This window comes from Thunnus thynnus, chromosome 5 (genome assembly GCF_963924715.1).
Source record: "Thunnus thynnus chromosome 5, fThuThy2.1, whole genome shotgun sequence".
Classification (NCBI taxonomy): domain Eukaryota; kingdom Metazoa; phylum Chordata; class Actinopteri; order Scombriformes; family Scombridae; genus Thunnus; species Thunnus thynnus.
The window spans coordinates 19789461-19933639 of record NC_089521.1 but is presented as its reverse complement, the minus strand read 5'-3'; the positions used below and the strand labels follow the sequence as shown (position 1 = coordinate 19933639).

The 144179-nt window shown below is 39.8% G+C and overlaps 7 protein-coding genes, 1 long non-coding RNA gene and 7 other non-coding genes across 15 annotated transcripts in view; 12 read left to right on the top strand and 3 right to left on the bottom strand.

Moving 5' to 3' along the window:
• The window catches only part of LOC137183103 (uncharacterized), a 26161-nt gene extending 8574 nt beyond the window's left edge, over positions 1-17587 (bottom strand). Inside the window, exons 1-2 of the long non-coding RNA XR_010928412.1 lie at positions 17574-17587; positions 16013-16126 (exon numbers count right to left, since the gene is read on the bottom strand). This is a non-coding gene — a long non-coding RNA (uncharacterized lncRNA). The remainder of the gene's footprint in view (positions 1-16012; positions 16127-17573) is intronic.
• A 479-nt stretch (positions 17588-18066) lies between these two features.
• snapc5 (small nuclear RNA activating complex, polypeptide 5) lies at positions 18067-20926 on the top strand. The gene is made up of 4 exons (XM_067589879.1): positions 18067-18225; positions 18792-18919; positions 19021-19101; positions 20252-20926. The coding sequence occupies exons 2-4, from the start codon at positions 18830-18832 to the stop codon at positions 20438-20440; spliced, it is 360 nt and encodes a 119-aa protein (XP_067445980.1). The 5' UTR covers positions 18067-18225; positions 18792-18829; the 3' UTR covers positions 20441-20926.
• A 1340-nt stretch (positions 20927-22266) lies between these two features.
• lctlb (lactase-like b) lies at positions 22267-26431 on the top strand. Its single transcript, XM_067589881.1, has 14 exons — positions 22267-22416; positions 22533-22693; positions 22789-22876; positions 22972-23081; positions 23184-23312; positions 23442-23537; positions 23629-23683; positions 23786-23951; positions 24041-24317; positions 24465-24591; positions 24712-24911; positions 25115-25178; positions 26086-26130; positions 26314-26431. Exons 1-14 carry the CDS (start codon positions 22290-22292, stop codon positions 26427-26429), a joined length of 1761 nt encoding a protein of 586 aa, XP_067445982.1. The 5' UTR covers positions 22267-22289; the 3' UTR covers positions 26430-26431.
• A 60-nt stretch (positions 26432-26491) lies between these two features.
• Positions 26492-32007, bottom strand: zwilch (zwilch kinetochore protein). Its single transcript, XM_067589875.1, has 18 exons — positions 31724-32007; positions 31474-31516; positions 31301-31393; positions 30933-31075; positions 30639-30829; positions 30440-30519; positions 30213-30368; positions 30042-30113; positions 29861-29954; positions 29723-29775; positions 29527-29629; positions 29349-29428; positions 29083-29239; positions 28904-28932; positions 28686-28822; positions 28493-28588; positions 27254-27369; positions 26492-27137 (listed from the first exon to the last, which is right to left on the bottom strand). Exons 1-18 carry the CDS (start codon positions 31771-31773, stop codon positions 27049-27051), a joined length of 1782 nt encoding a protein of 593 aa, XP_067445976.1. The 5' UTR covers positions 31774-32007; the 3' UTR covers positions 26492-27048.
• Positions 32008-32303: 296 nt separating this feature from the next.
• Positions 32304-36848, top strand: LOC137183099 (large ribosomal subunit protein uL4B). The gene is made up of 10 exons (XM_067589878.1): positions 32304-32434; positions 33415-33586; positions 34039-34145; positions 34393-34531; positions 34840-34964; positions 35388-35517; positions 35884-36040; positions 36237-36320; positions 36511-36631; positions 36724-36848. The coding sequence occupies exons 1-10, from the start codon at positions 32432-32434 to the stop codon at positions 36793-36795; spliced, it is 1110 nt and encodes a 369-aa protein (XP_067445979.1). The 5' UTR covers positions 32304-32431; the 3' UTR covers positions 36796-36848.
• Positions 34236-34334, top strand: LOC137183870 (small nucleolar RNA SNORD16). Its single transcript, XR_010928567.1, has one exon. It is a non-coding gene; the product is annotated as a small nucleolar RNA SNORD16 (small nucleolar RNA).
• On the top strand, positions 34660-34759 carry LOC137183869 (small nucleolar RNA SNORD16). The gene has a single exon (XR_010928566.1). It is a non-coding gene; the product is annotated as a small nucleolar RNA SNORD16 (small nucleolar RNA).
• LOC137183865 (small nucleolar RNA SNORD18) lies at positions 36094-36164 on the top strand. Its single transcript, XR_010928562.1, has one exon. It is a non-coding gene; the product is annotated as a small nucleolar RNA SNORD18 (small nucleolar RNA).
• Positions 36367-36433, top strand: LOC137183868 (small nucleolar RNA SNORD18). Its single transcript, XR_010928565.1, has one exon. It is a non-coding gene; the product is annotated as a small nucleolar RNA SNORD18 (small nucleolar RNA).
• Positions 36849-37335: 487 nt separating the features above from the next.
• On the top strand, positions 37336-38313 carry LOC137183101 (large ribosomal subunit protein uL4-like). The gene is made up of 4 exons (XM_067589880.1): positions 37336-37524; positions 37719-37802; positions 37994-38070; positions 38193-38313. The coding sequence occupies exons 2-4, from the start codon at positions 37726-37728 to the stop codon at positions 38270-38272; spliced, it is 234 nt and encodes a 77-aa protein (XP_067445981.1). The 5' UTR covers positions 37336-37524; positions 37719-37725; the 3' UTR covers positions 38273-38313.
• LOC137183866 (small nucleolar RNA SNORD18) lies at positions 37578-37646 on the top strand. The gene has a single exon (XR_010928563.1). It is a non-coding gene; the product is annotated as a small nucleolar RNA SNORD18 (small nucleolar RNA).
• LOC137183867 (small nucleolar RNA SNORD18) lies at positions 37849-37915 on the top strand. The gene has a single exon (XR_010928564.1). It is a non-coding gene; the product is annotated as a small nucleolar RNA SNORD18 (small nucleolar RNA).
• A 15-nt stretch (positions 38314-38328) lies between the features above and the next one.
• map2k1 (mitogen-activated protein kinase kinase 1) lies at positions 38329-50178 on the bottom strand. Its single transcript, XM_067589877.1, has 11 exons — positions 49881-50178; positions 42399-42609; positions 41813-41959; positions 41591-41668; positions 40755-40806; positions 40284-40408; positions 39831-40038; positions 39582-39646; positions 39365-39423; positions 39171-39216; positions 38329-39083 (listed from the first exon to the last, which is right to left on the bottom strand). The coding sequence occupies exons 1-11, from the start codon at positions 49961-49963 to the stop codon at positions 38970-38972; spliced, it is 1188 nt and encodes a 395-aa protein (XP_067445978.1). The 5' UTR covers positions 49964-50178; the 3' UTR covers positions 38329-38969.
• Positions 50179-58102: 7924 nt separating this feature from the next.
• megf11 (multiple EGF-like-domains 11) lies at positions 58103-139237 on the top strand. The gene is made up of 26 exons (XM_067589873.1): positions 58103-58378; positions 71610-71749; positions 75106-75220; positions 75983-76084; positions 76511-76611; positions 80977-81069; positions 104175-104421; positions 104573-104693; positions 105991-106127; positions 108483-108695; positions 109183-109357; positions 120759-120879; positions 121833-121996; positions 122136-122238; positions 125056-125202; positions 126551-126685; positions 132100-132228; positions 132843-132971; positions 133597-133725; positions 133877-134005; positions 134109-134345; positions 134866-135035; positions 135124-135187; positions 136162-136206; positions 136914-137120; positions 137371-139237. Exons 3-26 carry the CDS (start codon positions 75114-75116, stop codon positions 137544-137546), a joined length of 3381 nt encoding a protein of 1126 aa, XP_067445974.1. The 5' UTR covers positions 58103-58378; positions 71610-71749; positions 75106-75113; the 3' UTR covers positions 137547-139237.
• Positions 139238-143498: 4261 nt separating this feature from the next.
• Positions 143499-143570, top strand: trnaq-cug (transfer RNA glutamine (anticodon CUG)). Its single transcript has one exon. It is a non-coding gene; the product is annotated as a tRNA-Gln (tRNA).
• Positions 143571-144179: the final 609 nt, after the last annotated feature.

The window sequence follows — 144179 nt, the reverse complement described above, 5'->3', positions numbered from 1 at the left end:
TGTTCTAAACACATAGAAACACACACATAGACATAAGCATATACACACACACAGCACTGGGACAATGATGGATGTGAAGAAATTACAGGCCAAGGGCATTGAGTCTCCTTCTAGTCATTTAAATACACAAAGTACATAAACATAGGAAGACTATACCAAAATCATATTCCATTTATACTGAAACAAACTATTAGTGAAATCATAATGTTCACAACATGGGCAGCCAATTGTTGGCAGAGATGATCCTCAGTTTGACTCACTCAAAGTCAACCAGACGCCAAGGCTAAAGAGGAACAACACATTGATTTTATCCTTATTAGTGCTGGATATTACTTAGGTTATGCTTTCCTACAAGTCATCAAATGACTCTATGCAAGCGTTTAGTATTCTTCGTAATGAGAAACACCCGTGTGTTATACGGTCCAGGGACGCAAATACATTTGAGTCAGTGGCAATGTATTCCTGAGCGATTTTGTTGAGAGACATTAAAAGCTTGAATAAAAATAAGTTTAAATATCAAAGGCTTTGGTTAAAAAACAACATCTACCCGGAGGGGAAAATTGTGCAATTACCTACAATGTGCCAGGCTGCTTGCCAGTTGAAAACCAGGTCATGGAAAATGTACACATCCAGCACAGAGAAGAGGCAAAACCACAGTTACATAAGTATTCTAATAGCATTGTCATTCTTCATTTAAAAAAAAAAAATCTTTCACTTGTTTACAATAACAAGAAATTCTGCAGGCAGTCAGTGTGTGTGTATGTGTGTGTGTATGTGTGTTGCATTTGTGTGTGCAGGCACATAAAAGTGAGCTTCAATTCATACACGGTCATTTCCTCTCTTTTGAGTAAAGTGAGTCAGAATAAATTACAGTAAAACAAACACATACACTAAATCAAATCCTGGTGTACGCATCACCCCCGTCACCTCTGGCTTGTACACCACATTAACAGTCAAACATATGCCAAGGCATTACTATACCAGCAGTCAAAACTATGCCTATTACATGATTTTCTAATTAGAGAGCATCCTGTCACGACACTGAGTGAGTGCGAGTGAGAAAAGAGGGACTTGGTTTCCTAAATGCTCCTAAGAGCGAATTAGCATTAGCCTTGTCACAAGGTCAGGGTTCACATCAGGGGTATGGTGGCAGGAGACAAGTCACATGACCACCTCACTGATGTTTAAGGTTATTGGCTGCCAAGCCCAGCAGGTGAACAAACACTCGACTCTACGCTCTAAGCAACATGCAGCAGCTTCTGGGGAGTTGATTCTGTCATCACCTGGCACAGAGCTGGAGGTAATGCTGCTCTCAGAATAGTGTTTTCTCTCACATCCAAACCTGTCTTAATGGGTCTGTGTCTAATTTAGATTTCTATCCCTAAGCCTGACAGCATCCTGAAAAGAAAAATCTAGAAAACTATGTATGTATGTTAGCAAGAGCACATTAAATTGCTATTCTATTATTAGCTCATGTTTGTGCATCCCAACTATTTACATTACATCTGAGTTACAGAGCTCAGCATCCTTTTTTCCGAAAAACAAATAAGAGTTGATCTTTGCAAAACCCAGAAACAAACGCAAACAAATTCACAGCTGCATGACTTCAATGCCCTGCTGATGCTATTTTCATTGCAGCATAACATGAACACAATCTCTGCCTGTAGGTTGAGTAAGAACACATATGTATGATTAAAAATGACTTGCGACATGTGTTTGCCTAGACCAGCGTGGCATTTCCTCTGAATGCAGCAGACAAAAGCCAACACAAGAAACATATGATTCAGAACAAAAAATAAATCATAAGCGAGGGCGTATATAGGTTAAAGTAAGTGTCTGTCATCCAGGCTCTTATTTGTTTGTACTCATTCCCAGGCTGTCTGGTTTCATTAACACTTAGCCCTTGGCAGCACTCACTTTGGCACAGCATTGAGCTGGAGGATGACCACTGCCATGCAGTCTCTGCAAACCAGGAGATGAGGACATGTCTTCTCCACCCATTCATACTCAACCTTACCCCACCCTGCACAGCACCCTCCTCTGGCACATATCAGTTCCCTCCACCCTTGCTCCTGTGTCCTCGGGCCCAGTCCTGAGGTTAGATGCATTTGATATTTTTATGCTTTGGTTCAATAAATGCAATTAAGATGGAGTAAATCTTGAAAAAAGTCAGCCGATTTTAGATCATAGGCACAATGGGCATGGTGGATGCTGGGTGGAGTGAATGGTGGGAGTAGACAGCCACTCAGAGACCAAGGAGGCAGTCCTAGGATGTTGTGTTTCCAGTCATTATTGCCTTGCTTTGTCTAAACCCCCCTCTGGCCAGGTACTCCCCCTCCACTCCTCCTAACCCTCACTCTCACCCACAATGCACCTGGAGCAAGGCCAGGGCTGCTGTTAATTTGGCCTCATTATTAAGTTAAATGCAGCGCGGGCGGCAGTGCTAGAGCTAATGAGCAGTGCAAAGCTGGCTGTGCTGCTCCCAGCCTCCTGTCCCAGCCATTAGAAAAATTAGAGAGTGGAAAATGAGTCAAGGGTTGTGCAGGCCTTAATTGAAGTCTTGAATGAAACTGTCTCTGATATGAGTAAACCCTGCTCTGACTAGGAAGGTCTCAACCTTCACTAAGAGATAGAATAGCTGTTGCGGGCAGAATGTGCATTTGTGTCAATGATACCAACATGGTGTAGGACGAGGTGTTTTAGGCAAGAACCAATCCATGGTAAACAAAATAATTAAGCCACCTTAACAGTATCTTCCAGCTATTGTATGGACATGTGTTTGTATGTATATGTGTAAGAGAGAGACTTCTTTTGGTCCATGTATGCATGAGATAGTATCTGGGCTGTGTGGGTGGCAGGGTTTCTGCTCAGGGGGAGCAGTGGCCGGGAAGGAGGAGCTCAGAGCAGGGGCACTACAAAAATACACATATGAGAGACAAACAGGGCACTCAGCTTATCAAAAGACAAAGTTACACTTAAAGCTTTCAAAGAGCGGAAAAGATACTGATTTGTACGGCGTAAACTGCTCAAAGCTGTCCACTACTCTGGAATAGTATACCTCTTAAGTCATCTCAGAGACTGTCTATCATCTAGCCACTCAGTCAAGACCGTGAGAGACTGGGAGGTTTAGGAGTCCCTATGTTTAGATGACTTTGAGGGTTTTTCCTCTGCAGCCTTGCTAAATTGTCCAAACACGACCACACTGGCATTCATTTGCACTTCATCCCTACACAGCTTATCCTGACCACACAGTGACAATGTTTTTCTGGGAGATACTGGGGAGATAGCTGGCCAAATCTTTGAAACCAAATCAGCAGCTTACAGAGATCAGCAAGAGGCTCCATTTCGATATTAAAAGAGAGAGAAAGATCAGCTCACTGTTTAGGTTTGGCTGAACCCGTGTAGGAGGGGAGAATGGCCTGAGGTTGGAAGACCATGGGCAGCAGATGACGACGACGATGGTGTGTGTGCGAATGTGTGTTTTGTGGCTTTCTTATAATCAAACAGATATATCTTTGCTTAGATTTTGTCTCACGGGTCAGAGGTTGTAGTAAGTGAGCTGTATTCAAGTGCCTCATTGAGGCTCTCATCTCCCTCTACCTTTTGCTGCATAGTTTTAGCCAAGTGTCTGGCTGGGGACAGTGTACAGCAAATTCATGTCACAGTATTGTCCTCCTGCAAGCCTGCTTCTGATGTAGAGCACTTAGCCATGTTTATAGCCTTACAGGTTCAAAGAGAGGCCAGCAGCACAATGGAGCAGGGCAAGTTGGCTGCAGCACCACTGTGTGGAAAACACCATCACGCACCAAGGAATCAAAACAAAGACAGAAGGGAAAAAACTCTGCAAGGATTAAGGAAATTACCGTTTTTCCCCATTCTATTTTGCCACGTTTAATTCTGCAAAAAAACATTTCCTCAACACAACAGCGGTATTAGCCAAAAATCCTGTCGCACAATAACGGACAACAGACATAAAGTTCATTGCTGCATCAGTCGAAAACATTCTGTATTCAGTCAAAATATTTTCCAGCCTGTGAAATGCTTTACTTTTACAAAGGTAGCCTCTGATTGGAGAATATGCTTTTCTCTGTAAGTCATTGGCCAGGTGAATGGGTGGGGCCATAAGGCCATCTACAGGGCAGTGTTGTCAAAATGATTACATCAATATACATGACACTGCTGACTGGTTGTAACAGCTCTTACTTCATGTTGACTTCCCGTCACAAGAACAGAAATCTATGCATACTTGGCGTCAGTGTAGGTGAAGGGCAGACACGAAGGCCACATTAAAGGGATAAAACTGGAGTTTGGGTTTTGAGTAAATGTTTGGCTAACTCAGCTTCATCACATGTCCGGCATTTAACTAAATAGTGTGCTGACATTGACCATCACATACAATAAAGGCAGCCAGTCTTCTCGTGGTGGCCTTCTCACCCCAACCAGCCCCTGTGACCTGTCCTTCAGCCCCCCCTCCAATGCTTTAATCCAGCTAACCTTGTCAAAACCACCAGACCTCATTCAGAACAAGCAGATGACTCTCTGCACGCCAGTGGCCTCTATAAATAGAAATTTCATTGAGGAGCAGCAGGCTGAATGGGAGGTATTGTAAACAGCAGGCCAGCCTAAAGCCTTACACAGGGCTAACCTGGGAAAGTGATGGAAAGTGACATGCTGCAGCCATGAGGCATGCAGTACAATAACAAACTGACACCACTGTACCACTGTCCACTGTCCTTCACTTTACATGTAAAGGTTTTACCTCACATTGTTAATGGCCCAAAACCTACTTGCAAACAGCACACTAAGAACATTCTTTGGGTTCAGCAACAAAACAATGTGGTTCATGTTTATTCTCAAAGTAAGAACACTGTTTCTGACAGATTTCAACTTTCAAAACTTTCATGTGACCACCTTTAACAATACAAAAAATAAGAGGTTTGTGGGAAGACAAGCTGCTGCTCACTCTGCATTTTATGTATTAACAGTTGCAACATGCCATCCTTAACTGACCGTGAAGCAGATAACTTCCCTTATAGTTGTACAGTACATACAGTATGTCCAGTTCTTCTCCACAGATAATAAGTAAACAGTTGTTTTTAGCCACATCTCTTCATCAGCCTGTGTTGGGCACAGACCCAGTCTGTCTGTGAGCTGCCTGATTCACTGATCATTAATTCAGTTTACTTACCCCGATTTATACACAAGGCAGTGTAACAAGCCCATTCTGGCACGGGTTAAAAGGTTTGGCATGGGAATTATGTCTTCCTCTGGAGGGAAAAAACATGTTGGACAAATCAAAGGATTATTTTGTGAACGAAACTGTGCCATTCAGTGATCTCAAAATCTGGCTGACATCTCATTCAGTCAGTTCAGCTATTTGCAGAGTGATGGATGTTTTTGATGTAGCCTCATAGGCGAGACAATTTGATCAGTGAGACTAAACACACACACATCTAGTCTGTCGGTATGGGCCTTGCTGTTGGTGCAGCAGAACAGCAGGGGTCTGACTCTGTCGTTGACTCTTGTCTGGGGAAAGAACAGAGTTTCAAAAAACTGAGGAGGCACTTTTGTAGATTATATGTGCTTCTATTCACCCCTGATACTTTTGGTTCTCAAAATCTTTAACACATGGTGACAGGCTACAAAGAAACTCCAGCCTAGACAGGCACCTACCAAACCACACAAAGAGAGAGAGGAAGAGTGAGTGAGGGTGAGAGCGAGAGAGAGGCTAAACCATGTTTAAGCCACTCATTTGATTCACAATTCACACGCAGATCCCAGCCAGGGGGCAGGGATTTTGAGGAGGAGAGATCAGTAGCCAGGCTTAACTTAAAATGTCAAATGCTTTACTTTGACTTCATGGAAAAAAGACAGTTCAGAGGACCCGACAGACCACATGCTACCAAGCATTTTTCCCCCTTTCTTGAAAAAACGTTTAGACACAGACTGGCTCTTTCACTGAGTTGTAGCAAAACAACGAGGTGCTTCAGCCCTGAAGGCCAGTGATACCTGATCATCAAACTGCCACCAATTAGAGCATTAGGAGAAGTCATTTATTTTGCCTATGTTAAAGAAGGTGCTAAACTCCATGAATCATTCCCTCATACCCCTGCTGAAATTTCATCCAGAGCAGCCGTGGCCCCACAGAGAGAAAGAGGGATATTGAGGGGCTAAGTGAGACAAGGGCCCTGGAGACCATGCTCACCAGAGTAGACCCTGCCAGGGGCAGCCTGAGAAACGACAGTCCCCCTATCATTCCTCCTCTCTCTCCCTTCCTTTCCTCATAGCCCGATTGGAGAATGTGGTACTACAAATTTATTGTTCGCGACAGAAAAAATCTGCACGTGCAGAACGATCAGTCATAGAGCGCAGAGGGTTGGAGGTGGTGACTGACACCCTCCCCTTTTTCAGCCTATGACCTCATGCAGGTAAAGAGTGAGGCTTGGTGCTAGACTGCGCCCCTCTCTTCAGCCCCACACCCAAATCTCCCCATTTAGGTATTTGTTGAACCTCCTGCATTGAAACCACTGCCTGTACAGGAACAGATTGGGTGTTGGGCAGCACACAAGTTTCCATGCCTGGTAGGCAATGAAAGAAGAGCTAAATAAGCCAAGTCAGCCTATCCAAATCCACAACTATTATTGGAATCAGAAACACTAATCAGCCATTCAGATGATCTTATTCACTAGATTCAAGTCACATCTGTCAAAAACAGACCAACATCACAGCTGAAACAAATGTAAGAAATTAACATAACACAGAAATGAACATTTAGTTGCCCTCAGCAACAGAAAAAGAAAAACGACAAACACTGAAGTGCGCACAGGCTGCCTGGTTGTGTGCTCCAGTGGAACAGGAAATTGTATGTTTGCATTGTGTCTCATCTGAGTGGTGTTTCCAGGTACCGCTCAAGTGGCTTCCTCTGATTTCGCCCCCTGAAGCTTGCCTGCTGACACCTAAGCTGTCATGGCTGTACACAGCTCTCAACACCCATCACAGTGGACACCTTAAATCAAATGTGTGACACTCCATGATGATGACAAATGTATCCTGATTGCTGAATTACATACAGTATGTATTGAACAGCAATAAAAGCACAGGTTGTGCTAGTTGTAAAATACGGTACCATACAAAAGTACCCATAATTTATTTTGGAGGTGAAAAATTCTTGGAGGGGGTGAAATCTTATCCACAGAAAACATCAAGACATGCTCGCTATTTGTATATACTGCAGTTATCCTTTACAAACATGCTGCAAGGGATTCACCCCATTTGATAAACAGCACCCTCTGCTGCTTTGCCTCTGAACCATCCATCCATTTCCTACATAGCTTCAACTGTTCAGGATCAGGGAGCTGAAGCCTATCCCAGCATGCATTGGGCGAGACAAGTCACTAGTCAATCACAGGTAAACACATCTCGACAGAAAAACAAATTCATACTCACATTTACATCCACAGAAACTAGTTTTGGAGTAAGTCAACACATGAGAAAGAGAAAAAAACATGCTTTTTAAACTGTGTGAAAATATATTTCAGCAAACCAATAAAATAAGCCTATCATATCATAAAATAATTATTGAGAAGGTTCCCTATAAGCTCTAACTAAATGAACACATACAGTGTTTATAAGTTGGTCATCACAAACCAAACAAACAAACAAAACAATGTTCATTTTAGCCACATCTGTTCATCAGATCATCCTCCATAGTGGACACAATCAATCATGTGGAAACAGAAAAACACTAAGAAAGTAAAATGTGAAATGTTGCTTACAACATTCTTATAAATACCCCCCAGGAGTGATATAGAGTGCACTACTCTATCATTATGAACAAATCTCATGAATTGCAACATAGGTTCAAGAGCATGGAAAAATGGAAACACTTATAACAGCCAACTTTTCTCTTTCGGTAAACCCGACCAGACACTTAACAGACATCATATGATGTTTGGATGAAAAATAAAGACAATGACACATATGTTCAGTAATAATTCAGATACCTCTTCACTTACATTTGTCATTTCAATTTAAATCTGTCGGTATCATTTTTGCCTGAAATGCTCAAGACAGATGATTAGGCATAATTCCCTACAATCAAATGTGGCTGTCCTGTATCAGGAGTCAAACCAAATCTGGGGAAGAGGATATTTCATCTTGCGGCTCTACACAGGGCTCCAACAATAACACCACCCCACTGAAAGGAAATTCCTCCGCCTTCTCTGCTCTCGGCTGAAACACACAGCTCTCTTAATCCTGCTCTGGTAATGAGGTCATTTCACAATGTAATTTTCTCCCTTCTTTTTTTCATATCAACAAATTAAAATCTGGTGTTACAGAAACACAACTTTATGATTGATCTCTATTTTTAATAAGACACTTTGTTTACAAAACTACAAATGATTAAATCCTTTCAAATGAATACTGTATGTTCATATGAGAATCTTTGATTCTTTAGATATTCAGTTTCTCTTATACATTACATATTTCTGCTGCTAAGATCAGAGGCCTTCAGTGAGGTGGGAGTGGAAGGAGAGGAGGTGGTAAGGCAGTAATGGAACAGACAGAGATGTTGTTGAGAGCTATGCCCTGCCAAAACCAACTCTGATCATTGCTCTGAAACCATCTGATTGCAGGATCAGCCAGTCTGGCCGTAAGTGGAGGTGACAGTGTGTCTGCGAGACACGTTACAAGTCAGAGGAAATTGGAGATAAACAGATAAAAGAATGCAATCTCTGCTGGAAGTAGCAAGGCACAGGGGGCAGGAAATAAACCTGTATTTAAGCTGATTACCCGAGCAGAGTCCCAGCCCCTTTCAGCAGCTCTGTACAACCCAGCCTCACCACTACCAACGCTGTTAATTAGAGATTTGCTAAGGGGAAAAAAGGCAGCCTTGTCAGACTTGCAGGAGTGTTAGTGATGGCTGGCTGGAGGGGGACATGCAGAGCTCTTAATTGGGTCTGTATGCTGTATCGGTGGCTGGCTGCAGCGCTGGTGATGATTGCTGTGAGCAGGTGGCCGTGGTGGCAGCTCCATGCAGGCCGTCCCAGGCCAGCCTGTCTGTTCTTGTCAGGACCTGGAACACTGAGCAGACAGCTCCTGAGCCCCGCGCTCATTACGCCAAGTTGCCCACCCTGTTGCCTAGCAACGCCCCCACAGCCCCTCCACAACACTTCCTCCCTGGTCCCACAATGTAACCCACAGTCGTGGAAGACCACTTCACACAGTCCAGCTATGGGAAAAAAGGTGAATACACCGCTTCCTCTCACTGTCCTCTTTAAATACAACATGAAATACATTAAACCAACCATAATGCATCATCTTTTATTTGTGTAATCAACAATGTGCATCAAATAGTATTGTGTCAGTGCCAGACTGAAAGCTGTGTTTTATAGAGCTGAAACAATTAGTCAATTTAATGATTAGTTGATGAACAGAAGAATAATGAGCGACTTGATATTCAATTTATCTTCAAGTAATTTTTAAGCAAAAATGCCAAAATGTCACTAGCTTCTCAAATTTAAATAACTGCTGTTTTATTTTTCTATTCTTTTACGATAAATCTTTTGTCAGACAAAAGAAGGCATTTGAAAATGTCACTTTGGGTTCTGGGAAACTGTGATGGACATTGTTTTTGCTCTTTTCTGAAATGACACTAGACAAATTAACAGAGCAACATTTCAGTGTAACAGAGATCTTCCTCATGCATTGTCAAGTAAACACCACAAAGAAGAACAAACAATATATGCAGACACAAACACATTTATCACTTATGCCTTCTGTTTGTTTTTTGAACCAGCTTTGGATGTACATGCTGTCTATTTTCTTGGTTTTATATGAAACCATCATTACTTTCATTACAGTGGTTACTCCAACTGAAAAATGACATTGATGTCTTAATCAGAGATCAGCTGAATCAGAATCCAATTTTCGCCTCCAAAGGGGTGTGTGATGTTTTTTTAATCAGGAAGTGTCTCAGACATGCTACAGCTGGTCATACATGACATTTGCGATTACAATCTGTCTACTAACAGCACTTCAAACAGGTGGACATGTGCAAGTTTCCACACATACAAGCAGAGGAGTAGTTAAGATCTTGTAAGCATTCTTGTTAAATCTGCTGCCGTCTTTTTCTGTCAGTAATCTTCATTTGCATCAGAGTGTATCAAAAGTAGACGCAGGGAGGGGGCAACTTCATGCAAACACTGACTTCAACTTCAATCCAGCAATCTAATCCAAAACTGTGGAGAGACAAATGCACCAGCTTCCTGGCACAAGTGTTCCCAGGCCTATATTCTTCTTCCAAACAGTCCTGGTGCCAATGTGAGTCCCATTGGCACAAGAAGAATCTTATAAAATTTATGAGTGATACAACTGCCTGAGGCAAGTTTTACAAGAAAAACTCTGAATTTGGGATTGCAAGGGGGCAGTACATTTTCAATGCAGCATTTTTTTTCTCTCTTGTATTGCCAAATGTCATCAGTTCATTGGGGAAATCTAAGTCCCAGGAGGACCTAGCATTTCTTTTGCTGCGGTTAGATTACTTTGGACAGTAGTCAGCCAAAGTTTCATGATTCAATGGAATTTTGACGAATGCTACAAATGAAGTGTAAAAGAATCAATCATGTCAGGGTTTGACTGGAAGGACTTTGGAGAAGGGCATGCGGAACAGTGCCTGAGCTGGAAAATGACAGGAAACAGTAGAATGACATCAGTTGTGGCACAGTGCGAGACCTGTTTAATGAAATGGAGAAATCAATGGGCTTCTATAATGCCTTTTAAAATATGGAGCACACCTCAAGACTCCAGTTGTGAATTTAAAAAGACACACATAAGAAATTGGAGCAGAGTTGGAAACCAATCAAAACCAACATCACCCACTAATATGCAGTGACTAATCTGGCAGTAATACATGTTATTTTCACTTTTCGCTTCTCAAAGGGTTATGGCTTGAAACTAAAAGGAAAACCATCTTTGTTTTGCGCTGTGCCTTGAATCTGCATTATTCAAGTTGATTTAATCTAGTCAACAGTCCACTAAATGACACAGAGGCCCCACAGGCCTGTCAGTGTTCTGAGTGCAGGCTGTCCGGTCTTGAAAAAGGTCAATATGAAATCATAGCCCCACCCTGTAGGCTTTCTCTAACACCAGGACTTGTCCACATTCTGTGGTGCCGCTCTAGTTACTGAAGCTGGAGAGAGGGAAAAACTCTCGGCCCTAGACCCACCTCATCGTGCCAAGAAGCCCACGGCATTTGAAAGTTGAAAACCCAAAGGGTAATCATTTGTCACGGGCAGTTCGCACGTCTGGAATGTCTCAGTTTGTGCACTCAGAATATCAGACAAGATGGGTGGTGCTCCTGGAGATCAGGGCTGCTCTCATGTCGGACGATCAAAGTGAGCGGGGCAGGCACTACAACGTTCACACGCAGCTGTGTCTTCCCTGGGGTTGCACTTGGGCTGCGGGTGCTAGACCTCACTGTGGAAGTGCCTGTAAATAAATGGTTTTGTCACTGTGTTCACACATTCCTCCAACCAATGGGACTGCTCAGCCTTGTACTTCCATTAGCATAGGTTGCCATCCTCACAGCTGACTGCTGACATCACCTCATTACATACACACGGACTTCACAGAGGAAACATAAGACCATCATTTGGGTGAAATGGCTATATGGCCCACGATTAACTCTATTTAAGTAAAGGTTTTGCAAACTTTTAAACAATTTCTAAAGGAATAGTTTGGGAGTTGGCTTTCTTGCCAAGAGTTAGATTGAAATGAAAATCAACACCTCTCACGTGTCCTTTAAAAATTAAGCAACAGCTAGGAAGTCATTGAGCCCAGTCAAGAAATAGTCCTGCACATATCCCTTGTGAAATTTAAAGTTTTTTCCTTTGTTTTTTGTACAAATTAAACAAACAAGATATAATATGGTAATTAGTGAGATTTAGAGGTGCTGGTAGGCAAGAGAGACAGGCTAGCTGTTTGCCCTCATTTCCGGTCTTTATGCTAAGCTAAACTAACTGTCTCCTGACTGTAGTTTTTTATTTAACAGAGACACAAGAGTGGTATTGATCTTCTCATCTAATTCTCTTAAAGAAAGCAAGTGTATTTCCCAAAATATTGAACTATGCCTTGAAACATCACAATAGCCATAGGCACTGTGATAAGCCACTGTATGTCTTTGGTTGAGGTGGTAGAAACAGGAGCAGGGGGTTTGATTAGAGTGAGATAATCAGGAGGAAATGCACTAGTGCAGTACCTGTCCTATATGGTTTTTCCAAGAGGAATGTGAGGAATGCCCAAACCACAGTAGCCAATATTTGCTTTAGATGAAATGATAACAGCCCCTCAGTCCCTCACCAACTATGACCGGGATGCCAGCCAGAAACTTAAGCCCAAAGGAACACATTCTAACCAGCCAAACATTTGACTTGCATTGTGTTTACAATATGAAGTATAGTCCCACACAAACAAATACTGCTTACACCGTGTTACTTTGCCAGTGCTATGTCATGATCACACAGTCAGTCTTATGGGTGTAATCTGACCTTGTGTTGTCATTTAACCTTTGTCCTTGGCATCAGTGCCTCACACTTCCCTTTGCCCAGTGATGAAGTGAGCATTATTTTACAACCCTGTCATTTTTCACTCTTTTAGGTAGTGATGAATTGGGTCAAAAGGATTTGTTTATTTTTACCGTAGTCCAAAAAATCTTTCATCACATTTTGCAGCCAGGCAATTGGATATTTGAGATTTTAAAGGCTCACAAAAAGAGAAAAATGAGCCTGCAGACTTACTAATAATGAATCATTATGTAAAGACAACATCAGAAAAGGAAAACACAGTGGATTTCCTTCGGGCTGGTGTGACATTACAAGGATGTTTAACTTAGGGTACCAAGGGAGGTGAACTACACAGACCAAAACACCATGCACAGGAGAGCAAGAGAGTGAGCAAGAAAGAAAGAGAGAGAGGAAAAGGGAAAGTGTAATTAATCACTCTACAGTCAGTGGGGCCTGGTCTGCTGGAGGTGTTCTTGAGTTCTGGGTCTGTTTGTTGCGCTCAAGAGAAAGGCCAGTCGAACAGGAATGCTGTGTATGGGTGGTCAATTAGTTTACAAATTTCAGCTGTGACAGAGGAATTCATCTCAGCCCTGGCCCCAAACTCCCTCCCGCCATCCCTGACCAAACCACATCATATTAGGGCCCAAACCTCATGCCGTGATCTGAGGCATTCCCCGGGCTGCAACATAAAGAAGCTCACTCCATTTAGCCCAACCTAAATCAACAGCCTTTTACTGTGGTTACATTGGATTGCCTTATATCCAGGATCAGCCAGCGCTTTTCGCCCCTTTTCAGTTTTCCAGGCGTCCGTCGTATTTCTAAAAAACAGACCTCCACCAATTTTGTCACTCTGCTTTTTCATTTCCATGGGATCACAACATTCTGCACATCCTTTCCAATTTGACTAAACACACTTATACCTCTGGACGGATCAGTTCTACTAGGAAAGCCAAACAAAAGCCACATAAGCAGACTGAAATCAAATTTGAATGTGGGATAAATATGTTTTCCTGAGCTTGTCATGAATAGTGCACTGAACCAAGAGTGTCTCTTGGAACATAAGTGTTTCAGATAATAAAATGTTGACGGCAACAATGATCAGGTTTTCCAGTTGGACATGCGAGTAATGCTTGGCTTGTACTACGCTCACTTGACGAATGAGGACAGCATCATAGCTGCAGTGGGCACCTAGCTATACACTTACACACACACACATCCAAGTGTTGAAAGACTAAAACCACACTCTGGATCATACCACAGTGCTGTGGTTAATCTGATGATTAATACTATTATCAATCATTCTCTCTGATCCAGTGACAGCGTGCCCACTGGGATTAAGCAGCTGACTGATTTAGTGTGAAAGGTTTCAATGTGCAGTCTCTAAAGAACTAAGGTAATGGCCATTATCCTACATCTTCACTTGCATGTTGCTGATTTCTACTCAATAGAATGATTACATAACATGAAATATTAACTCTCTTTTTTCTTCTAACACTGTATACTGCATGAAAGGGTTTGAGTGTCTATAGCCATATTTTTTTTACCACATAATGTGCATTTATAGACACATGGACCTTTATCAGCACCCTTTCACATCCACTTATTCACCGCCGAAGTATGCATCCATATCTTTCTGGCTCTGCGTACGTGCAGAAGATCTCGCTGATTACAATGACTGCACTCTAATACATTTGTCGTAGTATGTGTATGTGCCAATTTGCATGAATATGTGTGTGTGGGAGTTCAGAACAGGAAATGTAAAGGTTGAGGTAGTTCCTTGGAAACAAAGGCTCCGGCATCTCCACATGAGTCCTTTCCTTTCATAGGCGCCTGAGGCTCCTGTCCACATCACTGTAAAGCTCAAGAGGGAACATCCTGGAGCTGCCACCCCCACCTTTCCCTTCACCTTCTATAGATGGCCTGACCTATAGTACATCTCAGCCATGTAAAACAATAGTTAGAAGATGTTGAACTTTGTGAAACAAAAGCAACCTCTTACAGCAAAACTCTGTCAGACTGGTTGCCTTATTCCTGAGACTGAAATAAATGACATGCAATGCTGGCCATGATCTGGTTTTCCTCAACTTTGATTGCATGAGAACTTATGATTTCCCAGTGACTCACCAACCCCATCGACTTCACAAACCCTTAAATGCTCTCTTACAATCTTATCTCTCTAGGCCTCACCTTACAAGTTATCTTTCCCTCTTTCCCTCTCCATCTTTCATCCCTGCACTATTTCCATGCTCTTGCTCTCGTTTTTACTGCCCCGATTGAAAATTGAGTCATAACTTCCTGACGGCACTGTTCAAAGGTCACCCCCCTCCTCCCTCTCTTTGCTCCCCGCCCCCTTTCCTCCTCTCCCTTTTGGGAGGCCCCTCTTCCAACACGCCCAGCACTGCATTCCACAGACGGTGGGAGCACCTTCAAACGCTGCACAAGCATAGCAGACCGCCATTCGCAGCGGCACGCAGGGTGACTGAGCCCCGGTCTCAGCTGCCACCAGACCTCAGCTCTAGGCTCAATCCCTGCCAAGGAGAGCTTTGATTGGGAAAAAATTGCAATGTAGCAGCAACAGAGTCTGCGTGATGACAAGGAGAAAGCAACTGTGGCTCTAAAGGAGCAAAGTGATAACTGTGCAGTATTAGCAACCTCCAAGCTGCTGAGACCAGCTCCAAGTAAAACCCTCGTGCCACAGTGGGGCCTCTAATGTCTGTGCTGGGGGGCTGGCAGCTGCGATAGTGGGGCGCAGGCCTCAGAGCACCTTTTCGTCTGACCCCCAAATCCTTAAGGTCTCTACTACACTGACACACAGCTCCAGTTTCAGCCTCCCAAGGCTCACTCTGTGCTTAGCTCTCAAAACAATAATGTTCTTGTACATGGTCACATACCACAGCACAGCAAATGTACAGTGCTGTAATGAACACTCAATTAATCCATTAGTTGACCAACAAAAATGTAACAGATTCCAATCTTGACCGTTTCCCTTGCATGTTTCCCTCAGTAGCAGCGAAATAGTAAACAAAGAGAAATGAGAAACATCAATGCTTGACTTTTTTCATTGCAAAAAACATGAGCCGTTTTGGATTTTGGAAAAACCTGGTGGATAATGTGATGCAAAATATTAGCATTTATTTTAAAGCATAGAAAAATATCTTGATTTAACTCTAAATAGGTGCACAATATGTTGCTGAAAAAGGAGGGGCCCAAACGCATTTCAGCATGTTTTACAATGCTGTTTCAAAAATCTTTAAAAATACATGATTTATAATACAAATGAGTCTTGTAAGACACTGATTTACAAGATGTTTTCATTACTTTTAAAACATAATTATGCAGAGCATACTGCAATAATTTTGGCAAGAATAATTGTATAAATTATATATAGCCTAAAATGTATATTTTGGCACACGACTGGTTGCAGCATAGATCAGAAAAGCAATACAAACCTGTATCAGAGACACTGGGCACCGACTTGTCAGCTTTCATAACCTGTGCTGCTGTGTGTTATCTGGGTCTGGGATGGCAGGTCTGCGTTGCACCGGAAAGCTGCTGCATCTCACCTTAAGCACACACACAACATATGATATTTTCACAGGAGGAAATTATAAGCACAACAATCAAGATACCAGCCACAATTCACAGAAACATGAACACTGTCTAAATAATAATATGTGTGCATACACAGTAGCATGTAGATTTACAGACAGTATAGTCATTAAGGACATTCACACAAACGCCATTAGGTTAAGTGAGCTACATCCCATCCTGCTAAAATATTAAATAGCATATGAGTATACTGTGAGGCAGGTATGAACTAGCCTACATATATGCAGATTTTTAAAAACTTGCAGTTTGTAAGATAAGATGCATCATCACATTGTCAATGCTTGTGATAAGACATTATGTTTCACCACATATTAATGATCTGTGCTGTTGACATTATTGTCTAGCACAGCAATAGAAGGCATCTGTTTTATGAAATGTGAAGAACCTAGATCTTACAGCAGCAGTCCTGTTTTCATGTGTGTGAACAGAGACAGGTATGTCTCTCCTTTTGGCTGGGCTCCATTGTTAGCCTCCAGTCTTGCCTGCGTGCTGTGATTATCAATGCACACATCTGGATGGACTTAGTCAAGGAATCCTATAAAGAACCTAATGGGCTCTTCTAACATTTTTTGAAGACTGATTAAGAGCCGTTTCAGATCTTGTTCACATCAATGAGTTCCATCTGTGATTTATTTAAGTTTTCACTGAATTCTTTATCTACCTTACTTGCTCCCCTTCAGTGTAATGGGGGTTTGGGCGATTTAGGGGGGGGTGGGGGACTTATATGCTTTGTAGGTAATGTGCCAGACTGCTGAATATTGCTTACGGGGCAGGTCAGATACTTAGATAAACAAAGAGGGCTGCTCCATCACTGACTAACTGATCATGCATTGAAATCCTAGGTGTTCTGTACCCTTTTTCCACAATTAGGCTATAGCTATTTTCAAAACATATTTGCAATGCAAAACCTTGGTGTTTAAGTGTCATTCACTTTTAGTCTTTCTAATCATAAAATAAAACCACCGTTTGGAGCCACGCCAGCATGAGAGGCAAATTTACACCTTGCATATTAGCTCAGTTAAATTTATACCCAGCATATAGTCTGCTGAACTAACGTTAGCAAGCAGACCTCGTTTTTAGGGCCTATTTGGCTTCCAATAGTGTGACCCTTGTGTTTTATGAGGGAGGCTAACACCATGAACTACATTTGTTACAAATTAGGCTTCCTAGTGCCGTAAAGTTGACACCTGCCACTTCAAACCTTCCTTTGGAAACGAGAACGGGCATTGATAACCGAGTAGAAAAAAATAACTGTTTTAATACGCAACGTTTATTTTCTAACGTTAATGTCCACCCCCGCCATAGTTAGCGTTTACAATAGTTTTTTGTAACGACAAAGGACACATTTTCTTTTAGCTTTTAGACTAACTTGCATTATAACACGCTGGTGAGTTTTCTTACCGTCTGAAACTCACATTCCCTTCAAAGTTTCACCCCGAAGGGTAAATCGTCGTTAACCACAAGATGTCGCCAAATCAATGGTCGTCCACTACTAATGCTGCCTTCAGGTGCCTCTCGTAAGATTGTATTTCTGATTTTGAAGGGATCAAAATGTGAGTTGTGCTGTCTTTCAATAAAGGGAATGATTTATTAACTAACTGATCCATGTAACAAAATCGTGATAAAGGGTGAATTTATTCTGCAACCTCTAATAGCATATAGAGTTGAGACATTTTATTTCTTCTGTTTTTTCTGGCAACATGTTGTTAAGAATTTCTTCCTTTAAAAGCAGTTTACATCCATTCTCAGTTATTGGCTCTCAGTGTTGTTCCTGCACCACAGGCTTCAAGTGGATGGCTGTAGAAGGCACACATCTGCCAGTCCTGTTTCGCACGTCAATTTCTGACAATAAAAATTCCTATAGCTTTGAAGGCAGAATAAGACCGGATATGACCGCAATAACTACAGGAAGTAAACTTTAGCCGCTAGCCATGTACAACAGCTAACGTTAAGCTATCAGTAGTCAAAACAAAAGCTGTCGGACGCACGTTATCTCGTGTATCTATCACCAGTTTCGCTGTTGATATGCAACTGTAGACACAATTTTAAAGAGGTAATATTCTCAAACTCGGTTTCACCCTTGCATGTGTGTTAATAAACTGTTATTTTGGGGTAGTTTGCCGCTATTCAGCCAAACTGTTTTTCCGTAGCTGCTAGCAGTCATAACACAATGTATGCACATTATATATAATTGATACAATTTGCGCTGCTGTCAAGATTAAACGCCGACCTGTTCGTAACTACATGTGATGCATGCACTACTGTAGTGTACTACTACAATAACTGTATTGTAGCTACAGTGGCTGGGAACCTTAGCTTTAAACAGAACTGATGACTTATCATATTGTTAAATTAAGTCTAAACAAATGGATGAGCATGACATATCAGTATTTCCCCTTTCCTTATTTCATACACTTAGGACTAGCGTGTATGCAAGACCTCTCAGTGAGATTATTGACGATACTTAATGTTCAACGTAAGTTATAAGGCAGAAATATTTTGACAGGTTGAAAGCGTTGCCACCCTAGTGTCCCTTGTAATTAACATATTTTGTAAGGGAGACAGAATCTAAAAGGTCAACAACATTTCACATGGCATTGTATATTTTGTCCATTTTAGTGTTGAGGAATGGTCTGACTGCAGCGCTGCCAGTGAAGATGCACAGCCGTCTGCAGGAGTTGAAGAAGGAAGAGGAGACTCTCCTCAAAATCAAAGTCATGCTACAAGACCAGCTGAACAGGCTGAAGGTGAGTGTGAGGCTTAAGAGTATCAATGTGTTGGGGCTTATGTCAATGTTTGTGGTCCCAGTGGTTTAAACTGTATATTCTGTGTTCATTCTGTGTTTCAGTTTGAAGAAGGGGCGTTGAAATCAATTATTAATGCTCAAACAGATGAAGGAGCCTCTCAACATTCATCCCCAGAAACTGAGGTACATCAAGGCACAACCTTGTTCAGAGATCACAATGTGGCATATGAAGATATTCTCAATAATAGCTATCTCTTGTGTTTCCTGGTTAATTTTTAAATACTTAAAATTTTGAATCCCCATTTTGCCCCTCAAGAGAATTAAAATAAACATGCTGGGGATGTTAGATTTTGAAGGTTACTAAGTGTGTTTACATAGACATTTCTGTCCCAATTATGATCTGGTTTTTGGAGTATCCTGGTTATATGCTTGCTCATGTAAGCATCATATCGTGAACTCAGAAACCTGCAAGCCCTTATAAAGGTTTCGAGAAACCAGAATATAAAACCCAAGTATCAAAAACATGTATTATGGCATGTTAACAACTTATGCAGTGTTCTGATCATTGTCTGGTGGAAGGTGCTTTTTCAGCTTGCGTTTGGTTATCAGTTAATCATTTCAAAGTCTGACACGAGCAAACAATACATTTTGTCACTTCTGTCTTCCGTTACTGCAAATCATGCAGTTTATACTTCAAATGCCTCACCTTTTGCCACTAATACACTGCATAGTAGTATTTCTTGAACCCAAACTCAGACATGAGATCATGATAACTCTGAAACATGTCTGTGCCTGTTGGCTAACTTCTTTCAGATTTAAATTGCTTCTAATTCATTTTAAGGAAAAAGGTTTCACATTACATGTAATAACTTAATTTCTCTTAAGGCCTCTCTTCCCCTCATGGGTCAGAATAACACTGGAGGATTATTTGATACTTATTTTCCCCAATGGACAAATTCTAGATGTGCATAGTCAAAAGCTACAAGTACAACATAATAATAAGCATTTATTATTTTTAATAAAGACCATCAAAACAGCTTGCCTAGACTTCTACTACTGCATATACAAACAAAATCCATAATCTTAAATAACTTAAAATCATTAAAATAATTAAAATCAATCATTCAACTAGACTTTGACTTGTACACGCTGCCTTAAGCTTTGTTATGCATCTTCTTCATTGTCACAAAAATGTGCATAATGTTATTGCAAAAAGCTGCATAATATTTTATGAATTTTGTGTCTGTATTTGAAGTTCCAAGTTTCATACTTAGTTTGCACTTTTTAAGATTTGATTTTAAAAAGGTCCATATGCGTGTGTTATTTATTTCAGGTTCATATCAACCTTGATGATGAGAGCGAGATCAATCGCACCAAACTGCTACTGAATGCTGCTGTAGATTATGACATGGAGGAGGAGGAGGAAGATGATGAGGACGAAGATGAAGAGGACGAAGATGAAGAGGATGACAATGAACTCGAGTTTGTGCCTGAGGGGGATGAAGAAGAAGATGATTACTGAGATTCCTAGCTTCCTCAGTGTTGAATGGAGCTTCAATATTTGCACCATCAAAGAACAACCGTGTATAGATGGACAGCTGTTTATTTGTTCACCTGTTTTGTACTATCACTTATGAAGTTAAGACGTTTAATTTATTTGAATGGAGTGAGTAACAGTTAGTGTGATGATGTGTGGTGCTAACAGTATCCTCTCCTTTGCCTAGTTAAAGGCATGTCATCCGGATTTCAGAACATGTTAGGATTCATGTGTTGAATTTTGTGAGAAATGTCTCACTGAAGTAAGACAGTGTTATTACAGTAGGTGCTTATAGCTTACTAGACATATAATAATAATCTGAGCAGCAATTCAGTTGAGAATCAAAAATCAGATGTTGAGATGTGTCTGTTAGCATGAAAATATATGGCTGGGCCATATAAGAGGATCGTGTGTCTGCATATGTACAAAATGATTATTGTAAGCACAAAATAAAAATTTTTGCATAGGGTTCTCCTGTTTTTTTGTTGTTTTTTTTATCATTTACACCTGTTTGCAATATACATGAATTCTTGGTTACATTAATAACCAGTAGACAGATACACAGCACATGTTTTCCAGGTGTAATAAATGTTTACTTCACAGGGTATGGATGGTAAGAAGTCTTTGTTCTGTTTCTTCTCATATATTCAATCCAGGTAATACTGATGTTAAATTCATGTCCTAACCTGACCTGGGCGAATGGGTAATGCAGTGCAAACACTTTCCACCAGCAAACCATTCAGCATTTTCTAAACAGCTAAAACAATACAGTGAGCCTCACAATAAGGCCAGCTTTCACACTGACAGCAGGGACAGCTCTGGAGAAGGGTGGTGCTACAACAGGCAGCGTACAATAGAAATTGCATCAATAGAAATATACAGCTTCCTACATGGTCCAACATTCCAGGGGAGCTCCCATTTCACCCGGGTACTTGGGCTCAGCACACACCTGCTACAAATGAACTCTTAATAAAATACACAGGTAAGTGCACATCTTATGCAGAGCAATTGCTGCCGTAAATCCATTTTTATGGTGTGATCAGTAGGGATTTTGGAATAGCAATTTTTGGAGATTGCTGTTAAATAATTTCAGTGAGTTCTGATGTGAGAAACATATAAATCTGAAAAAAGAAAGGTAAATATGGCCAGGAATGTGTATTAATGTGCATCATGATTATCATGGTGCAATGTCTTATGTAGTAGGTTTATGTAGAACATCCTATGTGTCAGACCAATTGCAAGCTTTTCAGAGTATAACACTGAAATGCAATATGATGCTCCTGAACACCTGGAATTTAAACTTCACAATACAAAGTGAATTATGTTTATTTTCTGAGACTCGAAACCAGAACATTTATCTTGGCAATGCAACAAACACCACTAATTTGCTTAGATTGGTCAAATGATGAGGTTATGAAGTACTCAAATTCATATTTGGTCTAGGTGTGTGGAGCAGTTCATCCTTTGTCATGTGATTGTGCACTATAAATATATCAACCTCTCTGACATTAACTTTGCTTACAGAGGTGAAATCATAGTTTGTATGGGATCTGTCTGCCTCAGCAAGATGAGCTCACACTCTATTGAGTTTGAATAGGGGCATTTGGCTCTGCATTAGGGACGTGGGACCCCCTGTTGTCCATCACATTTGATGCTTCTAGACTGTTTGATGACAATTTTCCATAAAGATATTTATAAGCATGTTTAGATATCAAAATAGTTGCTCCAGACCAAGAGTGTGTCAGTGATCAAGTGGTGATGTTGAATGGTTCTTGTCTATGTGCAGAACTGGAGCAGAACCAGACAGTGACTGTGCTGCAGGCTCAGGAATACCATGCTGCCCCGCTGTGCATTCAGTGTGTGCCATGTGTTTATGTTGGTGCTGTGTCTGTCTGCGGCTGAGGACTTCGACTGGACAAAGAACAACCACGGCTCCTTCTATTATGGCACTTTTCCAGCTGGTATGAGTCCTATACACACAACTTGGTCTTCTCTTCAATGGGATAGATACTGTATATTAGTGAGATTATGATCTTAGGCTGGGTTGAATGGTTGTTGCCAATGTTGTATTCATTAGGATTTTCGTGGGGTGCCGGCAGTTCAGCCTATCAAACAGAAGGAGCCTGGGACAAGGATGGAAAAGGACTGAGCATCTGGGACGTTTTCAGTCACAAGAAAGGCAAAATCCAACAAAATGATACCGGGGATTCCTCCTGTGAAGGCTACTACAAAGTCAAGGTATGACGATCAGATGAGGTGTGCTTGAGATATGGAGACAACAAAGTGGGCAAAAGCAAAACTAAATGTTTTACTCCGCTGTGTGTGTGGTACAGGATGACATTTCTTTGATGAAGGAGCTGAAGCTTAACCACTACCGTTTCTCCATCTCCTGGCCTAGACTCATCCCCACTGGCATTAAGTGTGAGTAACTGATGTTAAGTCAGGCCACATACACATGATTCACTTTGTTAATTTATGGAGCTGAGGAGTTATCTCCACTTTAACACCATTTGCAGCTGATCATATAAACGAAAAAGGAATTCAGTACTATGATGAACTGATTGACCAACTGCTGGAGAACAAGATCACTCCTGTTGTCACTCTGTATCATTGGGACCTTCCGCAGGTTGGTATACAAAATATTTATAATCTTTGACTTTATCCTCAACATTTTTGCATTACAGCACTATTATTCTTTACTGAGTTGCTTAAATCTTTGCTTTTCTAGGTCTTGCAAGAGAAATACGGTGGATGGCAGAATATAAGCATGGTCAATCATTTCAATGAATATGCTAACCTGTGCTTTGAAAGATTTGGCAACCGAATAAAGTATTGGATCACCTTCAACAATCCTTGGGTACGTTCAGCATAAATGGCTTGCAGTTTTCACAAGAACATCTGTCTTGTAGTTTTTTGATCATAGAACTTGAACATGTTACTGTTACTGAAAGTACCACAATTGCACTAATACTCTACTCAACCACAGTCCGTTGCAGTTGAAGGATATGAGACAGGCGAGCATGCTCCTGGACTGAAGCTGAGAGGAACGGGAGCATATAGAGCTGCCCATCACATTATTAAGGTAAGAGAGTGTAAAAGTATCAAAAACACTTAGCAATTAATGACCACTTTGAACTGAAATGTAAATCATATCCACAACATTTTTTTCACAGGCACATGCTAAAGTTTGGCACACTTATGATACACAGTGGAGGGCAAAACAAAAAGGTAAACATGGTCATATTCTAGGAACATGTTGACTTAATTCAATACATGTCTCTCAACAGTACTGTCTGTTTGAGTGTTGAAGGCTGCTGTGCACATCTGCAGGTCTCGTTGGCATCTCTCTGTCTGGGGATTGGGGTGAGCCAGTGGATCTCACCAACCAGAAAGACATTGAAGCAGCAGAGAGATATGTTCAGTTCTACATGGGCTGGTTTGCCACACCGATCTTTCATGGAGACTACCCTCAAGTGATGAAAGACTTCATTGGCAAGTTAAACAGTTAATCTGACGATTGTGTAAATGAAAAAGCGGCTATTAACAAATGTACTAATGACTACCTGTGATCATGTGTGCAGGAAGGAAGAGCGTCCAGCAGGGCCTTGGGACGTCTCGACTGCCCACATTTTCCCCCCAAGAAAAGAGCTACATCAAGGGTACTTGTGACTTCCTTGGTATTGGCCACTTCACCACCCGCTACATCACCCAGAAGAACAACCCATTAGGTCGTAGCAGCAGCAGCAACTACTTCACTGACCGTGACCTGGCTGAACTGGTCGACCCACGGTGGCCTGACCCCGGGTCTGAGTGGCTCTACTCTGTGCCTTGGGGTTTTAGACGTCTGCTCAATTTTGTTAAGGTGACTTGAGGTGCACAGTAGTGAATGGCTTGTAATAAATCCATGCTGCAGTGATTTCATAAACCTGAAAGGATCTTAGCACATTGCAACCCTTGTTAAATTAGATAAAAACAACTTATTGTATCATATTGATTCCTTCCCATGTAGACTCAGTATGGAAACCCAATGATTTATGTGACTGAGAATGGAGTCTCTGAGAAGATGTTATGCACAGAGCTGTGTGATGACTGGAGGATACAATATTATAAAGACTACATCGATGAGATGCTAAAAGGTGAATGATCTCACACATGCACAAGCACCTGTGCATTTCTTTTGTTTGGATCACATTAGTATCAAGTCGAACCCAAGTTTTGTAGTCAGCCCACTCTCTGATCTCTGTGCTGTCACTCAGCTATCAAAGATGGAGTCAATGTGAAGGGCTACACTGCATGGTCCCTGCTGGACAAGTTTGAGTGGGATGAAGGCTACTCCGAGAGGTTTGGCTTGTATTATGTCGACTTCAGGAACAAAAACAAGCCTCGCTATCCCAAAGCTTCTGTTCAGTTCTACAAACGCATCATCAGCTCCAATGGATTTCCCAATCAGAGAGAGGTAAGAGTTAGGGTGCTCACTGTAATAAACTGCTTCTAATCCTTCTCCATCTGGAGGATTTTTAATTATAAATTTCCAGAGATGTATACAGATATTCTCACTTCTTCAGAAATCAAGACATTTTTGCATTAATTGGTTAATGCTCTACTGTGCCACACAAAAAGATCAGTGATGATATGTGCCTGCATTGTTCATCCGCACAGGTTGAAAACTGGAGGAGGAAGGCTGTTGAGAGCTGCTCTTCTAGCAACCAGCTCCTAGCTGCAGGTAAGTTCGTCTATAACGTCTCTGACATCCCTTGTTAACAGTATTAGAGATCAGAGGTGAACAACTAGCTGGGGTAAACAAATAAAGATTCTGAGCTAAATACTAAAAAATAGTTTTCAAGCAAAAATGAGATCAAAAATTATAATTTGATTTGAAAATGTGTTGCGGTTCTTTAAGTACCTCAGAAAACACATGAACAAATTATTAGTTAAATAATAATGGTGGAAATACAAGACCTGGCAGACAAAATCTGTATCTGAATATCTGAGATATCTTCTTTGTTTGCCCCTCCAGCTAGAAGAAAATCCCAGGAACATGCAGAAATGCCAAAGGTTTGGCCAGTGCATGATGAAGTTTAGAACTTGAGGGTACAATGTCTTCCATTTATGTAATGGGTTTTTTTTTTGTTGCTTTGTGATTGTGTGGTTTTAAGTCTGACTAACAAAGTTAGGCTTCTGCAGTTTAACACCGAGACATGCCTCTAAAACCAGCTTGTACTCTTTTGTATGCAGTGTGCAACTACTTATTTAATGAAAGTTTTACCAGTGTGCTTACATCTAATTTTTGGCCTTTTGATTTCACAGCAGCTTTGACAAAAACTCAATAAGCATAAAGCCTATCTGTGGACTTCTGCTCATGGGGATTTCACAAAGCAGGATAATAAATTTGACCAGATCTCATAATACCAGTGAAACTGTAAAAGAAAACTTCAACCTGAGGTTTAGGAACATGATTTACCTGTTGATGACTGCTAATAATAAAAACAGTTTCAGAAGATTGTAATTTTGCAGTTGCCTGGTTACGTTGCAAATGCTGCTTTCTGAAATATTCCCCAGTAGCTGCATGCAGTTCTCAAAGGGTTAAAGTGTTGTTAATCAACTCTGAGTAATTTCTCTTTTTTTATTAGAGGAACAGCGGAGTACTGCTGCCAATATTCTAAGACTTATACATGGTAAGGAATCACTCATGCTCACCATAAATCCGATAAACAATGATTTGATTCAAGAAAAAAAAAAAAACATATTAACCCTTTGAGTGCTGTGCTTGAGCATCGTAACTCGCTTTCTAAGCAGTGTCTAAACTACTATATAATGCTGGTGAGTTGATAATGTGTGTATGTGTGTGTGCTTTGCAGACCCTTTGACCAGCCACATGGAGATGGTAACTGAGATCGTTGTTCCCACTGTGTGCACACTCTCTATTTTACTCAGTGCCATCTTCCTCATGTTCCTGCTGCGGAGGCGGAACTAGGAAGGAGGTCTTGCAGTGTGCATGTTTACGCACATGTGCACGCACACACAAACACACTCATATTGTAAGTCATCAAATCTTTAATGAATAATGAGTGAACATAAAGACATTATTTAAACTGAGTTTCAAGAGAATTAGTGACTTCATTAATTTGATGTGCATACAGTGTTTGCTGTAAAAAAAAAATAACAACAACGGTTTAGCCAATAATCCAATAATTTAGTAGCAGACACTCCAACAGTGTGAATAGCCCTGCAACATGTTGAATTTTCTTATTAAAATATTGCTGTGAAATATTACCATTGCAAGCGGTGGTCTCTGTATTTGTGTTTTCACTTGGTTAAAACTTGTTTTTTGGCCTAATTAACCAAAATCTCTTTCAACTATTATCTTGAACAGAAAAGAAAAATCAGCATGTCATCAGAAAACCACTAAAGAGGCTCACAAACTATACAGTAAGACTGAAAATTATTAGTCCAAAACATCTGACAGAAAGACAGTATGTTAACAGAAATCCCTATAGTGGTTCCTGTAAGATTTGTGATGCTGTTTAAGTTCTTTAAGTATCAAAAATGAAAATATACATCTCATATATGGTTGAGTTGTGCTCTGTGTAAATTCACGCAAAGTTGACAAGGCTGCAGCACACCATGGTGGAGAAGAAGGCAGGATCCTCGCTGTCCCCATTCACTGTTTCATTTGGGTAATCTGAAAATTAAACAGTTAGAGAACAGTTAGAACAGTTATCTTTACTTAACTGGGGTAGTTACTATTTGCAGCTGTGTGGGATGCATACTGTATGTGATGTGATGCGTAAAGATCACCTGTTTCAAAGATGACATGATCAACCAGTGGTCTGTCACTGAGCTGTAAGGCTGTCCTGACCTCACGAGGACCATGACCACTGGACACCTCGACCCCCCACACAACCGGATGCTCTCTATAGAATACATGCACACAAACACAATGATGTATTTGATATTTGATCACAAGGGGGCAGTTAGAAAACAATGTGGAAGCAGACATGTTTCTGACCACCCTGAGCACAACAATACTCATAAACACATCTGAATACAGTTGATTCACTTCTTTTCAAACAGCTTAGGGAAGTTTTTTAAATTTCATATCAGAGACAAGGTAACACAAATGTGTATTTTTCTTTATAACAGTGGCTGTGATTTCTCAGGTAAAATCTAATTTGAGTGGGATGGTAAAATCCAACCACAAAAATAGTCCTATCATCTGTCTCACCCTTTTTTTAAAATATATTTTTATTCAAATTTTACAGTAGTTAAAGGGCATTACAAACAACAACAGCAACAATAGCCCCATCCAACCCCCTCCCACAACCTGTAACAACTGGAGAGAGAAGGATAAAAGTAATAATAACAAGAGTGAGAACAAATAAGTAAATAAAAATAAATTAATAGGTATAAAATAAAAAAACATAGAAGTCACATGTGTTAGAAACACCATTTGCTGGCAGAAGTAATGGGAAAGTGAGCCCTGAGTTTGGCCATATGCATCAAATTCCACATATTACAAATTAAAAATCGTCACTCAAACAATGGTACACCGACCCGCTAATTATGAGGATAACATAACATATAAGTAGAGAGGCAAAGACTAAATGGGATGCTGCGGGGTAAAAATGAAGTAGGAAAATAGAATAAATAGGTGAGTAAATAAATAAAATTTGCAAATTCCCTGGACTGCGTGTTGGCAGCATGGAGTCAGTGGCAGTAACATGACACAGCCGAAGGAAGCCTCTGTAAGGCACCAAAGAATGATATAAACGGTTGCCACTTTGTAACAAATTTATCATTTGAACCCCTCAAAGGGTATTTAACTGTCTCAAGCTTAAGAAAACATCACATCTTTAAGCCATGTAGAGATGGAGGGAGGCTGAGCAGACTTCCATTAAAGAAGAATTCTATGACGGGCTAACAAAGTCCTGAAAGCGACAATGTCTGCTTGTTTAGAGTTTAATGAGGACGAATCTGAGGGGACACTGAGTATGGATATAATGAAGCAGTGTGTGCTCAGACAGTTGTATTCCTTACTTCTGGTAGAAATGGCTGATCAGCGCAGGTTTGATTTGCAGTTTGAACTCGTGGTCCTCATCATATGGGTATGTTTTATAGTGCTGCAAACATGATCTTAGAGAAAGGAGAAGAGATATGAAATTGTTATCTAAAGACAAATACAATTTGCACACCCATACATCACTGGAACACACCAACTCGACTGACTTACTGTGTGAGAAGGAACAGCCGGTCGTAGGGCAAACCCAGGAATGTACTGCAGGTCACAATTATCTCCAGCAGATGGTGCAGTTTCCTGAGTCGGATTACTTGCTCCTGCAGATCAACCTCTGTGCTCAGGTAATAACACTGTGGAATGAAATACTTGCATTCAATATTTTGTGAACGGTGATTTCTAAATAGCTGACACTAAAATAGTTTTGAGCTTACCAAGTGGTTTAGAGTTGTCAGTTCTTCACCTGAGGAAAACCAATGATTGTATGAAATGCAGATAGTCCAGCTTCAAAGCAATGCTTGTGCGCAATGATTCAAGTGAGGTCAAACATTACAGTAAAACACAAACACAATCATGTGTAAATCGGGGATAAGAGCAATAATTAAGAGGTTACCAATGAGGTAGTTAATGTAATCCTTTCTCATCTTGTCCAGACCCATTTCTAGCAGCATGTGGACAGGGGTGACACCTGTGAGAGACACATGATCGATCTGCTGGTGGTAGGATTGCAGGATGAGCTTGCTGAGGGAGCTGCTGCTGTCTCTGTGAATCTGGTGGAAGTGAAACAAACAAATAAACAAGAAAAAAACACATTAAACTCAACCACCTCCAATCATTTCTCTGTTATAATCAGTTTTCAGACGCTGCACTATTCCACACCCAGGGTTTGATGTCACCGTATCTCAGAGCTTCGATGACCAACTTCAGACAGTCTCCAATGTCTTGATATGATGTCACACCTGTAATTTAAAACAAAATCAGGAAAACTATTCTTACTGCCTGGTTATAATGTTAAATCAAATTAATCCTGGTTTCCTTAATAGAGAAATCGACTCACTCTTTCTCATCCGAACCCACAGCTGCTCTATGAAATCCAAATCGCCTCGTTCCAAGAAAGAGTTGAAAATGGGAGTGTCTGTCTCAGGCTTCAGCTTTGTGGTCTTCAAGAAATGATGGAGGAGTAAGAAAGCTACAACATGTATTCTCAAATGAATGCATTTGTGAAAAGTCCCTTGTTTTTAAAAGTATTGTACCTCAGCTGTTTTTGCAGCCTGATCCTGTAGTGTCTTTGCAGTGCTCTGAAGCTCTGAAAGAAGAAAAAAAGAGGATAATCTTAACTGTTGGTTAGCATTAAATCGTAGCAAAGCTGCACTAATTAAACAAATAAATACCTTCCAGGTATGCCTTGGTCAGATTTACAGCTGATGTGCTTTCCAAAGGTTCCATCCATTCAGTCTCACCAGTTCTCACACCATCAGCAAGAGTCTAAAATAACAGCGATATGAAACATTTGGTTGTTTAGTTGTGTACTAAAACATAATTGTCAATTTCAAATAACCGTGGGACACAAACCTGAAGAAACTCCAGCTCCCTGTACATCTCAAACATCGGGCTCCTCATGTCCCCGCTGGCAACTTTGATATTCTGCATGTGCATAAAGATGAAGACTATAAAAACCATAGATACTCATTTTGTGTTTTGCTCATTTTGTATTTTGAATATTTAACATTGACTGCTGCTTACAAGTGTAGCTGTAGAGGACAGGGGTGGGGTCTCAGGGATACTCTCCACATGGCTCCACTTGAAATCCACTGTCACACTACTCTGTGACTCAATTGTGGTGTTTTCAACAATCGTGGAGCCAAATAAGTTGAACCTGGCATTGCCTTTAATCACCATCTGAAGGCATTGACAGATTATTTGAGTAAACATTCTTTCACAGTGGAAAAAGTGGGTGGACATTCACTTACCGAGGATGCGTGATGCCTTTTCTTGTGCTCTTGTTTAAGCTCGTCTAAGGTTATGAAAGATTTTTTGTCCACAGTTGAGCCTAAAAACATTTAAGTTGGAATAAAACAAATGCCAGAAACATCAAAATCACACAGACAAAAAAAAATCACACTACTGATAATGTTTCATTTAAAGAGGAATGAAGCATCTGAGCTATACCTTTGCAGGTGATGGAGTATAATTTGACACCAGTTACTTTATTGCCCACGCAGATAGTTTCAGCCCCGAACCAGGATGTTCCAGCTGGATCAGACATGTCACATCGCACCCACAGAGGGTGCAAGGCAGGGATGTTGTCCACAGCGGAAACATTAGCATTTTGAGATAATGTATACCACGACAGCAACTGCCTGTAAAATGAAAAAGAAAATACTTAATTTTAATTCTCTCTACATAATCATATTAGCACTTGCTTCATTTGGATGAAAAGTTTAACTTCCTGGCATTGGTGACCTTGCTTTCATGATTGTGAGTGGCTGTGGTGCCAATTCTGTCTGGAGTAAATCAGCATCGGCATCAACAGCATCAGTATCATCATCAGCGCAGTTTGAAGTCTCAGTCACTTGTTGATCATCAGGTTCACTTACTTTTGGAACCTTGTGAATTTAAGAAATAAAAATATGGTCAACAATGATGAGCAGTAATGAGAGAATCAATTAACAAAGTCTAATTTTATGAAGAAAAAAAGCACTGATATTAGCATCTGCATGTATATTGAGTTCTGATCTTTATTTTGATCTTTTCATTCAATAAAATCAAATATGCAACTTGCAGGCAACCTAAATATCTTCATAATAAGTCACAGAATTAGCATTACTCACATATTTTTCGCAGATGAAGACTGGCTGGTTGCCATAGTACATATTCAGCACGTCAATTCTGTCTCCATTCATCTTTAATATTTGGATATCCTCCTGAAACCCAATACATTCATATCATAACTATAGTATAAATGGGAAATGTCAAAACGTTATCGACATTTAAATGTAATTACCTCATACGTGCATGAGTCTTTGCTTTCCTCATCTTGAAGAGATCTACAAACGGCGCATCACAAACAACACAACAGAAATTATAATTACATCAGCTAGATGAGTAGTTAGTGGGGACTGAAGCAATGAGAGACTGAATCAAGCTAAAGGCTAAATAATCACATCCTTTCCTTTTAACTTTGTGGCGTTACCTTGACGTTAGCTAAAAAAAAGCTAAGTTAGTAACATTTTGCACCAAAAAAGGAAACTCACCGAAGTATATTTAAAAAATCCTTAGCGCTAGATATCAACTTTGAGCCCATCGCAAAATTATAGTAAAGGCGTCCTGTTACGGAGCAAATGGTGTGGACAAAACATTCAAAGTAAATTCACAGAGTTTAAAGTTAGCAGACTGATCGAATTTTAGGCTGCTACTATTGATGTTTTGACAGTCGCGCGCTCACTGAAGCGATGTCGTCACGAGGTCACAGGTCACCACCCTATTGTTATCGTTTACATATCAGAAAAATAATTAATGAAGTCAGAAAAGTGTATAAATAATCTCACAAATATAAATGAGAAAATCAAACTATTTTTAATAATATCATACAGAAAAAAAATGCTACTGAGAAAGTAGTTCGGTCCTTACGTTTCTCATTCGCCAACATGGAATAAAGAAATAGTCCCAGCTATTGCAACCAAACTTTGAAGCGGTTTTGTTTAGCCCGGGAAAAAAAGCAATAAAACTAGTAACTTTAATAATTTTAATAAAGTTATTGTTTTTACATTCATATAATATTAATCTTGCGTATTTCTCTACAATTAACCAACATAATTATCGAAACAAGGCTCTAAACGGAAGTAGTATGTCCTCGAGCGGATGCATAAACCGCTTGAGACAATTCACTAACTTCCTTTTTACTGTGGCCGCCATAGCGTGAGGAGCGTGGTTCCCGGCGAGCCGAAAACTAAATAACGAAAATGGTGAGAAATGTCATCAATATCGTTGTTAACATGCTATATAATGTTTAGGTTTACACCAATCGTTGTACTTGAGAAATACGGCCGTGTTTTATGCCCTGCGAAAGCCTACGTTCATATATTATAAAGCAGTGAGTTGGAAAGCTACCGGCTAGCAAAGCTAACACGAGGAGCCATTTTGGACGAGCAGCGTTAGTTCAACTCGGTTACACGTGTGATTGTCTCGTCGTTATAGCAGGAGGAAGATGTCGCGAAGTAAATTCTATTAATCTTTTCCTTCGCCGTAGATAATACTCCGGTCAATTGAGTGCATTTATGTTCTTAATGTACTTTTGCTATGAGGGGTCGAGGTAATGTGACAGATTTGTTAGCTAAGTCATGCTAGCGGAATCGAGCTTAAATAAGACCGATACCCGAAGAATAGCGATTAATTTGTTTCAATCATAGTGACTGATAAGCATTATTTCTTTGATTATGCCAACCAACGCGAGATGCAGTTAATTTGTCAAGCAGTGTAGAGTTATTTTAAGTCAGCCTGGCTTTAAAGTTAGTACAGTTTGCTATGCATGCACATGTTAGGGGGAAACTAAAAGGGCGATCTGTCTGGTTTTTTCCCCTCATCCAGATCAAAATCACTATACTTTTGACTTGTCAAATCTGGACAAGATGAACAAGACTCCCGAGACTCATTAAGACATAGATTTGTGAAACCTATATTGTATTTGTCAAAACTGAAAAAAAAAAAACTGGTATAATATGGTCTGGATGGAGAAATATTATTGAAATTGCCCTTTCTTCTGTTTTCATAAGTGAAAATGGTGGGGAAAAAAATGTCATTTGTTTCCCTTAACTTTTCCTTAAACCCAGAATTTGAAGTTAACTTCAGCGTCTTAAGGAAATACTGCATTGTATTGAGTATACATTACTGCCTCAAATCCAACATATCTGCCTAATGATTAATAATGTTCATTTTTCTTCTGCAGGCCTGTGCCCGACCCCTGATCTCGGTTTACTCCGAGAAAGGAGAATCCTCAGGCAAGAATGTTGTCATGCCTGCTGTGTTCAAGGCTCCAATTCGCCCTGATGTTGTGAATTTTGTTCACACCAACATGCGCAAGAACAGCCGCCAGCCCTATGCAGTCAGCGAACTGGCAGGTCAGTATATCAGAATCAGAACCAGGTTTATTGCTAAGTGGGTTTGCACATACAAGGAATCTGGCTTGGTGTCGTGGTGCATAATAGTCAAAAATACACACAAAATTCAGCAACTCTAAATATGAGATTTACAATTAAAATACATTGAGAGCTGCTACAGGTTTAAATTGAATGAAAAATTAAACTTGAATGTGCAGATATTTAGAGTGTAAACAGTATGCAGTGTGCTAATAATAATAAAACTCGTTGCATTAATGTAACGAGCCATGTTAGATCAAAAAAATCACAAGGTGCAAATATAGGAGATTTTACTTATAAAGTGCAATGTGTATGAAAGTCAGCAGCCGGCATGCTAAGTTTAACATAGTTTTACAGTTGCTGAGCTGGTTTAATTAATTGATTTACTAAGTTTATGTGCGTTGTGTAATTTTAATTGTCTGTTTATATTCTAGGCCACCAGACCAGTGCGGAGTCCTGGGGTACAGGAAGAGCTGTGGCCCGTATCCCTCGTGTGAGGGGTGGTGGTACTCACCGCTCTGGCCAGGGTGCTTTTGGAAATGTATCCTTTTTACCAGAATTTACACCATTACAAATTATTCTCCCCTTTTTATACACATTATATGCGAAGGCAAACTTAAATCTTCAGACTTGCTGTGATGGTGTAATTTGCGTCCGACTCTGTGTCCAGTGACAGAATGCCTGCTGTCATATGCTGGCGCAGTTGATTGACGAACATTGAGTCTGAGCAGGTAGTTTGTACTCAATATTACTTCAGTATTGGTGAAAACTCCTTGACTTTGCTCTAGATGTGTCGCGGAGGTCGTATGTTTGCCCCCACTAAGACCTGGCGCCGTTGGCACCGCAGAATCAATACAACCCAGAAGCGCTATGCCATCTGCTCTGCCCTGGCTGCCTCTGCCATTCCTGCACTTGTGATGTCCAAGGGTAAGTTCCTATAAAGAAGCATATCCATCCATGTAGGACTAAAGATATGTGGATACTTTCAAGGAATATAAAGCAATTCCAACAGTCCTGTAGTATCAACATTTTTAAGTACTGAATAACATTTGACTTGCCATGATGGTGTAATTTGCGTCTGACCCTGTGAACAGTGACAGTTGCCTGCTGTCATTAAGCTGTCATCGGGCATTGATGTGTAATAAATTCTGAGCAAGCTCCGGTAACACTTTGTAGTCTTTGACAGTCACAAGAGTTTGTGTGTGTATCTTGGTTAACATGATATTGTCTACTAGGACACCGCATTGAGGAAATCCCAGAGGTCCCACTGGTGGTTGAAGACAAAGTTGAGGGCTACAAGAAGACCAAGGAGGCAGTGCTCCTGCTGAAGAAGCTTAAAGCCTGGAATGACATCAAGAAGGTAATCTAAACTTGTAGAGTTTCAACTTCTTTGGTCTGTAGATTGGGCATTGGGATTGTGTTATATCCCTGTTGTAGGAACAGTGTAGGAATCATGGTCTACATTTTAGTCTCCTCAGGTTTAGAGGTAATCCCTCAAACAAGTTTCACTCATTTAAATAAGAGACTGAAGACTGAAAAATCCCCAAAACATAGCACAAGAGCCAAAGATTGTTGCAGTACATGTTGAGTGAAGCATGACTGAGGAAGATGCCATTGCCAAGCATCTGTTATCTGATTCATATATATGTTGTGTAGTGTGGTATTAAAACCTCAGACTCTGTTTCCCTGCCAAACACTCAACTGAGCCATATATTTAATACACTCGTAGGTTTCTTCATTCAAATACTGTACTGAACTAACATTGTAAATATTTGTTTCTCAGGTGTACTCCTCTCAGCGCATGCGTGCCGGTAAGGGTAAGATGAGGAATCGCAGACGCATTCAACGCAGAGGGCCGTGCATCATCTACAACCAAGACGCCGGTGTCACAAAAGCCTTCAGAAATATCCCAGGTTTGTTCAAAAGAAGAATTCATTACTGTTAAAAAGGATACATAACATACAGAACATTATCCAAATGAGTACTGCAGTAGATTTTACAAATTTTAATGAAGATGTGAAAAAAAGGACAAAGCAGTGACATAAGCAGTAAGACTATTATCTTTTAGGCCCCAGTCACAGCACAACTCTGTATTTATGTAGATGTTACATCTAATGTATAATGAATCCTATCTTGCTTGATGTAGTCTTCTGAATTGTGTGGCTTCATTGGTAATAAGCTAATATTTTTTTAATAAATGCAAATATTTTTATAAGAACCAATAAGGCTCTGTGTAACCCTGAGTTTTTTTTTTTTTTAAATTATTCTGTATTATGCAGGCATCACTCTGCAGAACGTGAACAAACTGAACCTCCTGAGGCTCGCCCCTGGTGGTCATGTTGGACGCTTCTGCATCTGGACCGAGAGTGCTTTCCGCAAGCTTGATGAGCTGTACGGCACCTGGCGTAAACCTGCCTCCCTGAAGGTTGGATACAAGTGAGTATTTAATGAGCATGCGCACTGTAGCGCAAATAAAAGTGATGATCAAGTGACAGTGATGAGCTTCCACTTCAGGTCCGTGTTTTTGAAATCATGTGATATTTACCGAAGTTCTGAGTTTGAGTAACGCAATACTGATCAATTTACTGTTTGCATATTACATGAACTTAAATCTTAATGCCTCCTATTTCAGCCTGCCAATGCACAAGATGACCAACACAGATCTGAGCAGGATTCTGAAGAGCGAGGAGATCCAGAAAGCACTTCGCACACCTAAGTACGTATTGCTCACATTAAGATTAATAACTTTGTTTTGACTTGTCAAACTATGATGATGTTCCACTTCAGGTCCGTGTTTCTGAATCCTGATTATATGGAAGTCCTGAGCGATGCAGGAAATTTAGTACAAAAACTGCAGTTTAGGTGAACTTCACATGAATAAGGCTGCTTTTATATTTTCATTACAGCAAGAAGATCAACCGCAGAGTCCTGAAGAAGAATCCTCTGAAGAACTTGAGGATAATGCTCAAACTCAACCCTTACGCCAAGACAGCAAGACGTCATGCCATCCTGAAGCATGATCCTGCCGTAAGAACCTTAACATCTTAAGGTCATATTTAAAGAATTGTAGAGTTAACATGTGATTTTTGAATTTGAAATCTTGTTTGGTCTCTCTATAGATCAAGGCCAAGATGCTGAAACCCAAGAAGAAGCCCGGCAAGAAGGGAGCACCTGCAAAACCCAAGGCATAAATCTATAAATAGACTGGATTTCAATAATGAATAAATCAGTGGTTTCAAATTCATGAGTCAGACCTGTCATTCAAAAATTTTAATTCACAAGACTTACTATTTCACATAAGCTAACAAAGATTTGAGTCTGGAGCTGTAAGGACAAGGGGGTAAAGAGAAATATCAGCACACAGGTTGAGCAGCATTTATCATGTAAGTAATTTGATCATTAGGAAAGATGGCTTTTCAGGCAGACCTCCAGTATAGACCAAATAATTGTTCTATACACGGTTAATTTCACTTGGCTAGTAGTTTGTACACTAAATATACAACTATTGATTGTACAACTTTTTTTAATCCAATAAATAATTAGTATAAACATACTTTTTACTCGTAATGCAAATCCAGCCATTAGAGCAGAGGTTCACGAAGTGGGGTCTGGGTCCCTTGAGGTGGTTCCAGGGGCTCCCCAGTAAAAAGGGGAATAGTTTTTCATTTTAATTCCATCCATAAGTAACATGACAATTTATGACTATTTTGGTCATGGGTTTAATGCACTTTCTGTAATAAAACATCTAAAAGAAAAAATCTTACCAGATGGGGACCCTGGGACAAAATCTTATCAAATGGGGGTCTGTGGTCTAGTTTGTCAATTGGACACTTCTGCAGCTGGACCGAGAGTGCTTTCTGCAAGCTTGATGAGCTATACAGCACCTGGCGTAAACCTGCCTCCCTGGAGACTGGATACAAGTGAGTATTTAATGAGCATGCGCACTGTAGCACAAATAAAAGTGATGATCAAGTGACAGTGATGAGCTTCCACTTCAGGTCCGTGTTTTTGAAGTCCTGATATTTACCGAAGTTCTGAGTTTGTGTAACACAATACTGATCAATTTACTGTTTGCATATTACATGAACTTAAATCTTAATGCCTCCTATTTCAGCCTGCCAATGCACAAGATGACCAACACAGATCTGAGCAGGATTCTGAAGAGCGAGGAGATCCAGAAAGCACTTCGCACACCTAAGTACGTATTGCTCACATTAAGATTAATAACTTTGTTTTGACTTGTCAAACTATGATGATGTTCCACTTCAGGTCCGTGTTTCTGAATCCTGATTATATGGAAGTCCTGAGCGATGCAGCATGTTTAGTACAGAAACTGCAGTTTAGGTGAACTTCACATGAATAAGGCTGTTTTTTATATTTTCATTACAGCAAGAAGATCAACCGCAGAGTCCTGAAGAAGAATCCTCTGAAGAACTTGAAGATAACTCAACCTATACACCAAGACAGCAAGTTTTCATGCCATCCTGAAGCATGACCCTGCCTTAAGAACCTTAACATCTTAAGGTCATATTTTAAAAAAATGTAGCATTAATTTGTGAATTTAAAATCCTGTTTGGTCTCTCTACAGATCAAGGCCAAGATGCTGAGACCCAAGAAGAAGCCCAGCAAAAAGGGAGCACCTGCAAAACCCAAGGCATAAATCTATAAATAGACTGGAGTTCAATGATGAATAAAACAGTGGTTTCAAATTCATGAGTCAGACCTGTCATTCAAAAATTTTAATTCACAAGACTTACTATTTCACATAAGCTAACAAAGATTTGAGTCTGGAGCTGTAAGGACAAGGGGGTAAAGAGAAATATCAGCACACAGGTTGAGCAGCATTTATCATGTAAGTAATTTGATCATTAGAAAAAGATGGCTTTTCAGGCAGACCTCCAGTATAGACCAAATAATTGTTCAATACATGATTAATTTCACTTGGCTTGTAGTTTGTAAACTAAATATACAACTATTGATTGCACAACCTTTTTTTTTTAATCCAATAAATACTTAGTATAAACAGATACATTTTACCCATAATGCAAATCCAGCCATTAGAGCAGAGGTTCTCAAAGTAGGGTCTGGGGTCCTTGAGGTGGTTCCAGGGGCTCCCCAGCAAAAGGGCAATAATTTATTTTCATTTTAATTCCAATCAATAAGTAAGATAATGACAATGTATGACTAATTTGGTCATGGGTTTAATACACTTTCTGTAATAAATCCTCTAAAACAAATAATCTTATCAGATGGGGATCTGTGGTCTAGTTTGTCAGTTTAGGGGTCCTTGATGTGGAGAAAGTTTGAGAACCACTGCATTAGAGGACCTTGGTGTATGTGGTTGGTGAGAGCACATAGACAGGTCTCACATTGCTGTACCATGGGTGGGTGTCACAGGCTGATTGAGTCCGATGGTGCTGCACAACCAGCCGGCAAAGTCAACCTGCTCTGCCTCAGACTGTTTAATAAAAGGGTGCACCTGAGGGGGAAATGGAGAGCAGGTTGAGCTGTCTAGTTAGAAAAAAACAACCAAGAAATGAGAATAATGTTCAATATGCACACAAACCATCAACTGTTTCAAGTCTGCTCTTTCTGCAGGATTCTTGATCAAACTGCAATGGAGACACAAAACACGTTGTTATAAATGTGCACTATTTTTTGACACCACTAGGTGGCATCAAGTCCAACGTGTTGACAAAAACAACCAACTGGTGTTTCAGAGTAGAGTGAAGACTACCTTGTGCATGTCTTTTTACATACCATTTATTCACAAAATCTTGGAAGTCGGAGCTAAATATCCCAGGCAGCTTCGGTGGAGGCTGAAAATTAAAAGGCCTGTCAGCACTGAATGGATAAATTTTAAAAATTATGGTATGACCAAACTGCATGACTGAAGGTAAATACATTAGCACAACATACAGCATTATACGGGTCTGTTCATCATATCAGGATGTGGTAATGAAGTGGGCACACTCACCTCATTGACTATGTAATCAAGTAGCTCGAATATAGCCATCGGAGGCCTGCTGTCCGGTCCGTATGCTAAGGGAATGGAAGGAAGACATCAGCCTCTTACTCCTACTCATCACTCAAGGTCACCAATAGTTTTTACTTTATGACAAAGATTTCTTTTGTTCAATTATGTCCTCAGATCTTTTGAAATCATTTAAACCAAGAATAAAGCTGCTATACAAAATCATAGGATGAACCCGTGTCATAGACTTACAGCTGCCGGGCCGCCCAGGAGGCCGTGGCTTTGGGGAGGACTCGCTGGCGGCTGCTTCCCCTTCCACTGGAAAGCCAAAAATCTGTTCCAGTTCCATAGCGTCAGGTGGTGGGATCGGGAAACGTCCAATAGCCATTTCAACCAGGGACAGACCCATACTCCAGATGTCCGACTGAACGGAGTAATGGGTGCCCTGTAAACGTTCCGGCTACACAACAAACATGCAATTTCATCCTTACTACTAAAATACAAAGTCACAGATAATGAAGCAAATGTCACAAAAACACAAGGCTAAAGGAAAGTAATAATTCGAACTTCACTGTGTACACTGACATCCAGATGCACCATGATGAATAATGCTGATGAAACATCTGTATTGAATTTGAGACTTACTGCAATTGTATGTGTAAATAAGTGCAGCGGTGGGAGAGGAGTGTGTCCATTTTAACTCACAGACATGTAGGAGCGTGTGCCCACAAAGGAGTTGGCCATGGAGTCTATGAGCTGTCCGCTCACTCCAAAGTCACACAGCTTGATCTCACCGCGGGAATTCACTAGGATATTAGAAGGCTTGACGTCTGAAAGAGCGACATGCAGTATTTAGGAGAACACAGTAGGCAAGTGTTCAACTGGGAACTAGAAGCACAGCAGAACAAAAAGGTTCAGTGCATTTTGTGCTGCTTGTCTGACTAAACCTTGCTTTACATCATTCATATGTACAACACTGACTGCAAAGATCTAGCATATGCATCTAAGACAGGGAATTAATTTAAAGCGAAGATCAATACTCTGCCTCAAGTAATTTAGAGCAAACAGTGTTAACAAGTACGGCATAGCTAAGGACACATGCATTTGTTTAAAGGTCTTTTAAAGGGTAGAATATCTTATTTTGTTTGTGACATTGTAAATGAAATAGTGACTGACCTCTGTGCATGATCTTGTGTTTCTCCCTCAGGTAGGAGAGCCCTTTAATAACCTGGAAAGATAAATACTACTTATCAGCACAGTAATGATACAGACTATTTGGAATTGCAAAATAAATAATGTACTAGTGCTTATGTTTCAGTTATAAACCCAGTTTTATATCCAAACAGGCAGTGTTTAGCAGGTAATATTTACCAGGTTTACTATCTTTGTTTAGCCTGTAAGCATGCATGCTAACATTTGCTAATTGGCACAAGTATAGCTGAGGCTAATGGGAAAGTTATTAGTTTGGACAAATTGAAATTTTGACCAGATGACGGTGCAAAGGAGCTGATGGGGCATGAATGTCTTTACCAAACTACATGGCAATCCATCCAATAGTTTTTGAGACATTCATCACTCAAAACCACAAATGTCAGCCTCATGGTGACACAACAGGAAAGGCCAGGGGATCACCAAAGTCTTTAGAATTCATTGAATGTCTGTACCAAAATTTGTGCCTATCAATACAGAAGATAAAGGATCCATAAAGAAGATAAAAGATATTTGACAGGATAAGTGAAAACCTGCTTGACCTGCTTGTAGCACCAGAGGAAAAGTCAGTAGGATTCATCCTGTCGGGACCATGACTGTCTGCACAAAATTTCATGGCAACCCATCCCGTAATTGTAGAGATATTTCAGTCTGGACCAAAGTGGTGGACCAACCGACCAACAGACAGTCCAACATTACCATCCCTAGAGCTATGCCTCTAGAATGGCTAAAAACAACACAATATAGCTGCAGAGTGATGACCGGTGTAAGAAACAGATGGGAGAGGTGTTGGAGCTACCCACAGCAATGCTGACTTTGCCAAGGATCTGCTCTGGGATCTTGCCTGCTTTCTTAAGCGACTGGTCCAGGGAGCCACCATCCTACAGCCAGCAGGGAGGAAACATATGGAGAGCATCTGCTGGAAGGACTCTTTGTAATTTTTGAAATACAATACTTTCAAACAAAATTAGTTTCTTTCAAGGCTAATGAAAACTCAGCAGCTGTAACATATTAAAGCCCTGTACCATATGCTCCATGCAGATGCTGATTTCTCCATCACTGTAGAAAGCTCCATAGAAGCCCACAATGTAGGGGGAGTTACACTCATGTAGCACCTGCAGCTCCCTAATGATCTGGTTCCTGATGGCAGGTTTGATCTCCAGGTGGATCAACTGGAACACAGGAGACATCAGGTTACGACCATTTTCATGCCACACAGAACATAAAGACTAAATGATGCAAACTCCTGTTTGGATGTGTGCTTGGCTATGCACAACATTATTTAGTATTTATGCATGTAATTATAAAATGGATGATCATATGGGAAAAATTATATTGATGTATGTTTTGGTTTATAATTGAGTGATTTCATTTCATTTATGTGTGGGTACCCAACAATGGCTCTTGGATATTTTATTTAGGCAGATTGATGTCCCAGAAACCCACATCCCATGTTCTACTCAAAATACTTGCAAGAAAAAAGAGACACATTTCCCTCAACGCTCTGAAAACAGTGATACTGACTGTCTGAAATACGTTGAGTGCAAAAAATGTTGTTTTTTTTCACAGTGTCTTTATCAGAGCTGTATCTACAAACAGCCAGCAGCTTACCTTCCTTGCCATAATCAGACCGGAGGGTCGGTGGGAGACCTTGAACACAACTCCTCCGTTGCCTGCGCCCAGCTCACAGATCTTCTCAAAGTCATCGTCCTTCAGCTCTCCCACCTTCTGCTTCTGCGTCAGAAAGGCTTCCAGGCGTTTCCGCTGCTGCTCATCCAACTCCAGCTCTTCCAGTTTCTTCTGCAGCGCCTCCAAGTTTGTTCTTTGCAAAGAGAAGGATAAACAAAGACAGAGAAAGATGAGTAATTAATGTATTCTCAATGTATTCTTCCCTAAATAAAAGCTTCTTGAGTCTATTCAGACAGAAGTTTTTGCAGATGTTCTTTCTTGGAAGTACTGGTCGTCTCCTCAGGAGACATGAGGGAATCCAGATCTACTGTATCTACAGTGTTATATCACTGAAACCTAAGAGGAAAAACAGAGTTTTGTGTGTGATTTCTACAACTGCATCTGCCCTTTGGGAACAATGGCGACCAACCAAGTAGCCAGCAGACAGCCAGTGAGGGTCACAGGTTGTCTTTCAGTTTTCCTTCCCGGATACCGATGTGAGGAAGCTCAGATCATCTGAGTGCTGACGGCTTGACGCCACTCCCCTGGCACTGCTGTTGTCATGGCGATGCATTTCCTTGAGAAGTCAATTGTGGGGGGGAACTCTGACCTCTCCTTCTCTGCACAAACTGAAACACAAAACCAGTCTATGCTTTCATCAATAACTGTTCACGCAAAGAGCAGTTATTGATCATGTCATTTCAACTGATTAGATGTTCTAATTGTTGGTCTGAGTGAACTGATCTTGAGTTATGATGTAATTTGGAACAAAGTCTTTTTAATGCAAAGCTAAAAACTGAAAATACATAAACAAAAGCATGCAAGATATGATTTAATTTGCCTGCAAGTGTACAAGCTACTGCAATGTGTTCCATCTTCAACTACTAGATAAGGATTCATTTTCTTTATTTCAAGTGCTAGTCTTCCATATTTGCATTATAATATGCTTATTTGCTAACAATAAGATAATTTTCATCAAACTCAATAATAATTGTGCTTTTTTTCCTCTTCGCGATTAATCACGACTCAGTGGAGAGCACCTAGAACAAGGCAGAACGCCGCTCTCTCCGCTGCTCCACCACACAGCAAAGAGAGGGTTAAGTGGTTTTATTTTTGACAGCAGGCCTGCATATCCATGGAGACGAGGTGCTGAGTTTGAGTTGGCTGTGGGTGGCGTGGGCGTTCTGTCGACAAGAGCTGGAGGTGGAGGAGGCTGGAGATACTGAGAAGAGGAGCAGCCTCTCCACACAATATGTGGGAGGGACTACAGCAGCTGCACACTGCAGCTCCTCTCTAGGTGCCGGAGGAAGTGAACATGACGCAGGCCTTTTGTGCTCCATCCACACAATGTCCAAGGACCTCAAGTAGTCTTGAACGCAAGAGACGCAGTATATCTGCAGTTTGCCATAAAGTGCTGGAAAGAAGATGGCATCTCTGTTATCATGAATGTGTTTGTGGTTGTGAGCCACACATGCATCAGAATAAAAAGTGCTATCAGGTTTTACCTTATTTCTTGGGTTGGAAAAGTATTTGCCTAGTTTAACTTCTAACAGTAAATCTTTAAAAAACTGAAGTATTTAGATTTTGCCCAATAATAGGATCTTATAGTGTTTTAAGTTATTAGGCCTATATTGAAATAAATTAAACAACATAAATTTTAGAGGCTGCAGTACTTGCACCTATATACTGTTTTCTTTATAAGACTTCTGCTTTTCCCTACCAAACCTATAAAGTGCATCACAGTAGACTGAGAGCTGCATGATTATTCAGTATCAGAAAACAGGAGTGTCACAGAATCTGTGTTTCACCAGGTACATATAGTACAATTTGGTGTATCACAAGGAAGTCATGAATTCACTTCCAGATTATTGTGGTTATTCACACTCCATTTTCATTTGTGAGTGTGCATCATGTGTGTCAATATGTAATAAAAGATTAGACCTTTGTTAACCAGAATAAGCCTATACAAAGGAATCAACAGCAATACTTTTCTAAACGATGAAACTCTAAATATATTAGATGGATTTAATTCCCTAATAATACAGGCAGATACTGTTAAATCTGACCGTATGTGATGGTAGGATATATTTTAAGATTTTAGCCAATTGCCTGAACAGATCTATCTAGAACAGGTTGTTTTTATTTGTTCTCAGATCTCCTCTGATAATATTACATGCTTGGCTGGCATTATGTGGGCCTCTCTGTACAGTTCTCCCATGGCTGCCAGCCATTTCACGCTGAGAAAGCATTTGGCGGGCTGGAATGGCAATTCCTTTTCACCAGAGTGGAATGGTCTGGCTTCAGTAAGAGGCTCATCGATTGGATTAAGCTCATTTACACCCAATATGCAACACCTGTGCTAGTGTGAGCATCCAATCCTTCTGCATGCGGACTAGAGCCAAATCACTAAAATAATGCGCTACACTGAAAATAGATTTGTAGATTTGTTTTGGAGCATGAGCAACCTCACTCTCTTTCTATATAACAAGTGGTGCATTTTCTTAAGTTTCTGCTATAATACTGATATAATACTGATATTATACACAGAGATCATCATTATTATTATTATTATTATTATTATTATTATTATTATTATCATTATTATTATTATTATTATTATTATTATCCTTATACAGCATAGGGTTAGGGTTAGGCTTAGGGTTAGTGACACGCCATTTTGACGTGTCACAGTAGAAAAAGCACCGGTGTATGAGAATATCAACAATGGCTGAAATCCATTTGGTTTCAGGGTCCTGGTATTGTGCATGCTGGCTCATGATCATGGCTTACTGGGACACTTGAATAGGACAGTTACTAATAACAATAACATCATTGATGAACATCATTAATGTTACTAGTAACACCTGTGCTTTTCCTACTTTGATGAGTCAAAATGTCTGCTGTGAAAAAAAGTTTCTTTGTTTGAAAGGCTGTTGGCTTTTCTGTTTCCACCCCTCAGTGGGCCAGAAACATTTACTGTTTATAAATCTCAGTGGGGAAGTAGGTAATGCTTTATTATCATCACTGAGGTGCTTTTGAGCAAAACACATAACTACCACCCTGCTCCAGTGGTGCTGCTTGACCAAAAAATCTTCCATCTTCCAGGACAAATAAAAGTGAGTTTAAGTGTCTGAGTTCAATTTTGCAAACATGCTTTTCTGGCAGAGCAGAGCAGAATCATTGTAACATAATTAAAATGAACAGTGAACCCAGAATGTACACCCACAAAAGTGTTCTCAATTACTGTGGCTGAATAGACTTCATATCGGAGTTACTGTAATTACAAGTTTCCTACTTATAAACAGTGTTCACAACAACCTCCAAGTCGTAATTACGACTGTGTTTTTCTGAAAGCTCTGATATTTCTGACTTGGCGCTTAATAATACATGGTAATTATAGGAAGTGCCTGACAAACATGGATGCCTCACGTCAGCCAAATTCAAACTAATTAAACTCAGTCATTATACAACCTTCCTGAGTTGTCGGATAATGTGAACGCTCTAAAGTCCTAAACATAGGAATTTTACCAGTCGTTCCCATCCATCTGACATAGCGTAAAATAATGATGAAGGTTTGAAGTTGTACAAGGACACTAGGTCTAGGTGCAAGGCCATTGGAAATTGATGAAAAGAGTAATGCCTGTACAAATGTATTCAAATGGACAACGTTGTCCATTTAAATAAATTTGTGGTTTGGAGTCAGTGTGTGGACGTTTCATCTAAGGTGGAAGTTGTCCAGCCTTGGCAAATACTACAGGAAAGGGGAAGTGGTCTAATTAACCAAAATAAGAAACACCTGTGGGGATGACCCTGTTCACTGTACGATCACACAGTAAACCTTCAGTGACGCTATTTGATTTTATTTTGTAACCTGACAAACTGCACAAACTACAAAGAACTGTGGACAGCTGCAGCCTTGTGCTTCTTTAATTTGTCGGTCACCATTAAAAGTACCAACTGGAACATGGCACTGGGAAAGTGCTCCCAGAAAATGATGCCCTCTGGTTTGACCTTGAAAGCACCCATACATACCCTCATCCTCTTATCTGCTACATTACATCTATGTTAGCCCCAGATATACACACCCATCCTATTATACCACCTGTGGAGCCTGATTCTTTAAATTCAATCCTCCCCTTCACTGGTCTGCAAAGACTTGGCAAAGGTCCAAGCCCCCCCAGAAACAAATCAGCCATCCACCTTTTGGTTCCTTAAGGCCTTTGCAGGAGTTAAAAAACTTGACGATACATTTGACCTGTCTGACATCGACACTGAGCTCCTTTGGAAATTGCCATACATCGGTGTACTTCTCCAAAAAACTTCCATAAGTTCAGATGCCTGTTGGTCAAATTATGGAAAGCACACATAAATGTTATTTGTTTTTTATGTGGGCTTGAAAAAGTCTAGACACTGGAGGTGCTATGGTGAAAGGGGCACTTTAGTGTGTACTGAACTGAAAAACTCAGGAATTCAAACGGACTATCAAAGCCAAATTAGTCTACAGATAAACTTTTGTTTCAAATTCTAATTCAGATAAGTTTCTCACATATTCAGTATAATCTGAGGAACCTTCAGTCCAGGTTTAATGAATTTGGCTGCAGCATTTTAAGAGTAGATTCATACTGCGATCCTGCTTGGAAAACAGAAAACTTCTTTGGTGCCCATGGCATCTGCTTTACAGCATACAAGTGTTTGTTGTATAAAGCATTTGGTATGGAGGAAGAATACTACTATAGGTGGAATAATTACCATATGTGTATGACATAAGTGTGGTGTTCAGAGCTCATAATGAAACACTAAACTCTGCCATTATTCAATTAGATTTCTCATTATTAGGCCAAATTTAACCTGTGATGCTGTAACTGTGTAAATATAATACATTTTTACCATTTCCTTCTTCATGTGGTTGTGTGGGAGTGCAGTTTCATGCAAGACAAAATGTGTGCAAAGTGTGAGGAAAAGTTGTGTGCCTGCAGTCTCGTCAACCACCATCACTGGACTGAAACAGGATTTGCTTTTCCTTTGAGTCTCAGCCAGCTGAAAGTGTGCACCCAGACAAAAGTGGCTTTTTATGGGAAAGAGGTCTGAGTAACACCAGCCTGCACAGCGTGTCAGCACGACATCAGTCTGACTGCCACAGAGCACAATACAGCTGGGCATTGGTGAGCACACACACACACACGTGCGCGCAGAGTTCTCACTGAGGTGGGACAAGAATCCCTCCACAGCAAAGACTTCCAAATCTCTGAATCAGAGTTCCTGATTGTTGTTCCATCCTGACATAATACTCCTCGGCCCGTCACAGCCTGCCCACAGCGGCAGGAATGTCATCATCAAAAACTAAGCCAAGGCACAACTCAGCTGTTCAACATTATCAGCATGTCGAGCCTCCATCATGAAAGCACAATGTGTCTGAAGATATACTGTATATGTATAGGACTAAACATACTCTTTATAATGGAAGCTCGCTCTTCAGTTCCTCCAATTTAAAATCAAATGTTAAAAAATAGTTTTATAGTTTACTGAGGTGCTTATATCTAATGTATTAGATATTTTAATTATCAAGTCATCTTCCCATCGCTTCATCTAATCGCATGTTTTGTCTGAGAAACAATCCCAAACCCAAAACATACATTTCAATATAACATAAGACAAAGAGAAGAGGTAAATCCTCACAACTCTGGAGCTGCTACCAGGTTGAAAAGTGACATAAACAATTAATCAGTTGTCAGATCTTTTTGGTATTTTTGTCTTTTCTTGTGCTATACAAATAAGGTCTTATTATTCATCATACTATTATAGTTAATTTTTAATTGTTTTCGGTCAATCACCTGATTGGTTAATTGACTATTTGTTCCACTTCTAATCCAATTCTGCTGGTATCAACTAACTACCACTGAATTTTAGCTAAAAATCTAACACAGAATTGAGTAAAAATTCGATTTTAGTCCATTTCAGTTATTCATCGCAAAAGACTGGAATGGCACGTTGCCTTCAGAGATATGATGTAATGATGAAACAATGAAATATTCCGCCTCTAGAACACATTAGAAAACCAGCCATCACGATGGATGACATGTTACGTAATCCTCATCTCGACTGATCCAGCTTGTTGCTGGAACGACTGGGATTTTCCCTGTGAACTGAGAACTAGAGCACAGTGTCACAACAATTTAATATCTCCATTACTGTGTTTACTGTGTGGTGGGAACAGGCCTACACAAAACTTCTTCAACACACAGAAATATTATTCTACACACTGCTGCTTCCCCGCAAAGGTCAGTCTCTGACTAATCAGTGTGCACACAGTGAGCCGTGAGAGTGAAGGAGCGTCCTGCTCATCCATGATGAGCTGAGGATCTGAGAGCTGCACATTAGAGACAATGAGTTTAGATCCTCTCTGCTGAGAAGCACTGTGACATATTAATGTATGAAAGTGACTTAGGAAATTAACATAAGTCAACTTTAAAACATAAAATGAAATCAGGAGGATTTTTATCACCACCAATATTTAGTGTTAGTTGATTTGATTTCTTCAACCAATAATTTGATCATCAGTTGTTGACATTCATCAAGAAAAAATGCCAAACATTTACTGGTTGTATCTTCTAAAAGAATCAGGATATGGTGATTTTTTAATTTTATGTCGTTATAAATTGAACAACTTTGGATTTTTAGCTGCTAGTTGAGGCTGAAATTAGTCAGTCGGGAGACATATAAACTGATCGCTACATATCTTGATATCTGTTTCATCTTTTGAGTAATTTATCAAACATAAATGTCAAACTTTAACTGGTTTCAGCTTCTCAAATGTTAAAATTTACTGTTTTCTCTGTTTTATATCAGTGAAAATTGAATACCTTTGTAGTTTTATTCTTACTGAATATAAAGACGTCGCCTTAGGCTCAGAGAAATTGTGACACACTATTCTTCACAATTTTCTAAAATTATAGCCTAAACTGTTCATAGTTTCATTGATAAAATAATACACAGTGATTAGTCCATAATGTAGTAATCGTCAGTTAATGTTGATCAGACAAAACAAGCAATTTGAAGATGTTTTGGTGGGCTTTGGGAACCTGAAATGAGCATTTTATAAATTATACAATTATCCAATTAATCAAAAATGAACTCATTATATTAATTGATAATGAAAATGATCATTATTTGCAACCCTAGTGTATATCTCAAACACACACACACACACACACACACACACACACACACACACACACACACACACAGTCCCATATAAGAGACAAGTTTACACATACTGTAACGGAGCTATCTATAGCTAATGATGTAGCTCTCATGTGCCTTAACATATTGAGCATGCACCTTCCATTAATGATAAATCAGAATATCGATAAACCACATTCACCAGCCCAGCCTGACCATCACTAATGGATGAACACTGTCACTCACTCTATGGCTCCGGTGCCGTTGATAGTGTTTCCATCGGGAATGGGGTTGAGTTGGATCGGCTCTGGCTTCCTTCTTTTCTGCATGTTACACACAAGAAACAAGCTGAAGCTGCAGCAGTAGTGTGGATGGAAACCCGAGGAGAAGGGGCCGAAATCACAGCAACACAGTCAGGTCAGAGAGAAACGGACAAACAGGAAACACAGCGGTGTTTGTCATGAGCTGGGTCAGATATTCTTCTTAATGGGTGGATGTGAATAATGATCCGGGAGATGAAACGTCACGAAAATATTTACATTGGTCTTCCGGACAGCATGGCTGTGCTTGGGACAGCGCCCCCTCTGCTGGTGACGGGTGGTATTACCGTCCTGGATTCAAATAACGGGTCGGTTTTATTGAGACCAGTTAGTTCAGTCAGTGAGTCCTGTATTTTTCCTGGGATTGAAGGGTTTTAGCCACCTGGATGGAGTTACATTCAACAGCCTAAAAAAGTAACAAATTATAGTTGTTTTATAGGCTGGTTTCAGCATTTTAGACTCAATATATTTAAATAAGACGACTTTTGGCCTTAAAGCTTCATAGGCTTCATTTTTGGTGTATAGTCTTACATTGGAGGGGACTTGGACTAATGACCACAGTATGACCACAGTATAATGACTGCAGCCCTGGGTGGGAGCATGTCAATGTTATTCCAAGTCATAAGAAAGTTTAAAGTCGCCCTCAAGTCAAAAATGTGTTTTTCTTCTTGTTCCTACAGTTGGATGTTTGAGCTTCACTGTACAGAATGATATACATACAGAGTTTGACACTAGAAGTCTGTTTTCAGTTTCATCTGCCGATGGAGGGAAGTTACTCTGTATTTATCAAAAATCTGACTTCAAGATGTATACCTACGAGCATGATTTGTGACATCACAACTAGTTTGGAGCCAATCGTGGTCCAGTATGTAACTTACACAAGTGTGATGTGGAAACCTGAAGCCTCCAGTACACATAGGAACTTCCTGTTTCCAGCAGTTAAACTTTTGAAATGAACAAAAATTGCATATTCATAGATTCTTAATGAGGTAATTGAACTTTTTTGGGCGGAAACCATATTAGACACAAATTATTATTAAAAGCAGAGTATTTTTATGTGTCTTAAAACATGTATGGAGGGGGTTCAAAGACTCAAATTAAGGAGTCCAGAATAAGTTATTCTTCACCAACATTATTTCTAACTGTGAACACTGACAAATATACAGTAGTTGTTGTATTACTTTCTCCTTATTCCAAAGTAATAGATAGTCTTGACAGAGTCAATCACAGTAAAACAAAAGCCATAAAAATGTATATTCAAGAAACACAAGAAATGAGATTCATGTTTTCAGAAAAAAGAGCTAGTGACTGAATATAACAATGAAAAAATAAAGTAGTATAAATTAAGCAGAAAATGATCTATTTCTAAAGCATTTTTATTCAGAATTTCTCATTCCAACATTAAATTCTTTATTGGATAGATGACAATAGACAGACAGGAAACAAGGGAAGGGAAAAGGACATGACATGCAACAAATGTCTCTGGCTGGAATCCCAAATCCAGAGTAACAATAATGGTGTACTTGGATCTTCCAATTATATTCATGCTAAATTTCAGTGACACTGTTACAGGTGAGCTGACTTGAAAAAAAACCCCAAAAAACTAACAGCAAAATTAAAAGAATGCACACAATAAAAGATTACTTTCATCTAAGTTGTGTGCTATTACATGCAAAGTGGAAAAATGCTTTTAATGCAGCAAATAATAAGCCACTTTATGTGATTGATTAAATGTAATAGAATCACATAAAATAATTCAACATCATGAATAATGATAATGCTAATTAGGATAGCGTACTTAAACAGACATCAAATGTGTCAACAAAGCAATAGAAAAAACTGAAAGCCAAATGTGAAGACTTTATTGGATAAGCCTTTAATATTTGTAGCTATTCCCAATTTTTGTCACGCTGCTGGGTTTGAGGTCTCCATTAAACTCATCCAACAGGTTTTTCCTCTCTCACTGACTGTTATGTGTCTATCAGTGCTGCCAGACTGCCCTTTGAAATTGTTTTCTCTGCCAGGTTAATAAAGGAAGGATTTTTTGATGTAGTCCAGCCTTGATTTTGGGTGCATACTGCATCACTCAGACTGTTTTGACCTCTGTGGGAAAAAAAAATAATCAGAACTACCAAAGAACAGTTTCACCTGTCAGACAGGAGCCCATCAGTCCAGTGAATGATGTGTCAGCTGTCAGCTTAACTGTACTATGTAGATTAGATATCAAGCACAACTTGAAACTGGCTGCCATTTTTACACTCTACTCTGAAGTCTCAACACATTGTCCTGACAGACACAAGGCCGCTGAGCCGTGCCCGGTTTACCAAAAAGCATCTTGCTTCTAAAATCATCTTTTTCTTCATAAACCAGGACTGACAGAGAGGAAGGATTGTCCGTGCCCTATCTCGCGCTCATGGACAAGGACCATGTGAATTCTAAGTTGCTTTTGACAAATTGGGTTGCGGGTAGCCGAGCATATCAGACCTCACTACAATACTGGTCTCCCACATGGACCATAAAACATCTATGCTCTCAAAAAGCATATTATGTTCACCAAATTGAACTTGTGAGAATGCAAGATGTCCTTTAAAACTGGTGTGAGGTGTCGCAGTAATGTAACAGATATTATTAACATAAAGGGCAATTTCACCAAAAGTATATTTATATAGATTTAGTCACCCAGGTTTTGAGATGTTGTCTCAAGATTTACCCTCCAGATGAATGAAATTTCATTTGTGGAACCCAAAATCTGTGAAAACTATATTTAAAGTCCCCCTTCAATCAGAAATGTGTTTTGCTTGTTGTTACTTCTCTCAGATGTTTGACTTTCACTGTGCATAATGATGTATATACAGAGTTTGAATCTGCTGAAGGAGGAAAGTTTCTCTGTTCGCCTTAAATTAAGATCTGTACCTGCAAACCAATTGGAAACCAATTGTGATCTAATAAAAGTTCGATGTGGAAACTTGAGGCCTCCAGTAAACATACACTGTGTTTTTCCATAGTGTCATTTTCCTATCGTGGTCTATTCTGTACACAAAACAAATACTGGATGTCCGTTGGTCATAGAGAAGGAATCCCCTCTCTTTTGCTCTTCCTGAGGTTTCTTCCATTTTTTCCATTTTTTGGGAAGGAGTTTCTCCTCATTTGAATTGAATGTCTAAGGGTAGAATATGTTGTATGTCGTACAGATTGTAGAGCTCCCTGAGGCCAATTTGTGATTTGTGTTATTGGGCTATATAAATAAAAATTGACCTGACTTGACACTGAGAATGGACTTTTCAGTGATGTAGGAGACATCTTGTGTCCAGCAGTTAAACTTTTGAAATGAAAAATATTGACATGTTGATTCTGGATTTTTTATTTAGGGAGAAGGAGTAGGTGTAATTTAAGATTTTTTTTTAAAACAAGGTAATTATACATTTTTGTGAAAAAAGCATATCGGACAAATTATTATTCAACCCAGAGGTTTTTTAGTCTTAAAACATGTCTGGAGGGGATCTTTAAAAATTCAACGTCATTGTCCTTGTTAATCTGGACGATCCACAGACCACACTGTCAACAGTTTTCATTGTAACTACTTTCTAACAAAAAAAAAGCCCTCTGTTGACAGTGAGGTCTGTGAATAATCCAAAGTAACAGGGACTCTAATTCCGGAAAGAGATATGGCTCCTGAATGTCGACACCACAAATTAAATTCCATTTACATCTGTTGTCTTGTGGTGGCAAGAGAAGACTCGGAGATCTGATCTGAGCAAATAAAATCAAAACTATCTGTAGACACTACTAGAGGTATCTGATGAAGCACAGTGTAAGCTCAATCAGTAAGACTATGTAAGACTATGTTAGACTTCAATCAGTAAGACTTATGTTTAGACTTTTCTTTCCAATCAGTGGGTGGTTACAGTTTTCTCCTCAACAAATCAGACCTCTGTGAACCAATTATCTTGTTATTGTCAACCTGTAACACAGTTGGTTTCTCTGCTGTCAGCTGGTCATTTCAGTGTCCGACTGATGCGACCTACCTCCAAGCCATTCACCTCTGATAGGGTCTGATAGCCAAAGACTCCTCATGTATCTCTTTAATTTTCCCTGTAGTGTAAATAATATCACATAAATGCGCATCTTAATGACTCAAAAGTAAGTAATTTGTGTGGACTGATCCTTTAATTTGCAGAAGAGGAAAGACAGACGAGTCAGAAATCAGTACAGAGCAAGCGCACATTGGGGATGATGGGAATTGAGAATTGCAACACAGGCCACCAACTTACAGTCAACACTATTGACTCTGCAGACATCGCTGCGCCACGAGGAGACAGCAGAGGAGACATAAAAGGAGCACACCCAGATGCAATGATCGAGGACGAGCGGCAATGCTGGGAAACCAGAATACGCTATGTCTCGTTTGATACTGTGGATTTGTTGCCTCATCCACCACTACTTTGTTTGGGGAGTTAGGGATTTGTGGTCAGGGATTACAGCAGGCCACAAAGGCGGCTTCTGAAGCAGCCGATAACAGCAGCCAGTTGCTCCGGCTGAGGAGAAACAGGCCAACAGTTGGGGTCCCAAACATGCAAATCTGTCCAATGACTAAGACAGGAATTTAACCACAGGATGGGGTGTACTCATGCACTGTTTGCAGTTCTTAAAAGAATAAATAAGCATATTCTCAGATTTGTATTCAATGGCTGAATATAATTTGGGGGTGTTTGAGATTTCCCTCTCAACACGTAGACAAACACATGGAACAACACATGGATATAATTTTTAAATGTTTTGTTTTTTTCTCTTCCAGACTTTTTAATTTGTTTTTTCTTTGCTATTTGAATCTTTAAAGTAATATGTGGTTTCTTGACTGATGACTTGCACACATGGAGAGAAATCTTTAAAAAGATAATATAATAATCATGAAATGGATCAACATGACTCAAATGAGAAATCAAGGAGGGAAATAAACAAATAACTTCACAAGAGGATTTCTCCAAAAGGGGCAAAACTTTTGTGTGCATATCCTTGAGTGTTGTAATGGATTTTCCTGTTTCATACTGAACATAATGTCCCTCAGCTAGTGGCAATGGGAAGGTGGAGCTGTGCCCTTCTGTTTGGGGAAGATAACTCAGCAGGCTAATACAGAGGCAAAGGCAACTGCGTCTTCTTTTACTTTTGGGCAGATGTAGTTCATCTGGAGCCGGGCCAAAGACGGCACACAGAGGACTGCATGCACTGAATGTGACTGCAAACACATTTCTCATAAAGTATAAAAAACAAAACTCCAAAACTCAGCTGAAGTGAGGCAGAACAAGTGCTTGTAAATGATTGAGACATGAATACACATACAAAGAGGGATGCACCGCTGGGAATAGTGCAGGTTTGATGTTGGGTGATGGTTGTTGAAAAGCACAAATTCTTGGCAAACACACGCAGACAGCATCATCCAGCTGAGAGCTACCTGTATGTAGTGGTGGAAAATAACTAAGTACATTTACTTAACCACTGTAATTAAGTAAAACATTGAGGTATTTTGACTTTACTTGAGTATTTCTGTTTACTCCACTACATTTCAGAGTGAAATATTTTACTTTTTACTCCACTACATTTCAGAGTGAAATATTTTACTTTTTACTCCACTACATTTATAATCACAGCTATAGTTATTTTTACAAATTAACTATACACACAAAACATATGAAAAGCTAATAACATTTGATACATTGTTATACTGTAAACTACCCAATAATTTGGAACATTTGAGCTGAAACAGTCTGTCAAAATCGGTTGAAAGGTTCAACAGCTCAATTAAAAATATCCACCAAGTATGATGAGTTTGACACACATGGTTAAACATTGTTATGAAACATATCTTGCCAGTTTTGTAAACACTCTCTGATTTATAGTCTGATTTGTGTCACGTCCATTTTTGTAAATTTTTTTTTGCATTTGTAGTGCCCCCTAGTGGTACATTTGAATGAAACCTTCAGTGTATGTTTCAGGTACTTTTGTGGACATATCCTGCAAGTTTTGTGATGACTGGCCCAATGGTTGTTGACTTAAGTCTATTTATGTGTTGAACCACGCCCTTTTGAAGTTAATTGGTCAATATCTTGAAAACTAAATAGCTAAGACATCAACAAGCTCTGTGCAGCTTTTATAAGTTTGGTCCAATAATGATCCCCTGAAAATTTGGTAGTAATCGGACCCTATGGTTTAGGAGGAGATGTCAAAAATGTGTTTTTCAAAAAATTCAAAATGGCCGAAAATCTATAGTTGCAAATGGGTGTGGCTTCTATGCATAAATTTGTCTGGACCCACAGAATCAAGGATGATTTAGGAATTTTGTTTGTGAGACTTACGATTCAAAAGTTATAGGCCAGAACATAAAGTTTGTTGTTATAGTGCCACCATCTGGCCAATAGGGGTCATATTTCTTGGGCAGCACTTGCACACAACTTCCGATCAGTGGGCAAAATGTCATGTCTCGCATTTACCATCTCTCAGGAATTTGTAAAACATTTCTGAACAATAATAATAATAACAACAACAACAACAACAACAACAACAACAACAACAACAACAACAATAATAATAATAATAATAAGATGTGGTGCTCTTCCTGCTCTTTCTGTTCTAATTGCAATCAAATGTAGACAGTCAGTCAAATGAGAGAAATTACTGTAAAAGCAGATATTGACACTTTCAGTGTATATTTCACATAGACTATTGTGTAAGATTTATAGTTATTATATCTGGGATTTACAGAGGGACTTTATGGATCTCTAGTAATTTGGAAACTAATAGACTGTGAAAAGTTAAAAAAAAAAAAAAAAAGTACCGTTGGATACAGTTGAGTGGCTCAGCAGTGTCAGTGGTGTTTCAATGAGGCCAATAGTAGGATCAGAGTGGTTTTGGATACATGCAGGGGTGTTGAATGGTGGTGTAGGTGACTAAAAGATCTGTTCAGTGTTGAGAGTTGAGCTCGACCGATGCTGCTCTCACATCCTGACCATTTTAAAAATCAAAACACGGACAACACATGTTTTGCTTCTCAGTTGTCTTGTTATATATTTTCTGTAACATGTCTTTACCACATACTGCTTTGACACTTAATTACAGATAAATCTGGTGTTATTCTATATTTTTCTTATTGTCAATAAATCCTGTGACTAAAACTTAAAACCAACAATGTGTTAATCTGTCTCTTGATGCTTTCTGACATCCTACCCTGTTTGTAGCACTCATCCTTAAGCCCATTCATTCCTGCTGAATGTGTCACAAATATATGTTTTTATTTAAAAAAAAAAAAAAAAGCTTAAGTGATTTTCTAAAACAGCTGGCCACTGTAGTTTTTTTTGGCAAATGTAAACAGTAGTAATTAGTTATTTTGTTGGGGACTATTTTCAGCTGTGGATTAATACACACTCGGTGCTAAAATAAAAATAAAATTCCTGGGCTCATCGTAATGAAGGAACCAGTGCAACAATGAAGCTCACTGATGTGTTATTAATACTTTTTGGCTACACAGAATATTTAAGGAATATTTACTTCATTTACCTTTAACTGTTCATAAACTCACCACCTAAGATCTCCCACCAAGAAAAACAACCTCTATGTTAAAAGTGACTGTAAGATACTCTATTCAACAAATCTATTCCAAATCTCCAAATGTGGAAAAGTGATTTTGTCAGGGTTCAAAACTAACTTTTTTGTCCACTGGCCAAATGGCTAGTGAATGTTCACATTTTACCAGCTACTCAATAGATTACCATTGGGGTTTTTTTTAGTGAGCTAGTGAGTGAAGCAAATCTACCAGCCACTTGCATATTTTATCAGCATTTGGCTGGTGCTAATTTTGTGCTCTGGATATAGTGATGCCTGAACATGCAAGATTAGAAACTTTCCTCGAATACTTTTTTTATTAACCATTTGCCAGCCTCACCTGTAGAGCATAAATCTGTCATATAGGCAGGTATGTCAGACCAATCATCAAATCATAATCCTGAAGTAAAACTTCATTCTACTTGATTTGACTTTATCTTTTTGTTCCCGGTTCAGAGGAGACCTGAAGTGTTCACCCTTGCGGAAAAACATAGGATCTAATTATAATAATTACGCTTTTCCGGGCAATTTCCGGGGTGCAGCATCAGCATCAGCGCCCATGACGTCACTGGAGTTTAAAGTGGGCCGCGCTTCAGCCAGTGGAGGAGAGGAGGGAGAAGAGGGAGGAAGCAGCGGCTGTTCCTCTCACAGCACCTGACTCCTGACCGTCGCCGTGTATGAAACATGCAGGGTTCAACTCCAGAAAGCATCAACCCACTTTGCATTTTGACTTTCACACGAATTTAAGATGGAAGACCTTGTTGCATCCTGGACCCGCTGAGATTTTGTTTCCTGAGGGGCGATAACTTTAAATCCTCAAGTCTCCCGAGGGTGAGTTTGAATGCATTTCCCTGAAAATCTAAAAAAAAAAAAGAAAAAAAAGAAGAAGAAGCAGAAGAAGAAGAAAGAAAAAAAACGGGCATGATTGAATCGGTAGAGACGCCTAATGATGCTGCAGCAGGCATCGGCAGCATCTGTGGTGATAAACAGCTTTGCAGATGTGAAAAGAGATAAATTGCTTTTTGCTATATGTTTTGTTTGTGTTGTTGAAGCGGCCCGCAGTAACTTGGGGGCTCAGTGTTTTGGAAAAGCGCCGCTGTTGGCTGGTTGATGTGACAAATTGTGCTTTCTATTTAATTAGGCTATTGGCGAGTCTATCCCGTGGAATTGTGCGTCCTGTGCCAAAGAAAAGGGCTGTATCATCCCGGAGAGTTTTATAATCTGCTGCAGCTATGTATTGTTTTTAAATGGCGCGTAGCCTGCACGTTCTGCCAGGAAAAAAACAGTTTGAAGATTTAAAAAAGCCTGTTGTCATGTTGTGAATGCTGATGATTTAGAAGTGTGTAACAGGATACATAAGCAGAAGTGCATCAGTATAAGTTTTGATGGCAATTGTTTTCCCTTTTTCTGATAAGTTTTAGACTGTAGTTCATCATCATCCCTCATTTTCTTGCTTCCTATTAAATGTTACAATTTGCATGAACATCGGTTTAACTTGCTCCTCTGCAACTCTCAATGTCACGACGTCTGTCTCAGTCTAAGATTACTTTATTGAATGAGGATTTAAGATAATGTTTTGTCCTTCAAAGTCAAGGATAAGGAGGGAATCCAGCAGCAGGGATGAACATTTTAATTCAGTCTGGAATAAAAGATCACACGCAGCATGTTATGTCATTTCTGAGCCGCTAGATGACAACAGAGTGCAAGTTAAAAGAAGCTGATTAAACTTGCATTAGTCTATTTAGTCAATGAGCAGATCTGCACCATGGTTTAATAATGAAATCATTACTGCTGTTGATTTCCTTTGTTGAAAAATAAACAGACCAAGAACCCCTCTTGTAAAATCAATGATTTTTATCAAATCACTGGCAGATACATTGGACACACACATACACACACACACATACACACACTCATTTGAAACAACTGGAGCTTTAGAGTATTGTTGTTTTGCCCTGTTGGAGCTGCATACATTGAAGCCCACGCTCGGCAAGGGTTCCCCGCATTATAGCAATTTGTCATAAAGTCATTTATCATAAATGCACATTGGCACCACAGCAGCGCAGGTTTTGTTTTGACCCCGAGACTGACGCTCTTAGTATATTGAGACATCATGTTTGGAAAAAAAAATAAGATTAGCATTTCCCTTGTTATCTGTGATTTCTTTAAATCTGTGTTTTTTTAAATTATACAATGGCTTCACATTTACACTCTTGAACCACTTGCTAATTTTAAAAACCCACATCCTATTCCCTCCAGATAAATACACAAACAGCACATCCACAGTCACAGATGAATAATTCACATCATGCAAAACTCATATTTAACTTATACTGTTTGCCTTTTTATCAAGAAGTCGGATGATCAATTACACAATCAAAACTATTTTTATCTGCTGAGGCAACAACAAAGTCAGTTGTCATTTTGATGACCCCTCAGAATAACAGAAAGTGCAAACTAATGTGTGTCATGTTACAGTTTTTTCTTAATTTATGACTTTCATGTAGCTATAATTTAGGCTATCAAACACTAATCTATTTATTTCCTTTTTTCACATTTATTATCTGGCCAATGAACTTATAGACATTTTATACAGCTGTTTTATCTACTGTGAAAAATTCTGAACAGAAATAACCCTAATATAAATTTATATATTTATGGAATGTGCATAACATTTATGTGATCAAATAGACATTGTTCATGTTGGTTCCACATTCAGTGATTTCACTCTGTCTGCACTGTAACATGTTGAGTAAACTTTAAAGCAATTTTCTCCATCACTAAAGTGGCTATACATAAAAAAAAAAATCATGATTTGTAGGTTGTTGTATACAATCTGATGGTCCTCCAGCGTCAGTGTTGTTTCAAGCTGTTATTTCATACAACTTCACCAGTGATCAGAGGTCATGCTGCTAGAAAACAAATTGATACTCAGTTCAGCTTCAGTGGCTTAAGCTCTCAGTAGAGCCAAGGACAAACATTTGCCACCAAGGCATCGTGAATTTTTGACATCATTTAATGAGAAGTGAGTGGACACATCTTTTGTCTCATTTTCTAAGCTCTTCCAAAGTGATGGATCCTTCCAAGGGCACATAAGTGCTTTGTGCTTTTGGAGTTTTTTTTTTTTTTTGTTGTGTTGCACTTTACAGTCTAGTAAACCCTTTCAACTGGAAATCCTGATGTTTGGCTCAATCAATATGTTTAATTAGTGCTGATTAATGAAAGAGTGTGGCTGTGGAAGGCTGACAGCTTTCTCACATTCCAAAGACACATCGCATTGGCAAACAGGGAGAAATGACTTTCCATGGTAGGAATTTGCAAGTTTTGATTTTACATTGTAAAAGCCATTCACAAAGGAGGTTAGAAATAATGAAAAAAAAGAGATAAGTATGTGCACACCATTTAAATTTCTGTTTGATTTGGAGGACACGGTAATTCATTCTTTAATTATTCAATAAATCCATTTAACACTTGATCAGCTGCTGGTTTGGACCCACGCAAGCTCAATAATCACTTAATCACAGGTGAATTAAAAGATTTGGAAACACTCATCAGCACATATGCTAAGAAATCATTTTCCCCACAGGCCAGATATGCTGCTGGCAGTGAGAATAGTCTCAGGCAGCGGGATATGTAGTACATACAGTGTGCTGTAGGATAACAAGTGGGCTTGGTCCAGTTCATAAGGGCAAATCATAATAGTCAGCTCAGCGTTAAGAACTTGACACTGATTTTAGAAACTACATGTGAGCTCTTCAACGTACTGTAATATTTCAGGCATAGTTTCTTCTGGACTTCTTCTGTTTTGAACACTGTTCTCTGTCATAGCTCCTCAAAAGTAACAGCTCCAATGACCTTTATTCCGCGAATTAAGCTGTTTTTGCTTCACGCTGACTGATAGATCTTATTATTTCAGCAAAAGTGCATTGAGCATTGAGCAAATACCCTGGAGCCATAGCAACTACATTAACAAAAGTTAATGAAATATATAGAAGCAGGACCTGGACTTTCCTTTATTTTTGAAAGCTGTGGCATTTACATTTTTCACATCTGTATAGAGGGAATGAAAACAGTATAACACAGCACACACCCACGTCTTATCTTTTTCTTGTCTGTGTAAACATATGTACAATGCAGCCTATATTGTATTGTTTGACTGTAAACAGCAGACACCTTTTTAGTTTGTCCTTTTTGGCGTGCATTTTCTTTTCTTGTGAGTCTCAATTGGGAAGAAAAGTCACGGCTACGCATGTTCTGCATCACAATAAAGTTAAATAAGTGCAAAGTGATGCTAAATTTTAAAGGCCACAATGATTTTGCTCCTGAAACAGCATAGCTCGCTGGCATTGAAAAATAAGAAGAAATCTGCAATTTAGATTCAGCTTCAATTCTATGTTAGCTGTCCCAAAGGTCTGACCATGTCTGCATCTGATTATGCTTGCATGCATTTAATTAATAATTCGACAATGCACGGCATTGATGTCGGTCAGCTAAGACTCTGCAGGGGAATAGATTGCCTGAGCCTGATATCCAGTCACAGGCTCTTAGCGAGGAGCAGAAACGATGAGCTCAGGCAGATTTCAGATACAGGAGCTCCAGCGTGGAGCTGTGTTAATCCCCCCTCCCTCAGGTACAGCCGCTCCTGGGGAGGAACGCCACGGACTACAGCTCCCCACCGATGCCTGGCTGCGCTCTGATTAATGCACTCATCAGTTCTTTTCTTGTTTGTTTTAATGACAACCACGTCCCTTGTGGGAATCTGGTGACTTTTTGCAAATACTGCTGATGCATCTACTTACACCTGCCACTTTTTTCCTTCCTTGTCTTGTGAAAGGACTGCTACCATAAAGCCCAAGTGTTTTGACATGACTAAGCTGTCAGTTACAGTACAGGGAACCATGCAACACATTTTCCAGCAGAGATACAGGAAAAATATGAGCAGAGGAAATGAGCAGTGATAAGATCTCAGTGTATTGGGATGTGTTGTGCTTTGTTGATAAGACTATTATTCATCATTATGCCTTAGACAGCAAAAATCCACTCTCCATCTCAGGCATATGCTTTATGTGCATGGTTAACGCACTGCTTTACATTTGCAGATGAGATACACTGGCTTTTATTACTAATTACTGTGGAGTTTAAAAATAATTTAATCACTTATTTAGACGGTAGAGAAACTTCAGATATTTAGTTAGAATATTAAATCTTGGCTGATTGTTTTTTTCTTTTGAGAACTAAGGTTGTTTCAGGAGTACAGAGAATTGAAATATAGTCCTCTCAGAAACATGCTGACATTTAATATTTAATGTTAATTTGACAGCGTCAAAAAGGTGCCAAGAGGCTGGATATAATTCATTTGATAAAAGTCCCTAGAAATCTTATTTAGAAGATTATTCATAACACTGATCACAAGAGGGGAGAGAGGCCATTTTGAAATACCTTATCTATTAAAGAGATCTTAACAATACTAACTCCTGCTAAACAGAAGTTTAACAGACCAGAATCCCACAGTGGAAATTCCTAAATTAATGGAAACGTCTTGTACTGGTTTCTTTTTATCAAACAATATTTAATCAGAAATCAGACATGCTAACTAACAAAATAGACATTTGAAAGATAAAAAAAATTTGGAAACGCCTGATAAAGTTTAAAGCTGATCTGAGAAAAACATGTAATCAACATGAAACACTAACCTGAGCATGAACCTATCAGGCCACAGGGTTGTTACATAGGCGTTTCAGTAAATATAGTGAGCACTATATGTTTCAGTAGGCTAGCTGACATAGTAATTATTATTCACATTTCACATTATACAGTAATTCTGCTACATGATCGATGATAGATGATCATCATCCTGACAAATACAGAACGGGAAGAGTCATGGTCACATTTATACGCAGCCACATTTGGCTGCATATATGTGATTGATGAATAAAGTAGCTCAACTGTCCATCAATAGTGTGATGCCTATTAGAGTGTGATACCTTCCCTCTGGCACCTATCAGAGAGACACCTCATCGTACTATTTTCAGTGTGTGTGTGTGTGTGTGTGTGTGTGTGTTTCTAAGTGTGTAAATATAATCACTGAGCAGCTGATTTCTGGGGAACTGAAATTTGATTTAGACACAGAGATGCATACACACATACGCACACACACACACACACACACACACACATATTGCTACTTTGCTACATTGCACGGATATCTGGCATATAACATATTACCGGCACATCTCAGCCACATGCTGTGCTACTCCTGTTTAATAAATGTTGCAGATGCATCTCTTCTCAACGTGTCCGATCACTTCTAGCAGGCGAACTCTGGCCCGTTTCCAATGTCTTGTGATGGATCTTTGTGCTATCAGCGAGGCTCTTTGAGCCCTATAATATAAAGCTCCTGCGCTTATTCAGCACCCGGGTACCTTGCTTGTGATCAATGGCCAGCAGTCAGGACAGTGAATGGAGCACAGATTGAACCACATCTGGGATTCGGATGCTGAATAACTGCCCACTCAACAGGGGCGACTCATGAATAACACATCAGCCGGCCCAGTGTCCCATCTCCTTTGGCCCCTCACCGGCAATGCTTTTGCACTCAGGTCTGTCCAGAGAGCAGGAGGTCAGGGCACTAACACTTGGCACCCCAAGCACTAGCATCAGGCAGCCCTGTCTGCGACAGCCAAGGGAGAGTGGAGAGAATAATGGAATAGACAGAGAAGCAAGTAAGTTTGTGAGGCTGCAGAGGAGATGGAGAAAACTTTACCACAATTATCATTTTTAGGAGGTGTTAGTATGTTTGTATTAGTATTTTTATATATAGCACAAGTGTGTATAGGTTTAGATGGCAGAGAAAACTGCAATCAAACAAGCTTATGTTATTTTTTCCACCATTTCAACCATGAACAGACATGACAGATATCATTAATTTCACACAGCTTCATGGTTCATATAACTTGATGTATATATTAATATAGTTTTCACAGTAGGCTAATAATGTTGCAAGTTTGAGTGCATTAAATTTTTATTTTGAATGTTTGACTGCATGGTGATATTTACAATATTGTGATATACGACACAATTATATGCTTGTGTTACTACAAAGAAACAGAGATGCAGGCCAAAGAAACAGAGATGCAGGCCAAGTTTTAACAATGAAAACCTCTAATGAAGAAGATGATTTATATAAAATATATTTCATAACACTGCCTGTTCAGCCCAGTTTTTAGACTGTGCATCCTTATGATTGTACAATCTTCATGATTTTCACTGGTTTTATTTTCCCACCATTTGTCTTCATTTAAGTCTGTCATGTCTTCTTTGTGTATTTATCAGGCAGGCTAAACAGAGCCATGTTCGTTCCTCTTGCTTTTTGTCCATTTTTTAAAATGCATTCAGTCTAAGTGGGCGTATTTTGCTGAAGTGGATTCAAGGACATTTAAAAGGTCATAGTGGCAAAAATTGGGCATACATGTTGAATGCAAATCCAGTTGATGTATCTCATTTTTCTAAATTGAGATCACCTGGTCCTACAGTGGCCAGGCTGTAGCGTGCTGCAGGAGCATATTTTCAGATTTAATGATCATGATGGTAAATCATTCCTCTTTCAGTCATTGACTAGTGATCCAGAAGGTTAATGTGCTGCACCAGCAGAGAGAGAAAACCATTGATCTAGAAAGGAATGTGGGAAATGTAGTCAAACATAAAGAGTTAATATTTATTCTAATTGGTTATTTTTAGAGAAGAAATTACGCTTAAATATAGACAGATTCACATGCCACAGCCTCTTTTTCTGTGAATAATGAGTGGAGTTTGGCCTGCACTTGATTGATTGTTAAAATAACAAACCTAGAGTAGATTCAGTGATCAGTATGTACTTATATGTTGACGTTTTTAGGTGTTAGACTAATGTGAAGTTCAGTACTCCCAAAAAAACCAGCCCTCCTTTGAGATCGCAGAGCACTGTCTGCACATAAAGCAAGGTGCATCCAGGCACAGTGGTTTTTCTCTTCCTTGCTCCCCCCGTCTGCTTCACACACCGCTTACCCGGCGACATTTGGGACGCGTTTCTCACTGCTTGGCTTCTCACATCTTGGACACTGACACAAAATAAATGAAGACACAAAGAAGACACAAGGTTCAGAGTTGGAAGGGTTGGTGGCTGAGGTGTGAAACTATTGGGGTGTAAAATTGCCCTGGCAGCCATGCTGTTGTTTCAGCATTTCATGGCGAGCTGCTCAGCTAGCGTCCCTACTTGCCTGTTCAATGCCTTCTTTCCTCCACCTTTTTTTTTTTCATTTGTTTTTCTTTTCACACCACACCTCTGCTGAGTGTGGCCCTAGCTCTGTAGAAGCTGTAACTTTATAAAACACAATAATAACTATCTAAGTTACTTAGTATGCATGATTGTGTGGTTATGCTTCCATGACCAGAGCTGCAGAGTAGTTCAGTTTTGTTCTCCACTGAAAATGATCCTGGTGGGAGAGAGCAGAAGGTTCAACAGGCTAATATTCACACATTAATTTGTCCTAAGATGTCCAACTGTTCTCCAGCAGCTCTCATTACTCACAATCAGTCACAGGGTAGCTAATTGTCTGTGTGGGGAAGGACAGTCTTACTGGTGTGAGGAGGAGCTTGACTGGTGCTTCTGCCTGGTGGCAGCAGGAGGCCAGAGCCAGGCTGTGGAGAGGGGACAGACATAGCGCGGCGGGCATTGCAGCACATTTGGCTGTCAGTGTGATGCCTGGCGTTTGTTATTAGAAGCATGGGGTGAAACATAGTGACTGGTCTGAGCAGCAGGCTGAGCTATGTGACATCAGGCACATTGTTATTTTGGTTCATTAAGTGGTGTTATTTCACTAATTAGTTTTCTTGCAGAAAATGTAGGCCTAAAGCTGGTAATTGGTGACATGTTTATGATGGTAGAGATTGGAGATTGTGCCTGCTATGTGAATAAGAACTCCAATTAATTACAAAAAATGTGATAATGTTTGACATTATAAAAACTATAAGAAAAATGAGGGCAACGTTGCTATATGCTCGGTTTTAAATATTTGATGATCATGTTTACTCACATTAGTTTCAGATTTTCTACTCTTTCTTTGAACCACTTCTGAACAGATGGCTCAACCGGCTCCGCTGCTCTCCTCCCTTGTGTGTCTGATTCTACATTCATAAAGCTAACGTTAGACTAGATTAGTTCCTCTGATGTCCATGAAGCAATTTCTCATTATTGCCTGTGGTTGAGAGTGGGTTGATTCCTGCCTCGGAGCGCACAGGACAATGTTTGTCTGCTCTGACAGACTGCAGAAAGTCTTTGTGCCCAGAGTAAAAGAAATAAAAGTATGAGGAGAGACTCCCTCCAATGGGCTGTGTCTGGTGTTGGCCTGCCCTGCGGTAAGGCAAGGTTATTCAGATGAAAGATGGTGTTGAGATTAGTGAGCCTTGCCCGAGTGCGTGGACGTCCAGCATGCCGCACTGCGTGATTTATGAGAGTCGTGATATCAGCGGTCGCCACATGAATAAACCATGTGGCCAGAATTAAGCTCCTGTTAAACGACGCACAGCATTTTCCCAGGTGCCTCAACCACCAAATGGAAATCACAATCATAAAAGTTGTGTTGTTGCTGTTGTGTTGCAGCCGTTTCATGAGGCTGCTTGTTGATGGCCCAGTGCAACAGTTGAATCTTCTCTCGGGGATTTCCTAATTGCTGACGATTAGAGCTGTCAACTGATGATGGATAATTATATATCAATCAATGGTTCGAAGACTGACTTGAAACACCATGAATCGAATAAACCACCAAAGAGGCAATGCAACCAAGTTTGGAGGCTTAACACAGGAAATTGTAACTCCACTAACTGATCAATTTCCATCCCATAATCAATTCAATACCAAAATAGTTTGTATTTATAAAGTGTGATCATATTTAAAACCTCCACCAGAATTAAAAACATGACCAAGTCTGACTTTGTGAGACTCATTTGAAGAATGATTGTGTGTATTTACAAAGAATCAAAGTTATAATTTGTAGTGCACACCTGCAATATTTAAAATTAAGTCTAATTCCAAACAACATTTTTCTCTTCTTTAATACAATATACCATCGTTTATAGTGAGTTGCTGCAGGGGCTGAGTGCACTGGCACTTTCTCCTGGGAAACTGACAAACTGCATACATATAAATGTTGTGCATGCTAACAATATGAATATTGCACATCTATCTTCTGTCCCTCCTGTCCATCTTCACTCTCTGCTTAGAAAATCATATGCAAAAGCCCAGAGCTAAAGCAGAATGGAATTATCTCCCTGAAAAAATCTGAACCTTGACTGTCTGTCCTCATATATGGGTTGAAGTATGAATGTCCATAACCAGAGCTCAGCAGTATTTAAGTCACAGAGTGTCCAGTCTGTGATTGAGAGATTGTGTTAATCCTTAGCTGGATCATGTCAAGCTGGCATTCCTAATCATTGAAGCGTAATAAAAAGTAAAGTACCCAGGAGTGCATTTTTACTGAGATCAGGTGTAAGACATTGCTGCCTTGGCTGCGCTTCATGCTGTCAGCATTACTGAAATATCCATAAATGCAGCAACAAACATCCTCTCAGACTTCATGACTTCATCATACTTGATGCCAATTCATGTACTTGGTCTCTTTAAAGTGATGTGTATACAGAGGAGCAAAACAAGAAGTCGGAAGAAACTAAGTAAAATCACTAACTGGATTCCTTGTTGCTATAAAGTTTAGCACATACTAATGCTTAATGGAAATTATCACCACAATAATAATGTAACATTACAAAGGTGTCACCAGCAAAATGTACTTAAATGTATCAAATATGAAAAGGAAAAGTTATGCAGAATATTCACTTCCTGAGTGTTATTATTGTATTGTGTATATTATGTTATTTGATTATTAGTATTAATGCATTGACATGTAAGCAGTATTTTAATGTTGTAGCTGGCTGAGGTGAAGCTCATTTTTAATGTATTAAATTATATTATAAATTGATCATATAATTTAATTAATTAATTAATAAAATATTAATCTGCAAAGTAACTGGTAACCATAATTGTCAGAGAAATGTAGAGTAAAAAAAGAGTAAAAAAAACCCAATACATCCCTTAAATGTAGTATAAAGATGCAGACAATAGATATATGTGGGTAAATGTATTTGATTACAGCACAGTTTAAACCAAAACCTAAAAAAATACTATCCAAAGAGCTTTTAAATATAGTTTTTGTCATTGTTAGCATGAATTCAGGATTTTGTTTTGTTGCTGCACTTGTCAAAAAGCAGTACCTCCCCTGACATGTCATTGTCCTCTCCTCTTGGCCTCGAACATATCAGACACACAGGTATGTGGCTGAAGCCAGGGGAAGCAGTGTCTATGATGCACCACACCGTGGCCTCTCTAATGAGGCCTGACTCTTAATGACACAGCCCCCAGCAGCAGACAGGGATGGCCAGCAGTGGGGCTTATCTCATTGGCACTCTGTGCTGCGTGGTTACACCTGTAACCTTTTAGATCACTCCAAATTAGGTTGCTCCGGGAATCCTTCAGTAGTGATTACAAAACAGATTGAGTGGCCGGAAGAATTCTCATAAAAATTGTATATGAGCTCTCAGTTTGAATTTAGAGGAGGGATAATAGACTGATTGTGCAAAGACATGTTGCACACAGAAGCCCACAACTGATCAGGCATTCTCTCTGCCGCCCCAGACAAGATTGCAATAGCAAGTATTGTTTCCATTGACTGGTTTCCATTACGTAGATGTAAATTAACACGAACAAGACGAAACAGCACATTTTGATAAATGAGCACATAGAGCACTGAGATGAGCCTGAATAGCAGCTGGGATCCATAGATGGGAGGTGAGCCTCTGACTAGTGCCAGTCAGTCATGCCTGCTGAGCATCATTCATGGAAGAGTGCAGGTGCTGGTCAGCCAGGGGACGGGTGGTTAATTGCATTGCACTTTAATAAGTCACACACTGAAGACACACGACTTTAATCATGCAGATGTCTCTGCTGATAGGCAGAACGAGGTGGCTCGGGCTCATCAGCATCAATGTTTCTGCGGGCAGGTGTCCGATGTTAACCGTATGCGTCTATGTCAAGATTCACCGGTGCTTATCCTCACATACACTACATCCTACAAACAGGCTCTCTATATACCCTACTTCTTGTTCTTTGCACTTGTGTCTCCATTAACAGATGTTGCTATTTCAGCAGTTTGTCAGCAGGATCAGATGCAGCAGTACGGCGAATGAGAAGGTTTCATAGTCTCAGTAATGTGTTGAGTGTTGAGGAACAAGAGAGGAATTAATTTAGGGTGAATACAGTCTGTGGAGAACATTTTTCTTGGTATAAAGTGAACATAGTCGAAGTCGAAACAGAAACCAACTGTTTTTGTGGATGTTGGCACATACAGGGAGGAGGCTACTGGAGAGCTCCAAGTGGTAAGAATCACATTGATCAGACTCATCTGTCTTATGTTCTATGTTTACGCTTGCTGTATGCAGAATCAAGAATGATACAGAAATTCACTTAGACCAAGTGTACCATTATTAAAAGTGTACTTTCTTTGTCTTTTTTTAACATTTAAATGTTAAGTCCATGCTAGAGGAAATGGCAGGGATCTGTTCAGGCTTGACAGAATATCAGGAAGTATCTTGTCCTTGACATTCAGATTTTTAAAGTCACCAAGCTGTTGTACTGAAATATGCAGTACTGAACACAAATATCTCTGTGGAGGTAGACTGTGACCAGATCTAACAGACTTAGCATTAAAACCTGGACATTCAGATCAGTATGTGCAACTGCAGTGTGTTGCACTTCTGATGACATTAGACAGTAAACAAGCGTGTTGTGCCTACATGGTGCTCGCAGATCACGGTGGATCAATAAATACATGCAGCATAGTAAAATCATTTCTGTTCATTGCAAATAGCACATCACATCATGTGGCAGCATCTCATCTTTTAACAAGTTTGCTATCCAGTACTCAGATCACAATCAGCAGAAGGCTTAAGCAAAGTGTCTTGTTGCATGCTGTAGAAAACCAGTAAAAATTTATATTTCATGATGAAAAAGTCATGTAGCTTTAAATTTATATTACTTGAATTTCACACTAACAAAAGCGCAAAAACAAACATAAACTATTTTTTTTGTTGAGTGAAAATGGGTCACAATGTATATACAAAAAGTATATTTTTACCAATCTGACAAATTTGTAATTCAAATATGAATGTTATTTATGTTATAGATTAGTGCTCATTGCCGTAAAAGTGTAGTACACACTACAGCTAGCTCTTTGATGTTGCCTTGGTTGACAGGTTCATTTAAATTCTGTTCTGATTTCCAAACAGATGTCTCTCAATGATCTTATCAGTGAGTATAATAGACATAATGAGTCCACCTACAATAATTCTTCAGTCTTCTGTCTCAATGTCCACCCAGCTGGGCCTTAGCAACACTTAATATGCAAAAGAAAAAAGCTGAATTACTTATTCCGCTAAGAACAAAAACAGCTATATTACTTTGTTAGGCTTGTGTTTACATTTTAATTCAGAATTCACAGCAAATGAAGGGCAGAAGCATCTCAAATGCACCCTCTGACCTTCTGGAGGAATCATTAAGAGCAGTGTAGTGAGAGCGATGATAAACACATTAATGTTCTGTTCACGCCTGTATTATCATTGCAATAACCCTTGTGTAGGCTTTGTTAATGAGTACAGATAACGTAATCTTGTCACATTATGGACAAGCCACTTGTAGTGTTTGAAGTGTGAACAGAGCCCCTCTTGAGTTGGATAAGTGGGTCTGTGGATACCAGGTAGGAGGGACACAAAATGGAATGAAAACTGTGTGGTCGGGTGTGGAGGCTGCACAGAGTAAATTGGCCTTTCAAGAGCAGCTTTTGTGAACTATACCCCTGTTGAGATTCTTGATCCCATAAGAAATTTATGAGTTTGTGTGCGCGCATGCGTGTGAGAGCAAGCAAGGAAGCGTGTCTTCTGTGTGTCATCATAAGCTCATTATTTTTCTTCTCTCCCACAGATCTGCGACCTGTCATCACTTCTCCCAGCAAGTGTGTGTGTGTCTGAGCACAGCGGCACTTCTGTCACTTTGTGCTTCCAGAGCCCCCTCAGCATCCACAAAAAAAAAAAACACACAGGGACCACAGGCTGTAAGATTAGGTGAGCTTAAGGCCACGTGCCTCTGGCTATTAGATCTGTCACTGTCTCTTTCTTCAAGGGCTCCGTGGCACTTACTTTGCTCGCAGCCATCACTCTAACAACTACCAACAGCCACTGATTCACTTAATTTTGCCACAAATTTTCAAGATAATCCTAATTTTATCAGCTCTCGGCCTCACACCGTAGGTTTGTGACCGAGATCTTATGAGGTTTGAGAGATATGAAATGACAAGTTATGAGGTATTGCTCTTGCCCAGAGGCATTCAGAGAAATGGCTAGGGGTGGTGGTCTAATCACAGGAGCAATAAAAGCTTTCTAGTCAATCAAGCAGAGTCCCTGTAGTATTTAACAGGATTGTTTCAAAGAAGAGCCTGAATATGAAAGCAGCTGTAGCCTGTTACATGTGTGTATATCGATTAATCATCCTGTTAAGGAAATGAACATGACTTTAACCTCTGCCTGTTCAGATGAACTGCTACTTAGAGGAAGTGGAGATCTGATTGATTTTCTTTCACATGTGAGTGAACTACATGTGGCTATCAATGCAGAAGATTAGCTGAACATGTAAATGCCTGTGTTATTGAATACAGTCACATCTCCTATAACACACCAAAGCACATACAAGGCTCATACAAACCTAATAGTCTGTTCACAGAGGATCATCACAACACACACTATCACATATGCATGACACATTGAGCCATACTTTTTTACATTTACATTTATTCCTATGTGTTTGTTGTTTATAATACAATAAAGTGTGAGTTTCCTATTCTGAAAAGTGAATGTCATGCTCACATTGCCACACAAAAGACACAGTTACATTACTTATAATGGCATTCAGGCATTAACCTACTGTATGAGATATGCTGTGTGTCAGTCATACATGTGTCATGTGCACATCCTTTGTCGTCCGTATAGATTTGGTAAGCTACGACCTGTGCGTGTGGAGAATCCATCACTGTCATGTCCCTTGATCATATGCACTCTTCCTCTGCCCATACGTCTAATGAAATAACCTGCTGGTCTAAACAAATCTGCATCTCTGTCACTGTCACAGGGAGGTTTCATCTTTGCTGCAGGTGCTTTTTGAAGGTCTTACTAAAGGAGACAACACACAGTAACAAATGTTAAACAAGGATATGTTTTTTTGATAATCCTAGCTTGAAAAATACTTAAAAGGAATAGTTTGACATCTTGGGAAATACGCTTATTCGCTTTCTTGTTGAGACTTAGAAGAGAAACTTGACATTTCTCTCATGTCTGTGTGGTAAATATGAAGATACAGCCAGCAGCCTGTTAGCTTAGCACAAAAACTGGAAACAGCTAGCTTTGCTCTGTCCAAAAGTAACAAAATCGGACTCATTGGTTTCATGAGGGGTTATGTGCTGGACTATTTCTTGGTCAGCACAGTGACTTCCTGGAGCTGGTTGCCTGGCTATCACACTGGTGATCCAAAGACTCCATGAAGTCACTGTGCCAAGAAATTGTAAAACCACAACTTGTCGTTTTTACTCTTTGGTTTTTTTATGGCTTAGATATAGTGTGCTAAATAGTGAGTTTTAGAGGTGCTAGTAGCAGGGCTGCCAAGTTTTGACTTCAGCTTGGAGTGAGATTTGTGAGATTTTGAGGGGGGGATACATAGTACTTATTTTTGTTCATTATAAAATGAGCATTATTCGTGGTCAGCTGACCCACTCAACCTCCCTCTGGCCTTATGAACCAATACCTTTTTCAGAATTTTTCTTTTTGCTAATTTGTGTTTATTGAGTAGCATTTTGATATACATCCCATATATTACACATATTTTTCTTCAAAACATAGGATAAAAAAGATCAATGTTCCTCACTACGGGCGCCTGGTTATGTTTTAAAATGGGGGAACAAACTTGGAAAGATACATAATTGGCGGGGGGTCGTTCTGGGGTCGTCCCCCAGAAAAAGAAAAAAATGTAATTTAAAACAAAATCCTGCATTTCTACACCACCTAACCTCTTGGATTAAGTCATGAAAAGCCACCTAGATTGAGGGTGCTATGAAAACCATCAGTGCATGAAGAACAATATATAATTGGGTGGATCAGGACTGGAAATGATTATTAGAAGAATTGCTATTTCATATTTTAAATAATATTTATAAAAACATTATATAGCCTGGTAATAGGTTGCAGGCTGCTAGGCCATCTTCACGGTCAAACAAGGACAAACAATTTATATAAATGAAATAGCCTCACAACACATCACAATATGATTTGGAAAATTAAACCTGGTTAAATAATGTTAAACCTGAGGGTTGCTATTCTCAATACTCGCAAGGCCATCTTCAAAGTCTAATAATTGCAACAAAGTGCAAACAATTTGCATGAATGAAACGGCCTCGCGACTAACCTAAAATCCTATTTTTGGGAACAGCCAACAGACACAGCCGTCCCTGTAACCATAGTAACTCACTCTCCTGCCTGTGTGCGCAGGAGAGGAGCGGGAGAGACGCTGTGCTGCTGCCAGAAGAGCCGTTGACTGAGATTACACTGAGTAGTATGCATGGGAATACATTACAATAATAGATTTGTGTATATTTCTCGCTGAATAACTCGCTGCTGCATAGTGCTGCTCTGTCTTGTTTGTCTGTGCACTGTCAGTGTCCTCTTTTCGCGCCACAATGTTATCAGTTATGAATTTGTTTTTCACTGCGTGAGAAAACGTGTGGATGTGTGGCATGAGAGCGTGTGAAAAGTGTCAATTGCATGAGTCTCACGGTTAATGCGTGAGACTTGGCAGCCCTGCAGTTGTATGATTTTTGTTACTTTTGGACAGAGCCACGCTAGCTGTTTCCCCCTGCTTCCAGTCTTTATGCTAAGCTAAGCTATCCAGCTGCAGGCTATAGCTGCAGATGTGAGAGTTCTCATCTAACTCTCTGCATGAAAGAAAATAAGCGTATTTCCCAAAATGTTTTTTCTTTATTTTGGCCCATCCCACTTCAGATTACAAGACACCACTATTTAACAAAATATACATCTTCCGGTATTGCATATACAAGGCATGTGGAAAAAGGAAAAGAAACGAAACACACACACACGCACAAACACACACACACACACACACACACACGCAAAAATCACAAATGAACTGTTACATATCTACAGATTATCTCAATAAAGAGATTTTTTGTTTAACTATTCATTTAAACAAGCATAAACATATTTGGATAATTCTTGCTCAGAAACTACTTTAAAGGTCATTAAATTACCTGAATGCACCATTGCCAAGGGCAAGAAAGTTTATATTAGAAAGGTCAACATGAGAAATGATCCATGTTACAGTCAAAGGACAACCATATATCTTTCTTTCCCCCTTTCAGAGCGAAGGATGGGGTCATCTGTTGCCCTGCTGGCCCTGCTCCTTGTTTTGGGCTTCACCGCTGGTGTATGGAGTCTAAACCCGGATGACCCCAATGTCTGCAGCCACTGGGAAAGGTGAGAGTGTATCCTCTTGTGTTTACCACTTTACATTGAATTTTGATTTGAAAGAAAATCTGCAGTGGTTCGGCGGCGCCAGCTCCCAGGACAGACGTTGTCGATCCTGGAACGTTTTCAGTGTACCTGCAACAAGCGCTCTTAACCAAAGTTCCAGATCTATTCTCAAAGTCCATACAGCAGTATCGATCTCACACAGCTCGAGTCGCCAAGTGCTGAGAGATGGGAGGAGTTGCAGCTTCAAATGAAATACGCAGGCAAATTGATCAGTGTGTACTCTCATCCAAATCAATCACTACAGCCATAGAGTCTGAATAATTATTAGTTGTGCTGAGCAGTGTCACTTATGAGAAATAAGCAGGAATAATTTCTGTCCTTGATGCAAAGGGGAGGAAAGAAAGCTGTGAAGATATATTATCTGGATTATTGCCTGACCAAGGTGACAGTACTTAGGGATTGTGGTTCCACCTTGTTGGCATCAAAATGAATTCCATAAGTGGGTTGTGCTCATGGCTTTGAGGTCCTCCAATATCCTCACACTGCCTCTAGCTGCATATATCACTAACATGAATCACCAAAAAGGTCCTTTCATGTCCTTTCTTTGCATATCAAAGTTATTGTATTACTTTCATTGCTACTCTATCCATTGACAGGACCTGTGCGCTGTTGTTTTTTTTTTCTCCAAACATCTCCAAGGTGCATGTAAATGTATATGCCCAGCAACATCCACTGCAGCAGTGTCTTTACATTTCTGTCTTTTAGCTATGCTGTGACAGTCCAGGAATCCTACGCTCACCCATTTGACCAGGTCTACTACACCAGATGCACCGACATCCTCAACTGGTTTAAGTGCACAAGGCACAGGTACGTTTTGAGGAGCCTTCTAATTCGTCCCCATTTCGACCTTTACTGTCCCCCAAAGTCATAGCCAACAGTAAATTTCCTTGTTAACATGGCTGACAGTGAAGTGATTAGAGCCAAGATGCCTCTGATCATCTTACAGTAAATGTTTTAATTACTCCATTAAGGTTTATAGTGGGTATTCAAGTAAATAAGTACACAGAGATTCACCTCCCAAATAGTGACTGCTATACAGCCAGTGTTTAACACATAATTTCACTTGCTTTTATTTCTTACTCCTCTGTTGTCCTTTTATATTATAATCTTATAAACCAGTTACAGTAGAAAATTAATTGTGGGACAACTTACTTTTAGCTTCTATGTTTCCTGCCCTTCAAGAGGGGTCACTCTTTACATCACGTAGCTGTCTCGGTGTGTCTTTTTCTCCAGGATAAGCTATAAGACGGCTTACCGGCGGGGAGTGAGGACCATGTATAGGCGCCGCTCGCAGTGTTGCCCTGGTTACTTTGAAAGCGGAGACTTGTGTGTTCGTGAGTATCTGATTTTTTTTTTACCTCCTTTGTCCTCTGCGATGACATTTCAGGTTGTCTGCTAGACATTTAATGAAAAGGAGTAAATATTAGGATTGATTGTTACTGTGCGTGGCGTGCAGATAAACTTCCCGCCAAGCTACTGGCACCCCACACACCTCCGTCGCCCCCGCCCCCAGTCTGATGCTCTTTATTGGGAATGCCCAATAACACCTCACCACTTCCTCTTCTGTTAGCATGCCACCATCCTTGTGAATTTACTCAGTTTAAGATGACTGAGCATGATTTAACATGACAGCACACTATTTTACACTATAGACTGCTCCCTGCTTTACTCTTCCAGCAAGAGTAATTTAATTGAAGTTGTATAACAATGAGAAAACTTAACGAGCCAAGTGGGTCCTAGTTACAGACTGAGTAGGTATTGCACCCGCCATAAAACCACACTGGAATTCAATAACATAAAAAAAGCAGAAGCTGTGAAAATTGGACTGCAGCAGTATGCTGATAACAATCCTTCACTGTCATTTTTATAGCTTCATTAATGGTCATTGATTTCTATTTTTATGCACACATCAAAGTGAATATTTTTAATGTTGGCCAAATAAAGACAGAACATATAGCTTCTGAGACTTACGTTTTTGATATTCTCACCCTACCTAATGTTTTATTCCCTTTAAGTAAGATTAGAATCACACTTCAATATTTTCCTAGATCTTTTGCAACATGAGGGAGTTACTGATACAGTGACTACAGCCATGTGGGTATGCTCTTTGACCACCGCCAATCTTGTCCTTGTCTAGGCTTTACTAGCCTCAGGGCAGCAGAGCACCTGGAAGCCGGCCAGCAAAGAATAAGAGCCGGTGTGATTATCTGAGGGTCTTGACGAGGGAGGCTCATATTGATCAATAATGCATTCATTAACCATCTGTCTGACAATGAAGTTATTCATTAATAGTCCTTTCAGGGTGTTAACAGGTGAGTCTGCAAACTGCGTAGGTGCCTCTCAGTTTTGGCCTCCCCGTTTCAGGAACAATTGGTCTTATTTTGTTATTATGTTGAGCTGAAAGGGAAAACCGCCCCTCTCCCCTTCAGACCTCTTTCAGGTGAAGTGGGGGAGACTGAGCTGATAGGGGCCAAGAGGGCAGTTTTGCTTTCTGCTGCCTTTGCAAACTGTTCCACCCCTTTTAATCCTAGCACTCTCACTACCAGGATTAAGAGATTTGTACTCCCCGAGCTGTTTTGCATGCAGTGACAAAAGGGGGCATTATAGAGTAAATCGACCCAAAATTAACTCAAGTCATCTATTTCAGGATACTTTGTTGTTTACTGAATGTAAAATATCCCCCTCGAGTATTGTTAGTTTACTGTAGCTTTCTCCATGAAGACTATTCCATTAGAAGTCAGAAAATGTTTCAAGAGTGTTTGCCTTTTAATCCTGTCTGCATTTTTTTTTTAATTATATGGCACCACATCAGCATTATATTAGCTCCAATGAGAGATGACTAAATGAATCAGGGGATGTGAAGGCCTTGAATTAACCAAAAATAATCACACAAGCACACAATGCTTCCAACACTAAATCAGCAACATAATCTTTAACGATGCTTTTTCTTTGTTATTTTGTTTCATTCTGTCTTTTCAAGTGACTGTTTGCTCAAAGCTCTCTACTATCTACGTGTCTCTACATTGAACTTTGATCTGTTTTTCTTTAATTAGTGCTTCAAGTTTCCAACTAGAGGTCTTTATTAATTCCGTGACCTTTGATATGTCTTAAGTCATTACCTTAATCCATAACTAGCCTACGTAGAGGATGTGAGAACTAATTTCCCTCCTAATAAGCATGATTATTACAGTTGTGCACGAGGAAGTGAGAGGACCTCGCTAATGACAACAGCTCGTAATAACTTCAGAGGCTGACAGGCTCCGCAGGGCTATGAATCCCTCTCTTTGTAGGGCATTTAGGCCAGATGACTCCTGCATGACTCCTGCCTGCCTGTCCAGTGGCACAATATAATTCACCCCTCTAAAAATGTCGTTGGCGGCAGAATTAGTTGGGTTTTGATGAAGTTTCAGGCAGCAATACGCTAGCACATTTCACATTTGGGTTTTGATGATCGGGAAGATGATGAGATTTTTCACCAGAAAGGGATTCTGTGCCTTTGATTTCTTTTTCATTTTGGCTTTGTTGCATTTTTTTTAATGCTTCAAAGACACAGTTTTAAAATAAATCATCTCTGTGCTAGATAGAGGCATGTGGAAGAAGCTTTGGAGGGAGTTGTTTGATATGTTCTGTAGGCATCTCATTAGATCGATTTAACCAATGGCTACATCGCAATGTTCTATGTTTTTCGCTTCACGTGCACTACCAGTGTATTACAAAACACTACAACTACATACATCATAAACAAACAGAATTGTAATGGTTCTGTAGGTCTTTTTTCCTGCAGCAAAGCTTTCCAAAAACAGGGAGAATAATGCAGTTAGAGTAGAGACTATAAAGATCTATTTTATCAGACATTTTAAAAGATTGTGGTTTGACTGGGCAAGAATATTAAATTTATTAACACTGCATGACAATCACCAATTAGCTCCATTGTTCCCCGTTCTGATAACACCTCTGCATAATGAGTTAGATTAGCCTTTTATCTAGATGAAAGACTCAATTTTCCAGCAGATTCCTTAGACATGAGTTAAGCAGAGTGATTCATGAATTTCAATTAAAATGAAAGACCTACCTCCTACTTTATTATGCCATCCCTTCAGTACACCGGTTCAGATCTCAGGAGAAGGGTGCGCTTTATCCTTTCTCCCATATTCAAAACTTCATTTCCATATTTCTTTTTTTTTTTCTGAAGGATGTGACACATTTGCATTTCCCTATTCTCGCTGATCAGAATTTGCTGATTGAAACTAAACGAAATCAACTCATCATGGTGACATTGAATTCGTCTCCTCTCTTTGAATACTCTGCATACTGTGGACTCATTGATTACAGGTAGTCGATCTCACACCTTCGTCAGCACAAATGCTGGAGCTCTTCCCCTTTTCTTTTTGCTGGCTTACTGTAATTAAACAGTTTTCTGCCAGAGTACTGATGCTCAGAAATCTGCCCTGAATTATCTTTCAATCTCTGGTTTACCATTTTTGCCTTGGGAGCATTTCTGCGATTAGCATCGGCTTGTGAGTGTTTGGGATTCACTCCTCTTTCTCCTCTCCCGCTGCATCTCTCCCACTGGCGGTGGATCCTAATCGAAGCCTGATTGAGTGATAATCTATAGTGGCACTGTTCAGGCCTGCCGCCAGCTCCTGCCGACCTCTCTGCCTGCAGGATGAGCTCCATAGTGCTCCACACAGAGCTGCAAAATCGCCCCAAGGTTTATGTTGTGTAAAAAAAAACCTCACAGATGCTGTCCCCCTGCCCTTTTTTCACTTTTGACCAAGTCATGAAACAAGAAAAAATAAAGAATGAATGGAGAAGAATTAGGATAAGATGTTGGATGAGGTCTGATCAGTTAAGAAAACGGCCTGTCTGTTCTGCTGCCTGTGGATTGTGTATCATTCCTCCACAGGCCATGTTAGTGGGTTGCTGATTCCCATCAGGCAAGGTTTCTCTCTCGTCGTATTGGCCTGACTGTCTCCTTCCTCAGATAAGAGCCAGTCTCTCTTAACCCTGCTGGCCAGATGACCTTGGCTGCCACAGATTTATTCATGCTAAGTGCCTATTTTTGTGACAGTTTTCATTCTTTGCTTCACAAAAAAAAAAGAAAAAAAAAAAAACTAGCACAGTGACAAAAAACTCCATGTAGGTCACTTTATTATCCAGCTGAACCAAACTTCCAACACGCTCCCAGGAATACTAATGCCGACCCAATCAATCGGGTGCCTTGTTGCTCAATATGAATGATCAAGAAAACTGCACACTTAGTAAACACTGCGGTGCCCGGACCTGCTACATTAAGCCATCAGTATATGACAAAGCACTGGCTGATCAAATTAGAAGGGATTTACAGCTTGTTCTTTCATGGCTCAGCCAGCTGATAACAGCTCGTTGTGGAAAGTAAAGCTATGTGATAAACCGGGATGTTGACCAAGGACTCAGTCTCCTAAGATATAGTTTAGTCTGGTGTCAAGTTGCAGAGATGGATGTTGAATATGAGTGCCATGACTAAGATTTACTCCCTTGATGGTTTTAGGGAGATATTGAGTGTTCAATTTTATGGGCCATTTTCTTTCAGCTGTTATCTTGGTGGTTTTCATTATGCTGTTTATATTAATGATGTTTCACATTCTGCTTGTGTGTGTATGTGTGTGTTCACTCAATTATAAACTGCACTGATGAGGGAACATCTCTGTGTGTCTCAGCTCTGTGTACGGAGGAGTGTGTCCATGGTCGCTGTGTGTCTCCTGATACATGCCAGTGCGAGCCTGGATGGGGAGGACTGGACTGCTCCAGTGGTGAGTACACTTTCCTCCTAAACCTGCAATTAGTCACTTAGACTCATTTATTCCTAAAAGGCTTTCACAGCCAGTTAGTCCATAAGACTTTGCTGTGAACAGTACAACTGTTTTGACTCAATGTACGTCTATCTCAAAGCTGCTCAGCTTTGTATCCTCTCTTCTTAGCAAACACAGCCAATGGAACAGGTAAGTCACAATGAATTCATTTTCATTTACTGGAAGTGGAAGTGATTTGCTTGATGAATATAGCGGATGGATGGATGGTTGCATCCCCCCTGTGTCTACCGAGTTCTCTGTTATGGTCTTAATCATGATTAGACTGGTGCCTATGACTTGTTCAGTGGAATGATGAATCAATGCCAAGCTGAAACAAACCATTGTGCTGGCCTTTCTGTTTACTGGGTTTACCTCAGCTCCCAGAGGTGGACTCCAGGAGCAATAGGAGGGTGGAGTCAGGCACATCCATTCTGCAATCAGCTAAATGCTGAAGTGTCACTGAGGGCAGGCAGGAGGAAAGAATCTATATACTCCTTTGTGATATTTATGCCTGCAGAGATTGTGAACATGCATACAGGAGGCTCTAATTCCCAGGTTAGGACAGAGATTACAATAACCATGACCCAGTCACCGATTCCTGCGTCAACATTTCTGACCCCAAATTCACTCTCAGCAGCATTTCACGCTTATTGCCTATTGCATATTTAGGAATGAGTAATGGGAGCTAAAATCATATCAGCAGTGTTATTGTATAGATCTATGAGTTTTCATTAGCAAGAGAGCCATTCCCTGATTAGCAAGTGTGTGTAAATCAGCGGGTCTCGCTGCAACGCCGGCCCATTGGAGGTGGATTCATGGGCATAAATGACAAGCCTGAGCTGTTTGTTGCTGCTCACTCCTACAGACTGGTGAGGGTCCAACTGGGAGTATGTGAGGTTCAGGGCCCCCAGGGACTCTTGTCCCACTCTTGGTTTGTTAGGAGTGCAGCCGTGTGTGCCTTTCAGCCTGCAGGTGCTGGGATAATCCACCTTATTAAAACAGACTTGATGATTGAGACAGAGGCATTATTCATAACTTTAGATTTCCATACCAGGCATGATTCCAGGGTTTTTCATTTACGAGCTTTCATCTGTAGAAATGAGGAATGCGTGCCAATTTTTAAATTAAATCTGCCCTCTTTTTCCTGCGTGTAAATGGTTCAGCATGTTTTTCTTTTGTTTTTTTTTTTGTCTTTCACTGTAAATATTACTTTTACCCAACACAGATAAGTGATGTGAGCTTTAGTGGTCGTCATGTAAGTGGACTCAGCCATCACTTTAAGGCTCACGTGGGCTGAAAAGCACACACTGACATCTATTCAGTTCCAACTCAATCGATGCCATGGTTTATTTACTGTTTTACCGCTATTGTGTTTGAGTTGAGGTATTTGTGCTCGCATAAAAGCCAATTCCCTGGTGCGATAGCTGGTGAGAGGGCAGAATGAGCTGGTCACATGATGAAGGATGTGTGAATGTGATAAAAAGTGTGTTGCCCAGGCTTGGTGATGAAGAGCTGCTGTGGGATGCTGAGTGGCCTAAAGCTGAAGTGACAGCCTTTCAGCCAGTGATCTGGAGCCAGATCAAAGGCTTGGACCTTGTTTCTGGAGCAGCACCCACCAGGAAGCAGTTTTGTATATGGGTCAGGTGGTGAAAATAAAGAGTTGGACTGTTTGTGGCCAGAAAAGAGAAGGCGATAAGGTGGGAGAGATTCAGTTAAGTTTTATTGGGAGCGATGTTGAGGTTGAAGAAAGATATTGGCCGTTTTTCACCCGCTGCTGTCCACCTGCTGTAGCCAGAAAACGTTTCATCCTCTCCCTCGGCCTGAGGCAACAGTCCCACTGAGACCAGACCTGCCCTGTGACCTGCGTGGAGTCCTGGGGTGTCTTATACTTATCTCAAGGACACACTGGTAGATGTGGACAACAAATAAAACAGCAAAACAGGACGTTTGCTGTTGACTGTTTGCAAATGTTATCTCGTTCTACATCTACCACGTGTGGATTTGGAGCGTTCTGAATTTGGTTGGTGTCCTCCCAAAAGAGGGATGAATGATTAATTGTTGTTTGTGTGATTGTTCTAATGCCTGTGTGTTGTGTTTGTGGAACGTGCTCTTGAACATGTTTCTCTAATCACATGTTGTGTAAAGATTTTCAGTTTTTAATTTTTTTTCATTTAACAGCTCAGGGCATTAAAATGTTGCTGTGACATGTACCTGTTACTGTTTTTTTTGTTGTTATTTTAGGTTTTGATTGTCTTTCTCTGTTGTGCTTGTGTTTTCTGTTGCTTTGCCTTCTTCTCTTATTTATACTGAAATGTACTGTTTATTTCTCTGTGCCACTGTGTATACTTTGTTTTGTCAGTAGTGTTTGGCTTGAAAAACAACATTGTTCTCAATAGGATTTAAACCATGTAAATAAAAAAAATGTTTGGTAAAATATTAGGCTCAATAAAACAGGGACAGTAGCAATTTCTGCAAAGGCAATTCAAAAAGACGGAGCGCTGCTTATGGGACTGAACAGTATGTCTTTAGTCATTTTAGTCTATTGAAGTAAGTTTTTCCAAAGTAGTCATATTATTGGTTGTAGTTTTGCAGCAAGTATTGTATATAGTATATATTGCTGTGAAAACGCCGCAGTATGAGATGAAATGGGAAATCTAATCTTTGTAGAATATTAGGAGTTTATTGACTGAAAAGTACATCAAGTTTTTTTCAATATCTTATGAGTTTTTCAGATTTTAAAGTAGACTTTCCTCTTCCAAAGTTGGAGAGAAATGACCCAGTGCCTTTGCCTGCATCACTGTGTACTTTTCAGCACTTGTGATTTGATCCCTCTTGATGAGTCTGTCACACAAGGTCACTATATGCTACAGTAATAACAGCTTTCAAATAAAGAGAACGATAAAGATAGATGTTGTATGTGCAAGGTATATTTAGCTATGAAAGCCATCACTTGTAAAATGTTAGGTGCAATGAAGCACTATCATTGATTTCATGTGCTTCGCTCGGATAATGATATGTTCTCAGTGCTCAGGGAGACGAAATGTGCATAGACACATGGAGCTTTTGGTGTTTCTTCTCTTATCCGTTTTAGAGTTTGCTTTTCCTTATTGAGGAGGAAATGTTCGCCCACTTGTGCAGAGATTCTAAAAATCAATGCTACCAAGATAAGTATCTGAAAAGTCCAAGGAGTAGTTTAGCTTTGTTAACCACAAAGCATCCTTTGTGTTCTAAAAAGAAATCTATCACACTTAATAGCCAAATCTAATGTGGTTGGTCAGCCGTGGTCCATGAGGTAACATATTCCTCCCTAATGTATTCAGATGGGAAGGCAGCCACTGCTGCGGGTGCTATACACATGATTAATTGATGAATGTGGCCTATGAACGCTTGTTTATGGGATATTGCACCAGACACTGGGGGCTTTATGTTAATTGTCAACTAAAATAGTAAGATTATTCATTATTAAGGTTTTAAATCGTTGATTGTTTTTATTAGATATTGAACTTGTTGCACTGAAGTAAGAATTTAGGATAATGATCACAATGTACTGGGTCAAACAGGGGTGGTACATATTTTCTTTAGCTTCATTAGCTTATTTCATTGCAGATAACACTGCATCAACCATCAAAGATGCAATATGAAAGAGTAACCAGACCGGAACTGTGCAGTTAAACTTGAAAAACACTTTTGTGAGGTTATCCTCCGCCACCCATCAACAGTATTTACACATTATTCTCAGAAGTGCATCTAAGGCAGATGGTTCCACTCCACTCCAGCAGGACATTGACATGCATGGCTGTCAAAGACCAAGATACTGTGAATTACACAGACTGGAACAGAGATGCACATACAGATTTATACTTGCTCGACAAATCACTCAAAATGTCTCTACACTTTTCTTTCAAAACCTCTCTCTCCGTTAATCTCACAAATAGAGAATTCGATGTTTGTGCACGTTTATGTTGGCACTGTATCTGTGTGAATGTCTACATTAGTATAAAAGCAACAAGTCTGTTTTTTTTTTTTTTTTTGAGAAGATGGCCCCATATCAACAAAAAACTGGATAAATAAGATCTGATTTCCACATCAACTTTTAAAAAAGAAGTCTAAATCAATTGAATTCCTCATTATAAAAGCATATACAAGGAGACGTTTTGGGAGAACTATAAATATTCTAACTGTGTCATTCTGAAGGGGGTTCCTTGCTGCTTGTAAGAGTCGATGCCGACTGCCTCATTCGTTTTGATAGATCAAAGCGCTCAGGCAATGGTATTTCTCAAGGGTACAGAAGATGGACCAATCTATAGTGCCTCGGGGAACACAGTTACTACTCTATATGTATGTGTGTGTATGTGTGTGTGTGTTCATGAAGTTGAGCCCTCCCGCGTTGGTAGAGCTTTGTTTTTGTATGGTACATTGTACTCCCGGGGAGCATCGCAGCCAGTTTATATACTGCCAAGTATGTGACACTGTTATTTATTTCTCCCAAGCACAGGGTTCATGTTCATTGAGAGATCACCTCTGTTTTGACTCAATATTCAAGGAGCTTCATTTGTCACATGCAGAGAGATACAAAGTAAAACATGCAGTGAAATGAAGGGGCTGATGCTCTGATGAACAGGAACTGGCTGCATCAACTTTTCTTGAGAAAAATTAGCCTAGTTAGCCTAGTTTAGCCTGCTAAGTGGAAATTTACGCATCACTAAATTTAAAAGTTGCACCACATAAACTAGCTATTACTAGAGATTAGTTGTTACTAAGGTAAAGCAGGTATAATGGTTACATTAACTAACTGAACTGAAAAAAAAGTAATGGAATATGGTTGACACATCTGACCTGACACGTAGTGAAAATGCTGCTTAATAATGATGTAAACTGAAAAAAATGTAATGTTCAGTACACATCAAAACATTATGCCAATAAAGACTAAATGACCAGATAATGGTGGTTAGGTTAGTGTAATCAGGTACTGTATTTCTCATTCTAAACTGTGTGAATATTTTTTTATGTATGCATATTTAAATTAAATTAAATCATATCTACATTTACAATCTTTTGTTAAGTTTAATATATTTTTGGCCTCCTAAAACTTTTTTCTTTTTTGGAAGTTATGTTACAGCTAATGATACTACTGTGGTTTTCTTTATAAAAAAAAAAAGTCCATTGCTTTTGACTGGAGAGCACTACAGATGTTTCTGTAGTTTCTGCAGTGCTTCTGTAGTGCAGATGTTTCTGTAGTGCTCTCGAGCTGTGGCTCAGGCGGTAGAGCGGGTCGTCCACTAATCAGAAGATCGGAGGTTCGATTCCCAGCTCCTCCAGTCTGCATTTTGATGTGTCCTTGGTCAAGATACTTAACCCTGAATTGTGTGAATGTGTATGAATGATTAGATTTCCTCTGATGGGCTGGTTGGGACCTTGCATGGTATGAATGAATGGGTGAATGTGATTCGTAGTGTAAAAGCGCTTTGAGTGGTCGGAAGACTAGAAAGGCCCTGTACAAGTACAGTCCATTTACCATCCGAGCAACTTATTTACACATTACTGTAGACTTGCTAATTTAAATGCTCTTAAGGGATAGGTTCACAATTGTTCAAGTCAGTCTAATAGTCAGGTGCCCACATATGTACATTGAAATAACTTTTGCTTGCTGTAATCATTCCTCCTGTACATATACTGGCCATTAAGAGATCCTTGCTAATGCACGTCAAATGTAAGAGATGGGAGACAAAATACAAAGTCCTTGTTCTGTGCAAAAATATATTCCAGAATTTATCTGAAATTTATAAGAGGCTTCAGCAGTCTTGAGTTGACAACTCAAGTGAGTTTTCCTCCAAAGTCTCCCTCTGTAGTATAAAAATCCCTGTTTGTTTTTAGGGCTATAACCCCAGTATTGCAATACAGCACTATAGACAAGCCAACTGAGGTGAATCGCAAGCAACCACCACAACCAACTATATTCACGTTTTTTCTTTTTTTCATGAGGCTTGGCCCCTCTTGTTTTACACTTGCAATATCACTTGTTAGGCTCCATAGAGCCTCATGCAGCTAGCATCCACACTAACAAGCTAAACTGGTGCCCATAACAGAGTTGGGCTCGAGCTGATTGAGGGTAGTTAAAAACATGTCTGTATGAATACTTTGTCTCAGTTATATGTTGAAACTCTCCGGGGTCACTGTGCAGCCGAGCAGGCTGCAATCAAACCTGCGAGGTAAAGTAGTTTTCCATCTAATCATACAATCTAAAGGCGCATCCAGCCAGACTCCATTCATAAATCCCAGGTTTAAGGGGACTCGGCTGCACTGCTGAGCCACCCTAAATCACCGCAGGGGAAATTCCTTCACTGCGACAGCCCTATTTGTGTTACTATTCCTCCACCGCAGCTCAGCACAGAAACACTGTCAGTGGAAACACAAAGAAGGAATTTTGTACCAAACAGACTGTAACTTTGGAGAATACTTACTTGATTTGATTAACTGACAGACTGCTGAAGCTTCATATGAGCTTCCTATAAACCAGAGATTTTAAAAGTGGGAGGCGGGCCTCCCCAGGGGGGCTCCATACAGTTTCAGGGGAGGCTCAGTGAAATGAAGTGAAAAAATATTACATTAGTTATCAAAAGGAGATCACATTGAATAGTCCTCATATGTGTGATTTGGTTAAAGAGATAGTTCAGAGATACAGTAGTTTTTGGGGATTTTACTGTTTTTCCCACTTTCCCAGAGTCAGAAACAAATAAATGCCTCCAGACATATCTGACAGTCTCAGACTTGGAAAACCCCTGCTATTAACTAAGGAGGGAAGGAATACTTGCACAGAATGAGAACTGTAGATTTTGTCTTCCATCACATCCATTTGAAGCATTTTAGGGAAGGGATCTCTTAATGACCAGTATGAAGAGGAGAAATGATTGCAGCAAGAAAAATCTGTCTCAATGTACATATGGGCATGTGAGTATTGTTTTAAGACAGATTTGAAATTGTGAACCATATAGTATAGGTATACTATGCAGGATTTTCCTAACAACAATATATAGACTCACAAAACTAAAAACTAATCCCTCTCAATCATCACTTATGACCTACTACAACTGTGTGGTGATGTATTTATATACAGAGACTCTGCCCTCTGCTTGTATTTTCTTATTTTCTTGTTATTTTGCTGTGTTCAGGACGTTTCTGGGCGTCATCCTCTGAGCAGTGGGTAGGTAGCCCCCAGCCAGTAACAACGTGCAAGGTGTGAGGTCAAGACTCGGCTCCACTCTGCTCTCTGTTTCTGTGTCATGGATGTATAAAGAGCTGCAGGTCTGTGTGTCTATTTGAGCGAGGGCAGGGCTGAGCTACACACACAGAACAGAGAGGCCACAGTGGACAGGATGAAGCTCTGCATTCACACAAAATCCAGCAATGCAGCACCTTCCAGCAGGGTTGTGCAGAGGTGTGGGCGTTTTTATTTGTGCTTTAAAATGTAACTGCTATGAAAAGATCAGAAAATAAGGTTTTATTTATCTGAACCATGGCTTTGTTCTCACCTTGTTCTCTTAATTCACTCTCTAGCTTGCTCAACCACCGCTGTTCTCTCTCTCTCTGAGTCAGGGAGGAGGGGCCAACTTTGAATGCTGTGTGTTTACAAACACCAATCAACAAATCCCGCATAGTATACCTTTACGTTTTAATCGTACAACCTCATTTAGCAAATCACTAGTTTGAAACTAGTTAGTCGTTACTAAGAACTTGAGAAGAACTTCCCACACAAACTTAGTAAAGGATTTATTAATAGCTGTTACAACCAAATCCAGGGGAGAGGTTGGTTATCTGCAGTTTAGAAACAGGTACTGATACTGGCTGTTAAACAGAAGAGATTGAACAGTGCAGCTGTCACTGCTGAGGCTCTGACAGACATGTTTCAGGATGTGGCTCTGACAGCATGCCTCTCAGATCTTTCCTCTCGTGTCTGTTAGTGACTTGTGTGACTTACATGTGGCATAAATCACTGTACCGAGACATCAACTGACTGATGGCGAGTCCACTGAATGAATTGTGGCACATGTACTGTAGCTGACAGATGACACACACACACACACACACTCACACATACCAACACCCGCATGAATATTGATTATGAATTATTAATATATTCACACTAAAAGCAACCGACACATTTTCTTGAAAAGGTTTTACATAAGTATAATGCATCAACCGGCACACACACACACATACACACGTATCTCTATAACATTTTCTGTACATATAAGGCTCATTGGCTCAGTATGCAGATTGACATTGCCCGGCTCTGAAGATTTTTTGTACCATCCCATTAAGCAGGATTTATTGTTCCCCAAGAGCTCACTGCTCCATTACCTTTGGGAGAATGCCTAAAATGTGTGTGTATGTGTGTGTGTGTTTGAATTTGAGTGTGCTTTCTTTCCATGCATATAACCTGAGCACAAAAGCAGGTGGATATGATGGTTTATCGTGGTGATAGTTAAGATGATAATATGATGATAATAATTTTAGCGGAGCAGATATAACATCCAGTCCCGCTGGTCATTATCACTGTGATGCTTGTCATTAGTCAGTAAGAGAGAGTTAAGAGCTTCTGGAACACACTACCCAGCTCTGAGAGTCTGCATAGATGGCTTGATTTAATAAGGACATTAAAAAGCCTTATCTCCTGTCCTTAAGACAAGGTCAGTGTGTCTAAAATAGCTCAAATGCTACGATAACAGTTTAGTGAGATAAGATATCATGTGAATACTAATGTAGAACAAAGCTGTTTTAGGCGCAATTCACAGTCTGTAAGTCACACTTGATTTTGTGGACCATTGCCGAGTTTATGAAGTTTGCTTCCAAAGATTCAATTGATTTTTATTGATCATTGCTTTTGATGGCCTCTTTACAGTTCAGTGTGTGGCAAACGTAATTCCACACATCTGGTTTCAACTGCTGTGGTGTTAAAACGCTGCTCGGTTTTGTGTGGTAAAGTCTCTCTAGCAGTGTCAAATCTCCTCCCAGTCTTCAGTGTTATGCTGTATGTTTTTCTATCTTGTACCTTCTAACCCTTTAAAGTGAAGCAATGTCTTCTCATGACCCCTCATTACAGGTTATGTCTACAAGTTGTTAGCAGTTCAAGCATAGTGATGTTCCCACCACAGTTTAATGTGAAAAGGTTTTAGAGGCCAAAAACTGTTCAGTATTGTGCAATCAAAGGAGAAAGATTAGAGAAAAGGGAGAAAAGTCATAATTTGTAAAGCAGAATACACAGATTTACTTTGTGACTCCTTGGAGGACCCCCAGATTGGGAACCGCTGATATAGACCAGTGGTTCCTTTCTGGCTTGTGTCCCCTTAAAACAAACTGTATCTTCTTGACTTAACCACACACCCACCCACCCCTCCTAGTTTGTTTATGCAAATGTTTGGTCAAGTTGAGTGTGATTTTTTCTTTGTTTTGTTTGGAATCATAAATGCCTAAAATCTTCCAATAATTACCCAAAGAGGAAAATTAAGGGCAGAAAATAATGAACAGAATGTTGTGTAGTAGAAAAAGTTTGTAGAAAATGTTTTTTTTGCTTTAATATCCCGTTAATCTTTTCATGACCCCTGTAGAGGTCCTCACACCCAGATTTGGAACCACTGACAGCCCACATACAATGTCTCATATGGTATTTTGTTACAAAATCTTTCGTTTGTTTAGACACTTGTTTTACCTCTCGGGATCTTGAATTCATGATAGTTTAGGTCAAAATAATAGCTTGAGGTGTAATTCTGTTCTGAGGGATCATCACAGTCCTTTGGGTGCTATGTTGCAGTGTCCTTGGCTTGCTTTGGGAGTGGGAGCATATTAGCAGTCTTTCTCAGATCCTCTGGTTCACCTGCAATCTCCTGATGTTTAACCCTGGACTTCATTGGAGTGTTGCAGTGATTACAGGCCGTCCTGAGGGACATCGATTGTCCTGCTCCTCCTAGGCAAGCCCCACACAATGCTGACGAATGAACTCGTGGCCCTGCCAAGTCCAATTAACTGTCAGTGCCGCATCGACGAGCTCCTCCGTTTGTTGAGAGTGAAGAAAAACAAACTTTTAATCAAATTTGCCTCCGGGCCCTAGGGTATTTGGGGTTGTATTTTGCATTCCACTGTGTTCTGCCTCGCCTGCAGTCGTGCCACCCTCTCAGAAGGTTATATTGCATGTTGTTTGTGTGAGATAGCAGAATGCCCTGCACCTCACTTTAATGGCAGCCCTATCTTTCCACTGTCTGTGACTGATGAATCATACAGCACTAGCATCTTAATATTATACAGCCATAAAGCAGAATAACAAAAGACTTGGAAGCTAGGTCAATTCATATAAAATTTATTCGTCTACATTGGTATTGCTTTATATAAAAGACCGTACTTTGGTCTGTGAAATAGAATCACAGTAGAATATTGTGTATCTTTTGTATGAGTTTACTGAATTTTGTCATCAGAACATTCTTTCAGTGCACGTCACTGTCTGGAATGTCTATAAACACCTTTGACTAGTTGATCAATAAAAGCTCAGGTTACGATCTTGCAGAATACTTTGTGTTTTTTTCAAAGCATTAACATCTGCACAAATACCCTCTGCTAATTCTACCAAGGTCGAGATAAACAACTCTACTCTCCTCTTCACTGATTAGAGTAATGCAGACATTAAAAGCCCAGAAATTCAATTAAATTGGTGGCTTTTGCCACAGAGGAAAAAGGAAAGGGACAAAATGCAAAGAGACACTATCGCATAGCTAAGTGGAACAAAGAGATGTAGCCTGGGATCTAAACATCGACAAAAGGGCATCTGAATGATAAGGATCAAAAGAAAATTTTAGAGGAAATGTAATAATTACCAGACACAAGGATGCATTCATGAGGATCCAATCTGTGTTGTGCAGAAACTGCTCCAAAATTACTTATAAAGCTGAAAAAGAACAACACAAAAACACAAGATCAGTGTCACAGAAATTGTCTTTTTGTTTGGAGCAACCAAACACGTATTATTGGCCAATACAATGTCAAGTCTGAGTAGAGAAGCATACCTATAGGAGTTCATCATGTCCTGTAGTGTGCACTTCATTAAGACCTTTCAATTGAGTTTAGATGGATAAAAGACAGAAAATGCTGACTTACTGGTTCAGGCACCCGCATCCTCAAAGTGATGAATCCCCCCTGAGAAATTAGATTTGCAAAGAAACTTGACACCAAGTGATTCTCTCAGCCTCACACTTTAAACATTAGCTTGTATTATGATTCTGGGACTCACTTCCATTCCAGGCGTGGGCATACTGTAGTATGAATGACAAAATCGCCCTCCACCACAGAACAAAAAGAGGGTTAAGGTCCATGGATCAATACAACTAGTCCTTGCCTTGACTCTGAAATAAGGTTTTGGATAGAATTTTTTTTTCTTGTATCTTCTGTATGTCCTTAAAGTGGACAACTTCAGTTTAATCAACAGTGACCAATGATTAAATCTATTGTTGCATTGTTTTAAATGTTTTAAAGGCTATTCCTTCACTCATAGTAAATGTCATGACTGAGATTCAGGATTTATGCCACATGCTGACAGGTGCAGGAACCTCCTGCTCTTCCCAGATGGCCCCATTCATTTCTTAGCTGCCCCTTCAATGTATCTACAGTATCTCTCTGCCACTCATTCACACTCACACACACACACACACACAAGTTTGCACAGCTGTCCTTGTCAGGACATTACATTGACTTCCATTCATTGTGGACAGCCTAACCCAAACCCAAACCCAAACCTAACGTTAACTATAACCAATTCATGTCTAACCCTAACCTTAACCTAACCTAATCTCAATTCACACCTTACCCATAATCTTAACCAGGACCTTAGAAATGACGATTTTCCTCAATAGGACCGGGCTTTAGTCCCCATTAGGACTACTGGTCTCGACAATGTCTGTGTTTATAAATACAAAATGTTTCAATGAGGCAACAAAAATGCACACACACACACACACACACACGCGCACACACACACACACACAATACTCTAAAAGTTGCTGTTGTATACTTTTCAGTTCACTTTGACTTTGAGAATCGGGGAGAATAATTCATGGGCCTAGCGAGTTTGAGAGACTGGAAGAACAACACTGCTTTAAGAGCCAGCAGGTCATTTGAGATGAACTCCAGAATTTCTTCTTTTTTTCAGGGGGAGAAGTCTCCAAAGGGCCCGCATTATCCTTAAGAGATGATAGTGCAAAGAAAAAGCCTTAATCTACAGTTTTTCTGTGTTAATCAAAGGCTAGAGATGTTTTCCTGTTTCTCTCTTTTTGTACCAGCTATCTATCCATCCAGTGCTGCTGCTCTTCATACCTAATTGAGCATAACTCACTGCTGTGGTTTTCAAATATCTATTTTTCAGATATTTGAATATTTCACAGGATCCAGTGCTAATTTAGTAGATTATTAAACACACTGATATACCACGTTTTGCCCATTTTTAGATAAATATCAATGAGCCAGGAGGATTTTGCTCAATAACAGAGTTTTGGGAAAGTTAAATTATACATTTCTGGTATTTTTTGAGCTTTTTCTTGACAGTCAAGACAATTTAAATGCACAGGAATAAGGTATAAGTATCTATAAACAAATTTAACTCAAATTGATGGAGGCCAGAAGAAGTCTCTATCTATTTCCCTGCACAATATAATACGTCAGTCTGTTGGCATTACTGCTGGACAGGTAGGTAGAAACTCCCTCTAAGATTTATGGCTTCATGATGAGTATTTGCATAATGTGAGATCATTAAAAAGCAATTATCCTTTTGTTTGTGTGTGCGTATGCCTCTGTATTATTGGGATTAATTTGGTAGGTGGATAGGCGCACTGATTGTCCGTCTTTAAACTAAATCATATTAGTGTTTACAGGGAGGTACAGATCCATAAGCTATAACATTTCAGACGCACAAAATCTCTGGTTTGAGTAAACAACTGACAAATGCTGTTCGCTCATGCAACACTCCTTCGGAGAGAGATAGTCAGAGGGATACAAACGGAAAGAATAATAACTTCCGTTGCATTTGTATTCAAACACAATGTCTGTGTTGGTCGAAAGGTTTTGGTACTCTTTGACTCCAACATTATTACTTTTCTGGGTAGGTACAGCTTAAGGTAAAATAATCAAATTGACAGATGGGAAACATTGTTTACAATTTCCCACTCCTACTTGTTTTTTTAGTGATTGGTCTCCTTGTAGACAAATAACCCACAGGAAGCATGTAAATGTAGCAATGACAAAGGTACAAGACCAAGGCTGTGTAGCTGCCCTCTCTGCCCAGGATGATTGCAATTTAATTTTTATCTTTTCTGGTCCGTTTCAAGTATGTTCCCCCTTTGAAAAAGTGTTTCCCTAGAATTGTATTTCCTGTAGTGCCACCTCCGTGGTTGCGGTTAGAGTTACAGTTATGGTTATAGGCGTAGTAGAGATAACTGGTTGGGGTTAGGGATAAGGCTGGGTGATGGTTAAGGTAAGAGGAAACACATATTGACAGGGAAACACAACACTGGTTCTTTGATTTCAATTCCAGTTTTGTTTTAGTTTGTTGTTATTGAACATTTGATGCTTGGTTGTCATTCTAAGGCAAGATTAGGCTAAAAGTAGTTCAGTTGTGAATTTTCTCATACAGACAGTTAGTATTCATAATGCATTTCAGGAACCAGACACAATATTGATCATGAACTACAAAGAACAAAGCATAAATGAACAGACAATTTTAGACATTGACACAGAAGAGCATTTTCCAGGATGACTTGTTCCATGTTTTAACTTTTACAACAGTTGTAGTGGTTGGGGAAACTGTGCCTAAACAGACACCAACCAAAGATATAAACTTGATGCAGCAGCAGTCCATTAAAATTTACAATCATCTACCAATCTAAAGAGCAGCAATAAAGATTCTCTCCCCAGGTTGTATCTTTTGAGGATCAAATACTTAACCTCTTTGAGGATGAGAGATTGCACTTCAAAGTTCACGGTCAGTTTCAGTGGATTTCAAGTTTTCAAGATGGAAAATGTATCGATAGAAATTTCTCTAGCACAACCAATTCCTCTGCTGTCAATCTATATGTTTAGTATTTTTCAAACCCTTCAAAATACCAATAATAGCCACAGTGTAATTACACTTTTTTTGTAGTTCCATGTGTAGCTATTTGAGCAAACATATTGGAAGCAATCAACATATTGACCATACTGAGTGTCAGCTGTGACTTGCAGGAGTGATTTGTGAAATTTCTATGCATGTTGTGATTCATTTTTTCCACCAAGACTTGTTGCCATGTATTGAAGCTGTTCTTTCTGATGGATTTAAGTGCCAACCTTTTAATCACTACCTTTCAAGCTTACAGAAGGTTGAGTATTTGGTCCTGGAAAGGCTCTAGGTAATTAACATTGAGGGGAATTGTCAGGTTAAGAAAGCCATAGATACAATAAGTGTAGTAAAGGTTGGTCTGTCTCAGTTCCTTCTGTGGACAACAGCCTTTATCTCAGACTCCAGTACGGTGTTTGTTGGGTGGAGGTTCGGTCAAAGTGGACGTGTACATTTGCTGGAGTCGACGTAGAGCATCATCTTTGTAAACGGTTCATTGACTGAATGGCAGGTGGTCTCTGAACTGCAAGGGAGCCTTCATGGATGCAGCAATATGAAAACCCAGTGTGAAGTCACATTGGTGGAAAAAAACTAAATCTGTTTTCTCTGTAGTTTTATTTTGTTTTAGTTACCCTGGTAGTTCACATGTTTTGTGTGTACTTTTAGTCTTATGTCTGGTGTTAATGTTGCAACCACTGGTGATTTTATCCCGCTTGAAGGGATGCAGAGAGAATCATTAAAATTTAAATGTCTAAGTCAAGTAAGTTATCAAATTATCTTTTAAAAATTGAACAGTTTGAACAGTATCTATACTTCATTGCATGACTGTTTGTTGTTGGTCATTTTGTGCATAATGGTCCTTTGTGTGAGATACATGGTGAGATGAATGCTTCATGTTGAATGTACTGTGCACTGTGCTACTCTGGAAGGGATTGTCCTGACAGCTGCTGGCTGCGGGGTGTTATAATGTCTGTACAGTGTGACATGCTGTGCTGTGTTAATTTTTGTGTTTTGGTGCATCACCAAACAAAACCTGCTTTCATAACCTGCTATTTTCAGTACAGCAGCTTGGCACGAATATACAGTAGATAATTGATTTCATGTAGATGTTAATACGGACTTGTTTAAAAAATCTCTTTCAAGCTTTGCAGGCCCTGGTAGCAAGTCCTAGATTCACCTCTGACTGCCTCTGCCTCCTCTGTTTGGAGAGCTTGTGTGTTCAGTGACTCATAAAACACTTCTTTTACAGTTATATTAACAGTAAGCCACTATTGGTTTATGGGTCGGGTTGCAATTTCTGGGCCTCTGCTACTGGATAGAAATACTACTAAGTAAATAGAGGTGTGCTAATTAGTACCACAAATTTACAGGTGCAGCTTTCTCAGGTTTAGCACCTCATTTATGAGGACCTGCTACTTATGCAAATCAAGTCAGTCACAATTCTCTAATTAGGATACCTGAGGCAAAACAATAGCCCCCCACACTGCAGTCTTGCACTCAAAATCAAAGACAGTGTAGGTGAAAGAGCACGCTTGTGATTTTACGGCTGTAGCTGAGGCCAAACAATGAAGGATTACCATGTCTCTAACTATCGTTTATCTCATCTTCATTTGATGTTTCAGTTCATTTTCTATTTTATCAGGCAATCTTGGGAAACCATAATTTTACTTGGCTCTGACATTTCAAAGATGGTTATTATCAAACGGACCACTCTGTTTTAGATTTTGTATTCTTTTACTTGTGTATTACTGTCTCTGTTGTACATTTTAACAAATAATACACCAGCGATGGTTTTCTCAGGGTAAGGGGACATACTTCTCCAAGTGTAGTTTCGTAAAACCTTATTGTGTCTTTGCAAAATCTAAAAACCTAATGAAAAAAAGATTCTCATACATAGCTGAATTAGCACCACAGCAAACATTGATAAAATATTGCCCTGAGGATTCTTTGACTTTCTCATGATGCTGATGGGGGTGCCCCTATTGGATTTATATGACTGTACATCACTCCCCACTCTGTGACCGCACCCTTTCACATCGACTGCTGTTGCCCACTGACACATTCTACTTCATCCTAATTAGAATTAATAATTGAAAATAGGAAATCAATTTGTGCAAATTAAGTGTGGTAACAGTTGGTTTTATCGGGTTGACATTGTTTTTGGAGTGGCCACATGGTTGGCTGTGACTCCTGTTGTGTATATGTCTGGTGATGCAGTGGAATCGTGACTTTATTTATACTCCAGTCACTGTGCGTTGGTGTGTACTGTAGATAAACGTCCACCACTGCTCTGATTGCTTTTTTTTTTGTTGTTGTCCTGTGGCAATAGAGCAAAGGGTTTGTTTTCTTCGGGACAGGGTGAAGGGTAAATAATTAATTGGAAGGGGCAGCAGGCTGTGTAACAATTTGCTGATCCAGAAGCTTTCATGAGCCGTGTCAAGTTCTGTTGAACAAGTGACTGGTTTACTATGCTGAGGCGAAAGCATCTTTCACAGTCTGCTTGTATTACCACACAACACAGCCAGCTTTATTAGAAAGAGAGGCTGTCCTTTTAAGTAGCATCATTCTTAAGTGCTTGTTTAGAATAACGTGAGATGACCTGGCCTTGTCGGTCTTGGTCAACTACTGGCTGTTAACCCTGTTAGAGCTGCGCTGCAGAGGAGCCGGCTGGCACCTGCAGGGCCCATATTGATCCAGCTTCACATCCTGAATAGAACTTGGACAAATGATCAGATCCTCTGTGGGATAAACAACCAAGCCAGACTTTTTAATCAGTAATGCATAGTCCTAAAAGAATTAAGTTATTCACTCATTAGTTTTGTGGTTCCAAATCGGCAACAGTCAGATCTTGTTATCCAGCTGTAAGGTGGTATCAAGAGGGAGTATATGGTGCATTATAGTGAACTGTCTGAGCAGCAAACTGTGTTCAGAGAGTCTGTGTTGTGTTGTGGGTTCAGCCCTGCGCAGCTCTTTCCCCCAGGGGTACGTGAACACACAGGGGCTCGGCTAAGATGAATTAGGGCAGGACAAACGACACGCCCAACAGCAGAAGCTGCAGCACGCTGTTATTCCAATTCAGCAGAACTACCCCCATGACTATTGGCAGTTTCTTCTGTATATTTAGAAATTCATTTGTCGAGCTCACTGGGATGTATCTAAACTGTTTACTTGTCGTGTTTGGATTTTCTGTGGACTAATAAATAACTATGTAATAGATGTCAGCAGGACATTGGGGGGTGGGGGGGGAGTGGGGCTTGTCTTGTAGTGTATTGGCAGCTTTTACAGCCACAAGTTTAACAAAGCTGAGAGACATTTATCACTCAATGCAAATTTACCACTTTACACAACAATCATCACTTTCCCTCTAGACCTTCGTACCAGTTCTGTCTGCTTTTCACTGTATTAGTCTGCGTCATTGAATCAGGGAGCTGTGATGAATAGCTGAATGTTGAGTCCGACTTTTATTGAATAACTCCTATTACAAATAGCTCATATTGACTGAAGAGGAGAATGTTGCACATTTTTGTGTCAGCTAACTTGTTGGCAGAATTGTTTCATTGTTCCTCTAAAAATGATAATTTTGAAATTTAAAATACCTAAAGAAAGCCTGTCTCTCCGTGCCATTTTAAATTGTTACTTGCCTGTATTAATCCTGGTCATGGAGTGTTATATGTAAAATTCATATCTGTCAAGGAACAAAGCTGGTCGTACAAAGCGCGATTCAGACAATATGAAGATCAGAGGTGCAGTCTTCTCATGAGGCAATGCAGGAGACTCATCAAGACAATGAGTCACGCCGCTTTGCTTTGCCACAAGCTCTGCTGAAGAGTAAGTGAGGAGTAAAAAGCTCTCAGGAGCCTGAGCGTTTTGCCTTCTAATGTTTTGTGTGAGTTAAGTTATTCCTCAAGTGTCAACAGTGTGTGTTAATAATTATGTGACAGTGGGTGACTCAGTCAGGCAGTGGGGAGTGAAGTTGGGCTGCTTGCCAAATATTCCAATAGCTATAATGTGATTTTCCCAGTTAAAGCTGGCAAAGAAAGCATGTGACTGTCTGTAACAACCACAGCTAGCAGCAAACATTTACAGCAGTCCAATCGTGATTGTAATTGAAGTTTGCATTTGCCCTGCGTCCAGCTGAATAAATGAAGTATAAAACTAGAATTTGAATGCAGAGTGTTTAAAGAGCTTGACTCAGGCCCTCATTTTGAATTTCGCTTTGAGAAGCTTATGGCAGCTTTCTGTGGCACAGACTCCCTCTCATACAGAACAGTGACAAACATTTTGCTGAAGAGGCCAAGTTCAGGAGAACTTCTGAATGAAGTCGGCTGCTGAAAGCTGTTTGGTGTTAATCCTGTTGCAGCCAGCCCCTGATGATGCAGACTCTTGAGCACACTTCAAAGCTCAGCACCACCACGATGTCTCTCTCAGCCCATTCTTTGGACATCACCTTCCGAAGTTTACTATCTGCTCGTACCCCTCAATGTGATCTGTTTTGTTCCAGCCAAGGGGATTATACCCAGCACCTTGGGATTGGACCTTTCCCTGTGTGTGAGGTTACCCACATTCCAACTGTTATGCATTATGAGCTCTGACAGTCCAACCTGGCTAGTGTATGTGTCCTCTGTTTACACTCACTGACCTAGGCCAGACCAGTTAATTGGTTGGATGGCAATTCTCTAGTTTCAGACTTGTGTGTGGGATTCGTTGCCTACACACCACAACCCACATGGTGTCCTTATCACCTCACACAATTTAGCTGTACTCTTTAGAAGCCAAAGTGTTCATGCTACATGCTACTTCCTTCTGCTGTTTCTCTCTGCTTTTGCCCGCAGCTCATCATGAAGTCTGACTCCTTAATCACAGTTAAATACTGTCAGAGCTGCAAAGTGAGAGACTAGTGGGTAAAGTTTGAGAACCTCTGTGTAGGAGAGAGACAGCGAGATAATGGGCTTTGCTCTCAATGTGCTGAGGCCTCTAACTGCAAGCTAAAGATGGTTTAAAACTTCAAATGGTAACATTTGTTGAGCTCCTAAGCACCAGAAAAGTCTGCAAATTAAGTGCTGGATAGATTTTAGTTTATTTCTGTTTTTCTCTTCTGCTTTAGGTGTTTTTTTTACTGACATAGTATTTTCAGTTATACATGTAAGAATAAAAAAAAAAAGTACTCTGTGTTAATGTGGTCAAGGTTTGCAGCTGAGACCTGAGGTGTTGATTCCTCTAGTTATATAGGTAGTGCCTGTTTTTGTGCTGTGCTGAGGGAGCTCTGTTGAGCAGAGGAAGCTCTGATAAGTGCTTATAGACTGCTAAACGAAGTTGCAGCTAAACTGCTCATCCATTACACGGGCCGCCCGCACACACCTCAGCTTTAATGTGCCAGGGTCGTTTGCGTGGCAGCAGCTCAACCTTCAGGGAACTCATTCATGCCAGACTGGGGGCCAGGAACAGATTAGATCAAATCAGTGGGAGCCCTGTAATGTGGCCTCTAGCCTGTCCGAGCGCAGAAGCAATACAGCACTAGCCCAGTGTTTCAGGACCCCCTTCGGGGCAGACCTGTCTGTATCAGCAAAGGGCTGATCATCTTCCTGCTGTGTACCTGGAAAAACAGGCTTCAGTGCCGACCATGAAACAGGGTTCATTAAGCTCCCACTCTGGCTGATCACAGCTCTGGCAAAGCGAGCAAAGAGGGGGCGTAGTGTCTTTACATTTACGACTGAGACTGCGATGATGTGAGAATCAATAGTGGAATATTCACCGTCCTGGCTGCTGCGCCGGCCTGGGTCTCAAGCTGGGCTTTTATGTGAGGCAATACAGGCGCTGCTGATGGAGAGACATAAGGCCTTACCCATCACTTAAATCACCACTCTTCACAAGAACAATTACCCTGGTGAGAGTGAAGACAGCCTACAACCCCAGCTCAGTGCCGATTGTTCTTCACATAAAAACTGGTTGTTCATTTAACCTTGAAAGATTAGCTATTTGCTTGCAGTTTGTGGGGCGTATTGAGTTTTTCTAAACAGACCCATCCCTTGTAGAATGTGGGAATTGCTTGTTTTACATCATTCCCTCAGGTGCCACTCAGTAATGTCACTGGGCTATTTACATTAACCCATGTAAAGCAGCTAGGTTGTATAACCTAACCAATTTTCCTGAGTGCCAATATTACAATACAGCTGGGAGAACTCATTTTGCTGTTCATCGTTACTGAGGGATGACAGCTCTGGGGTATTTGCACATTCATCACAGGGGATGAACATAGTCTCATCCAGGTGTTATTCCATCAAATCGAACCTTTCTGCTCTATTACTCAAAGTTCAATACAATTAGTCAGTTAATTGTAAATTTAGCAAAGTTTGAAAAGTGAGAGTTACAGCAGTTGGTTGTGGTTTCTCTGTCTCCAGTAACTCGACAGGTTTTTTTTTTGCCCACTGGCCATTTGTGACAGCTGACTGCTGAAATTACACCTGAAAAAGGTGTTAAAAGATACAAGTCACAAACTGTTATATATGAAAAATCCTTGTGTTCTTAATCTTCACGTCGTCTCTTGCTCTTCTCTCTAGTCACTTAGAGGTGTGAACAGCTTGCACATTTGCTTCTCTTTTTGCAGATTATTGTCAGGGTGTGATTAATAAGACTTTCCTCTACAATGGTTGTGGTATGTCAACATCACATAAGTTATACTCAGTCTGGTATATTTCCTCACTAATCTTAAGTAACAGAAGTCTGTTCTGCACCTGTTTGATCATTTCATTTTACTTCTTAGTTACGCTTTGTTATGTCACTCTAGTACCAGGAGGAAGTACCAGGAATTGAAAACACTTTAAACCTGCATAAATACATATTTTTGATATTATTGAATCAAAGACTTAGATTTGAAAGAGGGCTGCTTGAGATGTCACTCAACTCTGCAGCTTCAGCTTATTGTTTTACCAGTATATGGTTCAGTCTGAGTTGCTCTCATCCAGGTACTTCTTGCATTGCTCTGGCAGCCTTTTCCAGCAAACAACCACTGATTGACCTGCTGTATGCTACCTAATTAGCATCAAATGGCTACCAAAGTTAGCAACTGGTGAACACAGTGAGTAGAGCACCCAAAAGACCCAAAGTTTGTGAAGACTAATACAAAGCTAAAAGGAGAGTGGACATTTGGACTTAAGATAAGAAAAACGACTCCAAATGAATGCTAATGTTGCTTCTTGTCTGCAGTAGGTATGCTAACTTGTTTGCAAACATGCAAGCCAGCTTTACAAGCCAAGATTTTGTTTTCTTTCCTGTAGTGGTCCAAATTATTTAATGCAGCTTTAATAGTAATAAAGTAAAGACACCACAGCTGCAACCAAGTCGATAATTATGCTGTTAGGGTTAGCTAAGTCTTTCTTAACGTTAGCTAAGTCTTTCTGGAAGATTATGCAAGAAATCATTTCTGTTGGCAGCTTTCCAAGCTGGACATTGCCATTTCTAAAAATTAGGAAATTTAAGACTTCATTAATGTCAACCTTAGAGATATTGCAGAGTTGCAGTATGTATCACAGTAAAGGGTGATTTGTTGTTTCTGTTGATACAACATACAGTATAGACCATACTGTTTATAAAAAATCTATATCAAATCTTTCAAGAAAGGAGAGTAAATCAACATGTACTGTATGTGTGAATCTCTCATTTTTCACATATATTTATTGACTCATCTGAAAGACTAATGTTTTTCATGATGTTACCTTGATTGATCACCCTGTCTGGAAACCAACTGAGCTCTCTGTACAGTGTATTCTCAGCTTTCTTTAGTCACTTGTCTGGGACATAAACAGGTTTGGTTACAGCTTGATTAATGTTTTGGGAGGCTCATATTGATAGGAGATATGAATTTTGTTCTGCAGGGTTGCTGGCTTTATATTTGTCTCACGGAGACTTTGCACATACCAGACGTGTGAAACAGCTAGGCTCTGTAGTCACCACACACTGTCTCATTTTGATTTCTGGCTCAGGTTCTTTCTGTCTGGAGTTTGCATGTTCTTTCTGTTTGTGTGTGTCCATAACTGTGAATGTGCGCAAGTTATTGTCTGATATTGTTAGCTCTGTGATGGAAAGCAATCTGTTGAGGTTGTTCCTCTACTTTGTGCTCAGGGCATGCTTGGATACACTCCTGCTCCCTATGACCCCGAGCAGGGGAGAAGACAGTGAATGAATTTAAAGGAAAAGGCTGCAATATTCTATATTTTTGTTACTGTGAGCAAATCCCATGAAGAGACCAAAAATGTGTTAATATGTCTACCAATACTTTTGAACTTCCTTATCCTGTCTGTTGCACTCAGCCCCAAGCCTACTTGTTCCTGCTGAAGACTATATCTTTAAAACAGGCAATGAATATGCAGTTTCATTTTTTTTAAAGGATAAATAATTTCATAGAACAGCTTGGCACTGTAATTTTTAGCAGTACTCAAACAGGAGAAAAGTGAATTTTTGTTGCGTTATTGAATATTTACAGCAGCAGAACAGTGTATATTCTCATGTTCAAGAACATAAAACCCAGTGCAATGATGTGTATTCAATCATTTTTGGAAAAATGTAGAATATAACCTTATCCTTTAAGCTAGAATGCATATAAAATCAAAATTGTGATATTTTATTGAGTTGATAGGACATGAATAATATAGGTGTGAACTGAAGATGAATGTTAAGAATATCAAGCTTATGGAGCACTGTAAGAAAGCAGTTTTCATACTAGAAAATTATGGATGCAATAAGTAATTAGTTGTAAGAAGTAATTTTCTGGAACATTTACTATTTATTATTAACGATTACATGTACTAGAGAAGTTCAATTTGATTATTTTCTTGCATTTACTCGACCTATGATTTCAGATGTTTTCAAGGGTAAATGCTAGTGCATATTCTCTTGCGTTTTATTACCCTGCTCTGTCTGATGCCACCTCTGTCTGTGCCTGCAGGATGTGAGAGTGACTACTGGGGACCTCATTGCAGTAATCGGTGCCAGTGCCAAAATGGGGCTAAGTGTAACCCCATCACAGGTGCCTGTGTCTGCACTGATGGGTACCAGGGATGGCGTTGTGAGGAGCCCTGTGAGTATGGTTACTATGGCAAGGCATGCCAACTACCCTGCCAGTGTCTCAATGGTGCCACCTGCAACCACGAAACAGGAGAGTGCATCTGTGCACCGGGGTACACTGGGGCTTTGTGAGTACCAGTAACATACTTATTCTTTTTGCTACCGTCTTTGAACAAATGTCTATGTGCCTTTTGTTGATTGCCTGAGTGTTCTTTGTTGATGCAAAGGACTGCAGGCAAACACAGGTTATATGTCTGAGACATTTGATTGTTGTGACAGCTGTGGAGAGCGTTGCCCCTTCGGTAGTCACGGATCTCAGTGTGATCAGCGCTGCCCCTGTCAGAATGGAGGGACCTGCCACCACATCACTGGAGATTGTTCCTGCCCTGCTGGATGGACGGTAGGTCACTCGAGTAAAGGTGGGAATGCAATGATGAAAGAAAGGCCTGAGAGAAGAAAACGGCGTTCTGGAAGAAAACATTTTGTTCTCTAATGTAGTCTTTACAGGTCAGACTGACATGTTGAGAACAGAGAGTCTAGGATCAATATGCTGTGTTCAATTATAAATGAGAACGTGGGATTCTCTCTACTCCCCTGCAAGAAATAAATAAATAAATTGGAGTTCAAAAAGCAATGTCAAGTGAACATGGCCACCCACACAGTCAACAATAAAATGTGTTACGTTAGGGATGTCCCTGTCGACTAGTGGCTTAGGGCACATCATGGAATCAAAACATCAGCTGTTTGAATCCACATTGGGACCTCACTTGCATGTCATGTTAATTGCTTCCCACATTTCCTGTCTGCCTCTACTGTCAACCTATAAAATAAAGGTAACAGTGCCAAAACTAAATTTTTTTTAGAAAGAGTTAATTTAATAGGATTGTACACTTTTTAAAAGCACTCCACCGACATTCCTTTAAATTTGAGGTGGATGTTTGGAGAAAATCTTTTATGATGGTATAAGTAATTTAACATTACAATACTCATGTGTATTACAGTATATAAAATATAGTATAGTATATAATATAATAAAATAATAATGTTATAAATAATATGTTGTTGTTGAAATACAGCTGAGAAACTGATTGCAGATGAAATATGCGTATGGGAATGTTTTCAGCTAATCCAGTGAATTAAATACCTTTGTATTAAATACAAATTGAGATACCTCATCACACTGATTTAAATATCATATCAAAATCAAATTTTTCTGTACAGACTTCCTGCTCATTGATTTGCAACACTGCCCAGAATTTCGTAAAACAGATATTAAAGGGAAAGATACCATGGTATAAACAGTATGGCAAAATCTCTGTGGGTAGTATATAGAGTATATATTGTCATATTGTCCTATTTTAAATCAATACATGCCGTTACAGTAATGATAATTGCTTCTAGTGCTGGTCTCTCTGTGTTATTCGCACCATGACATGAAGTCAGTTGATGACTTTCCATGTTAAAATAAACTCAGTGTTAGTTTGAGTGAAGTATCTTTAAGTCTTTCTGAAGATAAAGTGTGAAAAAAGTGTGTCAAAAGAAAAACTGTCCTGTTTTCAGAAGTGTCGTCAGTGGGTCATTTAGGTCCGAATTGTCCAAACATCAATAAAACAACAGTGTAAGAGTTCAGTCTCAGTTATTTCAGTCCTGGCGAGGCTCAGTCCTGAACTAAGTTCTGTGCTGGCTCTTTTTCACAGGGTTCAGTTTGTGCCCAGCCATGCCCTCTTGGCAAGTACGGCATCAACTGCAGCAAGGACTGTTCCTGTCGTAATGGTGGACTGTGCGACCATATCACTGGGCAGTGCCAGTGCGCTGCCGGCTTCAGTGGACGCAGGTACGCAGCTGACACACCTGGCAGACAGAATGCTCAATTATTATGCACAAAAACCTTTTGTAAAGTACTCTGTGCAAACTTTTGTAATCCTACTTTGAAAATAGGTCAGACAATGGCATGATTTATTGATATTAGTATTTAATGCAAAGGGATGGTTTCATGCCGACAGTTACACATTAAACAGTCACTCATTGACCTATTCTCTTTGTTGACTTCCAAATGAGGCACAAACCTGGCTGTTCTTTTAAAAGAGAAAGGAAATGCCAGAACAGTCTCATGCTCAAGAGAAATAAGCATTTATAAATGCCCATTAGTCCATTTGAAGGTGGATTGGAAGCTTTTAATAGGGGTTTATGTTTAATTAATATCGTACTTCATACTGACCAGCAAGGTTTCATGTCTCCAGCCTTCATCCTCCTCCACTCCCTCCAGTCTGTCCATTGATCTCACCATGAGCTACATGCTGTTTGGATTCTGCTCATTAATTATAAGTAATGGTTTATATTAAGGTCTCATTGACTTCCACAGATCTTTTTAGTTCCCCATGCCTGGCAGTGCAGCCCAGAGCAGCCTGGGTTTATTAGTTCAGCTAAAGCAATTGTCTCTTGGATGGAAACACTTCCTCGACAAGACCTTTCCTTTACTTTATTATTTTGCAAAATTGCCCTCATTCATTTTGTCAGTGGCAGGTGAATTAACCTGCCAGGAATAATCTGAGTTTGTGTTAGCTCCCACCCTCTCCTGTCTAGTATAATAATACCATTGTCCCCTGATGAAACTAAAGTCAGGGTAATTTAAACATGAAACATAACTTTCCCATTTTATAATGTAATTGAGCTATTTGTAATAGCTTTGTTATGCTCTTGAGATTGATACTCCGCCAGGATTGTATAGTTAAGTCAGTATATTTAAGTGAAGAAAACAATCCATTTTCTGATCTACTCTAGTGCTTCATGTGGAGAAACTCCTTAGCAATTCTAATTTCTGTGGTTGATTATGATTACAAAGTCTTGTCCAAGACCTGCAGGGATACTGAAGTCCTGACTGCTTACAGCACGGGTCTGCTTTTAGGGCTTCTCTGTCATGTATTGTTTGAGATTTGGTCTTGTCAGCCTGGGATTTTTGAAAATTAAAGTAAAATTAAATATTCATTATTTAAATGTTGAAATATAGAAAAGATTATTAATAAGATAACCTTTTTGTCTATATTAGAGTAATAGCTGAAGAGTTTCATTGCAAAATAAAATTGCCACTATTTTCAGATACCCACACAAACCTTATTTGTAGGAAATCATTGTTGGCATAAAAGTGTACAACAGGTTCAATATTTGAGTAATTATTAGTCATTCTAACACCTTTCCTTTCAAAAACGTCCTTTCTGCATTTTCCTAGTAAACAGTTGAAATAAATAAACATTATTATTTCCATAATTAATATAAAATGCATTTATTATTAGTCCTCCATCATGTAGGTAAACAACATTAACCCTCATCCTACCAACATATTTAACATACAGTACAAGGACTACCGACTGGGGACCCCAAGAATAAACTACTGTAAGAAACAACCAATATAGCAAAATGTTAACTTATTTATTCTCAAAACATTATTCGTTATGTAATTAATGTCATCTGAAAAAAACAGATTATTATTATTTTGGGAAAGTCACAGTTAATTTGTATATTGTATATAAATATATAATTTTCTTTAGTACAAATTGCAGCTTTTATCCCAAGTACAATCTTTCCACAAAGCCTTCAAAATGACTGACAGAGTGCCCCTACCCCCCTGATAGTGTGTGATACTTTCAATTAGGACCCATGGCAAACATGAACTCAATAAATAGTTCCACCTATTAAAACTACATAGGTGGAATTGGGTTCTTTTTACTGGGGTCCCCCCGGTCTATTTTTAAAAAACACTAATTAAAACAGAAACAGAAAACAATGATATGAAGTCATTAGGAACAAATTGATTGAGAAAGTCATGAAAAATTGGAATGATAGAATAAAGTACCTGTGAGATATGACAAAAAGTATACATCTGGGGTCTGTGGGTACCCCAGTCGGTAGGATTAAGGTTAAAACAACTTTGTTCTAGGCTAGCAACTTGCAGTTATTTTAATCCTTTATTAATTAATTATGAGTTTCCCAGAGTCCAAGGTCATGTCTTTAAATGAAAAGTTTGGGAAAATCAAATATATTTAATTTATGGTAATATAAAGCAGCGAAAAACAGCAAATCTTCACATTTGAGAAGCTGACACCAGTGCAAGTTTGTAATTTTTGCTTGACAAATTACTTTTTTGGATCGCAAAGTTAAAAGTCAGTGTCCTTGCTCTGCAAATTTCCTCCAGGTGTCAGGATGACTGTCCTGTGGGCACCTATGGTCCGCAGTGTAACCAGAGGTGTGAGTGTCAGAATGGAGCCAAGTGTCACCATATAAATGGCGCCTGTCTGTGTGAAACAGGGTTTAAAGGGCCTAATTGCCAAGAGAGATTCTGTCCCCCAGGCCTCTATGGCCTCATCTGTGACAAATACTGCCCCTGTAATACCACCAACACTGTGAGGTAAGTGAGACATCTGCGCAAGCCCACACACAGCTTCCTTCTGACCAAGCCCTGAAGTGAAGCCCCTGTAGCTCAATATGAATAAAGACTTCTTCCAACTCAGCTTTGTGCACCCTTCAGCTCTAAGCCAGCACTCATTCTGAAGTCTGAACACCTCTTAGCCATGTCATCCAGTTAGCTTTTAATCGCGACCTTTGCTTCATTCATAATTTCTCAGCAGCATTCATAGTTAATGCAATGTTAATGCTCTGATTCCGGCTGGAGTTGGGCACCGACCATAGAAGTCATTACAGAATGAAGGAGAAAAGGGACACCTCATCTATCTGAAACAAGCACGTAGACACATAGATGGATGAATTGCTGTTGGCGCAGACTTCACACTTTGACCCTGCTCAGGAATGAAGTGTTGATCGTCTCACAGCTGAAACCTCGCCTCACTCTTTTTCTGTCTGTTGTTATCCCATCTTTGTTTCTCATTATGTTGTAGCTGCCACCCACTTTCTGGAGAGTGTGCCTGCTCAGCAGGATGGACAGGGCTTTACTGTAATGAGACCTGCCCGTCTGGATACTATGGAGAGGGATGCATGCTGCCTTGCAGCTGTGCCAACGGAGCTGACTGCCATCCTGTCTCAGGTGCCTGTATATGTGCCCATGGATTCATGGTGAGTATTGTGTTCCTTCACTGCTATGTAATTGTACTGACTTCAGTGGCTACTGTCATGGTAATGCTATTTTATTGTTATTTTATATGTTATTTATTTAATTTGTATTTGACCCTTATTTGATCACAAGGTCTCATGAAATCTAAATGTCTTTTTCGAGAGCACCAGAATGCCAAAATGGCAGCACAATTATGTTACACAAACCAGCACCTAGCCAACATTAATGAGAAGAAGAAGAAGAAAAAAGAAAAGAAGAAATGAGGAAGAAAAGGAAAACTAAAAATGCATCAAATTGATTGTAAAACAAAAAATGATAAAAAGAAAAAAAGGACATAAAACAGATTTAAAAACCCCAGAATCAGTCCTTAAAATATCCATGACTTTTAAATAATTCAACATGTTGACTCTTTATTCTCTGTTTAATCACAGCTGTAATTATGGAATGTCAACTTTTAATTATGCTATTGGTTACATTAATTTTTCATAAAACCGTTATAGGTTAATTGTCAATTTAACCTTGCTCTTTGTAGTCTTTGTTATACTTAAGAAAACCAGTAGCCCCACTTAATAATAATAATAATGATATAAGGAGATCCAAGGAAGTGTATCAGTAACGGACTCACACCACATACTGTGAAATAGTTCATCCTTTTGCTGTATGAGCTTTACTTAGTAAAGGTTATAGCTTTGATTTATATTTCATGTTATTTGTGGCTATGGTAAAATATTTGTGTCATTGAGGTGGTAATGCGCTGGAAGTGGTCCCAGTATTCCTTTAGAGGCTTTTTTACACAGGCAGGCTGAAGCAAGGTGAGACATTTTATTATTGCCTTATTATGGATGTGCTCTATTGCACCACAAGAAAAACCCCTTGCTTAATGATTCATTCTCTCGCACAAGCTGCTGCAGACATTAATAATCAGTCGTATGTGGTTTGTAGTGACTTTTACAAATGTGCTTGATATGCCTTAACTTGTAGTATCAGAGAGACTGGGGAAAAAGCAAGCTTGGATCTATAGATGGGTGACAAATTAAAGGAAAAACATGAATAAATGAGTGAAGAAACTTAACCAATGCTTCCACACAGGTGCACTGCATGGTATAATTAAGAAATTAACATCCAGTCATGCTCTGTGGCATGTGTAAAAATGCTAAGCAGGTCCAGTTGATTCTGATTTTGTTTCAAGGTGGCAAGAGGAAAAGATCTAAGTGACTTTGAAAGAGGGTTCATTGTTGGGGCACGGATGACAGGAACTTCAGTCACAAAGGCTGCTCAACTGGCTGGTGTTTCAACACTAGAACAGTGACTAAAGTGACATCTGCATTTAGATCTACGGGAAAGACATCAGGAAACAGGGTTGGAAATTGTGGTTGACAGCACACATTTAATGACCCTGATGCTTGTGCATTAGTGCGATATGTAAAGAAAAACAGAAGAGCAACTCTTTCTCAGGTGACTGAGAATGTCAATGCAGGATGTGATCAGACCGCGTCAGCAAGAACAGTCTGTCAACAGTTACATAGAGAGGGGTGTTTCACAAACATAAAGACAAAACACATGAAGGAAATATAAAAGAGTGTGAGGGTTTGTTAGAAAACCTGCAATGGCTTGTATGAAAACCACACCCAAAAGTCATACTAAAGGTAAAATATAAATGTACAAAATCACCAATACATTTTGAATATTACTGTTTAAAACTTGCACTATAAAAGAAGCAGAAATATTGCCATATTAACAGTATGAACAACAGTTACGCAGAGTGATCATCATTGTTCCAAATGTTTTTGACAGCAGGGCATTTCTAAGTCTCTTTTTGTACATAGGCAATGACACAAAGGAATCCATTAAATGTACATTTTCATTCCACAAGGAAACTCCACAATATTTGATAGAAAACTGACCATGTGATGTTTTATATAAAGGAAGATGAAGATTATTAGCCTGTAATTGAGTAATTGTAAAATTGTGAATTATTAATGAAATAATATCTAAAACTGTATTTAGATCTGAATTCTTATATCTCACTTTAAAGACAAATGTACAGATGTGAAGAATGTTAATATCAAAAATAGTCAATAATTGCAGTTAAAAGAAAGAGGTGCACTTGGTACAACAGCTTTGGAAAAAGTTGCTAATCTCATAAATTGTTTCTGCAGCAGCAATATTTTGTATAGATCAGTTGGAAAAGTAGTTGCCCACACAATATTACAGTATGTTTAATATGGTTAGATTAAACTATAATTTAATCTATCTATATTAAACATGTTCTCTCCAGAAGAGTTTATCATCAATCAAATGCTTAAAAAACATGTTGGGGAAACTTTGATTATTTCTTCATTATCAATATGAAGTTTAATTTGCTCACTGTCACATTTCTTATTTCCTGTAAATAACATGAAATTAGACTTTTTGACATTTGATAACAACTTATTTGTTTGAAACCATATTAAGTAATGGAGAAGATTTAGTTGATTTAGTTGATTGATTTGATTCTCTAATGATTGATGAGTTGTTAAATCTCTATTTGAGACAAAAAGATAACGATAAAAAATAATAAAGGTCCTAATATGGATCCTTATGGTACACCATAATGCATAATATTTCTTTTTGACTCATGACCATTAATAAAAGTAGTTTTCTATTAAGAACACAGTTACTGAGCCACTTATAAACATTACCATGAAAGTCATATCTATAAATGTTTGAAAACAAAATAGCAAGGTTAACAGTGTCAAATGCTTTTGAAAGGTCTAAAAATATACCTATTATATACTCATCAATTAAGTTCTAAAAATCCAAACTGATGATAGTACAGAATATTGTATGAGTTCAAGTGTTCTTTGTTCTTTGATTCCTTTATACACTAGTTTTTCAAAAATCTTGGCAACATTGAAATTGGACGATAGTTTGTAAAGGATCCTGGATCACCTGTTTTAAATAGTGGAATAACTTTGGCCATTTTTAGGTCAGAAGGTATGATGCCAGTTTCCATGGATAATGCAAAAATGAATGTTAAAGGCTCAATGATAGACTGATAGATGACTTCTTTGATTAGGGAGGTGCAAATTCCATCATGACCCAGAGCTGATTTTTAAATTCTAATATAATATCATTCACCTCCTTAAAGTCAGGCAGATCAAAATTACTAAAAGATGGGAAAGAACCCTTTATATAATCTAATGGATTAACTTTTGTATCAGCTATCTTTTTGACAAGAGATACATCAACACTTGAAAAGAAATCACTGAACCTGCAAGCTATATCAAAAAGATCAGTGGAAGTCTGTAAAGTTTGAAGGATATTGTGAGGAGGCTTTCTTTGAAGTAGTTGATTAATAATTTTCCATGTAGCCTTGATATTGCTTTCAGATTTTGTAAACTGGTCGCTGAAGAACCTTTTCTTTGCTGCTCTAAGGATAATGTATTTGTTTTTGTACAATGTAACTGTTGGTGTAAGAGTTAGCGATGAAATATGTTTTCTGTAAAGTTTGTTTTTGATTATGGTTAAATTTTTCAATTCAGCAGTAAACCAAGGATTATGATTTTTTCTCTCATTATCAACAGAATGAATAACCGATGGAAAAACTCTCTCCAACATTTCTTTAAATTTTGATTTTTTGCTTGGATTGAAATTTCTATAATTGACTACAGAGTTATCGTTTTTTTTTTCTTGTGACCATCTAGCAAGACAATTTGAAATGATCTAGTATATCTGTGTAGAGAATTCCTGATTTTGTTTCGTAGTTAGAGTTATTATCAATAATAGTTAAATAATATACTATCAATTAGTGTAGCAGATTTGTCAGTTACCCTGGTAGGTTTGCTAATAGTGGGATAAAAATAACTTGCATATAAATCTATAAAATCTCCTGTTGGAGAATGAGTTTCACTTTTAAAAAGTTAATATTGAAGTCCCTGATGTTGCTTATTGATAAGCCCCAAAGTTTTAATGAGACTGTTATTAAAACAAGTAATGTCAGTGTCTGGTGGTTGATAAATACTACCTATGACCACATTTTTTTTATTTTTGTTAGACAAGATTTCAGTGAAAACTGATTCAATCTCCATTTCATCAGAATGTAGAAAAAGGTCATGTCGATTAACAAATTTAAAACTTTGATGTACAAAAGACTGAAACTCCTCCTCCAGACCTGGACTGTCAGATGAAGTGAGTAGAGTTATTGGATGGCAGTTCATAAAGGCCTAGTCCTTTAGATTCTTTGGTAAGCCATGTTTCAGTAAAAACAATTACAGAAAAGTCATTATTTAAGAAGGATAAATATTGTACGAGTGGATTATAATGTTTAGTGAGACTGCGAATAGTTAAGTGCAAAACCAAAAATATTTTACATTCAACCAGAAAGGAATCCATGAAGCAGTTGAATTGGAATTCCTTGTAGTAGTCACAGGAGTAGGAAATGTTAGTAGCTGAAAAGAAGTGAATATCAGGGTCAAAATCTGTATCATGACAAACATTTTCATCTCTGTTAAGTTCAAATAGATTGAATAACATACTGTCATCAACTGTAAACCTATGTTTAGTGATAAGATTGTCAGACAACAATACAACAATACATACAATACAATAATTTTTTGATCATTAAGTAAATAGAAAGGAAAAACTGAGGCAGAATTATCACAGATCCTTGATGTCCAAATACAAAATTTTAGGAACAGGTGTACATTTCAAATGAAACCCATTTTTACAAAGAGAACAGTGAATACCTGAACCATTTTGAATATTTCATTTTCTGACTCATGTAATATTTATAGGTAACTGTTATAAACAAAAAGCATATAAAATAGTTTCTTAGTTGCACTCAATCTAATCTGTAGGGGAATCACTTCCCTATTCATTAGGTGTTTTAGAGGGACAGTGAGTAACTCACTTATTATATCTCAGATAAGAAATATCCCCTCTTTTTCTGGCTTCTTTCATTGCTGGAATCAATTTCTTGCATTTCTGTCAAACAGATTCTGAGTAGTCTTCATAATCATAAACTCCTCATGCATGGCCAATCTCAGGAATTCCTTCAAAGATCAAATTGTTGCAGTGAGACTGATTTTCCAAGTAATCAACTTTACCATTCATGTTGTCAAGGCTTGAGCTGACTGTTTTGATGTCATTGTTCAGCTTGCAGGGTTGCAGTGCATAAACCCCTCATTACAAATATGAATGCACATTTGAGAGTTCAGTGGTGCAAAAACCATATGCACTGGTCTACAGAGATGTGGAAAAAGTGATATGGTCAGATGAATCATCCTTCACCATATTCTCGACAAGGGGTCGTGTGCGTGTGTGGCGCACACAAAGAGGACGGTACAGGCTTGAATGCTTGACCCCTACAGTGAGGAGATCTGGTGGCTCTGTTATGCTGTGGGGCATTTTGCTGGTATGGTTTGGGTTCACTTGTCCCCTTAGAGAGAAGGGTCACTGCAAATAAATACAAAGTTGTTCTGAGTGATCACCTTTATCCTATGATGAAACATTTCTATCCTGATAGGAGTGGTCTTTTCCAGGATGACAATACCCCAATTTGTACGGCACGAGTGGTCACTGAATGATTTGATGAGTATGAAAATGATGTGAATCACATGTTATGGGCTTCGCAGTCACCAGATCTCAACCCAATTGAACATCTATGGGAGATTCTGATTTTGATTTTGGTGTTCATCTCTCCAGTAGAGTCCCAGAGACTTGTAGAATCAATGCCAAGGCATATTAAAGCTGTTCTGATGGCATGTGGTGGCCCAACACCTTACTAATACACTTTATGTTGCTTTTTCCTTTAATTTGTTACCAATTTGTATATTCCTAGACCAATTGGGAGAAAATACAATCTTTGACCTATATAAGCTTCCATTTTAATAGGTTTGTACAGCAATATCTTCCCCTTTTACAAGTGTCAAATTAGTAGGGTAACTTCAATCAGTTTTCCCATTGTATTTCTTGTCCTGCAATCTGAAGTTACACAGCAACAGAGACAAAGAGGGTACATTTCTGCCAACATTACATTTGAGTGGAAATTGCCTGTGTCTTACAGCGGGCCACTGTGGTGAATTGAGCTACGGAGCAGGGCCGCAGATTGTGTCTTAATTTGCTCCACCTGTTCTCTTTGGCGGCTGCTGGGGAGGGCTGCCAGATCCATTAAACAGACCTAGAGGGCAGGAGTTGGATAGAAAAGGAGGTAGTCAGATGGGAACAGACGCACCTCATATGGAGGACTGGTTTGTGTGTGCGTGTGTGGAAGGTGAGGGTTGGGGGGTGGGGTGGGGGGATGCTGCTGTGTAATGCAAACAGCACAGATAGTTTGCTAAAAAGATAGAGTTCTGATTGTGGCTCTTAGTCTTAGTGGCTCTTAGGCTCTGTTAGTGTGTAACTTTTTGTCACATGCATGGCACATGATCATTATCACACAGTGGGCTTTTAAGATATGGTTGATGATGGCGTTGAGACTATGATTGCTGGTGAAGTCACTTCCCTGGGGGACAGCTGATAGGACTAAGCCTCCCTGCTGCATCTTTGTTCTAGAGTCCCATTGGGGGGCAAACCAAGCAAAGTGTTGGAGCAGACTGAGCTCCTGCACGCTTGATTTAGCTCTAGTAATTGGACATGCTCTTTTTGACTGGGACAAAGTGATTACATGTTACCTATTCAGGCATTGTCCCTTGCAATCTGCAGTATGTACTCACGATACCATTTCGGCACTATGTTGATAGTTTCTACAGATTCTGTTGATACTGTTATATCTGAAATATGAATGCATTAGTGATACTGAAATGAATTCCAGTCTGCCTTTGTAGGTGGTGAAAACAAATCATTTTCCTATCTCTCAGGGCTTTCTAGCCTCATCAAAAGGTTCAGAGGTTCATTTTCTGTCTTGCTGCATGAATTTTAAACCACAGCCACTCATCTAGCAGTTAGATGAACTGTTAAGGAGTGAGACTGATTGGTAATTAGTGGTGCCATTTGCATCTAGTCTCAAATGGGTACCAGGCTGATCAATGTTGTGTCAGCGAGAGGCTTTCTGGAAAAATTGCTCTCCAATTACATTAAGATACTAATAGGTATGAATTTAGTGCCTCGGCCAAGGACGACCTGGCTGCCTCTCAGGGCTCAGGTCTGGTTGCTGTCTCCATTGGCTGTGTAGTTATGTAAGGTCCTGCTGCTCTCGTGCGATGGACTGACAGCCCGTGTATTAATAATGATTCTCCACATACAGACTTCTATCCTTCGCAGCTCAGAAGGAATACGAATCAGTCGACTAATGAGAGAGCTGCCTTTCCCCTCTTGAGAGCAGACCAACCACTGGTCTCTGCGCCATGAGGGGGAAACCAAGTGGAATCCTACGCAGCCATGGATGCAGCAAAATCCATGTGGTCATTTGTGGCTGCATGACGTTTTATCCATGAGTCCAGTCACCAGTAAATTGCCTGTGCTCTGAAGACAGGCTGAGAATCCCCCCGCCATCCCCCCCACCACCCCCTGACTGGCCGAACTTCTCTCCTCACTTAACAACTGTAACTGAACTGCTTTTGTTAGCAGTCTTCATGCTGTCATTTTCAGTAGAACAAAGGTTATTGCAACCGATTGATAAAAATTTCAATCACAGACAGGCGCTTTTATGTGGTGTACGGGGAGGAGAGATGTTTTAAGAAGTGTGTTCTGCCCCTGGCGTCCACTGGCACATCTCCTCCTGCCTCCTGTTTAAACTGAGTTCAAAATGATAATGAGAGCAGTGAGCAGCCAGCAGTCCCTCAGTGCTCTGGTGAGCAAAGAAAGAGCCACTCAGGACTCCTCTGGGCCACTAATTGGAACTCTAAATCATTGTGTCACCTGTCACTCAAGGCAGGGTTTGTAAGGGAGGGTGTGGGAATCCATAGGCTGGCTGTGATCTCCAACTTAGGGAGGGACGAGACTAGTGGAGGTGGGCTGTGCTCAGCCTTTAAAGCAGAGCAATTCTAATGACAGTTGGCTGCAGAGGACAGGGAAGGAGTACTCCATGTCCTTGACCAGCTAGTTCTGTCTAATGCAATGGTAAGGGACTTAAAGAGTTAGTTTGGATTTTTGAAGTGGAGTTATATGAGGTAGTTACCTAAAGTCAGTGTATTACCTACAGTAGATGGCTGTTGGCACACATGGCTGTTGGGTCTTTTTTTAGATAGCTAAAATACGTTTTGCTGCTGCCCTTGTCCACAACAGTACATTGCTTAGCTTCGGTGCCGGTACTCCTGCCCACTTCTCCAAACTGGGAGCATGCCAACCACCATCTACTGTAGGTAATACACTGACTTTGGATAAGTACCTCATACAACCTGGCTGTGCATGGCTGTCAATCTCCCATTGGTGTTCTTATTAATAGTAGATTGAGTGTTGGCTACAGCCTGTCTGGGATGTCTATAGGCTACTGCATATCCCCGGTCCATGCAATTCACAGTGGAATTCACTATTACTGGTTTTTGCAATTTCCCTTTTTCCCCGCAGATTGGTTTTAACCAAATCCCCACACATTGTTGTCTTTTCTGCGGCTTACTTCCACTATTGGCCAGGGGAAGGTATAGATAGCCATGCACTTCTTCCAATACACATAGTGTTGCAAGCTGCTTCTGCAAGGAGCCTCAATGGGAGCTTGACAATATTACCCCTGGCACCTGGCATTAAAATGTGATCACTATCTGGATACCAATGGCGTATCCAGGACATTTTGACTGGGGTGGCCAAGATGGGACACAGACCTAGTGTGGGGTGGCCATGGCATAGTGAACCTTAATGAGTGGCGGGTGATCAAAATGTGTAAATACAAATGTTCAGTGCATCACAATGCTTCACCCTATTTACAGATAAATCATAACTGAATTCTCAGTGTAAAACTCATGTTAGCATCCATTGTAATGTTTGTCCTCAAGGCCAGGTTGTTGTTTTTACATTTTATAATACAGCATTAAACTACAGGTGCCATGCTGACTGCCAACAACAACTAAAGTTGATATTACAACCTAGAACAGCACTAACATGCAGCTACCATTCTATTCAGTTTTCTATTCCATGTACATTACATTTTCCATTTCCACTTATCACATTCTCCGGGAAGCAGTGGTTATTTAAACATATCTATTTTAGATCAGTAATTCTGTTTGGGATAGGCTACACATTTTCTAAGAGCTGTTTCCCTGTAGTGGAGTAAATATTTTATATGTTACAGGTTCAGAATGAAGCTCTGGGTCTAAACTGGTGCAACACATTTATTCATAGGGGTTACCTGTGCAAAACATATATAAAACAGTTGTCAGCAATGTTATTCATGTCATCATGGCATTAACTCAGCTTGCATCAACTCTTCTATCTCTGAGCTGTGAACTTCACTGTAATAACTTTAGCTTACAGTCCTGCTTTAAAGTTCTCAATGGACTTCACTGACTTTAAACATCCTGTACACAATGCTACAAATACCTACATGTGTAAATTGAAACTGAAAACATCACATTACACCTTTAACTGTGTTTACTGAATGACCTACTGTAGACAGTCTAACAATGGCTGGGAAATACAATAAACCTTGCTTTCCAGCCTACATTTCTACAGGCTCACAGTTTTAACTTGGCTGGTTAACTGCCTGTATTCGAGCAATAATCTCACTGTTATACACAAATAACATTATCTCATTATCTATATGACACAGGAAAATGCAATTAAACAAAACTGAACAAACTACTGTGGCGGGTGTATATAAACTAGACATTTCACAGACTTTGTTTTATCAAAATGGCAGTTAATGCTATCTATTAACACACGTTAGACTGTGAATTACATATGCTAATCTCTAGCGCGAAACGCACATTGTGATCGAAATGTAATCGGATCTGCAAGACAATATTTGGAGGTGGTCAGGCTCACATTGTGATCAAATCTCAGCCAAGTGTTAATTAAGTGAGAGAAAAATCAGCCCTTTTCCTGCCAGCTTAAGCAAGCTTTGCAAATACTACAATTAACAGCCATTGCTAGTAGGTCTTCCCTTGTAAAAAATGAATAACATTCACTTGTAGTATTCCTTCCCTCGGCCTAAGACATGCCATATTTATCGACACTCATTTACATATTGAGGTCAATCACAATGTGGGCACAACTGAGACAACAAGAACACGTTTTAATACCTGGTGTAAATACGGAGACCCATTGGTCCGATGTCACTATCCAGATACATGTTTATACCAGGTGTAAATGGGCCAAAATACTGCATACAATACCTTCTTCTGTGCAGGTGCCCCAACCAGCCAGCAGTCACTAATTAGGGGACAATGACGCAATCCTTGGCCAGTTGTGTACTTTGGGATGCGGGGCCAGGCTGGAAGATTGAAATCTGGTCTCTGTGGTGGCAACCAAGACTTCAGAGCAGTGGTTCCCAACATAGGGGTTGGGGCCCTCATAAGAGGTCTCTGGATTAATTAAGAGGTTGCGAGATGATAGAACAGGATTGGACAACAGGAAAAAACTTTTTTTGTTGTTTTTGGTTGTTTTAGGTCTTTTTTCAAACTTTCCGCAAATTTTATTTATTGCCAATGACTGTATTTTATTACCTCAAGCCTCTAAAAATTATTCAAATAAAACAAAAATAAGTCTGCTCTCATATATCTGGTAGACAAAGCAATGGGTGACAAGAGGTCCCTGATAGACTTTGCTTTATTTTAAGGGGTCACAAGCCAATAACGTTGGGAACCACTGCTTTAGAGCAGTGCATCCCGTCATCCTGGAATTTAATCATTTGTGGTGGTCTCTCCCACTTGTATCAATCTCCCTGCAGTATACCATTTTATAGATGCATTTTCCAACAGCCGTTTTACCAGTGAAGAGCTACAACTTAAGTCGTTTTAGAACAGAAATTGTTGTATTAATGAACTAGAAAGCTGGCTGAACAGCAGGGCAATGGTAGTAGCTTGGTTGGAGACAGACGGGGGGGGGAGTCTGGATTCTTTGGCTTGTGAGTCTTGCCCCTGTCTCCGCTGATAAAAGCAGGGACCCCCCATGAGAGTAACATAGGAAAGAGAGAGAGAGCTAGAGAAGTGGAGAGATGGAGTGTAGCAGGATTGTGAAAAGCGAGGCACGGCTGGGAGTAGGTGCTGTCAGAATATATAGAGTGCATAATTGGAAGCTGGGAGAAGGTAACTCAGGGTGATCAAGTGTGGTCCTTCCTCTTGAACTTCAGTTACAGTACCATCATAAATCCATTCAATTTTACAGTTGCTTTGCTCCTCATTCTGTATACAGACAGAGTATGACTGCTCTAAATAAACAATTCAGTTGACTATGGAGAAGTGCAGTGAACCTTCCCTGTTATTCCTTTTTTAGGTCTGCCGGAGTCAGCATTTATTGCCATGCTGATTCTTTGCATTATTTCTACCACAGGGTGAGGACTGTGCTACAGTGTGTCCTCCAGGTCTATACGGACCAAGCTGCATGTCTACCTGCTCCTGCCATAATCACGCATCCTGCTCTCCTGTCGACGGCTCCTGCATCTGCAGGGAAGGTACAGTATAATTGACTCTCAGAGGTTCAGAGAAACTCTTGCACATTATGAGATGTGTTAAACTGACTGTAGATGATGTAAGGAGTCACAACATTTGCATACACATGGTCAGAATCCTCTTGCATTTTGTATTTACAACAGAAAGTATTGTTTTCTTGTACACACTGTATCACAGAACTGTCAAAGGACCTCTGTTCTTTATTCTCTGCTGTCTATGTTTACCTGTCTTTTTAATGAATGATACATCACATAAGTTTTTTTCTTGAGGGGAGATTCAGTCAGTGTCAATGCATTCTGTTCATAAATGTGTGAATGTGATGTACTATGTCAGTGGTTCCCAACCTTTTTGGTTTGTGACCCCTTAAATAAAACAATATCCATTTCAGACCCCTCACACTAGGTTATAGCCTTAGTTTGAATGTGAGTTATGAGTTGTTCAACAAAGGATTTCTTTCTCATATCATTTCATCTAAAGGATTTCTTGGGGCCCCAAATAGGAGAGAGAGGGAGAGAGTATTCAAAAAATGCAAAAATGAGAGAAAATGAAGGAATTCATTCACAAATGGAGGCACTCTGGTGGCCTAGAGGTTAAGACATAAATCATATGTTTATGTTTATGTCTGGCCAGCGCATGTTATTCTGTAACCTTCCCCATTGTCCTTGTTTTCTGTCATCTCTCTACTTTCAAATAGGTAATACAGGCATATAATTCCCCCTAAAATCCTTAAAAAAAGGATTTGTTGTGTAACAGTATCCGTTAAATCGACCCTTCAGATCTATCTTGGGACACCATGGGGGCCCCAAACTCCAAGTTGGGAACCACTTTTCTATAGCATTATTTTGGTTTCTCAGGTGTGTAAATTATGAACTGTAATAAAATGCAGCTGCATCCATAATAATTTTTTTTGACATGATTGTGCACAGATTGGTGTGTATGCCTTCTCTTCCTCCAGGCTGGCAGGGTGTGGACTGCTCAATCCTCTGCTCCAGTGGTACATGGGGTCTGAGCTGTAATCAGACTTGCTTATGTGGCAATGGAGCTGCTTGTGACCCTATAGATGGAACCTGTACATGTTCTCCTGGGTGGAGGGGAGAGCACTGCGATGAGTCCTGCTCTGTGAGTCTGCACCAGACATTGTTAAGATCCTGGGGACCCTGAATGTTTTGAAGCAATGTATAACTTAGGATACACTGCATCTCATTGTGCCCATGTGTAGCGTTGTAACAGGATAATAGTGAGTTTTTATTGTTGTCAGGATGGCACCTATGGGTTGGAGTGTCGAGAGCGCTGTGACTGTAGCCATGCTGATGGCTGCGACCCAGTGAGTGGCTACTGCCGGTGCTACCCAGGCTGGACAGGTCAGTACTGCTTTTGGAAAAGTATAATCAGAGCAGATGCTTATTAGTGGTAGAAATAACCTCTGAGGTCTCATTTAAAATATCTCTTAAATTTCTAATGCTAGTCAGACATATTGATGTACCAAAAAAGATAAATATGCTGGGGCATTTAGGGTTTCTGTTTAACAAAATGTTTTTAGAATGTCTAAGTTTGGTTTTGTCAATTAAATGTTCAGTTTGTTTTGCCACTGAGCCGGCAGGGTATGTGAACAAGAGATGTTGAGATTTGAGCTTTAAATTGGTTCTTTTAGCTGCCACACTGGATGTCGGTATTTAATCATGCTTATATTGCATCCATTATTGGCTGTACAAAACGTTTGAAGTGACTCACATGATAAATATTTGGAGGCAGAATCTGATCATTGGACCAGAATGCTCTCACAAGTTTTAAAACACAGCCTATGATATTTTTATTTTTGGCTCTGTTCATTCCATGATGTTGTGAAGTCTGACTGAACCAACAGCCGTATATATTCACTGGAGGATTCACTCTCAGGCTCTCAGTTTGAACTCCAATCCCGTCCAGACCCAAATTGGTAGTTTTACGTTAACATATGTCGACTCTCTGTTTCTTGTCATTTCAAACATTTGCTTACAGGGAAATAGCTGGAGGTAGGAAAGTATGAATGTCACAGCAAGGGTGAGGATCACTATGCTCAAAAATGAAGCATCACATCTGAATGTCAAATGCGGGGGGCTAGCCAAGGACCTGGTCTCCGAGCCTGGGTGGAGAGGTTCAGTCAGGGAGGGAATAGATTCAGCAGGAAAGGTCAAGTCTGTGAGCTCTCAGCATCCCACTCCATTCAGCCTCCTGAGCTTAGGGCATTTATTCTGGGAAACAATGTGGGTTTTATTATCTGCAACAACGGAGCCGGCAAAACGGGCCTCTCATGCTCTGAATCCTGCACAGGTCGGGACCATCTGTCAGCCTTAATTGAGTCACCAGGGTGCAGGGCTAGGGGCAGCGTGCAGCCTGGTGGGCCGGACAAACACACATACATACATACTCAAATTGTAGAGGCTCGACAATGGGCTCCCTGAAGGAAGCAGCACCCAGGGAGAGGAAGATGTGGGATTCGTCACAGGACTAAATTAAGGACGGAATAAAGCGGCTATTTACAGACACACTAGAGCTATTTTTTGCAGTAAACGCTGTCACATACCAGAGTTGGTATGGCATCCTACTTAACTGTCAACTTGTTTATTTGTTTTTATTTATGGGGTTTGCGTAAACTGTCAAGAATCTTGACTCTAGGAGTGTGTGGGTGTAAGTGGCTAAGCTGCATGTGACCCACACAGTTGTTGCTGAGCTGTCATAAGCCTGACATCAGCCAGCAAAGATTTAAAAGAGTGCTCTGACTAGACACTTGATGAAGGGGCTTCATGCAAGTCCATGTTAAATAGGACTTCACCTTTTATTTCTGAAGAGATGCTAGTCCATGTGAGAGAGCAGGTAATGTGAGAGTATGTGTTTACATGCACTAGGCGAGAGAGAGAGAAAGAGGGAGAGAGAGGTTTGCTTTGCTCTGCTCACTCTGTACAAATTGGATAGTGGGACCTCTGGCACTTCTCAGCGAAAAACCTCCTTTGAAGAGACTTCAGTTCTGGCTTCTCTCAGTCTTTCTTCTTCTCCCTCACTAGGCATCCAAAGCCCCTCTGTTTGTCACCATTAGACTGAAAAGTGTGATGCTCTGTCCGCATTCATTTTCTGACAGTAAAGGCAGCCACTGTTTTTTTCTGCCTGGCCTAGCAGAACCTCAAACACACTTGCACAAGCCTTGCCCTCCTTTTGATGTCTATGGCTAGGCTTCTGACTAAATCACTGCTACCATGCCCCCTCCTCATCAGCACTAACAATTCCTCTCCTTTACTCATCCATTCCACCCATAAGGTGCCCTGGTTACTGTATAACATTAGTCCCCAGAGTTTAGACCAGGTTTAATTCAAAGGTACTGCACTAATGCTGCTTTAATGGCCACACCATTCTCAGATATTCTCTCTCATTTCAAATGAGACTTCGAAGGGCTGATGCTTGAAAGGTTGCAGAGTTTGTGTGCGTGTGTGAGAGTATGTGACTTTATGTGTGTGTATTTGTGTGTGTGTGTGCAACTGCCTGTGTGTTTACAGCGACATATTTTATTTTATGGACCTATGCATATGTACAGTACATGTGACTTTGCTCTTTAGTTTTCGAATGCATGGGTATGGATGAGGGAAAACGTGCTGCTCCAACGAATGTGCTAATGCATTCATGTGCACAGCATGAGCCCTGTATGGGTGCAGTGTTTTGCGTTTGTTGGCTGGAGCTGTGCCAAACACACAGGGACACTTCCAGACTGTGCTCTTGTAGCCTGAGTACTTCCCTTCGGCTCTGTACACTACCCCAGCTCTGCTGAAAGAGAATGGGAGACAAGCTCAACCCCTCTGGAGACCCAACCCTGTTAATCAACACAGTGCACTGGCAGGGAGCCCCAGTCAGATCAAAAATAAAATACATTTGGAAAGGAGAAACAGAGTCTGAAAGGATGGGCTGAGCTAAAAAAAAAAAAACACTCAACCCACTCCAAACTGCAGCTTCTTCGTTCAGGGCTGAAATGAATCGGGGATCCATGCTGGGTGAATAACCCTCAACAGATCCACTGTGATCAGACATTGTGAATGCTTTCCTTTGATAATGTGTTTCTACAGATGGCAGGCTGCTTAGAATATTTCAGCATGTCAGTCTTTCCCTTCTTAGTGTGCATTTGCTGAATATTCCTTGTTGTAATGTGCCTGCAGGAATCCACTGCGATAATGTGTGCCCACAAGGCTTCTGGGGGCCCAACTGTTCAGTCAGCTGCTCCTGTCAGAACGGAGGATCCTGCTCTCCAGAGGACGGCACATGTGTGTGCGCACCTGGATACAGAGGGACGTCCTGCAAAAGAAGTGAGCCTCCTTCTCTTTCTCTAAGCAACCTCTTTTTATCCAAACGTTTTAGAAGTAACGAAGTGAGAGGAAGAGCGGCATAGTAACAAAAACTCCATCGCAGTATTGACCTTGCTTTGATCTTACAAGAATTGTTGAAGGGTGAGCCAGCTGAGGAGAAGCACTTAGTTGTCGGTCATAACTGCTTGAGTGTAAACCCTTCATCACAGCTATCATTTAATCACAGTGTCTTTACCCCTACAGCAATCCCCCAGATACACACACACACATAAACACATGCACACTCCTCACCCCCCTACCCTGTCCTTAACAACCAACTCACAGTGGGAGATTCACAGTCCTCGCCCAAGGCTCATCAGAGGGCATGCTCGCTGGGAGTGCCATCTCTGGTTTCTGAATGGGGTCCGTCTGAAGCTGCTCTCAAGTGATGAGCTCACTGATTGGGAGTGAAATTCACAGTCACAAACCTGTAAACATCAATTTGAGTGGAATGTGAGAGAGAGTCTTAAACAACCTGTGTGTGCGTGTGTGTGTTTGTGCGAATGATTACTCCTCTAAATTCAATGTTTACATAGATACTGTTCTTGTCAGGAGAAAACCTCTTAACTGCAGTTTTGCTGTTTTGCCTGTTTAATTGAAGGATTACATGTTTCCCCTGAGAGTGATAAAGGTGTATCACACCTTGACTTCTAAACTCAAATCTAAACCTATTGGGTAAACTTTATATCGCACGGATGTCAAACTACAAACAAGGATGTTTTTGTCAGTTCGTAAAGGTATTTTGGAAATACCTGATCTCCTCCTGAGAACAGTAATATTGGAGCAGTAATCCTCCCAAATTACTGGCCATGAAAATAGACACATAACATGAATCTTAAAGGTTCCACCTTTATTTCTTATCATGGTTGCAAAGTTGATGGTCTTTGTACAAAATATTAGTATAATTACCTTTATATCACCTTTTGGATATCTTTATGGGTCCCATTCTTTCTATAAAGTCTTTGTTATTAACTCATAGTTGTGTGTTTCCTGACATTTATAGATAATCAAGCTGCTCTGAAGACTTAACATAAAACAGAATTTCACGATTCTCTTAACTCTTTTACTTTCCCATCTCTGGCAGCAGATGAAATGGGAGTGATTACATTAAAGACTGACTTTTCTGCTTTCCCTCTCCCTTTTCTGTCTCTCCTCGTCTTTTCTGCTTTAATTCTTCAGCCGTTGATTTTTCTGTAGCCCCTTGATCGCTCTTGTCATGCCCTTTTTCATTACTATATACTGTACCTCTTGTTCTGTCTACATTGTTGACTGAATCCCTCTCCTCTCCTGCCATGCTCTGCCGCTGCAGTCTGCTCTCCGGGGTTTTATGGGCACCGCTGCAGCCAGTCATGCCCACAGTGTGTGCATAGCACTGGGCCGTGCCATCATATCACGGGCCACTGTGAGTGTCTATCCGGCTTCTCCGGTTCCCTGTGCAACCAAGGCAAGTAGCTTTCTGTGTCTCCTTGACCTTTTCCTGCAGTTTCACTTACTGTCAAATTCATTCAGTGTGAAGTTTTTGTCATTGCTACTGGAAAATGGTAACTACAGTTTATATCTGAAAATGTCCTGGCATTTTGTCTTGACATAAAATACAAAAATCTTTTTGAAAGGCTAGGAAATGACAAGGATAGAAATAAGACAATAATGTATTATGAATGTAGGGTATTTAATACGGTAAATTAATTATTTTCCTCATTTGATACGGCACCACTCTTGCTTTTGGAAGACAAACATATGTTTAATTGATCTGTCTCAATTTAATCAATTAATCAATCACATGAAACAGTAAGTTCTTTTTGAAACAGTGACCATGTCTCCTAAAATGACTTCTTAAGATAAATGAAGACATTTATTCAATTTAGTAAAACGTCCTAATAATAAAAGATAAAGACAATAGTAAAACATATGAGTAACTAGATCTTCAAATGACAAAAGGAACTTTAAAATCAGGGATGCTAAGAGGTCAGCTGAGCAGACAACCAGTGGTTCTCTGTGCAACACAGACCAGTGTTAAATTCAGGCTTTTGTTGAGTCTTTGTGATCTTTGTTGCATGTTGAATAATTTTTATTAAACGGATAGTTCTGGTCCTTGATTATGATTGGCTGAGCCGCATCCGAAGCCATTGTAAAATACTCTATAAACACACACCTGTGACTGCATTACCACAGTATTAATGCGCCAATTAGTCATCTATACAAAATGTCAGATTTTGTTGTGATGTGCGGTGGAAAGAGATGGACGGGATAGAGGAGGAAGATAAAAAAGGAAGGAGACACACTGAAATTAATGAGAGAGAAATTGAAGAGCTGGAAAAGTCAAGAAACAAAGCAGGAACACACCATAAGATTGTGTTGTGAGAGAGATCCTGACCCACCATGACATTGTGAGGTCAAGTTTTTTGTCCAAAATCATATAATCACCATCTGGCTCTCCCTGCTGGAGACAGACGCTGTTTTCTGGGGGGCAGTGTGCTGAAGAGTTGGTAGGTAGGACTGCGGTGGTGCGGTGACTTTTCCCCGCATACATTCAGCATACCTGTCCAGAGTCAAACACCCCTTTACCAGCAAAGAGGAGTGCTAACATAATTGAACACTACTTCAACAATTGCACAACTAATGGCAATATCCAGTTAAATATTAATAATCACCCTAATCTTTAAGCATGCTTGACCAGTCTGACTGCGTCTGTGTGTTGCTTGGCAACCATTCTGCTAAATGTTACTGAAGAGCTACATTGCTTTGCGGAAGAATGATTATTTGTTATTAATAAATTATTGCATTTTTTGTTGCTGTGTGTTTATTTTGTGAAACCTTGCCAGGTATATGTAGAGGTTGTTTTATAAAGGCAGTAAACCACACAAGGCTGTGGTTTACAGTGATTTTAGAATAGCTAAGGGGCATTGTTTGGCACAATGCAGAGCGGAGTGCCTAACACCCCCTCTTGTGGCTTATTGCTTTATTCTTACTACACTCAATCTCTGTTTGGGATCAAGTAAAGTTAAAACTTCATGTGAGTCAGCACAACTTCAAAAGGAAAACTTGAAATTTAAGATTGCAAAACTATAACGTCAACTAAAAATAATAACTGAACGTGTTTCAGTTGAAGATTAAAACTTTGCATACTTTAGTCGAAAAACAAAAGGAAGAGATGTCAAAGGAAAACTTAAGAGAATAAACATTTCTGAGGACCAGCCTGTCCTTAGTCACTTTGGCACAAAGTTTTTTGTGCCAAAGTTCTAATGAATATTAATTTTGGACTTCTAAGGTGGGGTCGTTTTATGATGTTTTGGTTTCAGGTGGCATTTTTATTTGGCTTCTACACTAGAGACTTTAAATTCACACTTTTCGCGCAAAATCACACTTTAGAGTCACTATGCCTGAATCCTTCCTGTCAACATTGTAGACAGCAGTATATTGTCAAACCATTCAGGAAAACCATAGTTTATATATGAATATACCAAACATTACACATTCAACTTAACACTTACCTCATGATATTTAGAAATTCAACCTTCATTGACTTAACTTCTCAAACAATCTAGATGTCTAGTACCATAGTGAAATAAAAGTTAAAGCAACAATTAGGTGACTTTAAGCATAACATTTAAACATTCAGAAACACCTTGTGCCTCTAACACTCTTACCTCTGCATTCTTCAATCATTTAATATGACTTCTTGTATAATTTGGCTATCAAAATATGATTAATTCTATTAATTCAGTCATCTTGCATCACACAGTTATCAAAGTTATACCATTCTTCATGCAATTTTATGACAAACAACATTACATGATTAGACATTTAGTTTACATTAAGTTCAGATTTGGCTATAATAAGGGCTTTACTTAGTGAGAACTCACTAAGGAATCTACTTCAGATTTATAACAGGGGTCTGGCGATAAGCGGAACCCCAAATGGGGAGTCTGTGTCCATGGTTATGTGGAGTTGTCTGGTACTTTCTCCGGTTCAAATGATCCATGGGTCGTTAAATGCCTTTAGTTCAATCGTTAATTTAGTTATTTTGTCAGAAATGGTCTCTTAGGAAGGATTTTTTTAGCACACCAGGGTTGGTCTGGCGAGTGTCAGTTGTCAACCCCCACTTGGAGAGTTGGAAAGGTCAGTTCATCTCTTAAGTGAAACTCCCACCCCATGTCTCTGGAATTCCAGGAGGGTTCAGTGGAATTAAAGAAAGAAAGCATAATGTCCTACAGGAATTCAAATAAAGATATTACAGTGTTAAAATTAACAAGTGGTTATAGCATAAATTATAAAATCCTTCTGTGTCAGCAGTTTGTGAGGACACCTGTACACATTTCCACAGTCCTTGCTGTGCTCAGTGGCTCTAATAAGATCAACGGATGACCTGCTGCCTCTCACACTGACATCTCAGCCTTGAAACTTTAAATAATGGCTATTATCAGTGTATCCCAGACCAAAAAGATAAAAAAAAAATCAACCTTCAACAGAGGCCTGAATATTGCTGAGAGCTCACTTTTCAGACAAAGGATACGTCAAGTAAATGTCCCTCTCCCTGATTCTGCAAAGAGAGCTGCATATAAATTGCTTTTCATGAATACATAGAGAGAAAGAAACAACACATGTGCAGGTCTGTTTTTCTTGTTAAATCTAGTTTCAAGGCAACAAGGCAAACATTTCTTTGTGTATTTCCATGGCAATGTTTTTTTAATCATGTAGGAAGATCTTGTTGGCAGTTTACAAGATTATATCAACAATTTAGAATTAGAATATTTGTTCCATGTAATGTGTTGACAATATATAAATATCAAACTCATAAAAAGTAAAGAGATAGTGTTTGCATACCTCATACTATATTTAAGTGAGGTGCAGGACAATAAATGAAATGAAGGCAAAAGCTAGATTGTCCATACACTACATTATAGCTCCCAAAAGTCTTTTTATCACTGACTGAAAAAGGCAACATTTCATTAGGCAAATGGCCAAAATGACAAAGAGAAAGCATAAAAGCAAAATAGTTACACCATACAGACGTCATCACAAACACAATTCCTGGCAACAATCAACACCTGATCAAGATCAGCTCAATATCAATGCCTGAAGAAAGTCACAAAAAGTTTTACAGAATTACAGTTCCCACAACAATACATAACCAAAGAATGTCCCAATAATTAATGAATGTTTGCAAAATATATATAATGAGAGAGAAATGCAACATACAGAACTTTTTAAACAACTTTTAAAGGACCAGATAGGCTATGGTTTAAAAAGACAAAATTTAAATACCAATTCCAAGAGAAGGATTGTCGATTGTTGCCAGACATTGTGTTTGTGATGACTTCGGTATGATGTAACTAATCTGGTGTCTATATATGCCTTGCTGTTGACATGTTGGCCATTTGCCTGATGAAGACCCGGTAGGGTCGAAACTTTGCCTTTTTCAACCAATAGTAAAAAGCTTTAATCCAGTATGTGGACACTTTTTTTCCTTATTCATAAAAAGTATCACAAGTGTTTCTTTATTGATGTAGCTATTCGTCTTGTTGTATTTCATGTGTATTAAAGGCAAGACCATTTAAAAGAATGCTTATAAACAAACTGTCAAATTTTTATAAAATGTAAAATTATCATTGTAGTTCTTTCTGTCTCCTCACTATCAATGTTTTCACCAACTAAATATTAACAGTTGACTGACAATTTGTGTGACCAAGGGCGTTTAATTGCACAGAGGTAGTTCTTCACTGGCCACATAGCGAAATGAAAATCTGCTGTTGAGGAAAGACACCTACACACCAATGTACTGTAGATTTTACTTGTAATAATTTAGCTTTTTTTTTTAAAAAAAAAAAAAAAGAAATTACAGAAAGGCAGTGGGGATTTTTTAATTCTCTTTCATGGCTCTGAGCAATGTCTTACAAATAAAAGTTTAATAGGTTAGCTGAAGGAAGGAAAAAGAAAAAACGAGAGCCAGTCCTAATTTGTCTGGACCGTAATTACTGGTGAGCAGGCGTTAGGCCATGAGGGACGAAGGTAGCCAACAACATGCACATTTTAGTGTTGTTGAGCCCCACTGGTGTCCTCACTTGTCCTCTGTCCAGCACACAAAGTCCCAGCCTAATGAAGCTCTCCTGGTGTGTCGAGGCTTGAATCCCCAAAAGCAGCTGTATGGGGGAGCCAACCTCATAGCCTAATGACAACCTGCTTGAAGGGGCTTGAAAGAGCTCTCGAGAAGAGGGGAAAGCCAGTTGAAATGTAATCATTAAAATCACCCCATGTGAAAATGAATCAGACCAATCTCTCTCACAGCCAGCCACCTTATCTGATATTTCTAACGCTGGGCTATTCTCTTTATATGAGACCTTTGATGTATGTGCTGGTGCTGCAGCTCCCTGATCCTGATGGTTAGATACACCTTGGTCCAATTTGTCCCACAGTCCAACAAGAAAACACAATGGAGGTTTCATTGGATATGACATCTTTTATTGAAGAGTGCCGGGGACCATTAAAATATTAATTTCATAAAAAATGTATACAGTGGTCTGTGTACATGGTCTATTTTAATTCTGTGGCACATCAGTCATTCCACTCTAGTGAGTGGAAATAGGGCAGTGGAGCCACTGGAGGCAGTGATTGACTCCTGCTTTTGTCTAAACAGATCACTCCACTTCATGTCCACTCAAATAGAACAATATCATCCATTAGAGGAGTATGTTTACACAACCTTTCGCTGAATGAGTTGTTTGCACAAATATGCTTACAATAATGTGTCCAAATTTGATGTGATAATGTTAATGGATTTTACTAGTCTTTGCGTATTAGTGATAATATGCAGATCAGGATTGTTTTGTAAAGTGATTTATTGCTCTCTGTGTTTTGCAGTCTGTCCAAGTGGCAGATATGGAAGGGCCTGTGCTGAGATCTGCCTCTGCACCAACAACGGCACCTGCAACCCCATCGATGGCTCCTGCCAGTGCTTCCCTGGTTGGATAGGAGAGGATTGTTCTCAGGGTATGGCTTCTCTCCCTCATCTCATTTTCTCTCTTATTTTCCTCCTCTCATTGTCTGTCTCCACTCCTAATTTCTCTCTCACATTTACCATCATACACATTAATCATTTTCATGACCTTACACATTCCAAGAACTACCCTCAGCCCCAGCTGATGTAAAACACATAGCTTGCTTAAATGATTGTTGTAATACATAATGCTCTTTGATTTACAACACTGTAGGCCAAAGATCATTAGCAGAGCTTTGAGCCATCATGCTATTGGAAATTGATGTGTGGTATTTTATTGCATTAACTGCTTAAAGTAAAAATAACTTATGATCAGGTAGATGTTATATTACCAGTGCTTTCATTTGGAATATTCAACCTGACATCTATGTCTGCTCACATATTATAAATTATGGGCTGGTTGAGGGTTAAAATCACACTGGATTTTCTGTGAAGGTTTGTGTAAAGCGCCCAGTCTGGTATACAGTACGTGTGTGTGGAGAATATCTAGGCATTTCTTCAAACACATGTTTTTATTTACTTCACATGTGCATGCATAGGAGATAGAGTATACTGGTATGTATAGGTTGTGTGACCATGAGCTTGACTGTGTCTCTGGCGTCTGCAGCCTGTCCCTCTGGGCACTGGGGCCCTGATTGTCTCAACTCGTGTAACTGTCACAACGGAGCCCAGTGCAGTGCCTACGATGGGGAGTGCAGGTGCAGCCCCGGCTGGACCGGACTCTACTGCACACAGCGTGAGTCTCTCCCATACAGTTAGTAGACACACAGTGTCATCTACTGGCAGTCCAACAGAACTGCAGGAGATGACAAGTGAGACATGAAACATTTTTTCAGACAACTGGATATTAGTTTTTCATTTACAGGTTTTAAGAGAAAGTAACATTAAAATAAAACTAATGGTCACTTGATTAATTTGCTCATTATTCATTCCAGTCATTCATCCAGGGATAGTGCAGATCATCAACATCAGTCGACTAATTTGAATTCCATTATCTATCCCCTAAGGGTTTTATTCATTATTTTTTGTGGTGTCATGCTCCTGCCATTGTGCATGGAAATTACATTAATTTTAAATGTTTTCTCTTTTTTGTCTCATATAGTGTCCCACTATTTTCAGTTGTGTTGTTCTTTACTTCCACCTCTGTGCCATGTTAACACCATAACTGCATTTTCTGCTGAAGCAGGAAATGTTTCATTTCCATTCATTCACATTGTCCCTTATTGTGTATGCTGCAGGGACATTGACTGGTGTTGATTTTCCTGTTCCCCCGCAATATGACCTTGACTCTTTATGTTGTCTCCCCCTCTCTTTGTTTCTCTACCCCTCCCACCCCAACATTTTATACATCTCTGTCCCAGGCTGTCCTTCAGGATTCTACGGCAGGGATTGCTCTGAAGTGTGTCGCTGCCAAAACGGCGCAGACTGTGACCACATCACTGGCCAGTGTGCTTGTCGAACAGGCTTCATTGGGATGAGCTGTGAGCAGAGTTGAGTAGGCCCAGCACATTTTAGCTTTGTGTAAAATTACCCTGTGGATGATTTTAGTTGTGTGTGTGTGTGTTCTATAAACACTTTGGCTCCCACTCTCTAAGTGCTTTAATTTTGATGGATATAGTAATGCACCTCTTTCCCATGCAGAGTGTCCTGCCGGTACATTTGGATATGGTTGCCAGCAGCTGTGTGAGTGCCTGAACAATGCTACCTGTGACTACGTGACTGGAACATGCTACTGCAGCCCCGGATATAAAGGCATCCGTTGCGATCAAGGTGAGAGGTGATCCAGATGATTGAGGCTCTCTGCTGTATTATTGTTCAAACACAGATGTGTACACAGTGTTCAAACGAACCACTTTCTGTGTTTTCCCTGTAGCAGCTCTGATGATGGAGGAGCTGAACCCCTACACTAAGATTAGCCCAGCACGAGGCTCAGAGCGCCAGTCTGCAGGGGCTGTCATGGGCATCATCTTTCTCCTCCTCATCATCATGGCCATGCTCAGTCTGTTTGTGTGGTACAGACAGAGGCAGAGGGACAAAGGTCAGGAGATCCATCCCAGTGTGTCCTACACACAGGCAATGCACATCACCAACACTGACTACTCCCTGTCTGGTGAGATATTGTGAGACTACTCAAAACATTCACCTGCTATGACTAATTACTGTACATTTGTCCATCAATTGGATATTTGTTCTTGATTGAATGTCGTTCATTGTTGGCAAAAAAACAGGCATACATCTTACAATGTATGCATAATGTGTATCAGTGCTCTGAAGATAATAGGGGGACCCAAAAATTCCCAGAATTGTAAAAAAAAATCATTATAAATCATTCCTTTCTAATCCCATTCAAATTACTCTCGTTGAGATGCAATACACTTGTCCCAGTGCTTCTCCCATTCCTGGAAACATTTCCTGTAATTATGTTTCATCACCTCTTGCATTTCTTCCTGGATTTCTTCCACATTGGCAATTCTTCTCTTTCTTAGTTTCACCAAGCTGTAGGCATACATGGGAAACTACATCCTACTCTCGTGCTATCGATGGCTTCCTAGAATTTTTGGGTCCCATTTTTGGGCATTAATTGTTATATTTAGTCTTCAGACCTCTCAACCTATTGTTTGAACCCTCAGAGTGTGGCAGCACTGTAGCGATGAGGACCAGTGCTGCTGAGGTAAATCAGAGCCAGAACAGCAGCAGCAGCACTGGCCAGTGCTTCTCCAACCCCAGTTACCACACGGTGGCCCAGTGCAATGTTGTCTCTACCATCTCCAGCAATCTGGACGGCTCTCTGACCCTCAAAGTATGGTCACTCTCCACATATACTCAAGACGAGCATTCTTAGTAAAGTACTCTGAAGGCAACATTAATCTGTGTTCTTCCTTTCACAGTCAAGCACCCTGAAAAACAGAAATGGCTCTGAATGGAGAGCCTACTGCAACCTCAATGACCTAGGTCAGTTTTACTCTCTCTTACTATGATACGCCACATACATCCTGAATTTGGACTTTGTAGTGTCGGTGCTTCAAGGGCAGAGACGCATGTATCATTAGTACAAACCTCATATCTGCACCAGCCTGGACACAGCTACCCTGCTGTGAATGAAGATGAACCAGGGGTTTCTTGTTAGACACAACCTTTGCTCTGATTTTGATAAGATATGCGGCAGGGAAGAGAAAGCAGTGGTGCCGAGGTGAACAGGGGTCACTGTGAGCTCATTAGCGCTCTTTCACTTCCCCCTCTGGCGAATTCCTCTATGATGGCTTACACTGGGTCAAATACTGCACTCTTGGGCTGTGGATTATAGAAAATTAACTCTGAAAGAACAATAATGGCTGAAATTACTAGTTTATGATCTGTACTATCTAAGTGTATCTCATTTTTAGAGAAGATATAATATTAAATACATAAATCATGGTTGTAGTCTCTTTAGTTTGTGGTGTGTGGTGAAATTGTGCTTGTGTACTGATTACAGGCTTATTGCTGCTAAGCAGTATGCAACAATGTAAATGTCCACAATTCATTCTTTACATGCTTGACTTAAGAGTCAGATTTGTTGAGCACATTTCCCGTTTGTGTTAAATTACATGGGAGATCAATCATCATGACATGTCCCTCTTAAAAAACATATTGCATGTGCGTTCCGATGTACTGAAGTAATAGACTGATGTACTCTTTAAGACAAGTTTGTCGGCTCATCATGATGTTTTGATGTTTGGCCATCCCATCATGACCACATTGATAATGGAAGCTTGTAAGCCTTGGGGTAAGACGATAGTAAGCGGATGAAACATCTAATAACTCGTCACAAACACATTCTTTATATTTTTCTAAAAGAAGACATACTAAGTTGTACCTCAATGAGAGGTTTCCTGTCAGGGGGAATTCATATGTGATGTTTGACTTTGATGTTTTGACATTTCTAACAGATGTTCAACAGGGGGAGACACAGGCACAGAGAGGCTCCAGAAAAGGTAAATAATTAATTGTAACAACAGTGTGTATGCGTGTTTGTCTACTGCATGTATGTGTGTGTGTGCAGACAGATAATGCATGTGGAATCCTGCTCAGCCTCACCAGTACTAATAATACAAATCCTTTTATGCTCAGCAGCCCATGTATCAATTTCCCTATTTGGTTTCTATTCCCTACCGAGACTGCTATGTCTCTGAGCCAAAATCCCATATTCCTTATATTCTCCGTGATTTATGTGAAAACTCATTTTGGACAAGATCATGGTGGGCTGAGGTTTTGTTCCAATGGTAATTGCTCTCTATGGCTCGGCACCCGATACATCACTTCGTCTCCCACACTGTGCAGTCGGTGGTGAATGTGAGGGACCCAGGGGTGTGAAGAGTGGTCTGAAGGAGCTTTGCTGCGGTCTCTAATGAGGCCTCTTATCAGACTGATGAGACCGTTATGGATGAGATGAGCCTTCCACTCTCTCCCCTTTGTACTCTGATTACTATATGCCAACATTAGTCACCTGTCGGAGACAAAAGAAGTACAACTTCTTCAGAATAGCAACAAATTTCATTGCCATTCTTTTGGCCACACTCTGATGTCTATTTAATTTTAATGCTAATATCAGAGTCTAGAATTAATATCGCCACTATACATCTGTGACAATCTCTTCATCTTTGTTGATACTGAATATGTCCTTGTCTGGCGGCTATTGCAGATTACATTAAGAGCTCCATGTGCAGCAACAGCTCCTGCTCCCTGAATAGTGAGAATCCATACGCCACCATTAGAGACCCACCAGGGCTGGCTTGCAAGCACACAGAGAACAGCTATGTGGAGATGAAGTCCCCCTCCCACCGTGAAGTGCCCTTTGGAGGCACTGCCACCCTCCTGGGCAGTGCGAGCAGGAATGTCTATGATGTTGGTGAGTGTGTTGTTGCTCTGGTGTGTGGAGCTCAGCAGGGTCCTGCAGCTTATGGCCTCTCTGGTCATGTCGCCGGCTGTGAACCTGTACAGACTTTGTAAGCCTTGATAAGAGGAAATGTGGGCTGCTTCTGTATTGCATGCACCTCGCTCTGCTCCTTTTTCCTCAGCCTGTGCTTGCCACTCTTCATCCTCTGTGTTTTTCACATGCCTCTCCCACTTTTTCCCTCCTCTTTTCCCAAAACTCACAGAGCCAACGGTGAGCGTTCTGCAGGGACCGAATGGAATGGCCACCGGCTTCTCCCAGAGCCCCTATGACCTTCCCCGTAGCAGCCACATCCCCAGCCACTATGACATACTGCCCATGCGTCACAGCCCCACGCACACACCCCCACCACCCCCAGAGAGCCCCAGCTCGCTGCTCTAGAGGGCGCATCCTCCGTCCGGCCCTGACAGCGTGCCGGCATCCAGGCAACGTTCAGCCAACTTTCAACCAACGGTCCTCCCTCTGTCTCCATGTGTGGTCAATTAGATACTGAGATGTTGAGATGGAGGGACAGCCACAGCTCCTCTGGACCCTGCTCTCTTTGGCTCCCACACTCTTTCTGTGGCCCTGAAGGAGGGAGGGGAGAAAAGAGTGTCCCACACACCAGCAACCATTCACCCACTTCTTTATTTTCTTATATAACTGATCACTCAAACTGCTGCCCAGCTCTTTATGGACCCTCTGAAGTGGAACATAATGGTTCCAAACAGAGCTAAGGGTGGCACACATGGATTGGATGGACAGATTATTTACAGGGAGGCTATCCTCACGCTCATTTTTAGCCCCAAAATATAGGTTTACTACTCAAGGGCAGCCAAGTGTCTATAATGTCCCCTAAACAGAGAAGTGATTTTCTCCACAGGAAGGAATGTACAAAACCATTGACTTGTCAAAGCAGGCAAAGATTTACCTTATAAAGACGTCAGCGTTTATGAATTGACACTGTGTGCTGCAGCTGCAGACCACAGCACAGCTGACATGAGATGATTATGATCATCCACTCAGAAGTGAAGAATTAGTAGAGTATGTTCTGTTCTAAATGTTAAACATGGAAACCCGGATGAGAGTGAAACAAGCTGACAAGGCATGGATTAATAGTAAAATATTGTAATGGTCCTTTATTCGCTGTTATCCAGTAATGATCACGCAGTCGATACTAATGTGATCCTTGTCAGAAACTCAAGAGCTTCTTTTCAATTGCAGTTCAAATGAGGCCACGGACCTACGAGCGTATCTGGATGTGTATTCAGGTCACCAGAGCTCATGCATTTATTGCATTATTGAGAGTTACAAACATAGGTCTCAAGTTTGGATTTTCTTTTCCCCACATTAATGAAGTGATCGGATATTGTGTTGTTTTCTATGTGAGAGCATTTTTTTCTTGCAAATGTCTTAGTTTACATTTTTGAAATATTGGGTGTTAAGAAGGGATTGCTTTGACCCTTATGTTTTGTATTTATAAAAAACAATTGCTTTATTTATTAATTTATATTAGTGATGGTGAATTTTATCAGTGTGACACTAGAATTAAAAAAAAAAAAAGATGAGCATGATCAGATTATGGATACCCACTGATGTAGATAACACACAATTTATCTTCTTGTGAGATGATCAGTGTCATTTTGTGAACTGTTTTTGAAGTTATTTAAATTGTTCTTTCTCTCTCTCTGTCAGATTGTAAATTGAAAATAAGGTTTCATCTGACTAGTTCAAGACCCACAAATACCCTGTGCAGTAATTACAAAGGGATCCATATGTAAAAAGTCCATTTATAAAATATTTTATGTTTGTATCAGGCGGATTAACTCTGTTATTTATTGAACTGAATTTATTCATTCACTATGTGAATTCCATTTCACCCTCTGTAGAAGCAATAACATGTTGACAATCGATGCCCAGACAGCATTTCATTAGTGCTGGACATTATGCCATTTTTGACCAGTGTGTTGACAGTGGATCATATTTTATGTGACTTTTTTTTTTCCTCTGAGGAAGGTATTTTTTCCAGTTGCTGTCATATCAATGCTGCTTGTTGTTTTGGTACATAAGTTTCAAATAAAAGCCTATTCTGCCATCAGAAACCTGTTTCAGTCAGGTTAATACCCCTGATAGAGAGGAAGTGAATATAGTTTTTCTCATGTCAAGTGTCTCTCTTCATCTGTGACTCTGAATATTGAAATTCAATGAAAGGGCAATTTCATGTTGACAAGACTGATTTGATGCTGATGAATGAAAGATTCCACTCTAACAAATGAGAAATGTTACTTCCAATACTTCAGCCTGCATTACAGAGGGTCAAATGTTGTCTAGACACTATTTCTTTCTTCTGAGGTTGAGGAAAATTATTCACACATTATTCTTTGTAAACTAGATTCATGTGTGCTCTCATGTCATATAGTATTTTAGCGCAGAGTTGACAACTACATGATTTATACATGTACATTTAATTCTACAGATTGGGATTTAATCAGCATTGTACTGTTTTAAAGGTCTTTGGATTTCACAAAAAAAAAAATTTAATTAATTCATTTTTTAATAAACTATTTATAATTGACTTTACATTTTTTACATTGTAAAACTCAGGTGCAACAAGTGTTCTGTGATCAAACACATGACAGAAACAAAATCAAATTATATTTACAATTTAATATGTACCCTATCTGTTCAGTTTCTAGCATTTGTCTATAATATGACATCATGGTATTATCTCACAGAAATATTTAAAAGCAGTTCATCAGTCTTTTTAAGCAACATCCAAACTGCTTAATAGCATGAAAATATATACATAGTAAATGTGTGTGCATAAATTATGTTTTTTTGTTTGACACAAGTGAAATATGACCAGCTATTAAGAACATGTAGCTGTCTTTACTGAACTGGATTGCTGTCATATTGTGGGTTCCCATAGAGAAGCCCCAGTGAGCCAGATCACTACAGTTGAGCTGTTCGGATTGTAGTAAGGCTCCACGGATGATGGACAGGCTGCTCAGCTGACTGCCGACAGGCCCTGAGTGATGCCCCGCTGAAAGGAAATGCAGCCTGTAAGTCAAGAAGCTAATGGACCAAATACAACCCAAGTACAAGAGACAGAGAGAGAGAGAGAGAGAGAGAACCACAAAAAGACGAGGTCACACTGCAGCGAGGTGAAAGCTCAAGAGACATTTTCAATTTTGTAGCTGGTTGAATATCCTATCAATGCAGAAATAATTCATGTCACATCTAAAAAGGGGCAGAGAGTTAAAGACAGCAACAACACAGAGATTTCATTTAACTGAACAGACATCAGACCGAGAGGTGGTTACATGCTGAAAGGCAAAAAGTTCAAACTCTCTCAATCAAATGCTTTGCAGCATGACATGCTATCAAAAAGGCGCTGAACCCACTACTCTTGTTCAAATGCAGGTATGATGCTGCGACATAAGAAGGGCATTTTTCAATTTAATGACTTGTTCAGCCATTCTGGACCAATTTAGATCAGGTTTAAATGCAAAATAGGTTATTAAATATGTATCTGTAAACTTGTTTTTCCCTCCTCTTCTCCAAGGAGTCCCATTGACACATCAACATCTGCTCACAACTGTACTCTACTCTAATTTAGCAGCATCATCTGTCTCACAGGAAGTCATCTGTTTGTCTTTCGAACACATTTATATTTAAGTGCAAAATGAATCCTCACAGTAGAAAAAAAAGTCCTTCTTCCACTGTTCCTATTCTTATTTCAGTGTCATGTGTTGAATACTTAAGTTATGCATAGTCTGGTGCATTTTTTCACTTAATTAATGCACTATTTACATAAAGTACACTAGTTAAAATTCTGTGCAACTGGCAAGTTTTCTGATGTGAAGGCCAAGGCAATCTTTTTTTAATGTAGCACATTCAAGTAAAGAGTAGGTACACATTTCCTCTTATTACAAATGTCACATCCTGTATATACATTGAAGGTATTGGTCTTTTCCATAACAAGAGAGAAGCTTTGGAAGATACCCACTTGATTTGGCCAACTCAGACTGCTGAAGCTTCATATTAGCTTCATTTTTGCACAGTATAAGGACTGTGGATTGTTTTTTCATATGGACAAGAGGAACAGACCAGTACCACATATGTACATATGGGCATTTCAGTATTGTTTCATGATAGACTTGAGGAAATTTGAACCTGTCCTTTAAATAACCACAATATACTTTGCGTTAAAATGCACACATCAACAAGTGACATGGACAGAAAAATATGAAAATTAAAATAAGAAAACAGTTACAAAAGAAGCCTTGAAGCAGCCACAAAGCAAACAGTGACTTTGATAGTGTTAAGTTCCCAAACAAGTGTAATATAATTAGGTTCACAGGGAAATTAATACTTAATGCAATACAGCACAACACAACATTAATAATTATGTGTAGAATGTGAAAATAGTAGACTAATGGATAATGTCAAATTGCAGCACCAACATTAGCTAGAAAGGGCTACAGTTTTAATGGATTTCAACAGCACAGAGACGACTCCAGAGTGTACTTAAAATGAGCATTTGGAAACAAAATACACTTTGTTTTATGTAAAATATCCTTCAGTGGGCCCATATAGATGGAATAAAACAACTTAGACAATGTATAAATTCTAAGTAAGGCTGTCCATAGGCTGCTTATTAAAATGTAAAGTATTGCACAGGCAAAGAAGAACTGCGGGGACTTTCCCTGACTAATGTAGGCCTCAGGCATAATCCTTTCTGCTGCAGTCATCCCGTCAGCTCTATCTTTCAGCTGAAGCTGTTTCCCACACAAGCAGCCATTAGGAAGAGGCCACTTCTAAATGCTCTGACCGAGTTGCCCCTTCGGTTTATTCTCGAGAGGCTGCACCTGGCTGCTGACCACGCTGCTGCTGTATAACCTGTCACTATCACTTCTGTCTGACAGCTGCTGTTGAGAGCTTGCGTGATAGATTCATGTGGAGTAAGGAAAAGTGAAGTGAACATCAAAAGCTTAAAAAAAAAGACTACCTGTGTTAATGTTTGTATTGTTCTTGTGAACTACTGCCATCAGGCATGTAATCAGTGCTCATTGTGAAAGTGTTCTTATTGAAAAATGTACCACTTGACTGCAGTCCGCTGTGGTCAATAGCAGCACTCAGCTGCAGATTTTTATTGCAGTCACGTCCTGCTACAGGAACTGTGAGGATCCAGCCTACCAGAGCTGGATCTTTACTTAGCCATTCTTAATGTATAATCAGTATTCATCCCAGTCAGGCGGATCATTTTCACTTCTTCTGTCTGCGACTGCTCCCAAATTCAGATCAAAATGTACCTTGACAAAGACATAACTACACAATAATCTACATGAGCCCATTTAACAAAGTTAGTCTGGAACAGTAATTATAAGGACAAACAGTGTGTCTAAATCAGTTTAATTAGAGAGGTCTGTACACGGAGGACAACAACTCTGTGAAGGCTCAGTTGTTTCCACATTAGTTCAGAGCTGAGTTCTCCAGAGTATTTTCTCTATGAGACAGAAAGTACATCGTAGGAAAAACTCAGATATTTATTTATACTGATTTCAGATATATAATCAGCTTGTAATACCTTTGAAGGAGTTTAGCAGTATCATCTACATCCACTATATGCCCATGGTTGGCCTAAACTACTGAGTAGTTAGTGAGGAGATAATGATGATAAATTCATAGAGATGCAGCCATCAGTTTTGAAGAAATCAGGACAGACTTAGTTGGTACCAGCTACTGTATGCGGAAACATTCTTTTTCATATTATAATGATATTATAAATATTCATATTCAAACTTAAACAGCAATATTTCATGACATAGACATTCTGCAGGGTATTCATCATTATACAAAGATGGTAAGATATAAAAAGATTAATTATCTTAGTATTATGCATCACTTGAGTTTCAGCTGTTCACTCACTCTGAAAGCTTTAGGTTGCAGAACCACTGTGTGTCCCAAACCAAGTCATATCATGATTACTGTCCTAATTTAGTCATGGTATCATTTTCTGGTTAGTCTGGCTTGATTAGGCTGTAGCCCTTGATTACAGTTACAGTCCCAAATGGCTTCACAGTGCCCACATGATAAAACCCCTAATTAAAATGATGAAAAAAGGCAAAGCGTGTAAATAAACACTGATATTCCTGCCATCGGCCGCTAGGGGGCAGTCAGAGTGACCGTGTGAGACTGGTGGAGGAACTAAAACCAGTGAGTTTTCAATCCATGCGGGTGATTTTCAAGTTTGCTCAACAACTGACATCACAGAGTCTAAAATTACTGACAAGAAACTGTGGCACCTGCAGTTAGGTTTCGACTTGATGTGGCGAAAACGCTTGTGCAAGTGGTTCTATGGTGTAATGGTTAGCACTCTGGACTCTGAATCCAGCGATCCGAGTTCAAATCTCGGTAGGACCTAAGTTTTCATGTTAACTGAATTGGAGATATTACGAGTATCAGAACTGTATGTTGTCAAATTAATATGATATAATTACTTCAAATTAGGCATGAATATCCTTTACTGACAGGTATCATGCTGTGTCCTGCACTGTGATCAACACAATGTACACAAACCTAATGTTATTGAAGAGCAAATGCATGTTTTATTGTCAAACTACATGCATATACAGGGTTCACACACTTAAAAAATATGTCCATAAATTTAGAATTATTGCTGTACTGCTGTTTTGCTGCACTGAAGAAACTTTATAAAGAACACTGAAAGTTTAATGGACACTAGAGCTTACAGAGTGAATAGGTTTTCTGTTTCAAAAAGCCTTCAGTTACCACACTTGTGGTCATTAAAGAAGCTATTTTATGGATGATGCAGTAGCTTGATTTTTTATGAGATGGTGACCCCTCACCAAAAGTCTTAAGAGCCTTGTGGAGATCATGACCCAGAGTCATTAAAAAATGCCTTCTTGAACAAAGCTGGTCAAACTGGTGCAGTTTGCATGACCAGCAGATGGTGATGTCTTGTCAAGCTTGTGTGGTATGTTGTGAGCATCGTTTTGAGATTTTCTGATG

Bases quoted from the DNA above. Each gene is read 5' to 3' on its own strand.
- megf11 (XM_067589873.1), top strand. From the start codon at position 75,114: ATGGGGTCATCTGTTGCCCTGCTGGCCCTGCTCCTTGTTTTGGGCTTC. The intron at 108,696-109,182 runs GTAAGTGAGACA...ATTATGTTGTAG, and splicing joins AATACCACCAACACTGTGAG to CTGCCACCCACTTTCTGGAG. The intron at 132,229-132,842 runs GTATGGCTTCTC...TGGCGTCTGCAG, and splicing joins AGGAGAGGATTGTTCTCAGG to CCTGTCCCTCTGGGCACTGG.
- LOC137183101 (XM_067589880.1), top strand. From the start codon at position 37,726: ATGCACAAGATGACCAACACAGATCTGAGCAGGATTCTGAAGAGCGAG. The intron at 37,803-37,993 runs GTACGTATTGCT...TTTTCATTACAG, and splicing joins AAAGCACTTCGCACACCTAA to CAAGAAGATCAACCGCAGAG. The intron at 38,071-38,192 runs GCAAGTTTTCAT...GTCTCTCTACAG, and splicing joins TCAACCTATACACCAAGACA to ATCAAGGCCAAGATGCTGAG.
- snapc5 (XM_067589879.1), top strand. From the start codon at position 18,830: ATGCACAGCCGTCTGCAGGAGTTGAAGAAGGAAGAGGAGACTCTCCTC. The intron at 18,920-19,020 runs GTGAGTGTGAGG...TCTGTGTTTCAG, and splicing joins ACCAGCTGAACAGGCTGAAG to TTTGAAGAAGGGGCGTTGAA. The intron at 19,102-20,251 runs GTACATCAAGGC...TATTTATTTCAG, and splicing joins ATTCATCCCCAGAAACTGAG to GTTCATATCAACCTTGATGA.
- map2k1 (XM_067589877.1), bottom strand. From the start codon at position 49,963: ATGCAGAAAAGAAGGAAGCCAGAGCCGATCCAACTCAACCCCATTCCC. The intron at 40,409-40,754 runs GTCAGTCACTAT...TCGCTCTTTCAG, and splicing joins ACACAAGATCATGCACAGAG to ACGTCAAGCCTTCTAATATC. The intron at 40,039-40,283 runs GTGAGTTAAAAT...TTTGTTGTGTAG, and splicing joins GCACACGCTCCTACATGTCT to CCGGAACGTTTACAGGGCAC.
- zwilch (XM_067589875.1), bottom strand. From the start codon at position 31,773: ATGGGCTCAAAGTTGATATCTAGCGCTAAGGATTTTTTAAATATACTT. The intron at 31,076-31,300 runs GTGAGTAATGCT...TAAATTCACAAG, and splicing joins TCTTCATCTGCGAAAAATAT to GTTCCAAAAGTAAGTGAACC. The intron at 29,240-29,348 runs GTGTGGAATAGT...CACTTCCACCAG, and splicing joins ACGGTGACATCAAACCCTGG to ATTCACAGAGACAGCAGCAG.
- LOC137183099 (XM_067589878.1), top strand. The intron at 33,587-34,038 runs GTCAGTATATCA...TTTATATTCTAG, and splicing joins TGCAGTCAGCGAACTGGCAG to GCCACCAGACCAGTGCGGAG. The intron at 34,146-34,392 runs GTATCCTTTTTA...ACTTTGCTCTAG, and splicing joins GCCAGGGTGCTTTTGGAAAT to ATGTGTCGCGGAGGTCGTAT.
- lctlb (XM_067589881.1), top strand. From the start codon at position 22,290: ATGCTGCCCCGCTGTGCATTCAGTGTGTGCCATGTGTTTATGTTGGTG. The intron at 25,179-26,085 runs GTAAGTTCGTCT...TTTTTTTATTAG, and splicing joins CAACCAGCTCCTAGCTGCAG to AGGAACAGCGGAGTACTGCT. The intron at 26,131-26,313 runs GTAAGGAATCAC...TGTGCTTTGCAG, and splicing joins TATTCTAAGACTTATACATG to ACCCTTTGACCAGCCACATG.